This window comes from Bacillus rossius (assembly GCF_032445375.1).
Source record: "Bacillus rossius redtenbacheri isolate Brsri chromosome 4 unlocalized genomic scaffold, Brsri_v3 Brsri_v3_scf4_2, whole genome shotgun sequence".
Lineage (NCBI taxonomy): Eukaryota > Metazoa > Arthropoda > Insecta > Phasmatodea > Bacillidae > Bacillus > Bacillus rossius.
The window spans coordinates 15098030-15242208 of record NW_026962011.1 but is presented as its reverse complement, the minus strand read 5'-3'; the positions used below and the strand labels follow the sequence as shown (position 1 = coordinate 15242208).

At 35.7% G+C, this 144179-nt stretch overlaps 2 protein-coding genes across 3 annotated transcripts; both read right to left on the bottom strand.

The window, feature by feature from the left end:
- Positions 1 to 54144: 54144 nt before the first annotated feature.
- Positions 54145 to 78080, bottom strand: LOC134542042 (medium-chain acyl-CoA ligase ACSF2, mitochondrial-like). 2 transcript variants are annotated; one of them, XM_063385889.1, is made up of 10 exons: positions 65184 to 65438; positions 63702 to 63819; positions 63467 to 63562; positions 62139 to 62287; positions 59001 to 59169; positions 58776 to 58880; positions 58216 to 58364; positions 57473 to 57614; positions 55506 to 55616; positions 54145 to 54550 (listed from the first exon to the last, which is right to left on the bottom strand). In XM_063385889.1, exons 4-10 carry the CDS (start codon positions 62264 to 62266, stop codon positions 54380 to 54382), a joined length of 975 nt encoding a protein of 324 aa, XP_063241959.1. In that variant the 5' UTR covers positions 62267 to 62287; positions 63467 to 63562; positions 63702 to 63819; positions 65184 to 65438; the 3' UTR covers positions 54145 to 54379. The 2 variants fall into 2 exon arrangements, 1 of the variants encoding a protein (XP_063241959.1); XR_010076726.1 differs by lacking the exons at positions 54145 to 54550; positions 55506 to 55616; positions 57473 to 57614; ... (2 more) ...; positions 59001 to 59169; positions 62139 to 62287 and adding exons at positions 68689 to 68817; positions 70789 to 70951; positions 77979 to 78080 and having other exon boundaries at positions 65184 to 66953.
- A 4025-nt stretch (positions 78081 to 82105) lies between these two features.
- Positions 82106 to 128159, bottom strand: LOC134541935 (medium-chain acyl-CoA ligase ACSF2, mitochondrial-like). The gene is given in 14 exon segments (XM_063385688.1): positions 82106 to 82523; positions 83009 to 83119; positions 86166 to 86307; positions 86767 to 86915; positions 104474 to 104578; positions 104708 to 104876; positions 105566 to 105714; positions 106916 to 107011; positions 107130 to 107247; positions 113456 to 113610; positions 113612 to 113848; positions 114624 to 114752; positions 127210 to 127372; positions 128057 to 128159. Coding segments are annotated over 14 exon segments (1926 nt in total). The 5' UTR covers positions 128089 to 128159; the 3' UTR covers positions 82106 to 82352.
- Between the last annotated feature and the right edge of the window lie 16020 nt (positions 128160 to 144179).

Sequence of the window (144179 nt, the reverse complement as noted above, 5' to 3'; positions counted from 1 at the left end):
TAGATTTTCGTGTTACTCCAGGAAACCAAGACTACTTGTGAACAATTTGTCCAAAGCTGAATTTTTGTACTGTGGTAGAGTTGACTATGCTTAATAACATACCGAAAGTTTACCGCTGTAGACCTTGTGCGTTATCACCGAAAATTTGCATTTAAGTCCTAGGTGACAGCAACTTGCATCAGTCCATTAAAATGCTACCCATTTATACAGTTTTTAATTTAGACTGTCCATAAACTTACCAAAATAATCTAGAAACTGTAATACACCCATTAATGTTAGAAAAAATTTAAATTTTTTATATATATGATATAAAGCGATTAATTCACGACATATTTTTTTTTTATCTTTGCCACCCAGATAAAAATACGATTTACACCGATTTGAAGAGCCCAATGCGAAAAAATGTCTAAATAAATGTTTTTCATTATACTTTTAGCTTTAAGATAATATATTTATAAAGAGTCTAGCATAATTAGTTGCCTTATTAAAGCTGCCCGAGCGTTGCAGTGTACTGCGGCCGTACTGATCTTTCACGGCCGGCGGGCTTTGAAACACGCTGCGTACTGCGACACTCAATAAACTTGGTCTTATTTATGGATTACTTAAAATATATTTAATGCATATGATTGGGTGTATTCATGTTACATCTATTGAGATATACATATTATTTTTTTATATATGAATGATTTTTGATACAATAAAATTAACAATAAACAATTTCTGCTTGGAACTTGTAAATCAAAATTCTAGAGGACCTCTGGTTTTATATATGTGTGTTCGTATTTTGTTACAAAAATTTTATTATTAAAAATTATTTTAATACCAAAAAATTAAATTTTTTTTATTTCTAATACATTATATTATTTTAGATCAGAACTGTGCAAAATTTTAATGTAGCCTATATTATAAAATATATATATATTTAATTGTATGAAATTAGTTTACTATATAAAAATTAAAGAAAACGATACACCGTTAATGTGCTTATTGAGTTTTGTCACTTTTATAACATAATTCGTATGATAATATTATTTTTTTCCAGAAAATAAATAATACATAAGTTTTGTTGTAAAATGTATTGATAGAATTACATATTTAGTATTTTTTTTTCTAAGTTAATTCATTGGAGTGCTGCGCCTAGCTTACTTCATTGAATTGCTAGTGGCAAAGAGCGGTGGTGGATGTTTTTGCAAGAGTTTGACCGTATTTTATGACCCCAGCTGTGAGTGGGTGTTCGTCCCAGAAATCCTAACGGTCAAGGTAAAAAGCCTTTCTCTGTAGTCACGTACGGGTCTGCTACTCGCGGAATATCGTCAGTTCATCACAACTTTCCGGGAAGTTCTATTGTTGTTATTTATTTATAATTTAGAAATTAAAGAGTCGATCATACTAATATTTTTACCTAAGCAAATTGCATCCTGGAAGATTTTTATCTACGTTTGCAGAAAAAATCACTTGCAGTTAGGAAACTTTTATTCTTTCAGAGTAAAATTCAGTCTGGAATTACCATACATTAAAAACCTTAGTTTTCTGGAGCAAAAAACGTCCCAGCACGAGCGACTTTAACACTGCTGCACCACACACTACGCAGCTTGAAATACATCAGTGGTCAGACTATTGTACCAGACACTCAAAATATACACATTTAAACCTTTAAAAAAAAAACACACAGACAATATTTATGAAGTGATTTTGATGTTACGCTCAACATATTTATGTTACATGTAGTCAAATTTCTATAAAAAATATATTTTTTTTACCTTTTATGATTAAAATTACCAATTTAATAATAGGACGTTTAAACTTTGAGGTGTTTATCACAGTTACCATGTAGGACATTCTTTTATATTACTTTGGTGCCATAATGAGAACCGACTTAAAAAAAGTATTAAAGTTATTAAATTTACGAAACATTTTTGTGGATCATGGTAGAAATTATCATTAAGGACTCAACTGCTCATTTATTGGTGTGATCACAAGGTTTCATCGGTAAACTTTTGACGTGTTACTAAGAAATGTTCATTCTACTACTGTACAAAATTTTTCCTGTGGGATAATTTTCCATGTATTAAAAATTTTTGTTTCTTAACAGCGAAATTCGTCTCGACCCGAGCCTACTTCGACAACCTCGCAGTAGTATACACTACGCGGCTCGGATCGCTTTAGTGGTCAGACTAATTGTATGAGACACTTAAAAAATATACCAATTTAAAGATGAATAAATATGCAACAACGATTTCCACGTTGGGCTCTTTAAGTTTATGTAAGATGTTTTTATATTTCCTTAAAATTGAATGAAAGTGAATTCGTTAACTTTAATGATTTAAAAGGTCTATTTTATAGAAACATGTTTAAACTTTGTGCTTTTTATCACTATCCTCAGATAGGGCAATGTTTCTAAATTATTTTGGGTTCCATACTGACGGTCTACTCCATAAACTGCATTTGCAATACCCATTATTGTGGATCTTTGCAAAAAAATTTCATTTTGGACTTAACTGCTCGTTTTCGGTGTGACACACAAGGTTTGCGGCAGTACTTAAACTTTTGACGTGTTACTAAGAAATGTTCATTCTACTACTGTACAAATTTCGGCTTTGGGATAATTTTCTATGTATTAAAAACCTTTGTTTCTTCACAGCGAAATTCGTCCCGACCCGAGCCTACTTCGGCAACCTCGCAGTAGTATACACTACGCGGCTCGGATCGCTTTAGTGGTCAGATACATTGTACCAGGCTCTCAACAAATAAACTAATTTTAAATTTAGGAACTAAATCGTGATCGTAAAATGGCCGCCATGGTGATTTGCGAATTTATGGAGAAATAAAAGCAGTTAAAATCTTATGTAGTTTCCAAGAGACATTATTACATCACCAATCATCTTAAGTAACAGGTTTACAAAATTTCAACATATTCATTAACTAGTCAGTCTTTTTTCAAATGTGTTAGTATTAACAATCTGGACCATATCTAGTCTGTGAGGTCTGTATTGTTACAGACTATCTGTATTCCGGTATTTGGATTTTGAAGCTACTTAATGATTCGCTTTCAATGTCTATTAAAATATACCTAATGCTAATTGCAGGAATAATTCTACTCGATTTCAAAATTATAATTCCTGAACATTTGTAGCGGACACATTTCAATGTAACACTCACTGATTTTCGAGTTGTGTTGAGGTTTCGCATGCCACTTCGTGTACACGAGATGGCCCCTGCTCTGTTAACAATGAGTCATCACAACCGGTGCCGTCTGTTCGAGCGTTTTCACAAGTTATCCTGAAATATGTTCTTAAATATTAATTCAAGTGAATTCTTAAAATCCTACACACCTTATCTTAAGTGTCGTAAATGAATCGTTATATTTTGTAAATCCATATAATATAGGAGCCAACATGGCGCGAAGCGATGGACGCGATACGAATAATATTTTTTTTTTTTTTTACCAATCACTACATCAGTCAATATTTGTGGTTTCCATTCGCTATGAATTCAAGCATGTAACATGTGTACCTACTGCTTCTTCAATACGGCCACAGTTAAATGGGAGGCTCTGAATCACTGAAAACTCCTCAACAAAATCAACGATGAATCACAGGCATTACAACAAACAGTTGTCACAAGTCAAGTAGCCAATGAGCAGGTGACATTTTTTGAGTCCGTAGAGGATTGTTGAGACTATCCTACAGGTCAATGGCAACACGCTCTTACGCGCATGGTTAATGCATGAGTAGAGTGTCAAGGCGTAAGCCTGAGATATATCTAGGTCCTCATCTAACCGCGCACACTTAGATTTAACTCAGGATAGGGTGAAAAATGTTTACTAATTTTGCAGTCCTAACAGTCACCAACGAAACGCCAGCAAAATAAATAAATAAGCTCACGAATATTGTTCGTGAATGAAGGCGAAGCTGATACTTTGGAAACGTTACCAGCAGATATTAAATAATGTTTAACTTTTATTTACGTAGCTTACTTCTTAAAACTGCATTCATGTAAACTCATTTTGTGTGCGACTATGTTGCGTGTTTTCTGCTACACTTATTTTTCTGAAAAAAGTCTGTGGCTTAATAAACTTGTTAACATTGATGCCTGTCATAAAAAAATTCAAACGTAATTATACGGATACATGTTGAGTATAGTTTATGAATGGTTCACGCATTGCTGGGAAAAAAAAAAAACAAGTTTACAATTTTACACATCTTTCTGTTGTCGCATCGCGTCCATCGCGTTGTACATACGCAACTCTGAAAAATAAATGTATGATAAAAAAAAAGCTATAATAAAATAATCTCTTATCTTTCTTTATTCTTTTTTCTAAGTGCTATAATGGCTTTCGATAGTTTTGTTCTTTTGTGTACTCTGCTTGGTGGAGGTTTCTTCGGCATTTTATTCCTGAATAAATCTCACGCTTACTACAAAAAACATCTAACTAAATCACTGTGCTAAATAATAACAGAAAATAACCATTCAATTATACGCCGAGCTAGACCAAACACGTTCTCTTATCTACTGAAAATGAGTACGTTGACCTTCATATCAGTTTCCCGCGAAATCCCATCTCCCCTTCGTAAACAGCAGACAGCTGTGGCAGGCTGCAAAAAGTTAGAGAAACTGTCGCAAGGTGTCACTACTGTCCAGCGCGTTCCATAATTCCTCGTATCCGAGCTTGCACGCTGCTCAAATTTCTACAGCTACGTTTTTACTTTAGGTCCGACTGCAATAAGCTAAAGACTAAAATAAAGTCAATCATTCAGCCGACATATATGTAGGCGTTTGAATTACAAATGAAAACGCGAATGTTATTAAATTCGCAAATGAATATCACGAATTTCGTAGCAGCTCATTTATTAAAATTCAAATTGTAAATACGTTAAATTAATAATGATTACAGATAAAATAATGGTCACAGTCATATCTCCCGTGTCTGAAAATTTATCTGCGAAAGTTTTACCACTGAATTCTTTATAGTTTTTTAATAAAGCTTGAATTAAAAAAATTCCTGAAAATCAGCAATAACTTAATTAAAATAAAAAAATAAAAAAATAAATTTTACACCAGAATGGTTCAAATCTTCTCTAGCAGCTGAATAATTACCAAATATATTGTTTTTTTGAATACAATGCTGGTGCACCAATCCCCTTAACTGCTGTGTCTGTTTATCACATAATTACATTCTCCTCTTCGTATAATATACTTGCTGAATCACCCAGCGTGATTAATGATAGGGGTAATATATATTTTTTAATATGTAGACAGTAATTAATTTCATGTTACATTAAAAGTCAAGTGTGTAAAATTTCACTAAGAAAAACCAAAATTCTGATTAAAAGGGAAAATGCAGATGGGTTTAGATTTTTGAAATCTCATGTAGACAGAGCCTTGTTTTGGTGGTCAAGTGTGCAAAATTTCACCAAACTCTCACGTACACTGTATATATGTATGCAAAACAACAAACTCACTGATACTCGTATATATATATGTATATATATACATACACATACATAAGCTTAATAACACTATCTTGCACGGACTTTGTGCATCGTGAAGATACTTTTTTTTAGTAGGATGGGGATAATGTTTTTTTGAAATCACATGTTGACAGTCAGTCGATATTATTTAAATGGAAAACTAGCTTCCGATTAAATATTATTATATACTTATTTTGAACCTTTTATTGCAAAGATAGAGAGTAAACAATGTTTTACGTTTGTCTATCCGGAGCGTAAACAAGCAAACTATCCGGATTGTTGATTCTAGAGAAGCCACGTATAGTTGATAATATCTGTCTCAAAAAGTGATTGCCCTTGTGCCTTGTTGATACAGCGAATGTAAGTCAGATGGGGAACTGCAGCACTCGTTCTAAATAGAGGGATAACAATGCTATAGCCGTTGTCAGGAGACAAAGAAAGGACCAATAATGCAATTTTCGTTGGTAGGAGACTAAGAGAGCATCAAAAATTCAATAACGAGTTATCATCAATATGTAACGAAATTATGCTTTTAAAGGAAGTTCAGTGGTGGACTTGCCTTAAGGTCGCCTAGGCCCAGGCCTAAGGAGTCAGATATCAGGGACGGCCAATTTGCACGATATCTGCTCGGCAACAGAATTTAAGGGGCGTCAACAGAATTTAATGGGCGGCTGGTACAAAATGGCCTAGGGCGTTAAAGACTGCTTCCACCTCTGACGGGAAATAAGGGTTGGGAGGTTTTCCGAAATCTCAAGTGGCCAGTGATATTGCTCTTGATTCGAAGGTCAAGTGTGCAAAATTACATCGACATCGGATTAAAACTTGAGATTTTTATAAAAAAAGAAACTAACCTACAGACAAACAGAGATACTGAAACTATTCTTTATATTTGCTTATAAGATAAATGTGTGTTGGTATTCTCTACTGTTCGTCGGTCCGCCACGCACACAACAACCGGGACAGATGCAGACGGTCCGATCCCCGATGCTCCGACCATCGCACGCGAAGCCCCTTGCTTGTCGCCTGCTGTAGCTCACCAAGGGTTGATTCACACTCTTCTCTTCACTGCCCTCGCAGGTATTCCGAGTATCCGCCGGTATCACTACCAGCCCCCCCCTCTCTCTCTCTCTCTCTCTCTCTCTCCCTCTCCCATCCGCTGGAGGTCGGTGACGTTTTCGGCTTGGAAAGCTCTCGTAGCCCTCCGAAGTTTCGCGTCGTCAGCATATCTGACTTAACACTCGAAGAATCGAGAACAGTGACGTCCTAGTTACCCCACTTCACGCAGACGGGGTTCTGGGAACTTTCCGAACTCTCCAGAGACAGGGAGAGAGGGACCGCTATCGGATTACTGCAGATGGACGGGCACTGTCTGTCTAGGAAGTGGGGCCTCCTCTGGATCCCCCGATAGCCGGGCCGACTGGCCTGCCTCGTTGCCTTGCCTTGAATATCCTCGTAATAATAGTTACATAATTTTATTTGTTCAAAAATTAATGATATTTTTGGAATGGTAGGTTTTCACTCTCCTAGGTCACATATGGCCAAACATTGCTCTCTTCATTGGCCATATATTATTTTGAAACTCATCCGAGGAACTAAAACAATTAATATAAAATTTCGTACATCTCTTCTAATTTTATACTATTTTCCAGGCTAACTAATACATGTATAGGGACAATATGCGGCATGTGGTGAAGAGACGAAAAAAAATTATCGTAAAAATATGGTTTATTATTTAAATATATACTTAAAGAGTACGAATTAATACTAGGAAACAATATATATACATATATATGTATATATATGTAAAATAAAAAAAATATTATTTTTAAATATTTTTGTGACAGCATAATGGCTTTCTTAAAGTGTCTGAAGGCTACTAACAATACATGTATGTAAACATAGGCAACTAGTGCACGACAGTATACCTAATGATTTTTATTCGTTGGAGGATTATTTAAGCGGGCCGCACAGAACGTTGTCGCGAACTGCATGTGGCTCGCGGGCCGCTAGGTGGACACCACTGGTCTGGGTGTTCGTGACTAAAACGAAAGGTTGGATGAGTTAAATCAGCAACACTGAGAATTCTCTAAAACTGTGAAAATGTATGGATTTTTCAAAAAAGGTTAATGATGTTTAACTCTTAGCTCTCGGTATATGCAATTTGGTAGGAGTAGTTATATGAATAGAACGGAAGTAACATGGAACGGAAATGCGTAACCACGGTGCTGCCATCTGTGGCAGATGGCGCGAACCAAAGTTCACAAAGCCATTGTGAAACTCTATAGTATGAAATGTTTAATGAGTTTTAACAAGATGGGTAGTTGGTAATAAAATTCCTTGTTGAAAATCGGGTCCAAAGCCGGGGTTACGTATTTCTTCAAGTCATTTTCGCTTTTATCGTAGCCGTTTCATTATAAAGTTTAAATTCTCGCTCTGTAAATCGAATGATTGGATATTCGACGTAGCCGGTCGGGAAACAAATTCTAGCGGAGATGTCCGGAAAGTACGCATGATTCACGTCAAGAAAAAAAAATGGTTGAAAAGAAATATTGCGTGTATTCATCACGTTCGGCATAATTAAAAAAAAATACTCGTTAAATTTCGCGTTCGAGTTTCTTATTATAATCGTATTTCCAACATGAGAACTTATAAATTTTCTCGTTACTGAGGTTAGTTGTTACACATATCTAGCAAGCATTGAAAGAATCGCTCAAAAAATTTCATTTTTTATTCCGAGTGGTAAAATTTCTGTTTTGTTCGAAATGGAATCGTTGGTTATTGAATCTTAGGCTTTCTGCCGCAAATGGGTTCAAACGGAAAATATTTTTTTATTATTCTTTGGACGCTACGCTTGCTCTCCTCTTCCGCTCTCGAATGAACCCCGAAAGAAAGAAAAAAATGGACAATTTACCTACCTCCAGTTGCTAAAGGAAATACGGAAAGGGTGAGGAGGAGAAGAATGAATTGCAGGGTGGATCGCGGAGATTGCACGGTGTGCGATTCGCGCTTTTGTCCGACGGCAGTCGTGCTCGGGGCGTCTTGCCTCGTCTCCCCCGCCGGCTGCTCGGATGACATCTTGATAGCCGACTGCAGTGCACACTGCCCCTAGCAGCACCCCCTCCTTCAACCCAGCAGCACCCCCTTTTACCCTGGAAACTGGATCTCTCGTCCCTCGAGGCACCAAGGAGGGTGGTCCTGTGTTAAAACGATACCAGGCAACACACCGTCTGCGTAATGGGCCTTAGTGGCTGACTATCCCTCGTCAGATCAAGTAATAGAAATCAAATTTCAACGGCACTTTTATTATTATTTTTATAACTTGAAGAATGTATTTTGAAAAGAAAAAAACATATTTGACATCTGTTGCGTTGTCGATAAAAAAACGGTCTTGGACGCTGATTTCTGTAGGAAACTGTGTGGTACAGAGATCAAGTAAATAAACGTTTATCTGTGTGTCTACGACAAACGTCTTTTGCTCTCTTTTGCACATGAAACAACAGAATTAAGTATGAAACAATTTAAGAAAGCTTAGACTTAATAATCCCACAGTCTTTGGAGTATAGGTTTTCCAGATACAAGCCATGTTATTATGTCAGAGAAATTAAAGCTGTTTGAATCTCAGGATTTAAAAAAATATCACAATCCTAAGTGTAGGAAATATTACTGACAAATTTAAGTACCTTATGGTGTTACTTGTACTCTTTATTAATATGACTGTTTTATAGGGCGTTATTTGAAGGCTTTATAAATATATATAGCCTATAGACTCTTAAAAAAATCTTAATGAATTGTTTTAGCACTTATAACGAATTATTAGATTTTTAAGTGAATACTTTAATTCTAATAATAAACTAAAAACTCGATACCCGAGAAAATACATAATATTTTTGTTCTTTGACTATAAAATAATTTACTCCATCATTCAACTAAAAAAAGCGCTTGACTTATTCGTTCAATATAAAAAAAAACTTACCAAATTCCGAACAAAAGTTTTTTTTCCTTTTGTAACTGTACTGTACGCCTTATTTATATTGGCTGAATTTGCAAAAAACCACCTGTCTTAATGCGCGAGTAATTAAAAATAAAATAAACAACCCCTTCAAGCCCCATCTATATTTACAGAGTTGATGAATAAGTTATGTATTTTTCAACGGTATTAAATTTTACGTTCTTACTCCCTCTGCAACTCTGAAAAAAACTCTAATGGCTGATCCCCCATCGGTTTGTAACTGGACACCGAAGAACCACCCTTCAGAGGCTGGAGAGGGGGAGTAATAATAATTCATCCCTCTCCTCTGTTACCCCCTCGGAGTCCTCCGGACGTGATAAATTAATCCTGAAGGATACAATAACTAGCTGGAGAGAGATGAGCGGGGACAGATACGCGATATTGCAGCGAAACTGACGGAGCCGTATACACTCTATTCACGTTCCGTAGGTGTGTGTGTGTGTGTGCTCGTGTGTGTGTGCATTTCAGACTGATGACTAACGCTGATTCGGACGCACCAGCGGGAGAGAGGATTGATAACCGCGCGGTAATCAGCCTCGTGGTCCCATTGTCCATTTGTCCACATTCAAGTTCGCGCCATATGCCGTCGCGTCAAGTGGGGGAACGTCAAAGCTCACGTCAATTATTATTTTTTTTGCACGCTTTGCTTTTGAATCAAAAGATGATTTTAAAGTACGGTCATCGTCACAACCTTATTTTTTTTCCTTCAATGGAACCCTTTCGTACAAAAAGTTTCATTCATGTGGAGTGTGTTTGGGAAAACAAGTGACATTAATTTTTCTAACAAGTGCTTCAATTGAGCATTCTAAAATTTCGTAAAAAAAATATTTATGTACGCATTAGTTATTTTTTCTCAATGTGACACAAAATTATTTTAGTTTAACGCTATGTGAAAAGACAGACTTTAAGGGTAGTCAAAGATATGTCACTGACTGGATTGTATAACAACTTAAAAATTATTACTTTTGTGTCGCTTCTATGTATCATTGATGATTTTTTTTTTTTTAATATGTACTCCTTCTTAGTTAGAGCCAAAAATAATGTACGATTAAACTGATACACTGTAGGCTATGTTAAAATACGCAAACATAATCCGAGTACTAATTAAAAAATGAATAATTACTCATAACATTAAATTTACTATGTATATATTTTCAGTTGAATAGGTTATGTATCAGAGAAAGAGAGTTAAATCGTTTTGATGATAACTCACAGAATGTAAGCCTACTATTGACATTTCTCGAATGCCTTCTTTAGATCTCAAAATTGGCGCAGAACTACTTAAAACTTAATTCATTTAGGGCAGCTTTAAATTAGGCGGCTCATAATTACATTTTTGCAGATTGTAATGATATTAATATTTTAAGTCATTAATTTTTTTAGAGCAATTATTATGTAATGTGTATTTAAACAAGTAATAAATTATACGATGTCGTTAAAATCCAGGGTTTACAATGTTCTTAGACAAATTCTATATGTAACCACGTAAACCAAAATACTTACTAAAATATAAATAATAATAATTTTTCATGTATATTTGTCAAGTTAAAAGATTAAAAGTTTAAGTGAACGCATGAAGAACACGTACTACCACTATTTCGCGTCTACACATATTTGGTGTTTAACTTATCTTACTTTCTTGCCTATTTAACTGTGACTGTATCTACGTGTCCATGTAAATATTTGTATGTAGCATTAGTGTATGTGTAATTTTAATATAGCTTTAAAGATTTGGAAAAAAAATATTCAAGAATTATTTAAGAGTATATATAGGCTCATAAATATGACCTTTAATATTTGGTCATAATTTGTTTACAAACGGTAAACTCACTACCTACTCTAACCACATTAAATTCAAATAATTTTTAATTTATTAATACGGCAAGGCCGTTTTCATGCGTGTTACTTCTAGGTAATAAAACAAAACCAAAATATTGAAAGTGTAGTTAACATTTTTGACCATTTAAAGAGAAATATAATACGTCAACCCTTGTACTAAGCTTCTTAACCTTTTCAATTAAAAACTAATAAAAAACGGTAAAGACAAAAATATATAAAAAATTTGTGTTTACAATATCACATTACTAAAGTCACAAGCGTATTATGTGGTATCTTAAAACATATATATCACATCAAAAATATTCATTCTAACCACATTTTTAATATAAAAATAACCAAAATAAATATTTTAGGATTTCAACCATGAAACTACCATAATTTGATAACATATGATACGTAATACACAATTCTGCTTTAACTATATTTTTAAAATTAGTTTTTTTATTCGTGTATTTTATCTGAGTGATGAAATTCGGTTATTTACAAAGGTTTGTTCCGGAAGAGTCAAAATCTGTGCGGACGCCGTGAAATGCTCTTGTTATAGAATTTCAGACATCCTGGATAAATTTCTAGAAAAGGTTTACGCGCCGGGCATTGAACTGTCGCGCAGTCTTCTCGACGGTAACGCGCCTCTGTGGGACTTGTAGCGGTGACCCTATCATTATATGGCCCCCTGCACGTCACTATACCTACCTCACAACATAAATTTACCTATTCCTATATTTCATAAAACATTTTCACAAAGATCTTTAGAATTTTTGCTTCCAAAAATTGGAGTTATTCTTCCTGAAAAATTGAACACAAAAAAATATTTTCAAATAAAAATAAATAAGTCAATCTTTGGCTTAATAATGTAACTGATGAAGATATTCATGTAACATTAAAATACGGTTTTATATACTATAATAATTTATGTACTTTAACTTTTCATATAAATATAAATTGTTGCCTTTTATATATATATAATTTTTCTGAAACAATGTTATCCTTTACCTTGTTTTTAATTTAATGGCTCTTTTTAACTATAAACTTTATAAAACTTATATAAAATTTCTTAAGTTACTTTTAAGATCTTTAAAATGTTTACGAATACCAGAATGTCAGAATACCGCACTAAGATTAAAAGTGACTAGATGCACTCACAAAAGAGCTTGCTTTCGTGAGTGCTACATGTTTTTGTTTAATTTAGTGAATTATATTCAAAGTGTAAAAAAAGTGAAAATAAAATTTATAATTGTTATTACTTACATAACTGGTTTTTTGCATTCTTCGTATCTAAAAATGTCCGTGAAAACTCGCGTTTAAGCCTTTTCCACTTTTAAAAAAAATACACGTTTTAGACGAAACCATGGAACGAAACTTGTACAGAAACAAGCAATGGCTCTTGTACGTTGTTCTTAATCAAACGCATTTGATTAGTGTTGAGCGGTTTGCAAATGGCACATTAACACCTGGAGCTCTGCATGAATTTCGGTGAACTTGGGACAGGCGCTGTTATAGTATGTCTCACGCTTAGATTGCAATAGACGGCTTATGGCACGCGTTTTTGCCAGATCTTTAACATGATACGAAGAAGTATAGGAGGAAATATACATACTCCTTTGGAATTCTGAGTGCACGAGAACTGATTTTGAGAATCCACTATAGTAACATATAATGTTTTAGGCTTATACACAGTATCATGCTCATAAATCTGTGATAATTCGCATCTATGTAACAAGTTCGCAGAAATTCATCAAAACGAAATCCAGACGAGAAATTGTAATGTTCACGCTATCGGGTGAAAAATATCCAATACCTTCAATTTCAAATACTTGACATCTTCGGCAACAGCGCGCGCAGAAACGAGGACAGCGCTTACGGCAGTCGGCAGGTGTTAGGAAGAGAGAGAGAAAGGAACCGTCCATTTACTTCCACGCTGCAATCCAAGAGTGGGACGTGCTATAGAGTAAGCTTGGAGCTACATGAGCCCCACCCGGGGGCCCGCGAACCCACGACCCCCGCCACAGGCGCTCGACCCGCCCTCGAAGCGGCGCGAAGTGCTGGCGGCACATTGTGCGCCCGGCGGGCGTGGCGTCGCTCGACGGAACGAGAAGGGACCCGGAGATTGGCCAAATTTGGAGGGAAACCCCGCGGGACGCCGCTGCCGCCCCTGCTTCGAGTGGGTCGGCCACTCGTGCTTCTCCTCGCCGCCGCCGGGAGCGCTGCATGCGGGCCCCCCGTCCCCGCTAGGGGGGCGAGGACTCCATGGTCCGTGCGGAGTGTTTATGGTATCGATGTAATGGCCTGGAGGAGGCGCACGAGGGTAGGAAAGGAAAAAAAAAAAGAAAGGAGGGGAAGTCGCGGGCTGGCGAACCCCTTTCCCTTCACCCTCATCCAACCCCCCTTCCGCACCCCTGAGATCTTCTCATGGGCCTTGGACAGCCATCGACGCGTTAAATTGGCTTCTGGGAAGGAAGTCATAGAAACTGCGGGGCAACGAGTTCGAAGGCCTCCCCCCTCCCCCCAATTGCGCGCGGTAAACCGCCGAGTGCCTTTAAAACTCGTCACCTCCTCTGCACACCCTCGAAACTTCCAACCCCCCCCCCCCCCCAACACCCCTCTTCAAAACACACACAATCTAAGACCACAAGTACCCAAAACATTGTTACTATTGTAAAGTAGTTTTTCGTTTTGCTGAAATGAAAGCTTCAATACAGAGGCTTCTAACAGAAAAAAATAAGAGGTGGAGAAGTGCATACTTAACACTATACATTTTTATTTTGGTGCCATTTAAAGACGTTTCTTTATAATTCTCAATTCAAGTTTACTGCAAAACTCGTGCTTTTCATAAATTTCTCCTTAGTAAAAAAAGTACTTCAAACGATAATAAAAAAGCCTACAATGAAAGTTTCCCTACAAGAATATACTTTTCTTTTATGTGCAACACCTTAGCACTCGGTATACGGCATTTGGTGGGAGTAATTTCGTGAATGCGATGGAAACGTGTGACGGGCAGAAGGGAGAAGCGAGCGCCATTCAATTTTTTCGGTGCGGCCTCCAGTTGGCGCAAACATTTCCATGGCATTTGAAGGGAGAAAGTAAAGAAGAGACAATTGTTTACCGTTAGTTCCGCTAATAGTAGTCTTGAATAGCACGACGTATTGCCATGTGGCTTTTCTAAAATATTGCGAATGCGTTGTGACATAATGAATAAAGTAAATTCAATAATTTTATGAAAGGTGTATTAATGTACGTGTTGTGTTAATAAAAGGTTTTTGGAACGAATTAATTCCTGGAAATAATTTTTATAAAGTGAATATAAATAAATAAGTTCTATAATTTATATTATAATGTTTTGAAATTTGAGGTTCAATCCTTTTAATGCCGTGTTAAATAATCCTTTTAAAATAGACTCACTCATTTTTTAAATATTTTAATATTAAGAGTATAACCCGCTAAAAAACAATACCACTCAAAAACAAAACGTACGATAAACCGTTGGTTAAAATTTGTTTGTAATTTTATGAAGGGAAGCACATTTGCTACATTTGTAATATCATAAGCTTAATTAATTTTTAGGATAGTCAACGTCCCAACAAAACAAGCAGTTAAAATAGCTGAAGGAGTTGGTAGCTAAGCGAAGACTGCTTAAAAAATCGCTTAAACAATCAATTAGTTTGAAGTGACTGTTGAAATTGCTCGGTTTCAAATAATCAATACGTACTTTTCTTATTGTTCATATGATTACGGTCATCAGCTATTAAAAGGATTAAGAAAAGTTACACGTATCCATAGAGGCGAAAATAAAATAATTTAGATTGTTATGATTTTCCTAAATATACTTGCATGTGCACGGATATTAACTGTTCGTGTATTCCAAGACGTAATATTTTTACTGAAAATCAATTGAAAAAAAGGTTATATTAAGTCAAATTTAGCTTGACCGCGGGCTCCTAGCATGTCATGTTGCATAAATATATTTGTTGTCTGTGCTGGAGTTCCTTGAAACATTCTGCTCATATATATGTATATACATGTATATATATAGACACACACACATTCAAACCCTAAATTTTAATACTCGCAAAACTTATATTTCAAACATAACCAATATTAAGAAATATTTTAGAACAAAAATTTTAAATAGTTTATGTGTAAGTCATAACATTATATGAAATCAAGTCATCTTTAGACTATAGCCTAATTTAAACCTAACTCAATGAAATAAAAAAAAAACGAAATTGTATCATGTCATTCACAGGTTGTGATGTCAGATTTAGTTTTATATGTAGTTTTTTAGTTTTATTATTATATATGATTACATCAAGGTATTGATAGCAGTAACATAAAATTAATCTGAGGAAAAAATATATTAATTTTTTTAAAGAAAAACAATCATTAAATCGAATTAATGAAATAATTTTAGGAAGGGTTACTAAAATATTATAAACTAAGACATATATAATATTTAATAATAAAAATGTGCAAAAATAAAAAAAAACAAATTATATACTTATACGAAAAAAGGATCAAAAACTATTAATCACAAAAAATATACTATATTAAGTTCGATGCATTTATGAAAAAGAAGCTACAATTCAGTTTTAAAACTGTAAGTTTAAAAGATTTCCAACTATTACAAAACAATATAAATACAACATATATACAAACACACAACTTTGCATGAAGTTGTATAATGAGTAAGGATCACATTCACCGCCCATTTAAAATTACCACATTGCTAGACTTTGTTGGACATTCCAAAAAACGTTTCGTATAAACCGTGTGATAAGGATTCATGTTGTTTTAATTTTGCTTTACGTCATCAGGTAGTAGGTACATAAATTCGTTAGGCGAAAATATATATGTGGAAATTTGCTTATAAAGGCGTTGCATTTTCAAACTTATGAATCGCTCGCATGAAATTATTACTTCAACTAGGCTACGGCTATGACTGCTAGCTGAATAATAATTCTCAGTTTTCTTAAAAATAGTGGGCCAGAATCTCTAATGCGGATATGAAATATGACTTAAATTATTCCAATCCTTGTGATCTTCTCTTCTAAAATTATTTCTTACACCAACAGTTAATTATAACAGCACCCGTTTTCGCTGCCAACAGTAACGTGAGTTAGGTAGTAAAACAAAATGGCTATCGTTTCCATGCAGTATTCCTACTATTACTATTCTATTGATGACTTAGTGGAAATAAAAGTAGCTCTTTCATATTCTCTTAAATGGTAAATGAGGTATAACCAATTACCTGTCAAACCAGAATGTTTTCTCTTTATATGGATAATATTTTTGGCAACAAGAAGAAAATACATTTTTAAGAGCGAAGCAAATTTTATTTGTGGTGGTCCTTTGCGAACAATACAAGAAGATATTAAAACCCTTTTACAAGTTTTACCTCCAAAACGCAGTTACTAACAGTTAACAGTTATTTTTAATGTTCTGCTCATATTGATTCAGATTTGTCATTATCAATACTAATATATAATTTATAAAAGAAAAACCACAAAATACTACTCACTCACACTCCACTGACTATCTTCAAATCCTAAGGATCTAGAGGGATTTTGAACAAAGTTTGGGCTTAGTATCAAGAAACCCAATATATGAAGAATTGTTTTTAGAAATTTACCTGTTAAGTAGTTTAAATTTGGGTAGGGCCAAAACACAGTGATAGGCTTATCTTTAATATATATATATTAAACAAACTGATGAATAAAATTTGGTGTAGTTGTACGGTTGGCGATCTGTTAACAATTTAGACAAATAAACGAAAATTGGGCCTTAATCATAGCTGTATAGGCTAAAAATGAGTTCCAAAACAAACTCGCTTACTGGCTAATTTCTGTATCTATAAATACAAAAAGGTACAGATAGGTAATAGAGATACGATAAGTTCATCGTATGTCATAGAGTAGCACTAAGATAGAATATTTCGTGTCCTTTCGTGATTGTTCTGCCTGTAGACATCCGTAGCGAAACACGCGCTTATAAGCTAGTAAATTAAATACCTTTATAGTTATTCTTTCGTTGCAATTATTGTAAAAGTCTACTTTTCATAAGTTTGAAATGCTTTGATCGATGGGTTTATAAAACGGATATAGCAGCAATGTGCATAATAAGAGGTAAATGCTAAACTTTACATCGTATGGTTATACACAGGTCTGTTGACCTATGAGATTTCCAAATTATAGCAGGCCATGAAATTTGTGCTTCGTTTTGATTGGGTACTCATAAGCTTATGTGAATTATGACTTGGTTAGGCGAGAAACATTGTTAGTTATCCCCAATCACCCTCTCTCTTTACTCATCCTAACATATGTGTATGACAGCTCGGCATTTACAGTAAACAGTAAACATAACAACAGTCTTATCGACAAATTATCATGTTAAGTATAACGTTTACGGCTATTTATAAATATATCTGATAAGTTCCTCAACATGGAAAGTATTCGTAAAACGTTTAACAATGTCGGAAAAACAGTAAAATTTATAGTATCATGCTGTGATCCAGTGGATCAGTGGAATTTTATTGGAAAACTGATAAAACTGATCAATTAAGAATTATTGTGGTGCAGTTTTAACAATTTTCCAATGCAATTCCACTAAATTTTAGTAGTTCTTTAACAGTTTTATATTAAGGGTTCAATAAAACCGGTGGCATGGTTCCCATAGTATGGAGGGTTATGAGGCAACTGTTGATAATCCACTGTTTCTTTCCGTTTCGGTCAAAAAAATATGACATTCATAAAAAGAGAGAGGCCTTCTGTAAACAGGATAAAAATCTGATCAATATGTTGGGTTCACATAAGAACGGAACCTAATAAAACATGTAAAGCAATCTTAGACATGAACTGCGGTTCGAATTTAGCTAATCAATTAAGTAATTCCTGTAATATTACTTTTATTGCTGTTTTCTGTTTAATAATTTTGTACATTTCAATTATACATCGCTTTAACTAAATACTTTAAATATTTTTTTTGATGAAGCTGATTGGGCTAGATTCACTATTTGTGTGTATTTAGAAGCATCCAGGATTTTGACATATGCGCACATAACATATGCTTATTTCGTTTCTTTTTTAACGGAAATATTTAGAAATATGTAATGTTCATAAACTATAAGATACTTTACAAAAGATCTACCGAATCTTTCATGTTGCTCAATCGCGCGTTATTACCCAAATTTTATCGCAACTTAGGTTATTACAGTGGAACAAATTCACGTGTTAAAAATTCATCAATCTTCGTTGAGCTTCACACGTAACACGTCAACTTGGAGAGCGTATTCATTTTTTTCTGACAATGGTCTAATGCATTCTGTTTAGTGAGACGTGGCCTTTGATTGGCGAAAGCATTACGCCCCTTACGTCGGTCATGCGGATTAATTTAATGACTGGATTTCCTTTACCATTGTGCTAACGGTTATAGTTAGTTCACAGTATCGCCAGTACTTTCGAGAATCAGGTTTGGCTTATCAAGCATTTATGCACCAGGCCTTAAACATGATTTACAAAATGAATAAAAATACATCTTAGCATTGATAAGATTATTCAAAAGGTAAGTGTCAATAAAATATTTTTCGTGCCATTTTAAATATTTTCAAAACCCTCATGAAGTTACAGATTTATTTGGGGGTTGTTTGGCTTTCATGAAAGTTCAGTTTGATGAGGCTTTAGCATAATAACGTGACTATATGCTTCTGATTCTTGTTTAGAAATAATACCATCCTGATTACTTTATCTTTTTATTAAGCCATTATCCTCAAGATCTGAATGCATAAAAAGCTCTAAAATATCGTGATTCGTGGTTGAATTGTAACTTATAATCATATTTAAAACATTACTTTCTACGGGCTGTCACATTGTTACATCAAAAAAAATCATATATTATAACATAAATAAAATAAGTATTCTTGAATAAATTAAAAACCTCCCAGATTATGTGGCTTTATTATTCGTAAAATAATTATTGCTAATTATTAAATTTTTTATATACATGTTTGAAAATTTCTTTAACCGTCAGCAACTCTACCTTGTGGTGATACATTTTCTTGAATACCGACTGGGATAACAATTTCCCAATTAATAATTTTGATTTCACATGGTTTGAGAAAAGGCGAAACTGACCATTTAGAGAGATAATCTTCTTTAATTATCTGCAAGAACTGATAAACCAACCAAAAATGTTTTCTGATTTATGTGTTACGTAATTTGTCTTCAAAGAGTTAATTAGAATTCGAAGCAAAATACTCATTTGCACCGTGCACAGCAATACATGTAGAGTATCCAAAACATTTCACGAATGTAACTAAAAATTTTACTCTTGTAGCTATAGCTTCCAGGTTAACCTGGCTCATTCGAGGCGATTGTCGAGTGACTTGTCTCAAGTTTGAAAGTTCTTTTATGCAGTATTAGTGGCAACCATTTTTCCAACAATCACTTGCAACGAAGCACATGCTGTTTGTTCACAAAGAGTGACAACCATACGAAGTTAAAAAAAAAAAAAAAAAAAAAAAAAAAAAAAACACTGCTGACAGAACAACAGAGACAGAAGGAAACGTAGACCATTGGTTGTACTTTTGGGAACCGTCGAATTCGAGACAAGTGGCGTGGCACGGACTGTACCTTGCCCAGCGAGGCCAGAAACGCCTCCTGGACGAAGGGAGGCTTGGCTGGGCGGAGGGAACTCGGAGGAGGAATATGTGTTCAACGGACCGTTCCTAAACAGGCGGAAGCTGGCAAACAACACTTTATGGGCACGAGCAGCTGCTGCGAAAAGCGTTCCCTTTCCAACTATTGACACCGGGAAAAAAACTTGCTTTGCACAAACAAAACTCACCGGTGACTGTTCGAAACTTGGGAACAATGATTTCCTTTTAATGCACAACTAACCGGTAGGTTTACAAATAAAAATATCCAGTTAATTTTTTTAGGCTTATAATTCAATTTTGCGATGTCACATGACGTCACGTAACGCAGTTGGATGCACGCCGGCTTTCGGTTTCTGGGTTTTATCGTCTAAATTGTTCACAAAAACGTCAGTCAAGGAAACTATTAGAAAAAAACTGTCAAACTGACAATAACAAGTTCATTAATTGGGGGGAACGGAGGATGTCACCAAACCAAACAAGTATTTTGTAAATAATAATAGTAATAGCAATAAAAGAAAGTCGTGACCATGATGTAAAGAAGAGTAGGTGAAACCGTGCGCAGGTTTTCCCCCTCCACGCGCTCCCTTGCTACGTCACCTTGGTTGTAGGCAGCGCTCTTCTTCCAAGCGCTTCCCATCCATTTCATCTGCGTCTCGTGCGAATGTAGTTTTATGTAGTTGAAATACCAAATTGTGCAGTGTTCGGATGTCACAATCATTTCAAAAAGACTCGAGATTCTGGCATAAAATATTTTTCTTTTCCAAAAAATGAAGATCTTTGCAATAAGTGGGTGAACGTATGCAAAAGGAAGGACACATTCTGTGTTAGCAGAGGTACGTTTAAACAAACGTGATTTTAAGTAGAAATGTACTTGTTTTATAATACGAGTATTTATTTTTAATTTTTTTATATGATTAACTGTAGGTTAATATTAGGTCAAGGAATATATTTCGTGCAAAATACTGAGTTCTTATCTATAATAATAAAGTGTTTCGCTGTAAAAAGGTTATTTATTGAATTAATTTATTATAAATGAAATTTGAACGTATTAATAAAAACTCAAATCAATTATTTTTAAAATGTTTGTGTGTTCTTGCATCAGCGAGAACTACAAAATTTATTTTAATTTAACTTTTTTCTTGTTTTTTATAGAACTAACCTAAACACTAGGTTGTGTAGTATTAATAAAGGGGGGAAATATTTTTTTATTATAATATATAATATATATATAAATTACTATCACACATATAATAAGTTAAGTTGATATTAGTCAGTTTAAAAACATTCGACTAATTAATTTGTACCTAAAAATTTTGTAGTGCCTGCAAGCTGTTTTTTGTTGAAGATTGTAGAGCTATTTGGTTTTAATAATATGTTTTAAATATATATTTTTAAATATACTTTATAACATTATTTATCCTTTTATTTATTGTTCGTAACTAAATAAAATTAAAATTAGTAAATAAATCAAAAGCGCTTATGTTTATGTAAATTACAAATACGTATTTATAGAAACTTTGCTTTGTATCAGATGCTTTTTTTTTGTATTATGTTTGTATTATTCTTTGTCGCCTGCATCCTGAATGTTTATCATATATATTTTATTAATATTCATAATAAATATTTTCGAAGTATATTCATTCCAATTCCCATTACCATTCTGTGTTTACAAGACCCAATCAACATTTTGAAGTGATGAAACAGCAGAAAAATATTGCTTCGTTAATTTTATTATTAATATAAACCCCGCGTTTGGATGCTAATACATTTATTTAAACTGTATGTTCTAAATGCATGCTATACAATGTACATAGCAAAGTATTTTTACACTTCGTTGTAACTCTCACTATTCAAACGATTGTAAATGAACTGTCTCTGGTTCGTATTCCCGTAAGCACGCTGCGTGTAGACCGGGCGGTGCGACCAAGGTGACGTAGTGCGCAGTGTAGGACGCGTTTGGGCGGCCGGACGGTTTCACCTCCTCTTCTTTACATCATGGTCGTGACCACTAGCACGTTACGGTCATTGGGTGAGGTTTGTGGATTTGATGACATCACCCAAGCCTTGACTTATAATTTATGAGCACCGAGTTGACATCCTAGATAATGCTAAGTCACTATAATTGTCAAAGTCTCGTTGCCTTTAACCTCGATACATAATCGCGTGCGTTGAACTCCAAATTAACTATAACTTTTATGGTATTGCTAACTATTTGTGAGCGATTAGCACGTTATTAACTCAATCAATTGGTAATTATTAAACTGAATACATTAAAAAACCGTTACATATCTCTAGCATGAAATATATTTCTTTAACAGATGGTAAATTAGTATATGAATGAAACTGAGAGTTACCAAAGTCTAGCTGATGTTACAGAAAACCTACATTTTTCCTGCGGAAATAATGATGACAGTCATTTAGTACAGTTATTGGAAATTTGTGTTTCAGTTTTTCACAGTTAGATTCATTTGACACTTGCATTATTAAGTAGCAGTATAAAAAAAAAAGTCTTTCGTGTCACCAATACATTCGTGAACCCAAAAGCGATCTTCAGAAGATAGAACAAATCTTTAGCAATTATTTTCACTATACAAGTTAACATTCTTTAATTTTTAAATTCAATAGCAAACTACCACTGACAATTTCACTTAAAACTTAGCTTATTTACTATGACTTGGTGACGAAACTCTTGTTTGCATAAATTTCTGCGATGTGTTGCTACTCACAATCACGTAAGTGAAATAATTTAAAGACAGTGTTAAGCTTTTCGGTGGTGTAGAAATTTATTTGATAAAATGTATTCAAACGATTAGGGTTTCGAATTCAGTTATTTATCAATAATTTACAATAAACTAGTTCTTCAGCTTCAAGTACAAAGGTGTAGGCCTATACCATATCTGGAAAGCACTCTAGAGCATATATAAGTATTACAAATGAGGCGATCTGAAGCAAAGTGATATAGGACACTTCTTGTAATTTTGAGAAAACTGAAGTTAAAGTTGACAAAGTTTCAGTTTTGTCTTCAGATAACAAAATGAAATGAAATTTTTTATCTTTATTAGACATAAATGTAATTTGTAGCATATTATGTTTTAGGTTGTAATAACGGTTTACTATAAATTATCAGTTTTATATCACAATTCGTAAAAGACGGCATGTATTTGTATCCCTTTCCTTACGGAATATTGCGAAATAAGAAAATTTTAAAGGCTATTTACTTTATAATGCTTTCTTATTGGTTATAAATTTTTTTTTAGAGATACTAAGAAAAAAAATCCGTGTAATGCTACGTGAACACAATACCTTTTGTGGACGACAATAGAGAAACGAAATACGAAAAAATACTATTTTAACATATATTAAATGTTCACAACTTATTTGTTCGTTGTGAAACTTCCGTTTTAAAACGTCGGTCGAACTCGTACTTAACGTGAACATGTTTTGTCTTAATATATATATATATATATATATATATATATATATATATATATATATATATATATATACGTGTGTTACGTTGCAGTAAATTAAATAATTTTATTTCGCATGGGTTATCGTCATAAACCCCGTAGTCAAACGCAGGGGAGAAGGTTTACGGGCGAGCACCGTGACGACAAGGGCAGATGCAGATAGTCACAGAAGCAAGTACCCATGCGCCCGGAACGTTACCGGCACGCCGGCGCTGTGACGTTGAGTCGCGTTGACACCATCTCGACCCGAACCAGAGCCGCGATCATCCGTCGGTACCTGCTATCCTTTCTGCAATCTCAGATAGCAGTTATGATGGGAATTCGCAGCGCACTGTAACAGGGTATAAAGCCCGTCCTCTCTCTCTCTCTTTCTCTCCCCCCGCCCTTCCCGCCAAACGTTTTTCCTTTTCGCCTAACCCAATCCAGCTGGCCTCCTTTGTTCACATTAACACTGTAATTGCCCGTGGGGCTGTTGTGCGGCAAACAGCCCCCGCTATTGTCGGGTCACCGTATCGCTTGCTCTCTCTCTCTCTCTCTCCACACCCCCTTCCCCCAAAATCCATTATTGCTGCCACAATCCTTTGAGGTTATTGGCCCGACAGTCCGCCTATCAACTGCTAGCGCGTACGCAACCTTCCGTCGAGAAATTTAATGAGTTCAGAAGCACAGAAATGAGACTAGTAACCTTTTCAACTCAACCACAATAACGGAGGGGAACATATTTAAAATCTGGGATTTTAACTCGTCCCAAAAATATTAACGGGGAAATGATTTTTTTTTAAAATCTAGACATAAAAAATATGGTAGAAGAATGTCCTTTAGAAACACTGTAGAGTTCGGGGAGGTGCCCGTTAGGTTCTACAGCGAAATGACTCAATAAACTAAAAGTAAATCACTATCGACTCAGTTCACACTTTACTGAAACAGGTTTTGACTGGCCACGGTTCACAGTGATAGCATACTGTCGTTAAGTATTGTTTCGGCACGGAAGTAATTTCATAGAAGGCAGAGATTATAACCTCTGAACTTTACAGCTTTTAGCCAAACAACCAAATAACCTAATGGAAAAATTTAACTACACAAAATTTATAAATAACTAGCCTTTCGATATCTAAAATCATTCGAATCGTGTGTTATTCCTTGCTTCTGTAAGTAACAGAATCGTTTTACAAAAAATATAGAATACATATAGACACTAAAATAAGTTACCTTGGCACACTAATAGATTATTTTGAGTAGGTATTTTTGTTTCAATGTCGCGTGCCACAGCTTTGCTTAGCTATGCGTATTGGTTTTTAACTTGATATTTACTTTTTATTATAAGCTGGAGTTTCTAGTTAGTGCAGATTTGATCAAGACATTTCGTAAAAACTGTACGTCATGCTTTGAGGAACAACTCTAGACCCTTGCAGCCATAAGTATGCAGTTCGCTTTCTCGAACTATTGTAGTCGTACATTTCCAGCTTCTTAACTAGTGTTCGATCGTCGAAACTAAGTCCAAGGTATTTAGTTGAATTGAACGAATCATCACTTCACAAATATACTTGTTTGTGCTTGAAATAATTAATTAATTACATCTTTTTTGATATTCAGCCAAAAAACTTGAGTTCCAACGACAATACAAATTACTATTACAAGTAGTGAGTAAAAAACAAAACGTTCTTAACAAAATAATTGTTTTCCAATCCACTAAGGGAAAATGTTCTGCCCAATCAAATCGTAGCTTATGATTGCATAAGATATTTTATAATTGGACATTTACCTAATAAATTGTCTGAAACCTTTAAAGTATATGGTTAATTAGAATTACAAACCCAAATATAAAAGTATCACATATAGTTGAATTTAGTACAATCATGAAATATTTCATTCATTACGAAATAAGTATTTTCAGACTTATGAAACCTTACTTTTAATTATTTGCGAAGCTGAACTTATTGACTGTAAACAACGAAAGAGTTAGACATAATGCATAGCCATATAACGCCAGAAATAATAGCAGTCCTTAGACATTGTACGTTTTAAATAACACAGCACAATTCGTAATGAAATATTATAATCCACGAGAAAATAATATTAACCGCAGTCACATTTATGAGAGAAATTATTCCACAAAATGGAGAAAAGCATAATTATTCTAGGATTGTCCCAGCATTGAAGTTGTGAATTAAATTGAATAGAAATATTCGCGTATTCACGAAACTATTTTTTTCACACACTATATATATATATATATATAAAGTAGTGGTTAGATAAGTACGGAATAAGGAATTAGGTTTGTTAACTTTCTGTGTAGTATGTATATTCAGGGCAATTTATTGTGTTTGTTCATTTGGGTAGCGGCACAACTACGTTACCGTAAGGTGACACGTTATTTTAATTTTAAGAACACTCTTCACGTTACAATTTTGTGTAATATTTGTATAAATATGTAGAGTTTTCTTAAAAAATATCAAAAAACCAAAATTATTTTAACAGAATTCTTTAACAGTTTACTGAACGTGTGTTATCATTCGCATATAGTTTGCAGTAGTTAAGTTGATCATGTGCTGACGTTATAAGGTGTGAATATTTGGTGGAAGAAAGTTGCATTTTAGGCTATCTTGTAAATAATATATTTTATGCAATTTATACTCATTTGTAAAAGTTTGTTGTAATTAAATATATAATATGAAGTAAAAAAATGTTTGACTTTGGATATGATAAAACAACATCATGAAGAATATATTGCAAAAATATATTGCACTGCCCCTGAGGAGTATTGAATATATATCTGTGAACGAACGAGTGTATTTACTTTGATTAAGAAATCTTACTGTAGTAATTAGTAATGTTAAGATGCCTACAGGTATTTCAAGTTAACCTATTTAATTAAACTTTAAATAATGAGTCAGCCAAATTAAAAATACACCTAAATTAATAAACGAATCTTGGTATCATTTTGTTGTTGATTCAGAACTCTGGACTAAAAGGTTTATAATTTGTAAAGAGTTTTGAGTGGTTGTCTGAACACTAGCAGGAACTTTTAGCTATATAAATTATTGATGTCTAACTTAAGATTTATCAAAGTAATACCATTTGTAATTACCTTTATCATGTCAAAAAATCACTCAACTATAATTCTAAATCATGTAAAAAAAGTATTTTCATGGGTGTGCGTATGAAATCGAATGTATTCCACATTTTTGTAACAACATGCCGAAACAAGTGTACTTTATGCGTTCCAATACTCAATTAACATCTGGAGCTACAAGAATATTTCAAGCAATTCTAATCTATTTTCATGTTAAGTACGGAGAAATAATTTGGTCTAATCTAGCTGAAACATCTCCGTATGTCGTCATAAACTCGATACCGCTATCTTGTCAACACAGATCGTATTTACACTTCCAGAAACTCCGAATACCGTAGCCAGTTTACAGTTTTAAATTCCTCAAACACAAAACGGTTTAACAATTATCACTTAAAAGTTCACTTTATATAAAATTTAACCACTCAACTATAAACATATTATAATATTTAATTGTGAATAATACATTACACAGTATAAAAATGTAATGTGTAAAATAATTTTTTTTATATAAGTGCAAATTTTTACACATTAATTTTAATTCCTGTAATGATATTTTAATTTTTTTAATTTAGTTTCAAGGGCCTGCTTTGATTTGTGTCATAAACATTTTCAAAAACAATTAGATTAAATAAACCTTCAAGGAATTTTAATGTAATTATTTGAAGTCAACTTAAATGATTTTTTTTTTTAATACATAGCGTTCACTTATCCTCCCGCCTCTCCAACACAAATACACCCCTGACTATGCAAACCCTGAAAACAAAACCTAAAAGTTGGCAACAGTGTGTGTATTCCCTCGCCCTCCCCAGTACGCAACAGAATAAAGAGATGGAAATGTAGCTGCATCACGGTGGCCTTATAAATATCACGCAATACTTAAATAAATAACTTTTGACCCAATTGTAAAAAAAGATAGAAATATTTAAAAATATATATTTATTTGTATCCTTTTTTAATCGGTTTATTGTATTTTGTAGACGACGTAAAGGAAATTCGAAAGAGACGCAGCCGTGTTATATTGTTAAGGAAAAAATCCCGCTATTTGTTTGGGGAGGTTTTGGTAAATCAATGGAACAAACACCCCCCCCCCCTTCTCAATCCACACCACAGAAATTATAGTCCAAGGCTTTACTATTGCATCACATATATCGGTAATTTAATTTGTAGTTCAAGGCTTCAAACTAACTACTCCAACAAAAGAAGTATAATATAATACTCAAGATGATAAGCATTTCATTTAACGTGCCGTTTGATCGCATTAGCTCTTTGAAACCATTAAATTATATTTTCGCTGGTGCATGCAATATTTTGTGTACGCAGGCTTTCGTATTCAATTACCTACACTCTCTCAGTGAATCAATAATGCGCTCCTTCCGCAAGGCCAGTCGCGGTGTTTGGGTTCCGTAATGGACGTATTAGTACGGAATTCCGACTGTGGGGGGGCAAACAATGATAAACCCTGTCGGCCATCAGGGACTATGTATGGGGTTTCCGAGCGACGGAGGGCAGAGGGTGCTTCGGAGGACCGACATATGCCGACCGCGACGAGTCGCGTGGCCTTCTGGGAATCCCCCCCATTAACGCCCACTCGAAGAAGCCACGTGGCGGCGCACACAACCACCAAAGCGTCGAGATGGCGAGGGGCCCCCTTTCTACGTCTCATCCGAATGTGTCTCGTTATACTGCGTGGGGCTGCTCTCTGACATTGCGTCCGTGTGTACGTGTGCGCACACAGGGTTCGCTGACGTCTGGAGTGTTTGTCGGGGCCCGAAAACTGCTGGACCGTGAGTAAGAGAGATAGGTTTCCTACCCGATCACCCCATCCTTCTCCCCCCACAAATCAACACAACACACACAAGGTTTTTTTTTTTTTTTTTGCGTGTGGCCGAGCATGGCTTCTTTCATTTGTAAATTCATCTCCAACCCCTCCTCTCTCCCCCTTCATCATCACGCAGCCAATGATCAGGTTTCACTACATTTGCTCAGCCGCTGGAGTACACATTCTTTCCAAATGTTACTTTGAGAAAAGAACATTCGAAGATGTTTTCGAGTAAATGTTTTAATCGTGCTTGTTTTAATGATGCCTTCCTCTCTGGTGAACCAAAGGTCTTCTGAAAAGTTTCCTTCAGGACCACAGAATAAAGCGACTCGTACGCCCAAATCGTGACGTGACCACGGCTGGAGATTGAAACCAGCTTCCGGGGTGGACCAACCCGACAGCATGATCTCTTCTCCTTTAAGGGGCATTGGGCCACGCTAGCTTTCAATTTCTAATTATTAGATACCGCTTGCAAAAAAGCTTCCGTGCTAAGTTTGTTGGGTCGACATGGCACATGACTAAGATTTGGCTGCTTGTTGAATTCCAACACTTGTGAACTGGTGTGATTATCATGACAGTTGTAGTCGCCCGAGTGAATGCTTACAAACCATAGCCTGTTGGTAAATATGTGAATGCAAAAATATATAGAAGGTCTGAGAGATATGATTTTGGCCTTGACATGCCAAAAATTGGGATAAATAGTTCAATATCAGAATTATAACAAAAAGATAGAACAATAAAATATGACGCGGCTTAACCAGTGCTTGCTCCTCTTACAAAAAGTCGGCAGTGAACAAGTCAGTAAGAAAAAAATGTTGAAATTAGTTTTTTTATGTTTTATCCGTAATCACACAAATTAAATCGGATAATCAATGCATGAAACCAGGACACTCAAAAGGCTTTTCATGATCTGTTTCAACACTTGAGAGAAAAAATATTAAAATGTAGAGATTATAGTCATTCTATATTATAGTTAATTTCTTTTCATCTAGCAAAAATTAAAATTTTTATTTATATTTAGATTGTGCTGGATTTGTATTAAACTTACGCGTAATCATTTCAACTAACTCACGTTAAAATATATTTCTATTAGAGTCCACTTTTCCCCTCCACATTTTTTTGTGATTTGTTATTAAAAAACTTACGAAAAATAACTGTTAGTATTTAAAAGATTATAAAATACCATTTCTAGACATGTAAATGTTTTTTTCTTCTAAATACACTGATGTAATAACGTGAATCAGATTAATTGAGCGTTAGGACACCTTTGAGTTATTTGTTTTTGAGAAATACAAAGAGACATATTCCACATTATATATTCTCTAATACGCAAAATGAGAATATTGTATATCTTCTTACTTTATCACACAAAATTATACCGTGTTTGAAAAAAGGTGGTATTTATGGACTCATTGATTCTACCAGTTCCAGCATACATACATTACATATTTTTTACAATTATTTATCTGACAGATTTATCATAGTAAAAATAGTTAGCCTAACTGTTTATCTAAAAAAAAATACCGTTTTTCTGGTGTTTTAAATCTTTGTCACCTTTTTTTCATGTATTTGTAAATACTATTGTGAACGTTATATTAGAGTCTCATGTTTTGTTATACGCAACGATCATACATGCGGTGGCACTAATGCTATGTACTTAAAATATGAAACAAAAACATAATAAGGGCCTTTAAGATTAAATTTGAAATATTTTATATAAATAATCCACAGTTTAAATATCATGGGATGTTAGGTCATTATAACACACTAAAAGCAATATATTTGGCGTTACATAGATATATTAATCTATATAGCTATGTTTTCATTATATAACAGTATTGACGTTAGATAGCATACGTATCTAAAAGTTCTAGCCTACTCTTATGTATGCGATATTTATCACCAAGATAATATAACATGTCAATGCGGTATATTTATTGTACTAATAAATGTAGAAAATCTTTCTATCTCTTAATATATCCTCATTAACATTATCAAATAGATGTATTACAGTAGTGTTTATATTTGTAACATCGGCCACGATAATGAATTTAATGATTTTTTTTTACAATTTTTCAACATTATGATTTTTATAAACATTATCAAAGATATTTCCTGACTAGCTGCCCGACCCGGCTTCTCACGGCTATACTAATGGAAAAAAAAATAAGCCACATCTCCCATTTACAGTAATGGTAAATAAAAATAAATTCAGTGAAAATTTATTACAATGCTGTATAACGTACCGGAGAGAAAATGAATAGCACCGATGGTTTCCCAACTCGTGCACGCAACGTACAACTGATGTACCCATACTTCGTTACGGCAGTATACAGGCAGATCACTCTTGCGCCGCTTATTATACATGCCCCTCCTTGTGGGTACGCCACTGCCGCGCGATGCCCGTTGCCATGGAGACGCAGAAGGCATTAAAAATGCAAAATCCTGTTTTCATGCAGACAAAGTACCCACTGTTGCCTGGTTTTAACCACCCATGGGATCTAATTTTTGGAAAATGTCATCCTGCGTAACATAAGGAACATTACTGTGAAGTTTAAAGTCTGTAAAATATATATACTTGAAATAAAGGGCAATATAAAACCAATTAAGCACAGAGAGAGGGAAAAAAACAATAGTTTAGGTTTGCGATTTAATGTGATAAAAAGTATTTAAATACTTATTGAACACTTATGAGGGTACTGATTGCTTCGTTGCTAATATCACACGGGTGTTTTTTACTTGTATGGGAAAATTAAGAATGATAAGGCATCTAGTGCGTGACAACAATGTTAATAGGGAATAGGAAATAAACTTCTAGCACCTGTGGCATTGTCAACACATACTTCGTACGTGTACTGCATGTTGTATCTAACCCCCTACAACGCATTTGATTCTAAATTGGACTTTTATTAAGGATCCCTAATATTATTGATAATATAATATAGCATATAGCCTTCCTCGATAAATGTACTATCCAACACTGAAAGAATTTTTCAAATCGGAGTAGTGGTTCCTGAGATTAGCGCATTCAAAGAAACAAACAAACTCTTCAACTTTATAATATTAGTATAGATTGGTGCATGCTATTCCGTGGATTCAAAATATTCATGTCGTTCCACCATTGTTGATATTATTGATATATATGATCTTTATAAACATTATCAACGATATTTCCTGATTGGTGCATGATATTCCATGGATTCAAAATATTCATGTCGATCCACCTTTTTTGATATTTTATATTCTTTCTTATGTTGGTCATTTAATGAATTTCCCCTCTGTGTTTGTGTCTGTTTTATACTTGTTTTGTATTTGTATAGTGACAGCTTGTTTTGGAAAATATCTGCTGTCTTTAACTAACAAATTAATAACATATAATAACATATACCACACGAAAATGGAAATAAAATAAAGAGCAGCATTTCAACAGAAAAATAATACATATAATTATAGTCTTTGCAATGACACAAAAAAAATTATCATCAAAAAAGTCTTCAAATACCTACTGTGAACGTCTTTTTTTTTTTTTTGTATTTCCTGTTTTGTTACCTTTCACTTAGATATTGAAAATCAGTACAATTGTGAGGAAAAAAAATGTTTTGTATTGTTACTAGCATATTGCGGTCACGGTGAGTTCAGAAGAAACAACTCTTAAGACAAGGCTGAAATAATATTACACGGTCTGATTTTAGCTTCAGTATGCGTTCGTCGCTATAACCTTTGGCTATGGGTCCATTGACCTACTCACGTGTAAAAGATGAATAAAAAATTATAAACATAAAACATAGTCTTGTGCATCTTTTGTGCTGTCTTGTGCACCATCTTCAAATCATGTGCGAAATTAAAATGTAAGTTTGGTGTCGTTTTAGGGTAGGGAAACAAGTAAATTACTATTTTTTTTAGGATTTTTACTATCATTGTAAAATTGTCCTTATAATGTCCTTGTTTAGTTGCGGTTTGGAACACGGAGAAACACACAACTTATTAAAGTCTCAAACTTAAAATTCTTGAGAAAAAGAAACCACGTAACTTAGAACTGACATAAGTTCGAACGAACATAAATTAGAAGCAAATAACTCCCTATAAAACATAGAAACGCCAACAATTGGAAAATAATAACTTAGAACTAACACAACTTAGAAACACACAACGCCGAACCATAACTGTCGCACGCCAGAAGCACATAACTTTTAAGAACTGTCACAAGTGACAATCACGTAGCTTAGAACAGGCATAACGTAAACAAATAATTCTATATTGTGTGTGTCTAAGTTGTGTGTTTGTTAGTACCCTCAGGAGGTCCCTGCACTCGTGTTCGTCGGGTTCATTATTGTTTTGTTTTCTTCGTCCTTTAGTGCGGTGCGTGGTTCGCATGCAAGGAAGCCACTTGAGTTGTCACCGATGTGAACTGCAGATCCCAACACTGGATGGAGCGGAGAAAAAAAAAAGGTTGGAAGGGGGGGAGGGAGGAGGAACATTTTTTTTTTATTATTTCCAGTTGCAGGCACGGCGGGCGCCCTGCCGTTAGACGCTTGACCGACTCCTGTGTCGCCGGCCGGCCGCCGCGGCTTGCAAAGTCAATAACACGGATATCATTGTTTCCCGCGGCGCGCTCCCTGCGCGCGCGCGCTATGCGGCGAGAATGGGAACTAACGGGCGGGTGCGACTGGGGAACGTCTGGTGCCTCGTTCCATGAAACCACGCGAGCAAGGGGTTTGGCTTAAAAAAAAAAAGGGGGGGGGGGAATGCACACGGAATCACCACACCCCTTCCCCCCCCCCACACCATTATCAAGCAACGTAATATTGCTTCAAGGAGTACCTTTTATTCCACAGTTGTATGCATACAATAGTAAACAAGGGTGAAGTAGGTATAGAAGGGTAAAAAGCGTTGATTCAAGTTCATTATTAAGAAGATTCTAGAATGGGTGGTAATTTATTCACGAATAAATATCCGATCAAATCGTAAATGTCGTAAGTATTATTCCCAATTTTGGCTCGTTGAATTGACCTTAGCAGGCCCAAATATTATTAAAAATTTATTATAAGAAGGTATTAAACATCTTAAATTGTGTGTATGTCTAAATAATTTTCGCTTATCAAAAAAAATATTTGAATGAGTCTTTTAGTACCCACCCGCCAGAGATTTGTAAACTTTAAACTCGGCAACAAGAAAATTCATGTATTCTCATGTTGCAAATTCAATTATAATTCCAAAATTGAACACGAAATTGAACATAGAATTCTTTAAAATAATTCCAAGCGTGAAAATATATACGTAAATCGTGTCCTCAACTCTTTCTCTTGATGCGGGTCACACGTAGTTCCCGCACTCACCACTAGACTTCGTTGCCGTAACGTTTCGTCGACTATCGAATCATTCAATTCGCAGAGCAAAATTTTAAACTATATATATAATGAAACGGTTTCGATCAAAGCGATAAAGAATTGAAATAAACCCCAGCTTTGGACCTGAGTTAAAAGGAATTTTATAAAAATATTTTCCATCGTTTAGAATTCACAAAACTGTTAACAGTATAAAATTTCGTTTTTTTTCTCTCTCTATGAAGTTTGGTTCGCGTCATCTGCTACAGATGGTATATCCGTCCTTACACATTTCCATCCCATGCGACTTCCGTTCCATTTACGAAATTACTCCCGCCATGCCATACACCGAAGCTAAGATGTTACACATCAAACAGAATTTCCAAAGTTTGTGTGAGACGAATTTAGCCGTACCCTAATTATTGCCCTAAATAATTTTTAAAATGAAAATTCATAAACCAAAAAAATATTGTTTTTTTTGTAACATTTATAAAGAAATTACCTATATAGTATATTAAGACTTTGTTTTAACAATTAATTGAACACAAATATACACATGAAAAAACGCAATTTGGATGTAAATAAAAAAAATTATATTTGGGTGTAACAGTTATTACTACTAATACCCCAATCGGGACAACAATTTTTGTAACAGTCTCGCTGTACAAATGCTTTCAAGTTTGTAGTTCTTTTATGTACGTTTACATGTGATAATGACAATAATATTAAGAAATGTTATTTTTGGTGCCTTGATTGTTTACTATTCTCAAAACACAGAAGGATGAGTATTGATAGCCAGATAAAACAAAGACATGTGAGTTATAGTATTATAATATAACTAAAATATGACAGATTTAAAGTAACAATTGTAAACATGAGTAATGGCACACCAAAATAGCAAAACGATTAATGGGAAGGATGCAGTTTACAGTTTTAAAGTGTGACACATATTAACACACATACACCGAAACAGTAATTTTTAGATACTTGCTTCGATAAAGAATTTATTTATTTGTAAAAACAAACAAGCTAAGCTAAGCATAACTGAACCGGCCTCTCTTGCCGCTGGTATGGAACGATATGTAGGGCAAATTCAAATCACAAGAGTTCTGTTTGCAGTTTCTACACTTTCACTGATACGTAACATACAAAATTCGATAAGTGTTCGTGTTTCTAAAATTGTATCAATATATTAGTTTCAATTAAATATCAGTTTAAATTAATAAGAATGTGATAGTTACTTGTGATTGTCCAACTAGTGTAAACTCAGGGTGACATGAGCCTCAAAACCTCTGGACCTCTAGGGAGGAAAGTAAAATGAACCTGAAGTTATAGTGCGCATAGGCAACGTAATGTATTTTCATATAACAAAACTGAGAAATCAGTGTGAATAAGTATTTTACCACACAGTCAAATACCTAACAATACATTTTAGGCTGTAGATTTACATTCGTATGCACTAGTTTCAGAAATATTTTTAATAAGATTTATAACTTAACAAACTTTTTAACGGACTTACTAGTGTGCCTACTCAGGGAGATATGCATTTTTTTGTCCTTGAACCCTTTTACTCTACCCCTTGCAGAAATGGTTCGTCATATAATTATTTTTTGCGAAAGTTGTAGATAATATGTTTAAGTTTTACAATGAACAAGAACGGACTTACGTAATAGTGTACATGGTACGGTAATTATGATATATTTTTTTAAAATTTACTCCTGTTTTTTAAACTCTTAGGAGCAATGGTTTGTCTTGTAAAAAATTGTTGTAGACAAATGTTTTAGATTAAATTTGCAAACAATTTGAAAAGATTCGATGGTGTTTCTACTAAGGTCGTTATGAATTATTTTCTCCGTCAACACTTGTATTTTTCCACCCCTTGTAGTTATGGTTGGTCCTACGAGTTATAATACGTTCGAACGGATGTTATATTTTTTATGATAACAATTGTTCTGTTTTTTCAGAAAACCTTTTCCATTGGTCTAATTTTGCCTATTAACGAAGATGACTGTGATTTTCCATTACTTTATTTCATGAATCAGGTTGGAGATGATTTGTGCAAAATTACGGCAGTTATCGTGTACTTAAAAATATGATACGTACATTATTACATATATATGCATTACATTAATACATATATATGCATATACGTGTATCACATATTTATGGAAACCTATTATACATATGCATATATATTCATATATATTTATACATTTATGTGTAACAATTTTTTTATGGACACGATAACTGCCGTAATTTTGTACAAATCACTTCCAAACTTCTACATAAACTAAATTATTGGAAAACCTTGGTCATTATACACGTTACTTTGAGTTGACGATGGTTTTGTAGTCTATGGGCCATGAAAAAAAAAACTATATAAAATTTTGCTGGAAGTCACACAATGGTACCATCTACAAGAGGTAGTCTTTCTTCGAAATATACGTAACAGGAATAAAGTAGTACAAGTAATACAGTACTCAGAATCTCTCATAAAGCAAACCAATGTAAATAAAACTGTTCAAAAAATAATCTGTATCATATTAGATTCTACTGCTTTCTGAAATTCTTAGATTATATTTTAACAAAATATTTTAACAGCTTTCGCTTTTGTATTTTAATACTGTCTTTTTACCAGGAAGTCAAGTTAGACAAAGTAGCAACCGATAAACCAAAAAAGTTTGTAATTAAATGTATTTTTTTAAATTAATAAAATTAATTTTTTAAAGACGTGATGTATCTGAGAGAGATATTATTCAATTAGTCTAATTGGAGGGTACATAGAGCGATAGTAGGCTTACTTATTCACAGGAAACAACTAACATTCTTAGATGAACACGAATGGAGCTCTAAGATTCTTATGAGTTTTGTCCTTTTGGGTAGCGATTCTGTGTAGAAATTATTTTTGCAATGACAAATCAGCGTATAAAGTTTGTATACTTACATGTGTTTATTACGTCTGAATAAATTTTTTAACTAATTTATTAGACAGTTTTCCTAATAATCTTAATATCATGAAGTTGGTTATGGTTTATCGGACATAATGAAAAAAACTATGTGATTTTTTTTGGGGGGGGGAAGAGGGAGAGATGTGTTCTTGTGTAGCGTTTTTAAATTTCCACTAAATTAAATAATACAAAGGTACCAACTGCCCTCTTCCTACATCGACTGAATGGAGTCCGCTTGATTGAAATCCTCGTTGGTGATTCATTTCGACCTGCGAGTCAAATGCTCCTGACCCATTCCCCGTGTCACATCGCCCCAGAGCGAGTTCTCGTCGGCACCTGCACAGACAGTCCCCCTTCTAACCCGCCACCCCCCTCTTTCATCACCCTCCAACGATTCGGCAGATGTCGCACCCGCGCCGGCTACAGTTTAAAATTAAATTTGGCGGCGGCAAAGTTTCCGATTACACGGCCAGATACTGACCCTTCCGAAAACTACTCCCCCCCCCCCCTTCCTTTCCCAATACATACTGGACCTTATTGGAGACAATGATGGTGCAATTTTCTCTACGCTTCGCGCTCTGCAAATATCGCGTTTTAAATGGGGTATGGGGTTAGGGGGTCGTCTTCCCCCCTTTTTTTTATTAGGGATTCGTCCAATATTAACTGGTGCACCCTCTTTTCCGTCCCCTCCCTCCCGAGTAGCTTTCAATTTGAGACTTAAATGCCGACTGGGGAAGAACAGCTCTAGTCTCCGTTTGCAAGAACCCACTATGTGCATTACATGCGTACAGACTTTATAGGTTAGCTGGTAAAATATATACTTATGTGGAAATATTCAATTATAATAGGCTAATGTATGTTGCATTTAAAAACGAAGTAAATTATAATAACATTACCATTAAATTAACATCAATTATGATTTTAAAACAACGTATTGTCTTCCAAAAACGAATATTTTAAAATGTACTTGTGCAAAAACTTTAATGTAATTTCTTACATTTAATGGTGGTGTTTTTTTAATTATACCCTAACGTTTTAAAAAAATAATTTAAATGCATGCCTGTCTTCAATGAAAATAAATACTTAATGTATATAATATATACATTAAGTGTTTATTTTCATTGAAGACAGGTATGGATTGAAATTATTTTGATATATATTATATATATCAAACAAACGGTTTTATTAAATGCCAAACTTGCTTACCTTTGCCGGCAAATATTTAAGAAAGAAGTATGACGTATCAGAATAAAATGATACTCAAGGTAAACAACGATAAAAAAGTTTTTTCAAAATTTTTATAAACTCAAGTTTAATTGATTAATTTTTTTACTGAATTTTTATTTAATTTGGTCTCATGTCTTTGAAATCTATACTTACGTAACTTATTACACTGAGTTTTGTTTTGTTTGAAACAGTCTGCAAATCCTATTATATGAGTTATTTTAGAAACCATTCTACCTTGGTTGATTAAAAAAAAAAAAAAAAAAAACGAAAACTTATATCGGGTTGGATATACCTGTTTTATAAACTTAAATCTCCTCTGAAATGCGTTTTTGGTTCTTAGAAATGTATCACCTCAACTTATTATTTTGATAAAGATTACTTGAATATACCTTTATCGTGCTTACAATATTGAATAAAAATAAAATGTACAAATTTATAACATTCTTTACTATTTAAAGTGTTCGTAAATCAAGTTTAAAATATCTGGTAAATAATATATAGACAATTTTTTTTATTATTTCATGCAAGATACAAACACTAACTCATTTTCATACTAAAGTCGAACACAGAACTCAAAAACATACAATGTTATTTTTATCACTTTAAGCATAGTTTTCATGTTGTAGCAGTGTCTACTATTTGCGTAAGAAAACCCATGTTATTAGTCAATTAAAACCATGTATTTTAATCATTACGGGAGTAGTTTTTATTTTCAGTTATTTTCTTCGACTGATTTCCATTTTTTGTATGATTGTTTTCCAGGTCATAAATTTCAAAAATGAATTTTGACCAGGTTTTTAAAATTAAGCTGATAACAAGTAAAAAGTATCGAGTGACAAAGTTTTCTGCGAAACACTAAGCTTAATGCTTTTATAGTGGAACGTCTGAAGAAATTATCCGAGATAAATATAATGGTATAAAAATGCAATAACATAATATGACGGTTAAACATAATCTTAAAAAAATACAGAAAAATTGAAGAAAAATGATAATTGTCATTCAAATTATAGCTCAAAGTTCAGTTTCTTTTTTGAAAGTCTCTTTTATAATATTAAATAAAGACACTATACGCTCGAAACTCTGAGCTTAAAGATTTATATATCAGAGATACCACTTGGTGAATACCGAAATATTGTTTGTGATGTTTCAATGGCGTATAGTTGATTTTTGCAGAAAAGTCACTCAGCGAAAAAAAAAAAAAAAAAAAAGGTTCGGAAAACGAACTCCAGCCTCTTGCCCACGTGACAGTAAAATCCTAACCGGAACGTTTTTTCTTTCTTTTTTTGTGACTGCAACGAGCGTTCCAATCACGTCACCGAATTTCACTCCGCGTTCCGGGATTGCAATCAGCACTGGCCCCTCGAAGGGAAGCTGGGAAGGCTTGCCGTGTCGGATTGGTTAGAGCGGCCCGTCCACGTCGGATTATAAATCTTTCCGCCCGCAATTTGTCGGCCCGTTTAATTGAAATTCTTGTCGAGGCGACCCTGCAAAGTGTCGAGGAACAAAGTCCTCCCGTGATAGAACACAAGTTTTTCATCGAAGATAACTGGAAGTGGAATTCATTCATGTTAATATGTCCGAATGCCTGTACCTATATCAACAAATAATTGTAAAACGTAAATAAACGAAGTAAAAATTTTTTATTCATTTTTAAATTTCAAATAAATTTAAACGCTTTAAATTTTTTAAAATATTTTTTTTTACGCTTTTTTGTATGCCGTTATGAGAATTCCGTCCAAACAACAGGAAAAAATACTTTTTAAATAATTAGAGAATAAAATAAGTGTAAAATAATGGGTAAGATTATACACGCAAATAATCTGATGATTTTATAAAATTTAACAATTTATTCTACAAATCTGTAAACAATTTAAAAACAAAAAATATATAATACCTCTTTCTTCTAAATTTTTTAAGAAATATATATTTTAAGGAAAATATATAGCGATCGGTCGCTGAAGAATGAACATCTTTCCAGATATAAAATTTCTGACATTACTAAAAAGTAAATACAATATTGTAATAGAGTGTAAGAATTTAAAATGTACATTTGGTAGCAGCAGCAACCAATTACAAATAAGTTACGTTAGTTCTGTTTATATGTTTAGGTTTCCACAGTTTTGGTAAAAAATTATTTATTTTGGTTATTGAGACAGTCTTATATTGTAAGTAATATTCTCTGTATTATATTTTGACAGGCTAATTTAAATAATTAAACTAAGATAAAAGTTCAAATTTTAAAAATAGGAATGCTAAATGTTTAAAAGTGATGTTTTATTGGAATATAATAACGAATAAAGAATAAAAAGAAGATAACCGTAACATAAACGGCTCAATGGAGTAGGAGAAAACAATAAACATTGGCACGAAGCAATTATGACGTGCAATGAGGAAATTAGGAAATGAATTTTAAACGTGCGAAGTTACGGATGTGTCAAGAATTAGGAACAGAAAATATATAAATATATATTTATACATATTTATACACACACTCAAAGTTTTAAGTTGACGAGAAAACGAACACGGGTGGAAAACTTCATGCTTGGGCTCGCACGCAATTTTTGGTAATTAAATTTTCTTGTCTCTGCTATTATTTTAATGGTTATTCTATAAATATAACACAATATCTCTTTTGCCTTTAATATTTTGCAGCAAATTTTTTTCCGTAATGTCTGTACTCTTATAGTATAAATTCACGTAAGTATTGACAGTTATGATCGCTTGCGTGTTATTTTATTGATCATAAATAACGTATTGTAAATATCTGAGTACACCATTTGTGACCAAGCAACAAATGCAAAATATCTTTAGTTATATATTTACAAGAAACACCTCTTAGAGGATAGTTATGGTAAGAAAACTATGAACCCAACATGGCTTATGAGACTGATATTAGAAGGCATTCTCAAAGAAGAAACATCGATAAAAAAAATGATACCCCCTGTTCGCATCGTGAGAGACGCCATAGTAGCAGCGAGAAACGAACTGGCTAATTTGGCGAAAGTCAGCGCCAGATGACTCACAGCGTCCGCAATACTTATGTCATGGTTCCAATTATACAGCGACCTCTAAAACCTCCCTTCACCCCCCCCCCTTTTTTTTGAAACTCCGCCCATTTTCTAGTGTTCGACGTCCCGTTCCTGCAATGTCATCCACACGCGTCCCGGGGGCCTTTCTCTACCGAATCGAATAAACAATTGCCGATAGCGGGCCGCGGGCCCGGACAGCTGGACGCCTTATCTTTTGTCCTCGGGGGCTGAAAGAGAGAGAGAGAGAGAGACAAGGAATAAATAGAAACAGTTGGCGCGAAAACTTTTCATTCCGTTTCCCCAGCTCGCGGCGCGCGCGGCAGCTGCGAAGACGCGTGGCCCTAATTAACGGCGAGAATGGGTCGGCGACTGCAGGCGATCGAGAGGCGTCTTTTGTGTCTCAGCGAGGCGTCGATCAAGGCGAGCGTCCTTTCCGGTTTTTTTTTAATGAATCCAGTTTGCGGCCGGAGAAAATTTGATTGCCAACTAAAAAGTAGACGGCATACCGAACTGTTGGTCACCAGTCGAGTGACTTCCCCCGTTACAGAGTTTCGTTGAGTCGACGAGACAATTCCAGGCTTAAGTTGATTTTATTTTATAACATCAAAACTGTTTCTCTGAATATTTATGCAACTTTTTTTGAGACGTGAAAACTCTTAAGCGAAGGAACATTTCATCACTTAAATATTCAATTTAACCAAGGAAGTGATGCTGTAATTGAACAAAATAAATGTTTAGGTACTCTGACTAATAATGATTTGTGGAAAAAGTTTTTTTTAACTCTTAAATCATACCTTAGATTTGTACGAGTTGCGAGTCTATTTAAGACCGTAAAAGTGATTTTAAAATCTCGTTATTGATCTGCAGATTCTTCATACAGTTTTATTTTATTGGTGACTTAATATTCCAGTCATAAATAATGAGAAGTGAACCACGAGATCAGAATGCCACACAGGTCTTATACGCCTTTTGTAAACTGCTGTACGTATAGGTATACGTTAAGGACGATACTGTAAGACGGTGAGTTTTGTCTGGGTACTTCTACTTTCTTCTCCAACACATTTTGTCAACGGTAGTAAAAATAGTAGAGTTTATTTTTATCATCATCATAATTATCAAAGAACCGAAAATGTCGCGTGTTCATTAAACTGCTGTCTAGACTTGGTGGTTGTCTTAGATTAAACCGTAGCAATGTGTATATTGGCTTTCTGCTTGGGATGGCTTGATTGTGGTTTGACAGTGAACAGTGGCTGTCGGAATACATAACTTACATTAGGTGGCGCAAAAATTACTGTGGTACAATTGAAGATTTCGAAGAAAAAAAAACTCACGTGTCTGGAGTTAAACATGCCGTTTAATTAACTTGTGATATTAGCGGATGCCTTATAAACATCGTCGGGGAAAATCCAACTAACTTCTAGGGTATTTCGCTGCACGAATTTCTGGAAGAAACTTAAGACAGACACCCGAATATTCCACTTTCTTGCGTCTTCGAATTTTTTCTGTCCTAAAATAAATCTGAAGAGAATATCTGCTACATAAAATAAATTCTTAAAAATAATCAGTTCTTCGTCAATTTGTGTCAAGGTGGGTTGGTTTACACACATCAAGGCGATCGCAAATTAAATGTTTGCTTGGTTGGTTTTATGTCATAACCTAACTAAAGCTAAGTGAATTTTGTAGGAGGGGTCCGGGTTAAGTAAGGGCCTAGTTGGGTCTCAGGCCAAAGCCTATATGCCTAGTAATGCTGGGGATCAGCCATGCAGGAAGAGTGTCGCATGCATTGTGTGCTCTGTGCGGGGATTGGCCAGCCATGGCAGCAATTAATTACATTTCTAACTCCCTTATCTTAAAAATACATAAAAACTATGTAAAATTGGGCCCAGGTAAAACCTGCACACACATCAAAACTTGTCGGTTTAGCTAAGTGGTTAAATGCGTGATATCACGATTTTTTTTTTTGTTCCGACCGCGAAGTTATTCGAGCAGGCATAGAACTTCGGGTATGTTCGGGAACGATCCTTGTTCTGCGCGCGGTAGACTCTTTTCTACTCGGTCGAACTTTTCATCCGTACAATTCTCTGTATCCTGTATATTCCTACGCAGTTAATGCATGTCCCTGCATCACGCATGTCTGTGCCCAGGTTTTTCTCTGTGTCTATGAAATTTTTACTGGGGCCCAACATAACCTAGTTTTAAATAGTTTTAAAAAGACTAGTTCTTGGCACCAACTGCTGCCATGACTGGCCATCCACCGAACAAAGAACACGATGCATGCGAACCTTCCTTTCATTACTCGTCGCCAGCATGACTAGGCGCAAAGGCTTCGGTCTTAGACGCTCTTAGGTCCCTCCCTAGCCCAGAATCTTCCTACAAATACAATTCGTTTTTAGTTAGGTACGGAAAAAAAAATTGTGAGCGAGTCTTTCATTACTCGCCAAGTATGTGTAACATCTAACCTCTGTAACGAGCAAGTTGAAGTGTTATCATGATGCAAATATACTTTCAATACGAAACTCGGACATGTAATCTAATATATAAAATTCTCGTGTCACAGTTTTCGTTGCCATACTCCTCCGAAACGGCTTGACCGATTTTGATGAAATTTTTTGTGCTTATCCGGTACCTATGAGAATCGGCCAACATCTATTTTTCATCCCCCTAAATGTTAGGGGTAGTCCACCCCTAATTTTTTTTTTATTTCCAGTTTTTGGTAGGAAATCACCATGGCAACGGCTGTTGCTTTGTTGATGCTTCATTCGTCTCTATGGCAACGGCTATTTCATTGTTAGTGCAGTCCTCATCACCGTTGAAATTTTGCAAGTACTTTAAATATCAAAAATTGCCCTTTTTTTTCAAGTATATATATTTTACAGACTTGAAACTTCACAGTAATGTTCCTTATGTTACGCAGGATGACATTTTCCGAAAATTAGATCCCATAGCATAGGTGGTTAAAACCAGGCAACAGTGGGTACTTTGTCTGCATGAGAACAGTATTTTGCATTGTTCATGCCTTCTGCGTCTCCATGGCAACAGGCATCGCGCGGCAGTGGCGTACCCACAACGAGGGGCATGTATTATGAGCGGCGCAAGAGTGATCTGCCTGTAGACTGCCGTAGCGAAGTACGGGTACATCAGTTTTATGTTGCGTGCACGAGTCGGGAAACCATCGGTACATTATACAGCATTGTAATAAATTTTCACGGAAAATTTTATTATTTACCATTACTGTAAATGGGAGATGTGGCATAATTCTTTTTCCATTAGTATAGCCGTGCGAAGCCGGGTCGGGCAGCTAGTTTAACGTATAATTCTTTAAAATCATACCGAGAGTGATAAATACAATCAAATTTTTGTTTTCAAACCAATTTCTTTTTTTGCCGTGAATCAAACGTAGTATCTGGACCCACTGCCAGAATCAGCTGCCGGAGCAGGTACGTCGACTTTCGAATCATTTGATTTGCAGAGCGAAAGGTTAAGCTATATAATGAAACGGCTCCGACAAAGAAACAAAACACTTAAAAAAAAAGAATATAAACTCTTGTTTTGGGCCTGATTTTCGATATAGGATTTTATTAAAATGCTAAAGATTTTTCCCCTTTTTTCTTTCTGAATTTTGGTACGTGCCATCCTTCCCACGTGGCAGCACCGTGGTTATGCATTTCCGTCCCATTACACTTTCCGTTCCATTCACGATATTACTCCTACAAAATGCCACGTACCGAGAGTTAAGACGTTACACATAAATAAAAAAAATAAGAGTTGTGAATCCTACGGGCTCCCAGTGTCAACACGGCCTTTGCGTGACAAGCAGACGCGCTGTTGCCAGCGGCGAGGCCGTGGCTTTGCGGTTTCTCTCTCGTGTCAACAGCACCCGCCTCGCTTCATCCTCATCTCCCCCTTTTCCCCCATTTGACGCCCACCCTGCAGTGACATCCAGCCTCTTCAAACCCACCGCTCCTCCCTTCTCCATGGGTTCCCCTGCTGACGCGACCCCCGTCGGTTTACGCAAGGGCTTAGCGTCGTGTGCGACGCGCGGTGACACTCCCGGAGACACACCGCAACAGGAGACACCGCGCATGCGCAGATACGGTTTTCCTTTCTCGGGGTACGCGCCAAGAGCAGTAGCACGTGATGAAAAAGAGGTGGGGGAAAAAAAGGGATAAGGAAAAGGAAACTGTGGTAAGATTCGAAGCACGCCCTGCGGGTTCGCGCCCCTTTTCCCTTCCCGGGGCGTAGTAATAAAAATAAAAAATACATAAAGGAGGAATTCGGGGCTCCGTGTCCGACCGTGAGAGAGACAAACAGATTAGTGTTATATACACGTAACGCTTTTTTTTTTAAAACTTCAAACTAGGCCTGTTCAGCTCCTGGCGGGGCTCTTTTCAAAACGTGAAATTGACCCGCTTGCGGACATACCGCCTCTGGTTGGCAAAGAAAGGCATATAACACGTTATGAATAACAATTAGCCTTCTTTTCAAGCAGAGCGAGACATACAAATCTGACAAGGTGGTTTCGGCGTAACTGCGTATCTTATTGCTTTTTTTTTTTTTTTGGGGGGGGGGGGGGGGGGGGGTGGAAGTACAAGTTACAAGATGTTAACTTGAATTCCTTATTTAAGTTATAAGTTATACTAATTTTCCTGAAAAGAAGTATTTCATCTAAAAATATAAATTAAATAAAAATTATTTGATTCAACGTAATGGGACTGATTTAAAACCAAGCTATAAACACATATAATTTTATTTTACATTCTAAATTATTTTAATTATTTCACATCGTCTAACAATTATACATATTTTATTCTTGTTTGACTAACCCATGTTTCTGGAGAATTCTAATGTTTTATATGTATCCGTCAGATACATTAAAATATATGACCAAAGAATTTAATTAATATTTGACAAACTACCTGTGTGAAAAATAACTTACAATATTTTAAGGTGTAAGCTTTTCTGAAGTATAAAATTTCATGCAGCACAAAGCAAAATGGAAGATGTGATTTTGTTATTTTAATGACGTCGTTCTATTTTAAATTCAGATTACGCGTTCTTCAGCCAGATAGTTGGTGATATTTATTTCTCAACAGACACATTCTATTTGAGCCAAATGTACTGTACGACTGAGTAATACATTACGTTCGGTGAAATGTGAACACGAGTTGGCCCCAACCACCTTTGTGTAGATCTTTGCTGTCAGTAACCTCGCGAAGACTATGTTAATCTGTGTAAGATTGTTTTTAAGAAGTTTATTTAAATCTCAAATATGCTGACTTGTCATTTATGTTGACATAGTATTGAGTTTTTGTATTTGAGCAACCCAGTACTTAGCCAAATATATTTTATCTAGAGGTTTCTATTGTGATTCTATTCATCTTTGGTTTTCGTTTCTCTGCATATTTTTCTTGTATGATTAAATATTACGTTTTTAGCTATGCTATGCATCAATTCACATTTCATTATATTTACATACACATTTACTAAGCTTGCCCAGTAGTAATTACTGAGTCTTCCATAGTTCCTCTTAGAATGGTTGTTCCTTGGACAACGAATGAAATTGAATAGTAATTTTTCTTCAATAATCAAAAACAGAAATGGAACGTCGAGTCTTGGCTTCGGACGTGGTAAGAGGTTTCTCGTGTGTGTCGCGCTCCCGATGGTCCAAGAATCCCGAAATTGTATTTTTATCGGACTTAGGTAGTCATCATGGTCCAAGTGTACAACCATGTAGAGCGATGGGCGATGTTAAGTGTCTCAGAGCCAAGACGTTTCCTGATATCATCATTGGTGAGACCAATCCAAGTGTAAGAATTCTCAGTCAACCCGAAGCAGGAAAATAGTGTTTAGACTACAGCTTTTCACTTAAATTGTAGTAGTAGAAGACACTTCCCTAACTTCTTTCCAGATATCCTGAATTATCGAGGGACAGATCCAGATGTCCTTAACTCCAAGAATCTTTATTTCAACTCCCTGATCTAAGCAACATAAAATAACTCTGCAATTGCGTGAAATACTGGAGGCAGATAGTCACTTTAAGACTATATTGAGTTGTTATAGTAGGTCTAGTTCAGCCAAATACTTGGGTCGTTCAGCAAACTATCATAGTCTGTCAAATTATTTAAATATCAATTTTCAGTTAAAGAATTTAGTTTTTAAACGTATACATATCATGTGTGTTAACAGCATTAATAACACAGGTCTGCCAATATGTTTATTTATTTTTTGTTAAATGGTTAATATTTGTTAGTAATAGAAAACGGTATTCATATGATATATACCACGTCACATTTATCAGATTTAGATGATATAGTTTTTGAATACGAAAAAGAACAAAACAAAAATTTAATAAAATGAATGAGAATCATTTTAGAATATTTTATAAAGTTTTATTGAGTTTATAGCTATTAAAATACATTAAGATATACATGAAGAAAACAATTAATAACTTTTTCTTTTTGAAAAAAAAAAACTGCGTTTTGTTGGTTTTATTTATGATTTTTTATTTCATCTCTGTGTATCATCCAGCAATATTCCGCCATCATATTAACGTCCCAACGGCCTTGATATCTTCTTTCCATCTCTTTTATGTCCTGATGAAACCGTTCACTTTGTTCTTTACTGTAGTCGCCTAGATTTTTTGGGAAACAATCAACGTGAGACTTAAAAAAATGAATTTTAAGACTCATATTACAGCCTAAATTTTTATAGGCGTTTAACATTTCCTGGACAATATTTTTATACGCAGGATCTTTTGTGTTGCCTAGAAACTTAGATTCGACATTTTTAAAGCCATGCTAGGCATTTCGTTCCAAGGTTGTCATCACTTTTTCAAACTCTGTATCCCTAATCAGTTTCCTGATATCAGGTCCCGTAAATATTCCCTCTTTCAACTTCGCATCAGATAAGCTAGGGAAACATGAACTAAGATACTTGAAAGTATTTCCATCTCGCGGTAATGCATTTACGAACTGTTTGATCAAACCAAGTTTGATGTGAATTGGTGGAAGCGATATTTTTTCGGGATCCATCAAGCTCGGATTGATGAAATTTTTTACTCCTACTATCAATTCCATTCTAATTTTCCAATCAGTTTTTTTCCAATGTAAATTTCTTTCTCTACTGTTCCATCCACAAATATAACAGGGGAATTTTGTGTAGCCTTGCTGTTGACCAAGAAGCATGGATTTTTGTCACAGCAAACTAACCATTTGTGTTCTGTGTATTTTATTTTCTCCAAAATATTTTCAAGATTTCGTAACTTTTTTTAAGATAAACTGAATGAGCTACAGGTATCGATGCAAATTTATTGCCGATATGCAAAAGGACAGCCTTTAAGCTTCTTTTTGAAGAATCTATAAAGAGTCGCCATTCTTGTGTATTGCATTCGATATTGAATTTTTGTATTAAACCGCCAATATCACAGCAAAATACTAAATTATCCTCTTTCTTAAAATACTCCACAAATTATTGTTCTCTGCTTCGATACCATTAAAATGTAGTTGCAGCATTTAATAAATTGTTTTCTTTTAGTCGAGAACCGAGAAGTTCTGCAGTGTCCTTAGGTAATCCAAGATCCCGTACCAAATCATTAAGTTCTTGCTGTTTTAAAGGTCGAGGGTCATTTGTAGGGTGAAAAATTTCACCACTGCTTTGCACATGATCACATTGTTCAGAGTTTTGTGATAATGGCGTTTCGAAGCTGTTAGTGTTAGTAGGAACTGGTGTGGGTAATTCGGGTCCATGTGGAACTGTTTTTGTTACAGACGAAACATCAGGATACACAATTTTGGCGCGGTTTTTAGAATTAAATCATGCTACAATGGTAAAACAAAGATAACAATCATCTTTATGATTTTTTGTTCCTGCCACAACATAGGAATACCGAATGACAATTATTTTGATTTACCGTAGCCTAAGTCCACTGTCTTAACACTTCAACACATAGCCGGCATACTGTATGCGGAACCCACTGTTTCTCTTGGTAACATAACCTCATTCCGAAGTAAGCATAATAAAATTTTTTTACAAAGTCTGTTATTTTTAATCTTTGCTTAACTATTGTATATTGTCCGCAAATAGGCCTATAGTAAAATACATTTGGATTGTTTTTGCAACTCTGAGGAACCATAGTTACAGATTTAATAAAACAATCTTTTATTACACTTTTTTGCAGTTTAAACCACTATGATTAGTCATAGACTACATAAAACTTTTTTTGATACTTTTTCTCACAGGGGAAAGGCAGGTTAGTAACAATAGACTATAGGATGGTCGGTCATAGAGTATAGAATAGAAATATTGATCATGGAATCAATTTTGTAAAAAAAAAACATACTGATCTAACGAATTATTATATATTTATCTATATGCAAAAATAATGTGACGTGATACGTTAAAACAAAGTTTATATTTGCTATATACAGACCAACATCTACATGTTTGTGATAAATTTATTTAAAAAACCTTTTCATCGCAGACCCGTGTAAAGTATATTAGAAAATGGAAATAAATCATACATTTTTAATTTGCATTTTAATATTTTATTTATTCTTTTGTGTTTGCCATTGAGACTCATACAAGGCAAGTACCTACTGAAATAATTAATAAGCGTTTCTTTGTGTGCATTGCTTAGGCCTACAGCCTTTAAGCCGGACATAACACACCCCCACCCAATTTCCCATTTCACAACTATCTCATCAAGTGGTTTGAGGAAATATAACATTTCATTAAATTTCTTTATGCTATTTCCATTATACCATTTCGGTATTTCCACCCCCACGGGGTTAATTGAAACGGAACGTATAACGCAAGGGAGGCTTCGAAATGAATTTTCAGGAACAAAAAATAGCAATAATAATGGTGATGAAGCAAAGCAGCGTGAAAGACCGAGCCTTGCATGTTCGTCCAGGATCTCCGGACAGAACTGCTGCGAAGGGGGAGCGCAGTCGTGTGTTGTGATGTGACTGCGCGGTGGGGCGACTGCTGTCCCGCGTGCTGTCACACACAGTCGTTCCTTCTCGTGCTGCGTGCCCGTCAGTAACCAGTGTTAAAGGGCGCATCCTGGAAGGAGTTGTGAGGGGCGGTGCAGCTAGCTGCTGTTACCTCCCTCTCATTTTCCGAAGTGAACAAAAATAAAATAGAAAAAAAATTACAAACAACATATTTCAGAAAATTTATTTAGCAGTTTCATTGGTTGGTATTTAAAACACTTTGAAAGACACTAATAACGAAACATACACACTGTGTCATTCATAAGAACAATAACCACGTAAGACATTGAACTCCGAAAAATCATCGTCTCCCCCTCCCCCTTCTCCATTCCTGTTTTGAGTTTGGTACGTCCTTGCCCACCAGGAGTTTTGTTGGGCGTCATGGCCGGTCCTTCCTCTGGTGACAGTGTGTCCTTCAGACACATTTAGGCATCATTTCCTCGCCTCCACTATCGTATTTATACAGTGGGAATACAATTATATTTTGATTTTATTATTTTAAGCAAAGTGAAATTGGAAATATCCAAGACCAAGTATGAGAAATAATGGTACTTTCCAGGTCTTTCGACGCTTTATGTTTTTGTCGTAATGGGGTGGGTCATAATTCTATCCACAAAATAATATAAGTTTGCAACTCAAACAAGGATTTTGTTCTAAAATATTTCCCAATAATGGCCAACGCCTTGGAAGTGGAAGCTCAACAACTGGCTTATTGCCCATAATTGAAACATTATTTAAGATGGGACACTTAGTGTCTGATGATGTTTAAGGTAACTATGTTCTACCACCACCGCAAATATTGTTACTCTCGTAAACTTGTTTAATTGAAAAAATGGGGTGTTAAACCAATTTTTTGCCTATATATTTTTTCACGTAATGTAACACACTATTATGTCAAAGAATTAATTTTACGACCGTGACCAGTTTTGTGGCAGTTGTAGAAATATGTTCAGTACATTATCTTTATGCTCTGTTTTCATATTACATACTTATTCTATTTTTACACTAATTAGGATGTTAAAACCCAACCGTAGGAAAAGCGTTTTACCATATTCGGATACGTTTTCAAATTATTTTTCGTGATAAAACTCTCAGGTGAACCTTGTTGGCTTAATCCGGATTCTACCTGTATATTTTATGGTGGTTAAATGTGAATATAACTTGGACCTTCAAAAATTTAATGTATTTTTAAGAAAGGTTGAATTTCGCTACTATAGTTAAGTTTTCTTCAGTAAAAATACCTTTATTTCATTTTTTTAGTAACTATGTATGTTGATGTTGTTTTGTAGCGTACAATGATGTTGGCCAAAAAAATTCTTTATTGCGCGGCTCAGGAGAACTCTTAATACACATCTATACTCACATTCCAGTTAAACGATACATACGTTTTTCCCATTGGGGGACACGATGCATGGATTGCTGAGTTGATGCTGCGTTAAGCCACTTTTTTTCAGCTGCTTGTTTGCAACATGTTTGCGGGACACCTAAAAAAACATTGGGTGAAGTGCATTGACTGCATTGTGGAAACAGTTTTATAAAACTGTGTTTTATGGAAATTTAGGCTACTGTGGTTTTTAATTATATAAATTCTAACTCATACTCATAAACAATTACCAGGCGTAGTCAATTTTTGGATGTTTCAATACTGCCGATGGTATGGTAGAAAAAGACTCCGATTACGTCACAGCATCCCATCCCTTAACAATTCCTAGGTCTATGGTTGCCATGGCAGATTCATATTATACGGATAGCCTACAGTTCACAGAGATGAAAGCCACAACTGCAACTCGAATAGTTCCGAAGTTAACCGAAGTTAAAGTTTTGTTTACATATATTTTTCCGGGAGGGTAGGTTGGCTTACATTATCGTAACTAAAATAAAAGTTCGGTTAGGTTAGCATTATTTAAAATAATCATTCACCTATGCAATATGAGGTTTTGTCCCCGAGCGATCGGGAAACTTCGGAGAACTTCGGAACTGTTCGGGTGTGGCTCTCATCCCTGTGAACTGTAGGCTTCCCATAATATATTTCACTCCCTGCTGCCATGCAACGCACGTTGGGAGAAAGTGGAGGTAGGGGATGTTACTGAAATTGTGGAGAGACTTTTCATGTAAGTTCAATCGTGGAATTATCGGATGAAGGGAATAAGCGTTTTCGTTGACGATACTCTGTTATTTTGGGCACAATGTATTTTAATCGCATTTTTATATCACGCTTTGTAGTTTTGTATGTTGTTAGTGTCACAGTAAATCTATAATCGGTACACGTTTCAAAAGAAACGCTTCAGAGTGTTGCAAGTAACAAGGTGTCACAGGCGTAAATCAAGGAGGTACTCATGTTAGTGATTGTTGGTTGTATTGATTTGAAGTCTCTTTGGCTTGCATAACCGTTAGAACAATGCAAGTAACTCACCAGGAAGAATTGAAAAGATGCTATAACGAAGAGGGAATTGTAATACAAAGACTTTAAGACCACATCAAAATTGAATTAATATTACAATTCGTAGTAGCTAAAAAAACACCTTTGCTATCAAAATGAAAAAAAAATGTAAGCTGGTCGTTCTCATTTCTACTTTAATAATTTAACACATCAGAGATAACACAAACCGACTCCTAATCATCCTGCATCCATAGTGTATATATCGTTTGCAAGTTGTAAAAAATAACTACATACATTTTATTTAGGTAAACGATGAACTTTAAACAAGAAGACAGGGTCTTTTAAATTTTCAAAATACCCGACCTCCCGATGGATAAATGTTTTTTTTTTTCTGAACCCTAGAACTTTCGAAGTAGCACTAATAAGTCAATTACTCGCGCACTATAGGGTAGTTACCGTCTGGCAGAACATTATAATCACTTGTTCATTATTTTTTTCCAATGGTGAAAAGGGGGGTGGGCTAGTGTATGCAAACAGAACCCAGCTCGATGCACGTATCTGATCAGTGAAACATCAAAGATGATTGCGGGACAGTTGAGAAGGGGTGGAGGAAACCTCCGAGCTGTTACAGCCCCAGCAACACGGAGGCGAGAGGCAAGCCTCGGCCCCGGCGGAGATGAAGCCTTGTAGCTGTCAGTCGGGGTTAGCGGGTGAATGGGTCGGCGGCCGGGCCCGGGGACGCTGACAGGTCTGTATTTACCCTCCTCGGCAGACGCGCGCGCTGCGGAGGACGGGCGGTAAACAAAGACGGGGCTACGGAGGGGACCCCGTCGACGGCGGCGGTGGTGGTGGTAGTCACATGAAACGCGCTCGTTAAAGAGTCGCGGATCTGAAACGATTAGGCGATGAAGGGACGTGAGGCCGAGTGGGAGAGGAGAAGTATTGGGTTTTTCTCCCCTCCTCCTCCTCCCCGGTATAAAAGGGGTGGTAGGGGGATGGTACCAAAGGGTGCTGGAGAGTGGGCATACTACAATGGGTTCCTCACTTACCCCCTCCTTTCGCCTCTCTTTCCTGACCCAGCACACTTGAAAAAAAAAAATCTGCGCTGTCAGCCACAGCTACCTCCAGGACTACGTCAAGAGTCGCCGCGGACGAGAACGGCGTCATTTTCGCTGCTTGAGCCATCGATCATCCCGTAGAGGCCGACTCTCGAGGTTCGTGACTACATGTTCCGACGAGTTTTCCCACATGCTCATTTATGTATTTTCTTTTGTCACGTCCGTTCGACATCACTGATTCACTATCATACACCAGAAATGTTATATGCATTAATGTTCGGGAAAATTTCGCAAAGGATCGTCCATGTATGAAGTGCCTTCGGGAAATCATGGAATAACCGAAGTCGGGATTTATCGGATCGGGACTCGAACCAGAGTCCTCGTGAATGTGAGTCCAACGTTTGACAGTTTCACCAACTCGCTCAGTTTCTCTGGATTTATTTAGCAAGCATTTAAAAGTGTTTTTTTTTTAATTTTTTATTGATACAGAAGCAAAATAATATTTTTGTACTTTGGTTATAATAAACTGAAGGCCAGCATATGTATGCGTCTATTTATATTCTATTTATATGTTAATCAATACCAATTTTACCGAATTCATATAAAGCGAATAGCAAGGAAAAAGACTTAGTTCCAAATTACTGTTATTAGATGTTTTGAAATGCTGTCTCAGAAAAAAAATTAAGTAGAAAGCTATTAAATATGTATTTTTGTGGTTTTTTTTATCATTTTTATATAGTATCAGTTTCACTTTTGGATTTGGGATGCAACATGCTGGAAACGATATGTTAATACACAATCCCTGCAGTAAAACACACGTAATTTTAATAGTACTCCCACAAAAAAGTAGAAAGAAATATTATATGAAATTTTTATTTACATGTACATAAAAGAACAGGATGTCGTATTGAAGAAATGTTAATGTTATATCTATAATCTTCATTGGCATCTTCATAGAATATAAATCAAATAATCATAAGCGTTATCTACAGTTTGAGAATGAGTCCATTATTAACCACACGTTATTCACAAGCATAGTGTATTTATAAGCTTTAATTATATAGCAAAATATCACGAATATTAAATTCGGGTTTATTTTGATGAAGAACCGTAGAGACTCTTCATTATTGATTCGTTGTTCTCCAAATATTCTATATCCTGAAGAAAGTTCTCACGCATTTTCTTCTTGTCAATCTTGCCCATATTATTCTGCGGGAATTCCTTGGCGAAGCGGATGTACCGAGGTATTCTGAATTCTGCCACCTGAAACATGAAACACTGTCCGATAACCATAATGTTATCATGAATATTAACACTAACCTCAATTGTGTTTTTCAGCATTTAATAAAAAATATAATGACAAAGAAAATTATAAAAAATGAGCAAGGAAAAGCCACTATAACGTGATTATTTACATACGCCATTTTCCTTCAATACATAAATTGATACGGAAATGAAATATAAGATTTAAATTTAGCTACACGCATTTAAAAAAGACAGAAATATGATGTTCAGTAAAATATGGTTTCCGATAAAATGAAAAATCATGAAAAAGTTTTAGAATAATCATAATTAAATAACATTTTCAAACGCTCTGTTTTCATACAAAATTTTATAATAATTTGTTTAAGATTAATAAATTGTCGACTAGCAAATTCAAGTAAAATCAAAATATCTCGTTTCGTAATATCATTCAGATAAATTATAAAAATATATGTACCGTGCATTAGTTACTTGGGCAGGACTTTGATCTTAATGGTTAAACGAATGTTTGGCCCAAGTAACTACAATAGTTCTGTTGATTTAAAATGACTAAGCATTGCAAACAAGCAAAGGTATTTTTTTAACACTAATAAATGGCTGACAGACAGAGGCGGATTCTTGAGAGGGATTAACTGGAAAGGAGGGGGTAGGGAGGACCACAGAGTTACCTGCTCTTTCTCAGCCAGAAGGTTAAAATTTTAAATGGTTTGAAAGACTTCTGAAGTAGATTTAGGTCATTTTTATATTAAACCCTTATAATAGACGGATGTATTACTATTAATAACTTAGTAGGGTTATAATACATGCATTTATTTATTAGTATCAATATATTAAGTCCCATTGCACCAGTTTTATCGGGGAGGGGTTATTCAAACCACCGGTGCCCCTCCTAGAGGTCAATCATGTGTCTCCTACTACTGACAGTTGACCAATTAACTTGATATGGCGCACTTACTTTGCCCTTGCAGAAAGATTTCAGTTGCTGCTCGTTCAGCCTAGAGCCCTCTCTGAGCCTGATGTAGACGCACACTTCTTCCGTCCAGCGGGCATCAGGGACGCCAAATGCCTGAAACAAAAGTAAACCTTTTTCTTAGCACCTTACGGGCTTAATATAGTGTGAAAACAGCTTAGAAATAAATTATATACAAGATATACAAGTGAAACTGTCGTGTCACCATGAAATTCGTGTCTCGATCAAATTAAACGTTTTCAGTGAACTTCGTATAATAACTAATATTTATTTACAATATTTAACATTTACAGATTTATTCTTCTACATTTTAAATTCAGTATCACTTATTAAATAATAAAAATTAATAAAATTACGCCTAGGCGTTTTGTGAAAATGTTTTTAATATTCAGCTGCAATTTCTGATTCAAACGTTCGTTGTTGTATTTCAACTTAGGATGGCTTTTAATTAGTGCCTACATAATTTATTTCTCGGATACTCAGTAAAATGTCTATTTTATCACATTTTACTTCGTCCATCATTTTCCCAAACACTTTTAATTGACATCTTTGTTGGAGATAGTTATCCTGCAGTAAAATCAGATTTTATATACGAAATTGATTTATTTAAGAGCAATATTTTTAGCAAACGTATAATAAAGAAGACAATTAAATTTTTTTATAAAATTTAAGCATCAGTTTTGTCCATGGTTTTGTTGCAATAAAACCATTTAAATCCTTACTCATCTATATATTTTTAATTTTCAGCGAGGTCATGCTGTTGGCCTTTGAGTTATCTTGGCGAACTTCCTTTCTCACCAATACAGCAGGAACTAGACTGAAAGTCATTTGACCGATATTTCGGAGAAACGACTTTTGGTCTATTTCCTTTCGGGCAACTGCCTGTTGCCAGAGCTAATACATATTCCCACGGAAATATATATTCAAATTTTTGGTCTATTTCCTTACGGTCTAGTGCCTTTCGGTCTATTGCCGCGTCCCCTATCTCACTTCTTTGCCGTATGGCCTCATTATATGTCTTCTGTTTAATGAGTTGGTAAAGTCATGTGCTTTGGTACTTCATAAACACGAATTTACCGTTATTAAAATAGCAGCTATTCACTTGAGCATTCATTATTCCTTGACAGTGTTAAAAATAAAAATTACTGTATTCGAACGTAGATTACTGTAAAAATATAATTATACCTGCATGAGTGATTTCACACTATAATATTAATTTGATACATTTTAGGTAGCATGTTTGATCGACTCTGACCATTTACAGAATTATAACATTACATTATTTTGATTAGACGTGTGCAAGAGCTATAGCATTTATGTGTTCTTGAGAACCTTTAGATTGTGTTAAATAATTTGCAAATTTGTGTTACGTAATGTGACGCTCTTTTGTATCTCTGTTTCAAACAATATTATTTTTTTCAATACAGACATCGTGGGTAGTTAAGGCACTTGCTTTAAGCTGGTGGATTAATATTGTTGGTGACGAGAAGGGAAGCTTGATTACTAAACTAGACATCGCGCCTTTGAAAGCGGTGATAAATCATGCATCACTCGAGACTGATACACAAAACTTCATAGTCCAGCTCGACCGTTGGCGTTCTCTACTTCGTAGTTTCCCCGTTATTTTAATTAAATAATTTCTCTCATAACAATTAAACAGAAACAAACTTGTATTGTTTTAATTGGTACGTTAAATATAACAGGTTCTGTATCAAACGCCTGAAATATCCTTGTTAATTTAACTTCGTGGTTGTGCTTTCTGGGAAGCATAACGATTGTTTCGTATTTTAATTGTGGCTGACCAAACTTATACAAATTTTTGATGATCAAATCGTTTGGAAAGAAGAAAAAAACACGATTTTAAAATCACATTTTTTGGGTTGGTTAGCGACTTCTAATAGAGAGCAAACCTTCTTGTGCTACGAAAATGTGGACGTATGATTCATAATCACCTGAGCATCTATAACGTCAGGATGCGTTAGAAAAAATTCTTCCACTTCTTTTGGAAATATGTTGTCACTTCCCCTGATAATTGATTCCTTTATTCTGCCGACAATCCTCCCGTAGCCATCGCTCTGAAGGATGACTTGATCCCTGTAATAGAGAAATATCACGCACTTCTATAGGTTTTTAACAAACACATGATGGAATAGGTATTACTTTTAAACTGAAAACAGCCTGAATTATAGTGAAGAGTAGTGAGTTCGAATAACAAGCATCATTGAATGTTATAATTTATTTTTAAATAAGTTATTTTTTTTTAAATAATGTAAATATTATTTTATCTAAATTAACTAAAAGCACTGAAAACAGCCTGAATTATAGTGAAGAGTAGTGAGTTCGAATAACAAGCATCATTGAATGTTATAATTTATTTTTAAATAAGTTATTTATTTTTAAATAATGTAAATATTATTTTATCTAAATTAACTTAAAGCACAAAAAAGTTAGGAAATTGAAATAAACATCCAACGATTAAAATAATCAAGTATCCAAAGCTCTTAAAGAATAAACTAAGAATATCGTAAACATAAATATACCAACACGCTATAATAGGGCCACATTTTATGAATGATAAAATGAATAACAAAACACGTAAAAGTTTTAATTACAACGAAGGGCTAGCTGAAAATTATTGAAAAGAAGTGGTGGTTATTACATTAGGTAAGGTTAGTTAATTATCAGTTGATCTTACCCGGTTTTAAGCCAACCATCTTTGGTAATTGTTTCTCTGGTCTTCTCGTCATCTCTCCAGTAGCCCTTCATCAAGCAGTAGCCTCTCACCCACAGTTCCCCAGCAGTGCCTGCCGGGACGATCTTCCCCGCCTTGTCCACCACCTTCACCTGAACAACTTACAAGACTAAACGAATGTTACACTTAAGTAATTTTTTAAAGTTAATTATCATTACAGCCGGTACTGTGAGTGAAGGCGATAACATCATCAGAATATATTGGGCAGCTCGATGGTATATTTCCAATAACTATAACACACTTTACAATTTGCACTGGCATATGCATATATTCAAACTTTAATATTCATGCACTTGCTCACTCGCATACTTGCACAAAATCTTTTTACTCTCTCTTGCAAAGTTAACTTCTATCGCATATGGTGGCTTCGTAAGAATATTTTTTTTACAAGGGTTTTGAGAAAATATATTTGTATATTATTATTAGGTTATTATTGTGTGTAGGCATGTTCTTAAAATTTTCAATACAAATATTTCAAATATTCACATACAAAATTACGATACCTCAATATCTGTTGCTGCTTTTCCAGCAGTTTCAATGCTCAGCTCCGAAGAATCATCAAGACGAGGAACAAAAAAAGGAAGACCCTCGGTCATTCCGTACGCCTGCTGTAACACATATGACAAATCTGTTAGCAACCGTAAAATAATCTATTGCAGAAAAACACATGAGTTTTTGAAAAACGAGCAATGATAGATTGAGAATAAAATTATAGAGATCGAACTTACCAAAAACCTCTTCACAGGCAAGACCTTGATTATTTGTTGAGCAAGAGCTTTTGATACTGTTGAACCACCTATTACTGTTACCATAGGGTGTGTCAAAGAAGTACCAATTTCTTGAATTCGAGTTAATAAGTCCACGTACATGGCAGGAGTTCCGAAAATAATATCACATCTGAAAGAAATAAGATCTGTGAAGGAACTATCACTTCATACTCTCATTTTATTAAATACTAGCAGAGCCCCATGGTGTAACCCGCGTTAAATTGGAATAATATTATACCTACATATTACCCTATAACCTTTTAAAAAAAACGATATATTTAAAAATAATTTAATGTTTATTTTTTTTACAAAGTAACTATTGGTTTAGAACATCTCTGCACACAATATTAGCCATCAGTTTCTGTTATGATAGCACAATTTATTGGTTTTCTGGAGTTCCAAAATATAGTTGCCTATGAGAGAAACATTCCCATCGTAAATCAGTGCCAAACAAAGACAATGTTTGTCCCTGAAACTTAATAATGTTCAGCCTAAATGAGGTTTTAACGTGAAACAGAAGCCGCTTGAAACACATCGGCATGTCCGTGGGGATGATAGTAACCCTCGGGATGTGCGCCAACTGGCCGACTGCTGGCAGTTAGGATGGTCGCCACAGTCAAGTTGTCTTTTAAGTGCCATTAAACATATTAGGTGGGCTTAAATTTTTTAAGAGCCTGATAGGCGTACCGATTTTTAACAATACTTCCATCTGGCCTACTAGATGGATTCAGTGAATTTAAATATTTCTTGTAGATAGTGGAATACATATTCGGAATTGCAAACTGTATCAACCGACTTGTATTTTTTTATTTGGCCGGGAACTTTTTGTAGAATTATAATGTTATCTTCATTGACAGTTTCGTTCCTCGGTGACACTATTGCCCTTGAACACAGCCAAAGAACTTCCTTATCGATTAGTTTTTTTAAGGTCAGGATTTACTGTATCTCTGAGATGCTGCAGGCTGTGAACTATTCGACCTAGTGTCTCATTTAGTAAGATTTCAGCAACGTTAGCGTTCAAGTTTGGAGAAGAATATGCTTCTTCTCCCAGGTTGAGTACTTGTTGTGGGAAATCATTATCTGCGTTTCCAATAAGACGAGCTCTCATGTTTGTACGCAAATTCAGTCTTTGAATGGGACTTCATAAGCGCGATGATTTTAAGCATGCTTTAATGATGACTGCACGTGTCCCTTTTGTAACGACGGGAAGTGTTTGGCATCAAAGTTTCTGAGGTCCTACAACTTCGGTCAACAGCTTCAACATGGGCTCTGTGACTCATGGCACATTCGTTTCAAATCATCAATGACGTCCTGTAACAATTTGTCAAGGGGCCCAGGTTCCGTGCAATCTCTGTGACTCGCGAGACGCTACGTAATTTTAGACGACTCTTTAGTTCGGCGTTACCTTGCTGCTCTAGTCTGAGAGCATGTCATTAACAGAATCTGTGTGTACTATGTAATTTTCAGGAAAATGTCTTTTTTGACACTTCCCACCTATTATTTTTAACGTTATGGGCAGTCCCCACTCCTCCTATATATATATATATATATTTTTTTTTTTCTGAGCTCGGAACTTAACCTTATACTTCAGCTTACAGAATTAATACTTGAGTATGGTGGGTGATACCACAGAGGTGAAGAAAATGTTTAATCTGTGGTGTTGATGACTCGTTGACATATTTAAAACTAATTTGTACTAAAACCCTTGAACACTAAATACATTAAAATAAATGAGACAACAACAAATGACTCCTGTTGCTGATAAACTGTAAATGATATGGTCAGTATGCTATGGAACCCTAGACTATATGGTATACTTGTAGGAATGCAGTTAGAAGAAGAAATAACAAGAGAATTATGATGAGAGAAACAAAAATATTTAATGGTGGAAGATTTATTATTTAAAATTAAGAGCAGTCTGAATGAAAATATAGTTGTGAAGGTGGAAATGGTATATAAAATTACTATAAACAGGAGGCAAAACACAGCAAACACTTTCACTAACGACAAAACACTGACACATAAAATCAAACACTGCTTACTGAAAACCTTGAAAATCTTATTTAAAAAGTATTAAGATTAATAAACATGAAAATCTTACAATGAGTTTACAATTCTCTTTGGTGTATGACGTAGTTGAGGATTAGTAGAAAATTTATTATATTTTACAGGCTTTATTTCTGAGCAAAAAAAAAATATTTATTATAATTATTTTGAATATTTAAAATTTACATGTGATCAATCCCTTCTGGAGTCTAATTGTAGCTAAACTCATTGGGAGATACGGAGGCACAGATAAATTACAAATGTTTGTAGATACTTTAATCCAGTTTAACCTAAAAGAGATAGTTTTAACGAAAACAGAAAATAATAGTTACTTAAAGCACACGGCATTACTCAGTAGAAGCAATTTCAAATCTATCTGAAGGACCACTGAGTGTTCGGAAAACGTACTTCTCTTTAAAAACAGCCAAAAATATTTGATCAGAACAACTTTACTCACTGTCGATGTCTGGGTCGAGATGCAACATTTTTACATTACACCATATAAGCAACAATACACGATAACCATATTTTATAGCTTTTAAAACACCAAGGCGTTAGGCCTCAGCCTATACGTGGTAACGCCAAAAAAAAACCTTAAAACTTAATTTTTAATCTACTTCCTGTTCCGGTGCTGCCGAATCCCGTGAAGACCCTGTCTGGGAGATCCAGAGCAGCATCTCATGGCCTTCGGTCACAACAATAGTGTTAAATCACAGGTAAGTAATATCTCGAAAAACAATAAGATTCCAAATAAAAAATGTGAACAGGATGAAACATACATGAAAAATCATTAGGACTTCCAACAATACATAGGAAAAATAAGTTCATAATAATAAGGTTCAAAATACTTATTATAAGTTCTTGTTTTCAGGTTAGACCTATAGTGTTTTTCAAGTTAAGGTAATACAACAATAGCGTGCTCGTAAAAATGCATTGACACGAGAGAAGGTTAATTCAAACAATAGGAAAGTATATAAATAATACTGAAAATACATTTAAATAAGAATTAAATGTCTGTACGGACACTTTGTGGTAGTACAGTTAATAACTTACCTCTCGTCTTTAAGTACTTGTATAGATGAATCAGGATTGAATTTCGGAGAGGCGAAGACAATGGTTGTACCCATGTGAAGACCAAGTAGTATACCACCAATGCTTGTGCCAACATGGCAGCACTGCATCTGTGCTAGTAATTTTTTTTGCTATAAAATAAAAATCAGTAAGTTTTTTCAGTTTTCTTATTGCTTTTACAGTAACGAGTATCAACATGTACCTTAAAATATATTATTAGTTTGAGCAAATATTCTGACCGCATTACAATATGTCTAAGGGCGTATATATAAATATTCTTGAAACAATTATGAATTATTTTATTTCTTTGTTTGACTGGTTTAATATATTTGTTGCATCAAATTCCTACCAAGTTATAATATAATTGTTTACTACCTACTGCCTACGTAGATCAAATCAGAACCCTGCCTTATTTTCGCTATGTTTAACTTTCATGCTACAAAAATGTCAGCGATGTATTTCTTTGTACAATAATATTGTACATATCGGGTTTGATCTCGTACCGGGATGTATTATCACAATTATTTTGGAATTTTCTGATTTCATGTTAGTTGCGATTTATAAAGTGGTTATTCAGATAATATCTATTGTTATTTGCTATTAATTTATTGTAATTCTCGCAATGACCAGACTACATGAATTAGGTAAATATAGATATTATAAAAAATAGATTTTTTTTTAACTCTGAAATTCCAATTTTTGTGAATTGTTTGCAATGTGTACCGTTTTAGATGTTTACCTCATTTTTTGGGATAACATGATCTTAATAATATTTCCGAAAAAGGTTTTTTTTTCTGTTGTTAAAATAATACATTTCAAATGTAACTGTAACTGCCGATAGGAAACTATTACAAGGCCAATGTTTTTCAGACTATATGTATATATATAAACTGTATGAAACGTGATATGGTAGGTACTGTTATGATTAAGCTTGCATTCCATGATTAAATACACCAAAAAAATATTGGCTTATAATGTAAATAATTATTTTTACGTGTTTTAAGAAATTTATGAAAAATATTTTTACATTTTTGAACTTAAATATTGAAACATTTACATCCATATGTCGTTATTGAAAGGAAAACCGTTATATATAAATTGGCACTACTGGTATTTTCATATTCATCCTAATTTATTTTCAATTATGACATAGTTTTTAAGTTGAAGTGTGACCTTATTTGACCAAGATAAATTTTATATGGCTTATAAAGTATGTATTTAAATAAACAATTAAATATCATTTAGCGAACTTTTTTTTCCCTTAAAATATTTCAATTATTAAATTTGAATGTATACAATGATGGAAGTACCTCATAATCTGGGTTGAAAACCCTCCCGAAGGCTTTTGAAGCATTCACAGCAGCGTGGTGGGACCAAACAGCTGCTTTGGGACTGCCTGTAGTACCCTACAAAATGTATCACATTTTTTGGCACAGTGATACCAGTTATGTAATAAATAAACAGCTCTTTTACAAAAAACTATCAAGTAATTTTTTTTCTTAATTTTACTAGTGGATACAAGATTGAGCAAAGCCTACTTCTCACCGATGTGTAATGTATGAATGCAGCGTCATCGGGATCAATTGCGTTTTGGAGTTCGGATAACTTACTGATGCCATCCGGGGTTGTCAGTTTAAGGACATCATCCAAAAGGTAGGCTCCCCTGCAAAATCAGACATAGCACCTGTTGTATTCTGCTGCCTGGGTATTATAATTATCATAATAGTAAAAAGAATACTTTTGGTATATGATAGTAAAGATATTTTATAAGTTTTTTGTGTTGCTTTAAACAACTTTTACTTAAATAAATTAATAATAAAAAAATTAAACTATTTCACAACACAATTAAAATTCAGAGAGATTGATAGAGCACCACTTGCTTATTTATCCTCTGCTGGGTTAAACATTAAGAAGTTATAATAAATATTAAACAGTGAGTGTGCTGTGATATAAAGAACAAGTTTCGATTGTTACTTTGAAATATATTGGCTGCAGTCACTTCAATAAACGTATATTGCTGAATAGCACTCGGAGAAACTAAATGGGAAAACTATTCTACATTGTAAATACACATGTTGGATTAAAAATCATTATAGATTTTACTGTATGTGATCTGTTCGACATGTACATATATAGCGAGTACCTAACACATAAAGAGAGTTAAAAGGTTTGCAGGTATAACAACACACTACCTTTTGCAAATAGTACATATAGCATAAGTAGTATATAATAGACGATTCGGGCACGATGCATTTCTTATATGATTATGACTTAATGGCTTACTTAGTTTTGTCTTAAAAATAGTGCATTCTTAAGCGTATTTTCGTCTATTGCCTATTATTATTGTGTAGTCTATATTGGATGAAATTATGAAAACATTATTACAAAAATACCACAGTTATCATAAAAACAAAAATGTAACTTATATAATACAAAATTATACATAAAATATACTAATAGAAAATCTTGGCCAAGTTCGTTAATGGGCCAAATCTGACTAAAGGGGAAGAAATATGGAAATTTTTTAACAGACAAAAATGCTATAACTCCCACAATTTTACAAATTACACAGCCGTATAAATGTTATTTTATCTATTTAGAGTAAGAACCATAAACTTTGTATATATATTTCCATATATAAAATTTTGAGTTGAACATGGTTTGGGGGTATGAATAATGATCGACAAATTATATAAAAAAATTTCCGGAAGTCGCACTATGGCAAAAGTTACAATAGGTAGTCTAGCTTCGAAATATACCTAGAAACAGAAAAAAAGTACCAAAATATTCCAAGCAGGGTGATAGTAAACATTGCAATCCAATCAGGGCAAAGAGTTGGATGGAAGAAAGAAACTTTGATTTCCGAGCAGGAGCAAAGAGTTGGTGTGAAGATGAAACAAACTGGTTATCAAACACAGCTCTCCAAGCAGAGATAAAGAACGGGTGGGTGAATACTGAACACCGCATGCGAGGCAGGGCCCAATAGCGGGCGCGCGCACGGCGACAGAACGACGAGAACGTGCTCACGGTCTGCGCTGACCGCCGCACAGCACGACCGTGGAGAGCTGCGGCAGTCGCGCGCTGCGCAGTTCCCCCGGCGGGCAGCGCTCCAGCTCCGGACACAGGCCGCGGACGATGTCGTAGTATCCCTGCGAGCTCGCCGTCTCCGCCACGATCAGCAGCCTGGCGCCCACCTTGCTCAGGCAGACCTCCAGCTCGGGCGCCTGGTACTGGGGGTCCAGCTTCGCCTGGGACAGCACCGACACCTTGGCTCAAACACAAGTAACCACTAGCTCCTTCTTGGCTATTAGAGTCAGGCCATGTCTGTGTGCTCGATGTTACAGCTATCAGCAGCCTGGCGCCCACCTTGCTCAGGCAGACCTCCAGCTCGGGCGCCTGGTACTGGGGGTCCAGCTTCGCCTGGGACAGCACCGACACCTTGGCTCAAACACAAGTAACCACTAGCTCCTTCTTGGCTATTAGAGTCAGGCCATGTCTGTGTGCTCGATGTTACAGCTATCAGCAGCCTGGCGCCCACCTTGCTCAGGCAGACCTCCAGCTCGGGCGCCTGGTACTGGGGGTCCAGCTTCGCCTGGGACAGCACCGACACCTTGGCTCAAACACAAGTAACCACTAGCTCCTTCTTGGCTATTAGAGTCAGGCCATGTCTGTGTGCTCGATATTACAGCTATCAGCAGCCTGGCGCCCACCTTGCTCAGGCAGACCTCCAGCTCGGGCGCCTGGTACTGGGGGTCCAGCTTCGCCTGGGACAGCACCGACACCTTGGCTCAAACACAAGTAACCACTAGCTCCTTCTTGGCTATTAGAGTCAGGCCATGTCTGTGTGCTCGATGTTACAGCTATCAGCAGCCTGGCGCCCACCTTGCTCAGGCAGACCTCCAGCTCAGGCGCCTGGTACTGGGGGTCCAGCTTCGCCTGGGACAGCACCGACACCTTGGCTCAAACACAAGTAACCACTAGCTCCTTCTTGGCTATTAGAGTCAGGCCATGTCTGTGTGCTCGATGTTACAGCTATCAGCAGCCTGGCGCCCACCTTGCTCAGGCAGACCTCCAGCTCGGGCGCCTGGTACTGGGGGTCCAGCTTCGCCTGGGACAGCACCGACACCTTGGCTCAAACACAAGTAACCACTAGCTCCTTCTTGGCTATTAGAGTCAGGCCATGTCTGTGTGCTCGATGTTACAGCTATCAGCAGCCTGGCGCCCACCTTGCTCAGGCAGACCTCCAGCTCGGGCGCCTGGTACTGGGGGTCCAGCTTCGCCTGGGACAGCACCGACACCTTGGCTCAAACACAAGTAACCACTAGCTCCTTCTTGGCTATTAGAGTCAGGCCATGTCTGTGTGCTCGATGTTACAGCTATCAGCAGCCTGGCGCCCACCTTGCTCAGGCAGACCTCCAGCTCGGGCGCCTGGTACTGGGGGTCCAGCTTCGCCTGGGACAGCACCGACACCTTGGCTCAAACACAAGTAACCACTAGCTCCTTCTTGGCTATTAGAGTCAGGCCATGTCTGTGTGCTCGATGTTACAGCTATCAGCAGCCTGGCGCCCACCTTGCTCAGGCAGACCTCCAGCTCGGGCGCCTGGTACTGGGGGTCCAGCTTCGCCTGGGGGCAGCACCGACACCTTGGCTCAAACACAAGTAACCACTAGCTCCTTCTTGGCTATTAGAGTCGGGCCATGTCTGTGTGCTCGATGTTACAGCAATCAGCAGCCTGGCGCCCACCTTGCTCAGGCAGACCTCCAGCTCGGGCGCCTGGTACTGGGGGTCCAGCTTCGCCTGGGGGCAGCACCGACACCTTGGCTCAAACACAAGTAACCACTAGCTCCTTCTTGGCTATTAGAGTCAGGCCATATCTGTGTGCTCGATGTTACAGCAATCAGTAGCCTGGAGTACAGCTTGTTCCTTCATAGTTTCAGCTCGGGCGCCTGGTATTGGAATCCAGCTGCGCCTGGGGGCAGCACCGACACCTTGGCTCAACGTTTTTCAACAAGTAACCACTATCCCAACAGCATCACTTTTCCTCGTTAATATCCCAGGATACACCACCGTGACATTGCAGATGGGGATATTCTGAGAGCCAACTCAACCCGTAAGCATTTCTAACTTGCATTTTGCCATTACATCAGATAGGTCTTCTCTAGGAACCATTTTATTCAATGTGCATTCATTGTACGACCACAAAATTAAACCAAAGTGCCTTTTGTAATTATTTAAAAACTATATCCATATAACCTGTACATAATAAGCACGATGGTTTTAACAGACCATGGAAAATTCTCTTTAAGAAAATTAATGCAGACCTTATAAAACTAGATTTATGCTCCGGAGCTACTCTGCTTAGGGCGTGTGGTCATCACATCGTCGGCCAGTGGCTGAAGATTTTGAAGTCAACTGTACGGGTGAGTACGACTCGCCTGATGCTGCTATATCTATGTCGAAATGGGATGGGGAATACGCTGGAAATAAAGGCCGGTCCACTCGAAACTTTCGAGCTACAAATTGGCTGTGCTGTTAAAATTATGCAGACAAAATGGTATAACCTCCGAGCGTTTACACGTACAGTTTTAATCAGTCCTTAGTACATGACAGCCATGGAGGAACTGTTTCATCGGAAATTATTGGAATGTGAACTATTTAATCTCAACAGTCGATACATGTTAGAAAACAATGTGGTCTGTACAGCCAGGGTTATTTAAGAGAAACCAATTTTACCATATACTTAAGGTTGTTTTGTGAATTACGAGCCAAAACTGAAGATTGGCGCAAAGTCGTATGTATGGAAATCAGTATATTCACACATTTACTACAATAAGTGACTCCTTACATCTAACAAAGACCGGAATGATAAAGTCAACTTCTGACCATGAGATGCTGCCTGCAACATTCAGTTTTTCTTGCAACTGGCCGGAGCTTTATCTTTTTACAGGACTGCGCAGTTTTCCTATCAACATGCTACGTATTAAATGCAACATCATGAACAGCGCAGGTGAATCGTGGGTCAAAACACTACCTGGGAATGCTGCATACAAGGCCATCGGCTCTCTACCTCGTCAGACTTGATGGCGGAGCTGCACAGGAAAATGTATTTAAATATTCGTTAATGGCTAGTTTACATGTGGGGATCAATCTCGTAAATTTTTTGTGAATCGCAGCAACTAGATTTCTTTAGGATTCGTTGTAACTTATCATTACGTAAATATTACTGAAGCTTTCTCGTGCTATTTTAATTCCCTTCACTTTCTTTGGAAACAGATGAATGTTGAACTAAATACGGTAATATACTAAACGTTCTACACATGAAATATTATTTTTGATGCTCGTGGGTTTCACTGTAATGTTCGAGTTCCACACCAGGTATGGTTACCATTCCCTTCAAATCAGTCCAAAAATTCAAAATGTGCTCACTGAAAAGCTCTATTAAATTCCAGCTGGTGCTGTGTAGCACACCACGTGTGGCGTGCCGATATGCACCCACAGCGTGAACAGCGAATGAGGCGCCTGCAGTGCTCACCAGTACCAGCCCCGCCTTGGCAGTGGCCAGAGGTGTGACGTAGTGGTGGATGGAGTTGTACCCCCACAGGGCGACCACGTACCCAGGGCGCAGTCCCAAGGATAGCAGTCCAGCGGCAAGCTCGTTGGCCTGCGACACAACAAGGCCACCGACCAGAATGACTCTACGTACTGCAGACATTGGCGTACACAGTGGTCCGTTGATAGAAAGTGGGAAGGAGCGATATAACCCCAGAAATAGTAAGAAGACCTGAAAATATATATATTAAAAAGGAAAGAATTTGATACCTATCAGTGTGGGCGAAGAGGTGCTATCGCTGCCTCCCCGAAATGTAAATTATGCTTAACCCTCCTAACTGCAAATCGCACCTAGAAGCCTTGTGGGGCTGACTGTATTTAGTACTGAGTATCTTATGTATGCTGTTTGTTATTTTTACTAAGTTTCGTATCTCTAACTCTAGTAGATCGCAGGAAGTTTATTTTTCTTCATAAAAAAAATATTAACCCATTCACTTCCTTTAAGGGCAGAATATATAAAAATGGATTTATTCAGTAGGTAGGATTTGTTTATTTACTATTTAAAACCAACTTTTATAAATTTTATATGTTAAACCTCATTAAAATAATTTTTTTTTCTTAGAACCATACTTACCATATGTTCACTCCCTCTGGGGTAAAATTTCATTATAATATAAATATTGGGGTTAAAATAAGAAAATGAAAAATTAAATCGATATTTGTTCAGTATTTTTTTAGTGTTGCTTAAAGAAACAAACTGAAAATTATTTCTTAATAATTATTACAGTTTTTTTTGTATAAAATAAAGAAATAATCTTTTCAATATCTCTTTTTCATTATAAACATTTAATCCACAAACCTTTTACCTTGAAAGTGTATAGATTTCTCTCACACAGTTAATGGTATAATTAACGCAAGCCTAGGGACATTACATTCTTTGAATGGTTTCTGCAATGTGGAAGATTTATTTAAAATTATTTTTGGACTAGCGCCATTTCTTGCATTGTAAATAACAATGGAGCACGTCCAAGAAACCATCTTAAACCTAGGGACATTTATATACCACGTCGAAATCCACCAAGTCAACATGGTGTAATATTTTGCAAACCAACGTTGTGGTATTGCATTTTCATGTTTTTTTTTTTTCATGTACAATAATTCATACGGATGTTCCCCAAAAGCAACAAGGAATTTAGTGTTTTGTAACAAATCTTTTGGCAAGATATGTAATATATATAATCTGTTGTACGTAATGTATCCGGTAGGTATATATTTATTAATAAATATTTCTAATAATTTTGATGTGATAACTAAGTTAATTTTCTGTGTTCTCGCAAACAAATAAATCATTCATATTTGTTTCATTTGTGTCTTTAAAAATAAGTGTTAATAAAAAAATTACTAGCAAGATAATATCCTTAAATATAATACGGCGGGGGGTATGTTCGAGAAAATGTTTTATCGGTTATTTTCTTCATTTTTTAAGATTTTTTTCCTGTCAAAGTCTGAATTTTTTTGAAGAACCAGTTATAAGCGAACCTCAGTACCTACGTGTTAAATAAGCAACACTACATACTATTCGTACATAGAAAACCATAAATACACCGAAAGTGTGTTTAAAAATTCTTTAAACAAAGTTATATTTCATCGGACACCTCGAGTATCACATAAAATCTAACTATTTATCCATACAGAATTTTTGTCGTCACAACTCTTGCTGCTAGGTTATTATTCACACACTCGCCTCCGGTAATAGTATCCAGTGCATTGCGTTGGTTCAAAAACCTTTTTGAAGTAAAGGCACATTTAAAAACCAACAAATAATAGTAGACACTCTATAATATAAAATATTTTTGAGAAATATTTCATAGCAATTAAGTCAGATATTAAAGTTGCATACAGATGGTCGACTAAAGTTTTTTTTTTTTTTAAACAGTAAAGCATCGTACTGTTAGAGTATTGTATTGAACTGTATCACCGTTCGAGAGGGGGGAAAAACCGTAGAGCGTTCAGACAACACGTAATAATGATAAGCTGAATAAAGCCAGCGGAACGGTGTGGTACGTTGTGCGGCTCGGCCTACCTCCCGCGCGGCCCGCGCGAAGCTCCAGCGGACGCCCTGGTAGGCGGACACCACCGCCTCCCGGGCGCCGTAGCGCTCGCCCGCCCAGTCGACCAGCTGGCCGGCGGTGAGGCAGATGAGCGGCTCCGGCCCGGGCTGCTGCCAGTAGCTGGGCCTCGGGCGCCTGCGTCACGCCACTCGCGGTCAGCGCCCGGCTCCTCCGGCCTGACGCCTTCAGCTGCTTCAACTCACATTTTTACGTAGTTTGTTTCCTAGATTTTGTAGGATATACGTAGAACCAAGATTTCGTTGTATTATTTGTACGTCAATTTCGTGTTTTTTTTTTAAAACAGGAGATTTGCTTTTTTTATTGAATTTTTTATTTTTAACGAACTCCATTTATTTATGAATATAGTATAGTTTCTAACAAAAAAAGCAATTTTTTTTGTTAAATGAAATTTAATTCACCAAAATAGTGTTATTTTGACAGATACACGAAGCACGTTAACAAAATAACAATTTGTAGTAAGTATGTCGGTCTACTGGGAACAATAAAAATAAATCAGATAGTATTAGTGTGTTTTTTTTTTAAATTTTCCAATGATGTAATGTAAATATTAACTACTAAACAAAGTTGCAACATAAAAAAATAATTAAAACATTTTTCAATCTATTTGGTACTTACATTTTGGTACTAACTTCATGCTAAATATTTTAAATTCACTAATTGAATATATTTAAAGATAACTTTTTTTCTAATTTGAGTTGAGTTCTGATTAAATTTTCTGATAATTTCATAATTTTTATTGCACTTCGGTGCTTTATGTTGTGTTAACTTGCGTTTCTGTGTTATATGGCGTGTTAGCATGATTTTCGGGATTATTTCTCTTTTATCGCAATTCACTATATAATCGTGTCCGTAGTGATCTGTAATGATTTACAAAACGTTGCCAATGTTGGTGGGCTTAAATACCATAGCTGCGATTCGTAGCGCATAAAGAAAGTCAAAGTAATAATTAATTTAAATGCTCGATTAAAAAATTTTTTTTTAACTATTAAATTCTAGGTTCAACATTTCAATGATGGTGCCCAAGATCAGCATTATTTCTGTGCCCTAATTGGTTGAATATTAAGTATGGTGTGTGGGTAGAACTTAAATCACAGCCACCTCCACTGGTAGTTTCTTGTTAATTTCATAGTAAAAATGGTGAAATACGCAAAGAGATGCAAATTTTTACTCTTATTCAAATATAATGTATTAAATTACTCACATGAGCAAATTATACAAAAATTTAACTTTTGGAATTTTTAACACCACAGTGCGTGTTTGTAAAATGGTAACAAAAAGTTTTTTCAACAGCAATACTGAAATTTTTTAGCCTAAAAACGTGAACTCAAAATAAAGGGCTTGTTTTGGAATATAATTTTTTTTATAAGGAAAATAAAACGAAGCACTTTTAACCTTTTTAAAAGCCAAAAAAATTCACCTTATATTTTGTTCGTTACATTTAAAAGTAGCTTTAAAAAATTAAGGCTCTATATGATAAATTAAAAAAAATATATGTAAAATTTTAATTTTGTTTTGTTTATTAGCATGCAATTAATCAAATTTCTATCAAATTGATTCTTTTTCTCACCTTAGTATGAATGTGCATTTTAGATTAATATTATTTATAAAATTATTAAAATATTAATATTTTATTAATTTTAATAAAACTGGTCTGCAACAAAATCCTCCTTCAAAAAATTATGTAATGAATATGAAGATTTTGAAGCTCTGAATCTGTTTCCTATGGCCAATTTTTTCTATCATGTCTAGATTTTTCGATATGAATTTTTTTCCAAAATATCATAAATTTTGGTTTTTTTTAAATTCGTTTTATGCGTTAACATTATAAACAATGTATATACATACGAAATAGGTTTTTGCTAGTTATAAGAGAAAGAAGGAAAGTGCCGAAAGTGATTTCTATGGTAGTACATATGCGCCTGCGCAGTATACACTGTGACTTTACAACAGCATAGAAAAGAGAGGGAGGGATAGAAAGGCCACACTCTAAATAACAGCTAGAACGCTATTTGCAGCGCTGTTGTGGCCGTGCACAGTACTAACCGTATAAATATTGGTGGAAGAATGACCTAAGAAGCTATTTATGCTAAAACCACCTATGTCACAAGCTAGCATTACTATTGAAGTTTGCAATCACATCTACAGCATTAAGAGGGTGGAGAGTTTTCAGCTTCTCGACGTTTATTCTCTGTATCCATTCATTGTATACCGTTTATTCGTAAACTGGGAAGCGGTGTCTAACAGCAAATTTATCATCGCAACCAGGCACACGGCATTTTCGTACACATGGCGGCATTGTATTTTACTTAATACTGTAAAACCTCTTTCCTATAGAAAGTTTACTATGTTATTGTATTTATTGATTTTCTTTTCTTTTTTAAAGTAAAATTTGAAGTTTTACCATGTAATGAATGCTTTTCTACAGGTAATAATTATGCCAGATTGAAAAATATTGAAATTTTGTGATGCTGTCAAAAACAAATATGCAATTCACTGTTAGATTAACTTTAAAGATATTAACAAAACATAATAAAAATAAATTATCATTCACTGACTATGTTGTTAATTGTGAATATTAGAATAACCAAACTTAAATGTAAGTTGATCAAAGCAAGAAATGTTATATTAATACATTTTGTACATTAAAAGTATGATTCCATTATTTAATAGAAATTACATTAGTCGCACCTGTGTTTCCGTACCATGTGCGTCTCTGCCTGAGGACGGGAGCAGATAGCAGTTCCCGAAACGTCGCTTGTTTCTGTTTTGGTAAAACTATTGTATTTTTTTGTCTTTTCGTTTTGTCGTGTTTTTGTCTCGTTTCAACTGTTGTGCTGAATTATTTTGGTTTCAATATTTTTGTGTTGTCTTCATTTGTGTGTTTTTTTGTTCACTTAGTACTTTTTTCTTTGTTTTTTCTTTGTTTGTTGACCATATTTCGGTTTCGGAATATTTTGTGGTGTTTATATTCTTGTTGACAACAGCAATTGTTTGCTTAATTTTGTGTGTTTTTTGTCTTTCTTGTGTATTTTTATTTATTTTATTTATTAGTTTTTCTTCAACAGAAAAAGTTCTTAGCAATGGGGTATGTCCAAAAACTTACATCAAGTTACATTATAAAGGACAATGAATATTCTAGTGAAACTTGTATTAAGAAATCCTTATTAATAATTTTACTTTTAGACCTTTATAAGAGTCTCAGTTAATATAATTTATGGTAGAAATTCTTGTTTAACTCGCTAGCTCTTATATATGCGGTGAGTTTGAGACACTACACCCATAACCACTGAGTATTCCTAACTGATTTTACAGGTCATTCACAAGACAAAGGGATATCTTCAAATTGTGCAGTTGCCGTCATATAGCAGGGAAATGTCATTATGTTGAGGGGACTCTGTGTGTGGATAGCTCACCGTTGTTGACTGAATATTGCAGAATCCCGTACAATACTACCTTTAAATAGTACGATGACTTAATTGTGTTGATGACGGGGATATTTTAGACAACGTCGATACCAACACACATCAGGAATGCAGTAGGTATCCTCTGGAATCCACGTTGGTACGGACACAAGAACTTCCGTCATATTTTTCCAGTTCCCCGATGATTTACACACGCGAATTTTTAATAAACTTCTTGATTAATGCAATGAGCCCCTAAACTGAAGAAACTCGTTTTCTTCTAAAGAATACTAATTCATGTAGCAATTCAGCTTACTTCACAAACTCATTCTGGTATAGACAAAAACTTAAGAGCTGTACTTTTCCTTCGAAAAAATAATACTTTTTTTTTTTTTAATTTCCGCTCACCAAAGACAAATATGATTCAAATAATTCTAATGAATAAAAAAATAAATTCGACGAAAGAAAAGAAGAAGAAAAATATCATACTTCCAAAGATAAATAAGTGAAATTATTCTAAACAAATATTGGTTCTCTTAGTATAAGCTCCACCGGACATATAATCAACATTAACTAATTTATATTAAACACACATTTGAAAGTTAATATTTAACTAATTTAAATTCTATAAACCATATGAATATATGTAGGTTAATAGATGCCGCTCCAGTTGATCAATACATTGAAAACAGTTCATTTAACTTTTGAAATGTCTATAGATCATCTATCTCAAATTTACAACATTTGAATTAGTATAAATTCGATTAATGTTCTACAATAAAAAAACAATATATATTATCTTAAAGAATCCAAACTAAACACATAAGAACATGATCAATATTCATGTCAGACTATAAATAGAAAAAACATAATGTCTCTGACATAGAAAAACAAACATATACATAGGTACTCTTTCAGGAATACTTAACAAATTTTCAAAACGTTTTGTAGGATTTTAATAAAGCATTATACACATTGGTTTTTAGTGTTCATCAGGCTTATATATAAAAGTTTCTGGTGTCACTATTAAGAGTCATAATTTGATGTATTCGTCCATTAGAAATTTATATTCTCATATAATGTTTATATATTACCTACCTAAAGGTTCTCTCTCTAAATAACTATGTGCTGTATTTTTTTGCATTTTAAATTACGTGGTAAGAACACCAAATATGATGTTGTAATGATGCATGAAAACAATGAGGAGAAAAAATAATTTTCTGCAGACCAGTGTAATTCAATTCTGAAAATAAAATAAAATATTCTTGCAAGTATTATCGGTTATAATCTACAAAATATTTTTCAATTTGACATTTCTTTACTTGAAGTACACAGGAAATACACACATTCGTTTACTTGCATACTTCACTTCCAGTTAGACAGGCCTTCTATTGTCACTTCCAAGGTAAAGTACGTAAAGTATATATTTCAGGTGAATTCGTACTCTGTATAAATTTTACACCCCATGTAGACCTAGTTAATAAGACCTGTCTGACTGGGGTGTTTCTGTGAATTATCAAGATGTGAAACTTTCTCAAGACATTAATCGATTGAAAAATCGCCTCTCAGATTCGACACGTTGCACGCACGTCATGTGGCCCGACCACAGTCATATATAGACAGGTCTGACAACTTCCCTTCATTCTGCGTCCGCTTAGTGAAGCTCGCGGCGGCCTGCGAACTAAAGGCGCTAGTAGTAGTTGAACCCATCAATAAGATTATGTTAAATGAGAGTTTCATATAAAATATGATATTATTCCTAATTCCGTCTTAGTTATGAAATTTTTTCCCAGATTTATATTTTTTCATTCGTTTGGGTGCATAGTAAATGTCCAATCTGTACCAATGTCTTAAATATTTTCCGAATTTGTCAGTTAAGTAAGTCATTGTGCATGAATATATTTTAAAGCATTGTCAAGTCAGGGGCGTTGCCAGGCAGTCTGCTGACTCGGGTTCGATACCCAAATTCATTTTTTGTTATATCTCATAATATCTAACTATTAATCAAAGCATTTATATATTTTTAAACAGTTCATAACATGATTCTGAGAGGTTTTGAATAAAATCACAAACCACTCTCTCCATAAAATTCCTGTTTAAATATATTAATTAACTTATTTACAGGAAACTTTACTATATTAATATATTAATTTTAAAAATATACATTTAACTGTTCGAAAGTTTTATGCAAGTCATCAGAGAACAATGGCACCTATTTACACCTCTTTAGCAATAGTGTCCTTGAAACAGATTTAAACACAGATGTTAATCATGTGCCTTTTGTTTACGTGATAAGAGGATTGATAACCCCGGAACAAACAGGTAAGTTCATTATAAAGTCCAAAGATCTATGTAGTTCGAAAAAAATAATTGCAAAAGCAAAAAATCTAAGAATATTTCCTAACTTGGACACAATTTCGATCACTTGAACCAAACAAATGCAATAACTTAATATATTTATCGTATATTAACCACTGATTTCCTAATATAATTATTACTTTTTCTTGTTAAGAAAATATATTAAAAATAAAACATATAAATGAAAGAGGAAAAAAATTCTTCAATAACATTAAAATAAGCACGAAAAAATATTTACAATGAAGATGGCCACTTTAGTAGTAACTACAAATATCATTCTGATATAAGTAATTTGGTTTTTAGGGTAAAATTAAAATTAGTTTCTAACATGGCCAAAAGTTGCAAATCTTGTGAAATAACAATAGTTCTCAGTTTTTAAAAAAATCTAATAATTTGACTGTATTCCAATTTTAATTTACAATTGCAGTTGATTTTATGCCTGAAATTACTCCTGAAGATAGCAAAAAAAAAATAATAATAATTTCCTTTACAAACAAAATTTTAATTCTTTATGATTTATCTCTTATAATAAATAAATTTTTAATTTGGAACCCTAAATAACCGAATTTTAAATATACTTATAGCTTCGTGTGTTTCTTTTTCCACGAAAAGAATTAGAGACTCTATATTACAAACACTACAGTGTCGACAGTGTTTCATCATAGGTTGAGATTATTATAAGTACATGTCTACTGTTGGCACGAGAATCGCAGCCACTCTGGGCGGAAACATATCGCGCCTTCAATGGCCCAGCCAAAAATCAGGCAGTGGCTGCTCTGCACATGGCTGCCAATTACAAGGAAGAAACCGCTGTCGCCCCGCCTAGTCAAACTAAGGTACGGGGCAATTAATTTTTAAGGCCCTCTACTTGGTACTTATTACACAACTTTTAAAACCCTTAAAATAAAAATCAAGGCTTTAAAATTCACAGTGGTTATAACTGTAAATATGATCTAATCATGTCGCATACTTGTTAGGTTTTCAATGAAACAGATTAGCATTAGATTTATAATTTTATATTATTGACCTGGAGAGCATATATAATTTTTTAGCTACCAGGCACTTGTAATCTCTTGCTTTCTCTATTGCCTGTTCTTCCAGCAATAAGCTCCTTTTAATAATAGCATCATATTTTTTTAACATAAACACCTTCGACTTGTTTACATTTACTGCCATTCTTTATTATCAAACAATCTAGTACATTGAAGTAGTCTTGGTGGTTTCCCCTTTCTAAACTATCTACAAATAATATATATTTTTTTCAAATAATGTTAGGAGAAAGTTCATTAATATCAGCAAATAATTTCACAATTCAAGAGCAGGTGAACGAGAGTAAGGATACACAGGCGTGTTTGCAGCTTGTCGGCACGACGTTCACTTGCCTTGAGTAGTAGTCCACGGTGTCAGAGGACATGCTTGAAGACCTGTGAGAAGGAGCCGCACGCGACCTCTGCCTTCGCGCTCTGAGCTGAAACTGCGGCGTCACCGTCCTTATCACGGGCGGAGGTCGGCGTATGACACGCGGAGTTTATTGTGTGCGGAGTCTCCGAAAAACAACTCGAACGTGCGTTTAACTTAACTTTTTCCCGTGACGCTCTCAGAGAGAATAATTCTAGATTCCCAGGACAAAAAAAAAAAGATAAAACAAGATTTGACGGGGAAGCGGAAGTAGGCCGAAAATCACTAGTCCGAAAGGCATTAGAGTGAAAGGCACTCGACCGAAAGGCAGTTGACCAAAAGGTTGTTGACCGAAACGTTTTTGAGTGAAATGCACAGGATTGAACAGGCACTAAACCGATAAGTCACTAGAAAGAAAGGCATAATTCCGAAAGGCACTTGACAAAACAGGCACTAGACCAAACATGCACTAGACCGAAAGTCGTTTCTCCGAAATTTCGGTCAATAACTTTCGGACTGCTTCATGCTGCCCGATTTGACTAGTACACTTTTTCCTTATACAGATTGTAATGTTATGTCGTGAAAACTGTTTACTGCTGACTTAAAATGCTAAGATCACTCGAACACGTTCGTCCTGCTAGCAACCTTTCAATGTAAATCCCATTTTAGCCAATTTAAGACTATATTTATTTTCCCTAGCAGCCTAGAATTTTATTTTTTATGCTCACCTTAAAAAGAGCCAATATAACGATTCGCGAAGGAAATACGATATGACTACTTAATTTAAGAGAAGTATCAAGTTGGTGTTTGACATTAATATAAAATGATCTTTAATTTAACTGAACTAATATTTAACTACATTTGTACGCAATATATTAAATCCATAATATTGTCAAAAAATATACGTGGTAACAGAACACGTCTTAAATAAAATATCATTCTCATATTTAAATAAAAAACGAAATTTAAAATCTTTTTAAATTTACAGTACGGTAATTTAAAAGCCCTTTTCAATTATAAAACTTAAAAAAAATTAAATAAAATAATTAATCATCCTTAAAACTAAATTTTAATTACCATATGCCTGCAATTATATATTTTGTCGGTGTTATTCATCTTAAGTTAGGTTAAATAGTCTAAATCATTAACAGTAAACCAATCCCTCACTTAGCAGGACTAATGCGTTCCTAAAATGCTCGTGTTATTCTAAATCGCGTGTTCTGAAGCATTAGTCTCCATAAATAACAAGGATAATTTACCTAATGTGTTCCAAAATGTGTAGGGAAATATTCTTTACGTAATATAAATGTGTAGAATAACACACAACGATATATATGTCACACCACTTATCTTTGTAAGCCTACATTGAATACTTTCTATGAAAAATACAAATACTTTATCGCAAGTCAGCTGGCTGACTTGTTAGCCCGGGGGTGGCTTTCAACTCACGTCGCGTACCTTTCCAAGAACTTTCCAAACCATACTTTACTGACAGTAAAACCGATGTTACTGTTCGGATAATTATATTTTAACTTTTCAAAAATTACAGTGCTTGTTCGCGTATCACCGCTTGGTTCACACCAATACTATCACAACCGTGATTATTTAATTTCATTACATTATTAATTTAACAAACATTTCCCATGTGAATCATCTATTCATTTCTGTTCCGGTATCTAACCTCAAATATATTCCCGCTAGTACAACCAACATCATCAGACTTATATAACAATTTGCTATAGTCCCTATTTCGTACGATTGTGTGCACAGTTGACTTGCTTGAATAAAGTGCGACCAACATAAGTGTGGCCTTCATGACACTCGGCACGCCGTAATACTTCTAGTTTTGCCTCAAATGCTTGAACACGATGCATTAAGCTCTCACTTGGAAGCCATGAATCCATTATGTGATTCCAACTGCAGGTGCTTGATCACGCACAGTTACCGGCAGACGAATGGACAGATGATGCTTTGTGTTATGTGCGTGCGAGTTCCCTGCCACTGGCTAAGACTTAAGTTCGTCAAGGCCCGGTCTGTGGTCGGGCGACAACGCTACGGACCGGCGGCATACGCGCAGACGTAAAAATATTTGGTCTTTTACACTCAATAGCCGCAACTGAACTTGTCATAGCTGATGTTTGTACAACAGCCGATAGCGTATTCAGACATGCGCGCGCATCTCTTCCCCCCCATATATAGCTATCTGTATGCTACGGCACATCTTACGAGTTGAAGCAGAGACTTCGCGGCGTCATGTCCGACTTTTTTTTTTTTGCCTGTGGCGATTTCGTGCTAATTGACATTTGCAGACGTGCTATTCATGAGTGAGGCTGTAAAATTTACATCGCGCCAAATGAATTCACGTTATTTGAAGACGTGCTAAGTGAGGGATTCGTATATACCTGTATTTACAAATAATAATAACATAATAATAATAATAATAATAAATTAAATTAATACTTTGACAGCATGAGCGATATACTGATGTACCAATCGTCCATTACAAAGACATTACTGAGGAATACAATCTCGAAGATGTATTAAGGAATATAATTCTTTACGAGTTCTCTTTAAGTTAGTTCCTTTATTCCACTTGAAAACCAATTTAAGTTCAAAAAATTACAATCCTGTAAAAAGTTAAAGGCATATTATAAATATGAAAATTATAGTCTAAAAATATGCTAGCCCGGGTTTTATCGAGCTAGTGCGTAGATTTGTTAGGTAACATGTTATTTAACCTCGGTAATAGTCAATTAGAATTAAACTGAAGAACATAAATGACGTTGGTGTGATTCTTAGAACCAATTATTTTGGAAAATATAGTAAAAAGTTGTAATTGTTAACTTAAAATTATGGAAAAGAACCCGAAAATTTTTTAAAAAATGTTATTTGATAATTTATTTATAGTATCGATAGATTTTAATCCTTAGTTCTATTCTTGTTCAGTTATAAGAATAATAAAGATAAAAATTTATAATTTAAATAATTGTTACCATTACCTTTTGTTGAGTTTATTAATAATGTTCACTGCCAATAATAACTCCAAACAATACTATGTCCGACAAAAAAATATGTTACTCGATATCACTATGCCTACCATTGAGGTTGTATTCAGCATAACTTCCTATTACTAGAGTGCCAACTATCAACTTACAGACCAAGAGTCTCCAAACCATGAAGTCTTCTTTGTCAATATTAACAATGCAATATATTCAAGTAAAAATCAATGACAAGCATATAAAACGAGTGTCTCCGAACCAACCATATGACCTTCATGTTAGATACTTGTCACAGCTTTCAATCAAATCATTTACAAAATTATGCGTTTAGCCCAAACATATCCGAACCAAGAGGATTTTTTTTTCGATACTTGTTATGCCTTTAAAATAGATCATGCCCAATTTCAGGCCTATAGATGAAGCTTCTCCGAACCCAGAGTAATTCTTCGTTGCTTTCATTGATTACCGTTTTCTTTCGAAAAAGCCCTAACCAATGTCAGGCATATATGTAGAACAAGTGTCTCTAAACCACGGGGCATTTTTCGACGGAACTTGTCATATCTTTTTTATCAAATATGACGTATTTGAAGTAGCCAAGACAAGAGTTTCCGAACGGTCAGACAGAGTATAGTTATAATATTTAACAAGAAATTACGCTTGCTATAGGATCAAGAATACCTTAAAAAAAGTTTTACGCTTACTACAAGACCAAGATATTTAGAACAATTAAATATTCAGTTTTATAATACTCTTCACTACGCACATTTAACGAACATTTAATTTGGAAGGATACGATCGTTAGGATTGCTCAGATCGAAAGGACACAATAATTTCCAGTTTCATCTGGCTACAATAGCTAAATCTGCATTTATATTAATCTGCTCCAAAGCGAAATAAAGGAAAATTGTGTTATTCAAAATTTTATTATGTGTTTTGAAAATGCCTTTTCTCAGGAAAGGTGAAATAGAAAACACTTAAATGTGTTTTGTTTTTTAATGATTTTATAGTAGGTGCTACACATTTCCATTTGGGACGTAAAATGCTTGAAACGATAAATTAGTACACACACTACAGTTAAACACATGCAAATTTAATAGTAATCCCACAAAAAATAGTACAAAGCAATAATATATATATTTCTCTTCATGTATATTAATGTACATGATGTTATGTTGACGCAAGAAAAATTTTATACCTATAATCTTCTGCATCTGCATAGAATGTAAATCACATCATTATGAGAGAAATTTACAGTATAAAATTCAGTCCATGATTAGTCACACGATAATCACAAGTGTAGTGTACTTATAAGCTCTAATAATATAACAAAATATCACCAAAAAAAAAAAAAAAAACGTTTTATGTAGATGATGATCTGAACAGTCCCTTCATTATCGATTCATTGTTTTTCAAATATTCTGTATCTTGAAGAAAGTTCTCACGCATTTTCTTCTTGTCTACCTTGCCCACCACATTCTGCGGGAATTCCTTGGTGAAGCGGACGTACCGAGGTATTCTGTATTCTGCCACCTGAAACATGGAACACTGTTTCGTAACCTTAATTTTACATACATATTAACACCAAGCTCAATTGTATTGGTCAGCTTTTAATAAAAAAATATAAATAAAAGCAAATACTAATCAAAAATTGAGTTACAAATGCCACTATGCTTAAATACATACAATAATTCACATAATATAAGATTCCAATTAAGCTACACGCAATTAAAAATAAAGAAGACTAGATGTAGGTAAAATATTATTTTCGATAGAATCAAAAGTCTTCTAATTTACATATTGATGATTAAATTAAAAAAATTCAAACTACATGCGCTATTAGAAATTGTTATAATAATTTAATATATGTACTTAGTTATTAGTATCAATATATTAAGTCCCATTGCCCCAATTTTATCGGGAAGGGGTTATTAAAACCTCCGGTGCCCCTCCCAGATGTCAAACACGTGTCTCCTACTACTGACAGATGACCAATTAACTTGATATGGCGCACATACTTTGCCCTTGCAGAAAGATTTCAGTTGCTGTTCGTCCAGCCTAGAGCCCTCTCTGAGCCTGATGTAGACGCACACTTCTTCCGTCCAGCGGGCATCAGGGACGCCAAATGCCTGAAACAAAAGTAAACCGTTTTCTTAGCGCCTTACGGGCTTAATATAGTGCGAAAATAGCTTAGAAATAATTTATATACTTCAATAATACAAATGGTACTGTCGTGTTACCTTGAAATTCAAATGGTAACTTTTAATTTTTCAGCTTTAGATATATGCTGGTATATTTTCAATTCAGGAGTAATTAGTTAATAATAAACTTTATTAAAATCAAGTTATGGTGTTTTGTAAATTTTTAAAAAATTTAACTTGTAAGTTTTTATTCAAATTTTAATGTATTTTATTTTAGGGTGGCTTTTAATTAGTGCCTACGTATTTTATTTCTTGGATACTGAGTTAGAATGTCCAATTTATTAAAAAAAACTTCCCCGAACACATTTACTTGACATCTTGAAGGAGACAACTATCCTGCAATAAATTAACATTGTATTAAAAAAAATTAGTTATTTATAAACCAAATAATTTTAAAGTAAAAAGTTGAACCGAGAACAGAATTAAATGGTATTATAAAATTTGAATATCAGTTGCGTCTACGGTGCTGCTGCGGACAAATCATTGAGTTCCCACCTCAGCTATTTATATTTAATTTACAGCGAGTTCATGGCCGAAATTTTGATTGTCGGCCGTTGTTGTTGGCCTTTGAATTTTATTTGGAGACTAACCTTTCTAAATCACTGCTTTGTGGTAGGGCTAAATTCCATGTCTTCTATTAAATGAGTGGGTAATATCCTGTGCTTTAGTTCTTGATAAACGAATTTAATGCTTTTAAAACAGCAGTTACAAACATGAGTATTCATTATTTCTTGACAATATTAAAAATTAAAAAAAAATTACTGGGTTAGAACGTCGTTTTCTTTTTTTTTTTAATTCTTACTGCCTGATATAAAGTAAGAGATTTAAGATTTATATTAACTTGGCATATTTGATAGACATTGAAAAATTACATGATTATAACGTAAAATTATTGTAATTAGATTTGTGAAAGAGCTGTAAAATGGTTGTGCCCTTGAGAGTCGTAAGATCGTGTTAAATAATTTGCTCTTGTGCATTGAATAGAATATTTTTTTTACAAAAAAGTGGGACTGTTATGAAGTTTTTCAAAGACCAAGACGTTAGCATATTACAAAAAGTAAGGTAATATAAATACAGTCAACGTGGGTATTTGAGTTTCTTGCTTTAAGCTGGTGGATTAATATTGTTTGTGTCAAGGATGGGAGCTTGATCAATAAACTAGATATCGTGCCTTTTTAAAGCGGCGATAAGAAATGCCTCACCCGAGACTGAATCCCGAAACTTTATAGTTCAGCTCTATCGTTGGCGTTCTCTGTCGTTATTTTAATTAACTCTTCTCATAACAATTGCACAATAACAAACTTGTATGATGAACTAAAATGTGACACAAAGTTAGCGGACCCACATACAGCAACATGAACCCGTATATAGTCACATTCGTAAACATTAGACTACATATCTAACTCATTAGTGTGCCAAATGAAACTCTATGGTAGTAAAACAACCCTGTAATATATTTGGTAAACGAAAAAAGTAATGTTAAAAAGTAATCTCAAGTTTTAAAATACCTAAGAAAATGGGCATTGCAATGTTGATGATACATATTCTCCTTTCCTGACCCCAATTTCCCCGATAGCGCAGTGGTACAACGCGCGGTCCATAAGCTCAAGGAGTAATTTTTGCTGTGGATCTAACCTTGTCACTAAAATAACTTATTAAAACCTTTTTAATAACATATTTTACTTGTTTATCTAAATCCTATAATATTATTAAATACATATCTCAGTCCACTGGATTGATTATTTCAAAGCTATGTATGCAGGACTTTAGCATTTATTTTTTATTAAAATAAAATTAATTAAGTTTACTAGGAATGAATGTCAATGAATTCGCATAGGTATTGATAGGAAAAACTTTATAATAATACAACTACACTTTAATAGGTACTTTCTTCATAATTTATAGTCATCTAAAGTGAGCAAGAAATTTTTTAGTAATAACTGATTTATGAATTTTAACAACATAGGCAGTATTTTAATAATATGCCTTGTCGAAAATCAGTTCCAATAAAAAGGTTTAGTATTATTAATGTCTTTTTCGTTTCATCGGACCCTTTTATAATTTTTTTTTACATATTCTTCTGTTTCATGCTGTTTCTTGCTGGCAATAAACGTTCACGATTAAGGGTACCGCCTACCTGGTCACACAGACGGTGCGCAGAGCTTCAGGAAAAACAACGCGATTTCAAAAATACCAAAGATATCCTAGTGGGGTATGTTTAAGAAAAGCATTTAAGAGTTCGCTGAGGCCCGAAAAGTAGTTTTAATTTTGGATCATGTTTTTAAACTGTATTTCTAGAAGAGTTAAAATGGCTAAAACGCATGTTTTCAGAGTAATTTTTAGGCGTAAAACAACCAGTACAGATTATTAAAAGCACTTAAGGGACTTGCATTACACCTTTATCTTCATTTCTCCGCCATATAATGTTGAGGTCACCGCTCAAATTTCACGGTTATCCTGTGACGGCGAGAAGACTGCGCGCCAGTTCAGAGCCTTGCGCTTAGAGGCGACACCGCGCTAGAAATACCAGCGAGCGTCGCGCTTGTCATCCCGCCTCACTAACACACATACACCCCTGACGAGGCGGGCCCCTTAAGGCAGCGAATTATAGCGATGGTTAAAGAAAGTACGTACTTGAAAATAATTGGCATTGAACAGCGCGACGCATTGTCATGTGGTTTTTCTAAGTCTGGTTTTATAAACTATGCAAGAAATGCAATATTTCAAGTAACGGATATTATAAGTTTATTTGCAACATGAGAATAAATGAATTTTTCTTTTTACCTAGGTAAGATGTTAACACATCATAGGCGAGTAATGAAAGACTCATTCACATTTTTTATATTATCAAATCAATGAAAATGAAGGGGAAAAAAGATTTTGGAATAAAATTTTTTTCAAGTCTGTTAGCAACAGATCATAATGAGCAAACCAACTTGCGCTACGGAAATGTGGCCGTATGGTTCATGCTCACCTGAGCGTCTATAACGTCAGGATGCGTTAGAATAAGTTCTTCCACTTCCTTTGGAAATATGTTGTCACTTCCCCTGATAATTGAATCCTTTATTCTGCCGACAATCCTTCCGTAGCCATCGCTCTGAAGGATGACTTGATCCCTGTAATAGAGAAATCTTACCCACGTCTAGGAAAGTGATTCATCAAATTATGTAGGAATTTGTATTTTTAAATTGGAAACAGCAACGGAATAGTACTGATACCTGAATTCAAGAATATTTAAATGTTATCATTTATTTTAAAATAAGTAAGTTCTTTCTTTAAAACATGTAAATAATATTTAAGCTAAATTAATAAAAAACACAAAAAAATTAAGAAAAATGAAATAACCATTCAATGATTAAAATAATCAAGAATCCAATTATCTTAAAGAATAAACTAAGAATATTGTAAACATAAAAATGCTAACAAGCTAAAATAGGGCAACAGGTTAAGAATGATAGTATGTATGCCAAAACACGTAAAACATTTTAATTGTAACGAAGGGCTAGCTGAAAATTATTTAAAAAAGTTGTGGTTATTACAGTAGGTAAGCTTAATTAATTATCAGCTGATCTTACCCGGTTTTAAGCCAACCATCTTTGGTAATTGTTTCTCTGGTCTTCTCGTCATCTCTCCAGTAGCCCTTCATCAAGCAGTAGCCTCTCACCCACAGTTCCCCAGCAGTGCCTGCCGGGACGATCTTCCCCGCCTTGTTCACCACCTTCACCTGAACAACTTACGAGACTAAACGAACGGTATATTTGGGCTGACAGGCTGCAAATTCCGGCACCTTATGCGGCCGATGAAACAAGGGGTAATATGAGTTACAAGAAGCTTTATTGCATTTCACATCTCTAATGAAATGTAAGAAAACAGCTGATTAAAGGTAACTCTCCTTCGAACTGACATTTGATTTTAAAGTGAAATATATATTGTAGGGTTGTCATGAAATAATTTTGGATAATTTTTTTTTATTTTCTGGATTAATATTAAAAAAGTTAGTATATTTTTGTAGAAAATCATATTTTATACCTTTTCCACAGTTTAATGTTGTTTTATTAGTAATAAATAATACCTAATAGCGCATGAAATTTTCCTTTTAGTTATGTGTAAAGTAGCCTCTTGTCAGTAAGTATAAAACATTGTTTTTCTTTCTAAGCCTTACTGATAAACTGTTAATGACTAATTTTGCTATTGAACTTAAACTACTCATAAAATAAGTAAGTTAAAGAACTTGTCCAATAAGGAACCAACCTCGGCCAGGTTTTAAGAACCAATTCATTCATATCGAACCAAGGATTAAGCGGTATGTTCAGCGTTCATGTAAGCTTTTAATTTGTCACTTTTTATTATGGCTTAATATCTCTGTCAATAAAATGGTAAATATAATTTGACACTCGTAGTCACTAAAAATTAACAAGTAGAAGATATGTTTAATTTACATAACTGAAATATGTTTTACTTTTTGCGAAACAAACAAATACTCTAAATAACTGGCTGATCTTATCCGTTTTCATTGTGATCCAAAATAGTTTTTAAAAAAATGTGAACTATCGTTACGAAATTTGGAGAAAGAAAATCGGAATCTAATTTTAAAAATTGCTTTTACATCAATTTTGTATTGTATTGAAATAACATTAAAATTAAACGGCAATAAATCCTTAAATTATAAAAAAAATATTTTGTTGTTTAATTTTTAGTAACCATTAGGTAAGATGGAGCAAAAATCCGCGTGGGGCAAAGGTCCTATCTTGGAATATTTCGTATAAATGAAAACTGTTAGCAACATTGAGACAGTCAAGAAAAGTGTCGCCATTGTGGTCGTTTATTGCCATGTGTGTCGTGCCAGTGTAAAATACCTAGCGAACATAATGAAGTAAGAACTAACTTACCATAATCTGATGTAATTTTGCAGCAATACAAAACAAAGTTTGTCTCCGGGAGCAACGATCGGGAAGGATTTATGAAACTAAAGTAAGAAAGTGTGCTTCTTTATGGTTATTGTGCATTGGTAGTAGTAGAGATTGTCATACACAGGTAGCAGCAGGAGTCGCGCACAGGCCAGACTGCACTCAGGGGCAAGCATCCGCAACTTATGACGGGGTAAAGATCCGCACTACGTGTTTCATGCAGATCTTTGCCTCTCGCCCGTATATGTCTAAAATACATAAATTAAATTGTTTAAAATAATGTTTTAATTTGAAGTCTCAGCCTCTCTAATGCTCAATATTTTGCTGTGGGTTTAGGCACTTGGAGGAAAATGTTTTGGGAATGTAAATGGTCATTCCATTCCTTTCTTTTTCATTGCAATATCCACATATTTAACTTTACTAACTATAAATTCCCAAGATATCGTGTTTTAATATTGAATAAACTGCGCTCAGTCATTACACGAGTGCTTTGGAACATAATAGGGGATATAAAAATTAATTAATGTATAAAACTTTTATTTTACCTTGTACAGAGGCACTGAAAAGGAAAGCGGGATTCGCTGGTATACTAGCCCTCCCATTAATAGGAAAAAAATTGATTTTATATTCATATTCACAAAGTTAAAAAAATAATCTGAAGACCCTCCACATGCCTTCCTTTACTGAATGATAAATAACACGTATTTGAATTCCATAATCTGAGAACAAATAATCGTAAATTACACTCTAAAATTCATTACATATTTTATTTAAGAAACTACACAAGAAAAACAAAAGCCAAGGCTTTCACTCCGGAAATGCTAGCAGTTGCAGAGCAGAGCTTGCAGAAGGCTATTCCAAAAGAAAAATTGCTGCTGAGTTAGGTATCGACGAGTCTACATTGCGCAAGCGTCTAAATGTAGGGATTGGTGTTACATCTCGAGGCCGGTATAAACCAGTTTTTACAGTTGACCAAGAAGCCGAATTATCAACCCACTGTAGAGACTTGGATTCGCGATTTTATGGGCTCACTTTGCAAACATTGCGTAAACTCGGCTTTGACTACGCGGAATCAAATGGAATCGCCCACCCTTTTGACAAAGCAACGCAAATGGCGGGAAAAGATTGGCCTATAGATTTATTGAAACACATAATTTAGCACTCAGAACACCACAGAAGAAGTGTCTCGGCCGAATTATGGGGTTTAACAAGAGCCAAGTCAAGGTGTTCTATGACTATTTGTCTGTGTTGTACAACAAGTAGAAATTCCCACCGAGCGCAATTATTAATATGGATGAAACTGGTCTTTGAACGGTTCCAAACAAGGTGCCAAAAGTGATTACAAGCAAAGGGAAGAAGCTTGTTGGTAAAGTATCATCTGGTGAGAGGGGCGAAAATATTACAGTTGTGTGTTCTATGAGTGCCAGTGGTATTTTTGTCCCACCTGCAATAATATTTGCACGCAAGCGAATGAGAAATGAACTTCTAGATGGAGCTCCTCCAGAAAAAATATTGCAATGTGTTCCGACTCGGGTTATGTAAATTGTAGCCTCTTTATGCAATGACTTCGTCACTTTCAGGAAAAGGTGCGAGCTGACATTGATCATCCTGTTTTGCTTCTGCTAGATAATCGTTCGTCATATTTGTCGCTAGAAGCAATTAACTACTGCCGTGACCATAGCATACATTTGGTGACACTTCCACCCCACAGTAGCCACAAAATGCAACCACTTGACAGAAGGTTTTTTCGGACCACTGAAAGCTTTCTATGCTGATGAATGCAACAAATGGTTAGTGACACATCCTAGAATATACATAACTCCCTACTAGTTTTGTGATTTGTTCGGTAAAGCTTATGAAAGGTGTGCCACATTAGAGAAAGCCGGAAATGCTTTTAGAGCATGTGGGATCTGGCCTATCAATTATGATGTATTCACGGACGAAGACTTTCTTCCTTCTAGTGTCACTGATTTCGCACAAAATAGTGAACGTTGTAGTGAACAACGTCGAGATAACAGAGCAGAATGTTCTCAAGTGGACAAAGAAGTTGACTCAGAACAGTCAACGTGTCAAACAACTCAAGATATTCGTAGGTCAGTTCCTAATGTGGACGATCCTAATCCTGTGACTCCTCCCTACACATGTAAACCATCAATAGTCTTAGACATAAACAAGCCAGGTTGCTCAGGCGCTAAAGCTAGAACTCCAATTTCACCAAAAGAAATCCTTCCAATGCCAAAGAGGTCTGAGCAAACAAAGCGGGATAAAAGAAGCAAACATTCTGAAATAATATCTAGCTCGCCGTACAAGAATAAATTGCTTGAAGATCTGAAAGAAAAGGAGAAAATAATGGATGATAAAGACGAATGAAGGAAAAAACTATTTGGAGTGAAGAAAGGAGGTGTTAAACAAGTAAAATCAGCCATTCAGTCAGACAAAATACAGTGCCCAGGCTGTGAGGCATTGTATGAAGACCCACCTAACGAGGACTGGATCCAGTGTACTTCATGTGATGCATGGTGGCACGAAAACTGTAGTGCATATGAGGACTTACTAAACTTTGTGTGTGATTTGTGCCAATGAAGCTCCAGAATTGAACCTGCCTGTAAACTACTAGATAAATGTTATATTTGTCCCTTCACTATGTCAATGCTGTTACTGCATCTTTTTAAATTTTTTGTTTTATTTTATGCCAAGGCATAAATTAGAAAAAATGATATTTTGCACATATTGTGTAAGTTGAAGTTATCTACTTTCTACTATGTCTACTATCGTTAGTCAATTGCCATTGGGTTTCTTTAACTTTTCATTGGTTTATTTAATTTTAAATTTGTAGAGCTAGAATATTTTTAATTTTCTATTTAAATATATATTTTAAGAAAGTTAGAATTTAAATTTTAAATTTTACATTTTACATTATTAAATTGACATTGTTTTATATATATTATATCTAAGCAATATTTTCAAATTTATGAAATATTTTGTCTATTTAGATTTTTGGACTCTTTGTGTGATTTTGTAATTTCCTGTTTACAACATCCAATGTGGTGATATTTTACAATAAGCATATTATAATAAACATGATGTTTTACTCTAGATAGTAAGTTTTGATCGCTGTGGGTTTAGATGTTGAAAGGTGCGGGTATTTGCCCCACTCAATTCGGATCTTTGTCCCACTAGTGGGGTAAAGATCTGGATTTGCACATCTATCGATAGGCTACTTGTAACTTATGAAATAATGCACTTGTTTTCCTACAGTTGTGAATATAACTGAATTGAATTAATGTGTGTGTATTCCGGACATAAAGAGAAATACATCCTCCTGCTATTTGGACAGTCAGAATATCAATTTAAACCTTAAGTGCGGAGCTTTGTTTCATCCTACTTACTCACAGAATAAAAACAGTAAGTCCGTTTGCATGATACCCGAATGAACACCCATTCAGTCGTGCAGTTGAAAAATAGCCATGATTGGAATAAAAAATAATTTAAAATTTATAAATACTGCAATTGCATATACTTTTAAAAGGCTAAGCAATAATTAACTTAAATGCATACTATTTTATTTATTTTTAAACAGAATGAAATAAAATTGTTATTTTTCGTGGCCATCGTATCTAAAAAGCGTAAGTCTAGAGATTACTTTGTAGCTTAACAATGAGTTTATAAATAATTAGCAAATAACCTACTGATTTGCTCGCCCAATTACAAAGTATTGCTAAAATCTTACCATTGTAAGAATAGCATGTGTTTAATTCCAAATATATTTACTAAATAAATAGACTCAATGCATTTTCCAGTACTAGAAGATTTATGTCGTAACAAAACCGTCTAAAAATTATATTTGGAAAGTGGTTATGCAAAGCCTTCTTGATCAATGGAATTAATAAAATATATGATTTTAAACTTTTTTGTTTTAGTGTGTTCAAAGATATATACTTCCTTTTCATTTTATAAGTTAGACAATTTAAAATATGTTAAACATGCACCTTTATCATTTCAACTAAATTCACGCCATCGTTTACACTAACATATTCATTTACTTAGGTTAAAGCAATGCTTGGAAAAATTTCAAAATCTAAACTTTGCAAAAAAAAGTATAATTAAATTACAAGACCAAATCAAAACAGTATAGAAAATATATTAAATAAAACCAATTGCAATATTAAATATGAGTGTCACAGAAGCAATAATCATAACTGAACATAATTTTAAAACCAAACATTGTTAATAAAAAAAGAGCAAGAATTTTTATAAAAGTGGTTTTTGTAGCAAATTATTTCTAAAGAAGCTTCATGAAGAACACATATTCATGACGTAGAACGTAACAAATTCTTGCAATAAAACTTTATATATATAGTTACGACATATTTGGGGAGAACTGGTTTCGTACGTGATAGCCCTATTAGGTTTTATTACAGTTTTATTTACTACTAACATTTACATTAATAATAAAAATTTCACTTCAAAATGTCCGATCACAAATCACTGGGACTTGAAATGTTTATTCTCAAGACACTCAATGTCGGTTAAGTTCCGCATTTCGCACTCCTCACTGGAGCTAGGCTCAACAGTTGATCGCCCCTTACCTCGCGCCTGTCCACGCACACAGTATGGCGCCACTCAGTCGCCGCAATAACACGATCCGGTCTAAATACGCGTCATGCCACTCTCAGGTGCTGGGAAAAGGGGTGGGGGGCTCTCTCACACACTCTTCTCCGATGTCGCATTTCCCTTCGCTCGGAATCCTCTCGGAACTCCCGTGGAGGCCGGCGCTACTGCTCAAGTACTTGAGGCGCCCCTTCTCGAACCGACGAGAGCGGCTGTTACGAGTCGTGTCATCCTGGACCGACCTGACGCCCTAACAGTCCAGAAGGGCGGCGTTCATTCCCGCTACTTCGTGGGGCGGCCCGCGGAATTCTGAAGGCCGTTCAGCGAAAGATACGATCTGACCACAGGGATACGATATCGTCGCGGGGATACGATGTCATCAGTTGGATTCGATAATACAGGCTTGACTACGTACATTTAACGAAAATTATGTAAATTATCACGAACTTTGAACTCAATAGGATGCGATTATCAATTTGTGGGAGGGGGATAGCAATTATATTTGTAATCCGGCCAGGCATGCGTGTCAGGCCTTACATCAATGGATGGCACGTTACGTCAGTGGCCATGCGGGGCCGCTAGCCAGCTTTGAACCTGGCTTCGCAAACTGGTCTCTCTCGTTCGTAACACTACATATATACACCTTGTTTACACATTATTTTAAAGCGAACACTAGGTGATGAAATTTAAATTGGTCACACTGATAATAACAGCAAATTTATATTTATATTTATATTTATTCAATTTAGTTTAGTTCAAATGTAGATTATTTTCAAGTAAGTAATTATATTAATATAATTACTCTACAATAAAACTCAGAAATATTATGACAGAATTTTAATTTTAGATCCCTGATTACGTTTTTTTTAGGAAAAATTTGACTGTAAATTCTTTTTGGAAAATTAAATAATTACAAATATCAGTTGTGAGAAAAAAAGATCAAATATTTATAAAATACTGGCTAATGCCCAGCATGCGTTGTAATTTTGGTAAATTCTTTAGGTTTTTTCATACATACAATCATCTCTCCCTATTTCTCTCTTTTTTTTGTAACTCTATATATCTCTTAATATCTCTTTATCCCTATCTCTCCATATCATTCCATATTTCTCAATCTCCCTATTTCTATCTATATATCTCTATACCTCATTATATCAGTCTATATCTCTATATGTATCTTCATATATATATATATATATATATATTTACATTCTATCTCTATATAATTATATCTGTATAATTCTCTATATATCTAACCCTTTATTTTTATCTCTTTATATATCAATCTCCTCTATGTGTATATATTTCTCTTAATCTATATCACTCTCTATATATCTCTAGCCCTATCACTCTCTATATATCTCTAGCCCTATCCCTCTCTATATATTTCTATATCTATATATCTCTCCATCACTTTCTCTGTCTCTATCCGTCTCTCTCTGTCTCTCTTTCTCTATATTTATCTCTTTTTATCTCTTTTTAGACTCGCACACCTCCGTAATTAGTCAGGCCATAGCAAAGAGGAACTGACATAAAGTACTTACTGGTAACTATCCTATACTACTCGCACGCCACCTTAATTTTTACTCTAAGTGTCAGTATTATCGAAATCTCACTTGAACAGAGTGACCTACTGGGCAGTCCCCACTCCTTCTATGTATATTTTTATTTATTTTCTGAGCTCGGAACTTAACCTTATACTTCAGCTTACAGAATTAATACTTGAGTATGGTGGGTGATACCACAGAGGTGAAGAAAATGTTTAATCTGTGGTGTTGATGACTCGTTGACATATTTAAAACTAATTTGTACTAAAACCCTTGAACACTAAATACATGAAAATAAATGAGCCAACAACAAATGACTCCTGTTGCTGATAAACTGTAAATGATATGGTCAGTATGCTATGGAAACCTAGACTATAGTATACTGGTAGGAATGCAGTTAGAAAAAGAAATAACAAGATAATTATGATGAGAGAAACAAAAATATTTAATGGTGGAAGATTTATTATTTAAAATTAAGAGCAGTCTGAATGAAAATATAGTTGTGAAGGTGGAAATGGTATATAAAATGACTATAAACAGGAGACAAGACACAGCAAACACTTTCACTAACGACAAAACACTGACACATAAAACCAAACACTGACTACTGAAAACCTTCAAAATCTTATTTAAACAGTATTAAGATTAATAAACATGAAAATCTTACATTAAGTTTACAATTCTTTTTGGTGTATGACGTAATCGAGGATTAGTAGAAAATTTATTATATTTTACAGATTTTATTTCTGAGCAAAAAAAAAATATTTATTATAATTATTTTGAATATTTAAAATTTACATGTGATCAATCCCTTCTGGAGTCTAATTGTAGCTAAACTCATTGGGAGATACGGAGGCACAGATAAATTACAAATGTTTGTAGATACTTTAATCCAGTTTAACCTAAAAGAGATAGTTTTAACGAAAACAGAAAATAATAGTTACTTAAAGCACACGGCATTACTCAGTAGAAGCAATTTTTAATCGATCTGAAGGACCACTGAGTGTTCGGAAAACGTACTTCTCTTTAAAAACAGCCAAAAATATTTGATCTTCGTTCCAAATAATGTTTAAGGTTACATAGTTTACGTGACGGTACAGTTCAACAATTAACGCGGGCGTAAAATCACTTTTGCTATAAGCCCTTTGCTTAGTACAATGGCGACGCTATTTGCTTATGGCGTACCTTTACTAGTGAAACTTAAGTCAATTTTCATCTAAAATAATTTCCTTAGTTCCAGAACAACTTTACTCACTGTCGATGTCTGGGTCTAGATGCACAATTTTACATTACACCATATAAGCAACAATGCAAGAAAACCATATTTTATAGATTTTAATCACCAAGGCGTTAGGCCTCAGCCTATACGTGGTAACGCCAAAAAAAAACTTCCAACTTAATTTTTAATCTACTTCCTGTTCCGGTGCTGCCGAATCCCGTGAAGACCCTGTCTGGGAGATCCAGAGCAGCATCTCATGGCCTTCGGTCACAACAATAGTGTTAAATCACAGGTAAGTAATATCTCGAAAAACAATAAGATTCCAAATAAAAAATGTGAACAGGATGAAACATACATGAAAAATCAGTAGGACTTCCAACAATACATAGGAAAAATAAGTTCATAATAATAAGGTTCAAAATACTTATTATAAGTTCTTGTTTTCAGGTTAGACCTATAGTATTTTTCAAGTTAAGGCAATACAACAATAGCGTGCTCGTAAAAATGCATTGACACGAGAGAAGGTTAATTCAAACAATAGGAAAGTATATAAATGATACTGAAAATAAATTTAAATAAGAATTAAATGCCTGTACGGACACTTTGTGGTAGTACAGAAGCTGTCTAATGGGGTAACAATAAAACGCAGTGGACACGAACTACGTGGCCGCCGGTTTAGTGATAGCCCATCTGTCTCTGTCTTACGTAGCATGCGCTTCAGGTTCCCGCGCGACGGTTGAGAATTGGCGGAGGGGTGGGGGTAACTGGCGCGCGACCGGCGACCAACCCAGTGCTGGCGCTCGGAGTGACTCGTTGTCTCCCGCCGGCCGTCCTCGAAGCAACACCTCGCTGCTCCGCGCTCCAGAAATGGCGCGAAAACTCCGTCGTCTCGTCGTCGTGCTGGTGGTAAGGTGTTGGGAGGGTGTCCAGCATCAGGCAGGCTCAGGACACTGGTGAGTTTACTTACAATTGAGTGCAGTGGACGGCGATGCATTGTTAGGTGTACCATTAACAACCCTCAGTCGTTCTGCAGGTGTGACCACGGCGTTGTGGTGTGCCGATCCACGCCGGGGCAGACGGCAACGTCCTCTCCACGCCATCGCGGAGGGTACTTGCTACCGAGAGGGCAGCAGGACGTGCCGTGCCGGGGTCACCCGCGCTCGTGGGGACGAGCGGCTGACGGCGACGGGTCCTGACAGGCGGTCCGCAGGGCAGCCCTAGAGCCGTCCCAGACGGGGACCAGTGGTGTACAGCAGGGGATGGACGGAGGTCCCATGCTGACGCAGCTGCGTCAGCGGACGTGGCGTCGACCGGACGTCCCGTTGGAGCGGGTCAAGCTCCGTCGTCGCACCGCTAAGTACATGGCCGTGTCCTACACTCGTTTTCATTTCCGCACTGGGCACATGGCAGGCGTGTCTCTAGTATCTCGCGGTCCCATAACTTACTCCATAAATAACCATAACAATGTTCTGTGCTTACTGGTTGCTGTCTGGAGTCGCCCTCACTGTCGCATTGGTGTAAGACAACAATAGGGATGTGATCACATACAAAAAAAAATTATCATTATTATGAAAAATATGAAATTATTAAGAATTCTTATAATTAATTATCATTGACTTATGAGAATACAGTATAGTATGCAACAATCGCATAACATCTTATTACTTCTTAAACACTAATATTTTGCTATAATTATTAAATATGATAGGACTACACTATTTACACAATGGTACTGCTAGTTTTATTCTTGGTTAACTAGTCTTTCAGTTGTACAATGGTTTAACTGTCTTGCTGGCTTTGTTTACATATAGTACTCTAGCCTTGGTACTGTACTATAATACTATAACTTGTTACCATAAAACTTGCAATTACAATATAAATACTTATCAGGGTTGGTTGGCATTTTTTTTCCTTTCAGAAAAATTATGAAAATTGTTTTCATTCTAATTATTATCCTTAGACATTATGATAATTTAGTATACAATTGCTATTCAGCTTATTTTACTGACATATAACAGTCTTGTGATTTGAATCATAACAAACATAAAATATTTACAATACTTAAAATGTTTAAACAGCATTTTGTTTACTATTAGCTGAGTAAACTTTTTGACTACTAATGCAATTAGCAGTATTATTACAAATTTTACAACATATTTTAAGAGTTTTTTTTTTCTTTTTACAATTTGATCTCAGTGATTTTGGTTTTGTTTACATATGGATATATCACTTTCATGTGATGTTAGGTGTTCATACATCACAAATCAAAATTATTTATTACATGGAAAACAATTTTAAGAGATTATTAAATAGTAACATAACACACGAAAAATATTTACACACAAAAATAACCAGTTGAAAAATTATATACATACTTAAGCTTATACATAATCAAATATTATCATTTCTTATGATACCTTGACATTTATTATTAGTATTCAAGACTAGTATTATTATTTCTTGCCAGATGAATAATAATTTATATACAGTCTTTGAAAGGTACAGTATTCTCTCTTGAATATGGTGAGGCTTTCAGCTGATTGTTCACAGTCTCTCACTCTGTTACTCTGGACACAGCTGCACAGTAGATTACTTGCAGAATGCTGTTGTCTTGTTAGGTAGGCTGTCAGCTACTGGCTGATGCAGAGTCTCATATCATTTCAAGAATGTTCATGATCTTCCAGTCAGGTGTTACACCTATTTACACTGACATATAAAAATTTCTTGCACTTTTATACATTTGTCACACTTCTGTTACAGTGACTTCATACAACAACTGGGCAGCATAAGAGCAGACTTTCTCTCGCAACACCAGTGTTCCTTGCTACTGTGGATAACAACTCAGAAGACAATCACATCATCATGTGCTGCTGAACAACAGTGATGTCACTCGCGTGACAGTGTGATCCTCAAGATGACAGTGCTTCGAATTATGTGTTACACATCAAAAATAATATTTGGCGTTCATAAAATTAATTTGTGCCCATAATTTATATAATCAAATTCCAAAATAAATCAGTTCCAATGCAGTTTTTTTCTTTTTTCTTTCCATTCTGATTATTATTATTATTTTTTTTATTTTTTTTCATTTTTTTTTTTCAAATAAGATAGCTTTGTGGGTGATACAACAACAAGCTAAGGCTCAGAGTGCTACAAGAAGGAGTATCATATCTGCAGGTAACTAGCAGTTAGAGTGTGCATGGCTTAGTAGTTGCAAGTGTTCTTGTGCTTGTAGTACGCAATGTGCATGTACTGCTTAGGAGTCACACAGCTGGTCGGCGAAAAAATTAACACATAGTAGTCACTCTTGTTAGGTTGGTTAGCTCACACTATAGTGGGTCAGTAGGTTTTTTTTTTTTCTCTTCAGAGTAAACAACATGATTACACTGTTAGTAGACATCTAGTCCTGCTCACATGTGTCACCGAAGCTTCATACCCATTTAGGTCATGCCATAGCCATACATTACGGTACCATAATAACCCTAGGTTAGTGCTGGACAACAAATCCCAGTGCGGCAGAGCCTTAGTCTTAGACCGTCACGAGACAACACACTGGTTTAGGCTCACCAGGCAACCAGTCTAGTGCATTTCCTTACACTAACAAATACAGCATACCGTACAACCTTGGCTAGCACATGTCCTGACTTGGACACGAAATATTGAGCTTCACACACTTAACAGTGTTCGATGTACAGGTCCTTGATCACATAGGACTACACAGTGTAGACAACATGTACACTAATGTTGTTTCTATACTCCACATAAAAAAAAACCAATTCTATTAGCTAACACACAAACAACACATGTTACTGTGGGACAATAGGCTTGTGGTAGGCCCTTAGTTGGGTTAGGTTATACCTGTCTATGATGTTGTTGGTGGCAGGGTCTGCCAACTCATAGCAGTTGTTGTGAATTCTGTTTATGACCACATAGGGTCCCTTGAACAGCAAGAACAACTTCTTGGTAACATGGTCCCACTTCTTGCTCCCGCTTGCACTCCTGCATAACACTAGGTCTCCTATACTGAACTGCTTGATTTTAGAAGCACTCTTCCTTCTTTGCCTTGCTTGCGCCTCAGACTGTAGGCGGTCGTTGATCAACTGTTCTACCTCACTGCCTGTGGGTAGTTCTGCCTGATCAGTTTCCATGTCAAATTTGGGCATATAGAGCGGGTCGATCGCCACCGATCTATCCAGACACAAAGCTTCATAAGGGGTGACCTGTAGGCTCTGGATAGCGGGTATGAGTTCGGGGCGATGCAAACCTGACCCGTTCTAGTTTAACGCTCTATCCTGGTTGTTCTGGCTGCACTGCTGGGCAGCTGAACCTGCTGGGTTAGGCCCTGTCCAATTACTTGGACCATTAGAAGCCCTGTTTACTGCTGCCTGAAACTCTGCAGCAACAGGATTCACTGGCGCATTGCGCTGGAAGTAGCCCTGTTGAGGCTGGGAATTGTCTTGCGATGAGAATGAGGGTGGTGGGTATGGAAAATGATTTTGGATGCCGCCAGATGAGCCGGTGTGATACTGTGGTCTGCAGCTTCTCTCTGGATTGGCAGGGGTCTTGCGGTGTGGCGGGCGGAAGTCAGGTTTCCCACTAGCGTAGTCAGAATAAAACCGCTTCTGGCCCTGGTGACGGTAGTCAGCCTCACCATCTGACTCGGCGTAGCGCTGCGGGTAGGTGAACTTCCTGGGTGGCCGTTCAGTTGATGTCTTCCCCTGGAACTGGCTGTTGGGGTCCTCCTCACCGTCGCTGCAGGTCTGCTTGCTTGACCACCAGGTGGTCTTGTGGTAGGGCTTGTTACGGTTGCTTTTGCGGTTGTACTTGCCCTTGTGCTTTTTCCCTTGCTGCCCTTGGCTGGTGTACTCGTCATTTTTACCTGACCTCTCCCATGTCAGGGTGTGCACATTTGCCTGGCGGTCATCCCTGGGCCGATTTTGCCAGTAATTGTGCACTGGCACATTTTTACTGGGAGGCTGCTGAGGTATTCGTTCAGCCTCATCCTTAGCTCCTTGGCCTCGCTGCAGCTTCTGCAGCTTGTCTACTGCCAGAACATGATCTCGGAATTCGGTGACATCTTTGTATGTGTGTCCTGACATCTGGATCTGGTAGGCGAGTGGGAGCTGTGTCAACATGGTTGCTATGAACTCATCATCTGACATAGTTATATCTAAGTACCGGGTACGCTCATACATAGCTGAAATGTGAGCTTCCAGGCTACTCCCCTTGCGACAGTCAAACCGGTCCGTGTGCAATTGGGCCCTCAAATTGCCTTGCACTTTTAAGTTCCAGAACTGTGCTCTGAACTTTTCTCTGAACTGTTTGTAGGAGGTGATATGTAGGCTCTGGAGCTCCCACCAGAAAAAAGCAGTGCTTTTGAGTGCTACATTCAGGCACTTCAATTTTTCATTGTCACTTAATGAGAAAGTCTTTGCGTATTCCTCAAATTTATTGAGGAATCTGACTGGGTTCTCCAATGACTAGCCAGAGAACATGGGCATGGACTCGGCCCAATGTTTGGCTGGATGATGCAGTAATGTGGCCTGGTCAAGATGTGGGGTGCTGCACGATGGGGTAGGATGAGGTGGTGTGACAAGTGATGAGATAGCTGGGGGTGGTGGTGAGTCTTGGCTGGCTGTCACTGCAGGCTGCAGGCTGGGTAGCTCGGTCATGGAGGTGTTTGTTGTCGCCATCCTGCTGTGCAGCTCTTCCACTCGCTGTTGGACTTGTTGCTTGAGAGCGCTGGCACATGCCTGTGCAGCTTGTTCGGCGGCTGCTCTTGCTCCTGACTCAACAGTTTCAATTCTTGCCTGTAGAGTGACTGTGGTTTCTTCAATGCGTTCGAGCCTCTGGTGGATCACTTGCGACTGGCCCTGTCCCTCCATCCGTACTCGGTCCACAGATCTAATCAGAGACGTGGTGTGGGATTCCAAGTTTTCCACCCTTTCCTGCTGTGTTTGCACTTGACTGGCCAGCTGTCCCACTGACTGAGATTGCTCTTGCAGTCTGGCATCCAATCGTACCTCCAGGTCACTGAGGCCTGTTTGCAGCTGGCGATCTAAGCTCTCTATCCTTATATTCAGCTCACTCTTTAACTCGCAGAGGTTAGCGTCCAGTTGCCCCGCGACTGCATCAATCTTTTCACTCATGTTCTGGGCATTGGTGTCCATCTTACTATTCATACGTTGCAACATCAGCAAGATGCTGGTTAAATCAGCCGATGGTATGTCACCTGTAGGAGTGGTGGGGGCAGACATATCCGATTCCCCTGCTGGTGCCTTTTCCTCTTCAGTAGCAGCTGCAGGTGTGGCTGCTGCTGTCCCACCTTCCCTGTTGGTTTCACACCTCTCCGGCGTGTTGTGTTCAGTGAGCACCAGTATACCTTCAGGTATAGCTGCATAGGACTGTGTGTTCTGTCCAGGCTGTACATCCAGTAGATGTTGGTACACCTGCTCGTACTTTTCTTGTTGGCAGGCCTGTGCTGTGGTCGTATGTTCCTGGCCTGGCACAGGTGCTGCAGTCTCGCCCATATCACTGCTGGTCTCAGACCGGCTCCTCAACTCATACACCTTGTTGAATGACATTTTGGAGTACAACAGTAGAGAAGTCGTTTCCCTGGTGCCAACACGTAGAATGCACACTTACTCTTGAAGTTGCTATGTTCGGCACTATTTCTTCGGAGCCACCACGTTGCGGGCGCCACTTCCCCTTCTGGGCAGTCCCCACTCCTTCTATGTATATTTTTATTTATTTTCTGAGCTCGGAACTTAACCTTATACTTCAGCTTACAGAATTAATACTTGAGTATGGTGGGTGATACCACAGAGGTGAAGAAAATGTTTAATCTGTGGTGTTGATGACTCGTTGACATATTTAAAACTAATTTGTACTAAAACCCTTGAACACTAAATACATGAAAATAAATGAGCCAACAACAAATGACTCCTGTTGCTGATAAACTGTAAATGATATGGTCAGTATGCTATGGAAACCTAGACTACAGTATACTGGTAGGAATGCAGTTAGAAAAAGAAATAACAAGATAATTATGATGAGAGAAACAAAAATATTTAATGGTGGAAGATTTATTATTTAAAATTAAGAGCAGTCTGAATGAAAATATAGTTGTGAAGGTGGAAATGGTATATAAAATGACTATAAACAGGAGACAAGACACAGCAAACACTTTCACTAACGACAAAACACTGACACATAAAACCAAACACTGAATACTGAAAACCTTCAAAATCTTATTTAAACAGTATTAAGATTAATAAACATGAAAATCTTACATTAAGTTTACAATTCTCTTTGGTGTATGACGTAATTGAGGATTAGTAGAAAATTTGTTACATTTTACAGATTTTATTTCTGAGCAAAAAAAAATATTTATTATAATTATTTTGAATATTTAAAATTTACATGTGATCAATCCCTTCTGGAGTCTAATTGTAGCTAAACTCATTGGGAGATACGGAGGCACAGATAAATTACAAATGTTTGTAGATACTTTAATCCAGTTTAACCTAAAAGAGATAGTTTTAACGAAAACAGAAAATAAAAGTTACTTAAAGCACACGGCATTACTCAGTAGAAGCAATTTTTAATCGATCTGAAGGACCACTGAGTGTTCGGAAAACGTACTTCTCTTTAAAAACAGCCAAAAATATTTGATCTTCGTTCCAAATAATGTTTAAGGTTACATAGTTTACGTGACGGTACAGTTCAACAATTAACGCGGGCGTAAAATCACTTTTGCTATAAGCCCCTTGCTTAGTACAATGGCGACGCTATTTGCTTATGGCGTACCTTTACTAGTGAAACTTAAGTCAATTTTCATCTAAAATAATTTCCTTAGTTCCAGAACAACTTTACTCACTGTCGATGTCTGGGTCTAGATGCACAATTTTACATTACACCATATAAGCAACAATGCAAGAAAACCATATTTTATAGATTTTAATCACCAAGGCGTTAGGCCTCAGCCTATACGTGGTAACGCCAAAAAAAAACTTCCAACTTAATTTTTAATCTACTTCCTGTTCCGGTGCTGCCGAATCCCGTGAAGACCCTGTCTGGGAGATCCAGAGCAGCATCTCATGGCCTTCGGTCACAACAATAGTGTTAAATCACAGGTAAGTAATATCTCGAAAAACAATAAGATTCCAAATAAAAAATGTGAACAGGATGAAACATACATGAAAAATCAGTAGGACTTCCAACAATACATAGGAAAAATAAGTTCATAATAATAAGGTTCAAAATACTTATTATAAGTTCTTGTTTTCAGGTTAGACCTATAGTATTTTTCAAGTTAAGGCAATACAACAATAGCGTGCTCGTAAAAATGCATTGACACGAGAGAAGGTTAATTCAAACAATAGGAAAGTATATAAATGATACTGAAAATAAATTTAAATAAGAATTAAATGCCTGTACGGACACTTTGTGGTAGTACACTACCTTATGTTTCATGAGGGTAAGAAGGAAAGGAGTTGGTGTATACAATATTTGCCATTTTAAAACATTAATTCAAAATGAGAGCGTCCTCTAACTTCTATTTTTCCTTCTGCATAACAAAATAATTTTTGGTTATAATGAAGTTAAACCCTAATTTCTTGCAAATGTATTGGTATAATGTTTCTTTAGTAATACTCACTACATGATGGCATATTTACGATTTTTCCTAGTGCGTTTTTTCAAGCTATTAAACAAATTTATAGCATATTGGACTTTGTACAGCTACTATATTAGGAAATTTAACATTCTTATTTTATCGAAATCTCACCTAGAGAGTGATCATTCCCTTGTTTCGGAGGTCAAGTGTGCAAAGTTTCAACTCGATCGGATGAATTATGCTTGAGCGTATAGAAGACAAACGCACAAACATTCATTTTTATGTATAAGAAGAAGATAATTAGGTTATTATTGTGTGTAGGCATGTTATTGCATATATCAGTACAAATATTTCAAACATTCAAATGCATTACTTCGATACCTCAATATCTGTAGCTGGTTTTCCAGCAGTTAAAATGTTCTGGTCCATTGTATCATCGAGATTAGGAACAAATAAAGGATGTCCCTCTGTCATTCCGTACGCCGGCTGCAACAAAGTATGGAAAACATGTTACCAAGCGGAAAATAGATTTATCCATGCTTTCCAAAAGAACACTTTTTGTTTTGTTTTGAGAAAACTCAATTATAGATTAAAATACATCCATAGAGACCTCACCACAAACCTTTCAACAGGCAACACCTTGACTATTCGTCGAGCCAGAACTTCTGATACTGTTGAACCACCGATAACTATTATTATAGGGTGGGTGAAAGAAGTACCACGTTCTTGAATACGAGTTAATAAGTCCACGTACATGTAAGGTGTTCCGAAAATTATATCACATCTGAAACAGTAAACGTTTGTGAAGAAACTCACTCTTTTACTATCACTTATTGCTGTAATTTAATTCAATATTTCCCTCCTTCGAACAGAGAGTTTTTCTTGTAAAAATATTTGAAGAAAAAAACTAAAACCAATGTTGAATGTCTGTTTCAAACACTCTTTTATGTATGATTAGCAATGTTATTTTCTAAACTTAACAATGTATAAAGAACAATTAAAAAATTAATTTAAATGTAGCCGATTCTATAAGCCTACAATATTAGCGTCCTGGAGACATGAGTTTATAAATACAATAAGTCAGCAGTGTATGAATTTAAATGTTATAAAGGCCGGAAAACAAAGTGCTCGATTCTTTTTAATATAAATCAAACGTTAGTATAAATAATTTTTTTGAATAGCAATGCATAACAGTCACACAAACTGAAATGCCATTCTTTATTTTGAATTTATATGTTTTCAAGGCTCATTTTCACAGAGCTTTTTGGATCTGAGAAGTGATTTATGCCAGTAAATAAAAATGCATTTAGTAAATGATTGGCTGTACTTTTGTCACAATATTTAGTTTCAAATTATTAAAATTTAAATTACTTAAAAATAACTACAAATAAATGAGAGTATCTGTACTTTCTAAGTAATTTTAATATAAATTTATTTTTGCACTTAGCACCTATTTTAACGTTAATAGCTTACCTCTCTTCTTTAAGTACTTGTATAGATGAGTCAGGATTGAATTTCGGAGATGCGAAGACAGTAGTGGTACCCACGTGAAGACCAGCTAGTATACCACCAATGCTTATGCCAACATGGCAGCCCTGAATTTGAGCCAGAATTTTCGATGGCTATAAAGCAAAAACCAATAGTAATTTTAATTTTGTATTACTTTTAAAGTAACGAGCACCAGCCTGAGTATTGACCACTTCACATAAATACAGTAAAATCTTTTTATTTTTTATTTTGAGAAAGTATTCTGACCACATTACTATTTGTCTTAGAGCGTGTATATACATTATTCTTGAAATAGTGCTGTATTGTTTATTTGTAGGCTTTTATGGTTAAATAAATTTTTTGAATAGTATTCTCTTACAAAGTTTACTACTTACAAGCATATGTCAAAATTTAGAACTCTTCCCTATTTACGCTAAGTTAAACTTACATGCTAATTAATCTTATGTTTTTTACCTGTACTCAGCCATGTATTTATATTTCCAAAAGAAGGTATTATACATTTCGGCTTTAACCTCAATTTGTGATGAAAATCAAAAAGTATTTTCTGATTTCATGTAACTTGCGAATTATAAAGTCGTTGTTCAGATACTATCTAGTATTATCTATTATTTTATTGTAATTGTCACAATGCTTAGACTACATGATGTACGTAAATAAGGAACACAATATTTTTTTTTTAAACTGTTTTTCTTTTTTGTGAATTGTTTGTAATGTTATCAGTATTAGTTTTTTAATTCATTCTTTGTTGTGATATGTTCTTAAGAAAAACTCTCTAAAAAGTTATTTTTTGGTTGTTAATTAAAAACATTATTTTTATCACGCTTTAGACTGTAACTGCCAAAAGGAAACTAGTACGAGGGGGAATGTTTTTTCAGAATATAAATTAATCTTTCTTTCATACTCTAAGGTAAGTGGGATTGTACGAACCGTTCTTCATTAAGTTTGCATTTTATCATTACATAAGCTTAAAAACGATTTTTTATATTTAACAAAGATTTAACGTGATGAATTTACAAAATTCATGTTTAATATATTTTTCTGTTTATTATTAACTTAAATATTCACATACATTTTTGTCACTGAAAGAAAAAACGGTTACTTTAAAATTTTAACTTTTGTTTTCTCATTTTCATTTATTTATTTTACAATTCTAACATTTTTTATGAGTTTCAAGTGTAACCTGACTTGAACCAGAAAGTTTTTCTTTGGCTTCATAAAGGTTTTAAACAAACAAAGGAATAACAGTGTGCGAGCCCTCTCTACTACAGCGTATTAGAATTATTTAATTTTACATGCTTACAATGATGGCAGTACCTTATTATCTGGGTTGAAAACCCTTCCGAAGGCTTTTGAAGCATTCACTGCAGCGTGATGGGTCCAAACAGCTGCTTTGGGACTGCCTGTAGTACCCTACAAAATGTACCACACTTATTGGCACAGTGATACCAGTTATCTAATAAAAAATATCATGAAATTTTTTTCTTCATTTTACCAGTAAATACAAGATTGAGCAAAGCCTACTTCTCACCGATGTGTAATGTATGAATGCGGCGTCATCGGGATCAATTGTGTTTTGGAGTTCGGATAACTTACTAATGCCATCCGGGGTTGTCAGTTTAAGGACATCATCCAAAAGATAGGCTCCCCTGCAAAATCAGACATAGCATCTGTTGTATTATGCTGCCTGGGCATTATGTAAAATTCGAGTAAGTAGAAAGTATGTTTGCAGTATATGTTACTCAAGTTATTTTATGAGATTTTGTGTGTTGTATTAGTAAGTGGTATTTACAATAAACTACTCATAAGAATTGAAATTAAGTATTTCACAACACAATTGGAATTTAACACATGTATGTAAAATTAAATTTTTGAGAGGTTGATATATCATCACTTGGTTATTCATCCTGTATTCATATAATTCTGTGTTTTTTTATAATATAATGAAAAAGTTTAATTATTACTTTATAGTATAATATACAACACTCCAGGTTTTTAAATATAACAACTCTGATACTGGTTGAAATGCTGAGTGTCCATTCAGTATTGTATATTGGTAGTTACTTCAATAAACGTAGATCACTGAAAATCACTAAAAGTAACTAAATGGGAAAAGTATAGCAACATAGAAACACTCATGTTAGAGTTAAACATATTATAGTATTTACTGTATTTGAACTGGTTACACGGACATATATAGCCAGAACAATGCATGAACACAGTTAAAGATTTGCAGTTATAACAACACATTACGTTTTGCACCTAGTAGCTATCACACAGAGTTTGTATCACATGTGTTTATACATTCGAATTATTATTAGCTTTAATAATAATTCATTCAGCACATATTAGCATGAAAAGAGATATATTTATGCTGATAAACAGTTTATATGTTAAATACTAGTAACAACTTACTAGATTTCAAAAAAATATTATTTAAAAAATTAAACTCCCATTGTATGCCTGTAGACCTACAAAATAAAATATTTTATTATTTTGGCCATTGGGAAGCTGTAGACGTGAAATAAACCTCCATACTATCTGTAGGTGCTTAATTTTATTACTTATTGTAAAATAATGCAATGTATTTGCAAATCTATTCTCTTTATCGTTGGCTTTGTGTTAAATTGTTTGAAATGAAAGTATGTTCATTAAAGGAACATGTTCAATTTTTTAAAAGTGAAATTTAATGCTAATTATATTCACAGTAAATGTTATAAATTACTAAAATTCTTGTGAGTCTTCATCAAATTTTGAGTTTTGATATGTATTTATTTTGTATCAAAGTAAATCATTGACTGGAATGTGATATGGACAAATTTGATAACAAATTACATTATTCGTCACCATTGTTTAAAAATAATTTTGAGATAATCGTTTTATAAGCAGTAACTGACGAATAAGTATGTCTCTGAACTAAAAAAAAAACAGTAGTCTTGAGAAATTGATCGTAATTTCCGACTATATATTTAGCCCGGAGTATATACATATATATCTATATGAAAACCACTATCATTACGCATAATTGTCATGGAGATGTAATTATGACGATAATTTTAGAGGTATATATTTTGTGTTTATATTCTTAGAATAAGTTCACACACAAAGATAATAATTAATAAACTCTGGTGCCTATTAAAAAAATTGAACGAAATAGTTTTAGCTTGTATGTATATATATATAGTTATTATAGGTAAAAGGGAAAATAAACATTCAAGTAAAAACACTAACACACTTGCGAAACTATTACCCAACCAATGTAGGATAAACGCAAAAAAGAACCACCATTATTGGCAAGCATCTAACGGGTCTTATATGGCTGGACTTAAAATAACTAAGTCAATCAGCAGTTATGAGTATATCTTATCTCTGTACTTATAGGCGTAATTGCAGGAGTCAGTACACCAAATTTAATACTACATGTAATTATTAAAGTCATTGTTAATCTCTCTAAAACTATAAATTCACCAAAGTTACATTTAAAAAGTACCAATAAATAGAAAAAGTTCAGTATTTATTGCATAAAGGCCCTAACAGGCCTCGGTGTTATTAGTGCAGGTGGATGTTAAGTAGATAGGTTTGGTTCATCCGGGAACAGGGGTGGGGGTGGGTGATCCTTGCATAAGTGGCGATCATTTTGAATGACGTCACTTCCGGCGCTGAATCGGAAGGAAGCCGCTGTATATACTGTAGCAAGGATTTTCTCATGAGAAGGAAAGCTAGATATCATGAGAAGAATGATTGTGTTAAAAACCCACTACGCAAAATGTTAAGCTGTAATCGGTGTAGTTGGTTGTTAACAAGAATTCACAGCTTAAAAAGACATGGTAGAACATGTAAAGCCAAGCCCACTAACGGCATAGAGGACATCGATGGATCTACTAGACTAAAGAAGAGTGATCTGCATTACGACAATAATTTTCCTTGTCTTGGGAGAGATTTTGTATGTGGTTCTTCCAATCTCGACAAAGAACTTAAATTGAAGGACGTTGATGCTTTATGGAAGAATGAAGACATTGGAAGAATTCTTAACGTGAAAAGTGAGAATAAATTCAAGCCCAATTCAAGTAGATCTTTCTTACTTTGTAAAATGATGGACTCGTAAAAAGGAAGCATGAAGACGATGAAGACACTTCGACATCATCGATATAAAATTCTTACGGTAATCTGGGAGATTGCTACCGTGACTCTGAGGCTGATAACAAAGGCACACACTGTGATGAAGCACCTAAAGCTGACAAGATCGAAGGATGTGGCGGTGTCTTGAGACCGAAACGATGGAAACGACGTGTTAGAATAAATAAATCAGATAAATCTTATTATGATCACTGGGACGATTGTGATATTAAAATTATTTATAATGAACATTCAGGGAAGATGGTGGTAGAAGAGATTGATTACACATCATGGAAAGATCCAGGAACTGATCGAATTAATTTGTAAATTGATTGTAAATTTTTTTGGTGAATTTTGGAATTTTCCCCACATTTCTAGATAAATAATTACACGATTCCAAGATAGCGCCCAAATTTCAAGATGGCGGGCACCTCAGTAATAATAAATGATTACTGCACTCTAGCGGGTTAGAATAAAACTAGCATGATGGTAATGTACTCTATAATACGAGTACACACACAAGATGGTGTCTTCCAGCAGACTAAAACAAGATGGTGGCAATGTCCTCTAGCAGGTGGTAGCTCCTGGTAGCATGTACTGAACATTAAATGTCAGATCCATGATAGCCGTCAAGGTCAAAGTCAAATTTCAAGGTCAAGGTCAAAGTTCAATGCCAACAGTCAAGGTCAAAGGTATGGTGAACAGAAAATTATATAAACATGTCGCCAGCACACTCTAGCAGACGAATAAAAGATGGTGACTTCCAGCAGATTACCAGATGACGATATATACCTTGTTATTGGTGGTGGTAGGTCAGTCAGTCTGTAGGTGGGTTCTGTGGAGGAAGGATCTGTTGTTTTTTTTATTTTTTCCTCTTAACGGTTTCGAACCAAGGACGGGAATCGATCTAATCAATCAGTATTCTAATAAGTTAATTTTTGGTGAATTTTGAACTATTTTTTTCATTAAAGTCAGATAATAAATAAATATTTTTAAGATGGCGTCCATAACGTCAATTCATAAAGTGGTGACATAATTCAAAATGTCGGGTGTGGTGTAAGATGTTTTTATTACTTTTTATTGATAATTTTGTTAAATATATTAATAAATTACTGGTTTACTCTCGCCGGAACTCGAACCGAGGACCGATATCGTTTAAATAGCTAAACATTTGAAGTACGTAATGTTAAAAATATTTTTGGAATTTTTTCGATAATTCTAGCATTGAAAATACAGATTTTCAAGATGGCGACCGTAACGCGAATGCCAACAGTTGTGACATAATACAAGAGATGGTGGTTCTGTCTCAAACAAGTTATGCTATTATTACTTAAAATTAAAAAATTACAAGTCCTAATATGCATGTTATTTTTATATATACCTTATTTAAATCTCAGTCTGGTAAATGTCTCGGTGGCCGTGCGGTTAAAGTCGTATGTTTTCCAACCTAGAGATCAGAGCTGCGATGGTTTGAATGACAGCGCTTCCAATGTATTTTGAATAAAATATTAAATTAAATATGTCGATAAGGACCATAATAGCTCTGGTAGGTAATGGAACATCGACCTTATGTGATGGGACAGAGCGACGCTGGCGCTCTCTAGGAACAAACAGCAGAAACAGAGTCGACGGTATCCAAGATGGCGGCCTCCAGTGGAACAGAAAAAAAAATCAAGAGCGATGCTGGTGCTCTCTAGGAACAACAGCAGAAACAAAGTCGACTGTATCCAAGATGGGGGCCTCCAGTGGAACAGAAAAAAAATCGATATGGTGGCCCTGACGAAAATTACATCATGAGTTAGTGGGGCACTCGATTTAAAGATGGCGGATACAATATGACGGATCCAAGATGGCGGATCCAAGATGGCCGCTTTGGTCAAGGTCAATTTGAAAGGTCAAGGTCAAATATAAAAGTAAAATTTCAAGGTCCAAGGTCAAGGTCACGGTCATCCAAGATGGCCGCCGGAAGTGACGTCATCCAAGATGACCGCTGCTGATCCAAGGATCCCCCATCCCTCAACTCTGTCCCAGGATGAACCAAACCTATCTACTATGTCACTTACCCAAAATGTTATTTTATAAAGAGCACAAAAAAATAATCCACTACATTTAATACTTATTTACATTAATCACTGTAACATTTTTTTTCTATAATTTAGTTTACTAGGTAACTTATATCTATTTGTAAGCTTTTAACTATAAATGCAGTCACCTATGGCATTTTTGACGCCTTATTACAGCCGAAATCCAAAAATCAGCTGTGCAGATTATACAAGTCATTAAGCATTTAAAGCAGATAGAAATCTATTATTCTCAAAATCCCTGGAATCCAACTTCAAACAATTTAATTGACAGTAATTATTATATAAATGGGCATTCGGCGGCTGGAGCAGGGTCGTAGTGTTGGTGGGGTCAATGACCGACCGCCATCTGACGTACCAGCGACCATAATGGATTACCTTTGACCTTGACCTTGGAGGCTATTTTGGATGACATCATGTACGTCATCTTGATTTTCGCCATCTTGGGATCAAGTGCCCCATTTTTAAATGTTGTACTTTTCATTAAGGTGGAACATTTCGCCATCTTTGTTTCTCACGTCACAGTCGCCATCTTAATATAAATTATATTTAACACGAATAATAGTTATTCATAGCTGCAGACCATGGCGTTGCCCGGGCTGAACACAGGGTGATAGTGTTATATGACAGTTTGGTGTACATAGAGATATGACACACAGTTAATGTTTGTTTGTCTATGATCTATAATTTTCTGTTTACCCATAAAAAACGGTTGAACCTTTAAAAGTTGGTGCACATGCAGCACCATCTAGGGAAGAGTTATAACAAAGTGGATATCGCGAAAATTTGTCTCCGTGTTCAATATTTATGTACACCAATTTTCATTGTGATCAGTTGAACGGTGTAGAAATTGATGCATTGCAGTGCCATCTAGTGGCGAGTTATAGCAACATGGATAACGTGAAAAAATTCTCCAGTTTAAAATATTATGTATAACAATTTTCATGGCGAAAGTTTGAATGGTTTAAATTTGGTGCGCTGCAGCGCTATCTTGTGGTGAGTTACAACAAAATGAATGGTGTGAAAATATTCTCCAAGGAAAAACAACATTTCGATATGCCAACTTTCATGTCAATCGGTCAAACGATATTGGAGATTATCAACATCAAACGTAATACATAACAACATTTTATTTTATTTTATATACATAAAGACTACTGTATTTGACAAAATGTGCGCATGCCCTAGGGTTGCCAAATTACACAACAAAAACGTATCCGAGCGCTCAAAAACTAAATTATTCACCCTTCAAACAGCAAACGAGAAACGTAAGCAAACAGGGTATATTAATAAAATTTAAATATGTTATAAAAACCAATGGCTTTTTGTAAGTAAAATAATTCAATTTCTTTACTTTTTATTTTCTCTGTTATTCCATAGAAGCATGAATGTTTCGAAGTGAGACAAATACTATTCTGCAGCAATTATTACAAAATGTGATTTCAACAAGTAAACAAAAGGAAATCGCTTAAGATTTAACAATATTATTTAATTTTTTACAACTTGCTCATTAAAAAAATCATGGTTTTGGTTATACCGCAGAAAAGTATATTGAAATTTTATTGGTTCGATTCTAACTGACTGCTTTAGAAAGAGGTTAGCGAGGCAGGGCCCAAGAGCCGGCGCGCGCACGGCGACAGAACGACGAGAACGTGCTCACGGTCTGCGCTGACCGCCGCACAGCACGACCGTGGAGAGCTGCGGCAGGCGCGCGCTGCGCAGTTCCCCCGGCGGGCAGCGCTCCAGCTCCGGACACAGGCCGCGGACGATGTCGTAGTATCCCTGCGAGCTCGCCGTCTCCGCCACGATCAGCAGCCTGGCGCCCACCTTGCTCAGGCAGACCTCCAGCTCGGGCGCCTGGTACTGGGGGTCCAGCTTCGCCTGGGACAGCACCGACACCTTGGCTCAAACACAAGTAACCACTAGCTCCTTCTTGGCTATTAGAGTCAGGCCATGTCTGTGTGCTCGATGTTACAGCTATCAGCAGCCTGGCGCCCACCTTGCTCAGGCAGACCTCCAGCTCGGGCGCCTGGTACTGGGGGTCCAGCTTCGCCTGGGACAGCACCGACACCTTGGCTCAAACACAAGTAACCACTAGCTCCTTCTTGGCTATTAGAGTCAGGCCATGTCTGTGTGCTCGATGTTACAGCAATCAGTAGCTGGGAGTACAGCTTGTTCCTTCATAGTTTCAGCTCGGGCGCCTGGTATTGGAATCCAGCTGCGCCTGGGGGCAGCACCGACACCTTGGCTCAACGTTTTTCAACAAGTAACCATTAGCTACGCTCAAAACTTTGCGTGGTAACACTTAATATAAGGCCTTTGGCTAGCTGTCTTGTGAGACATGCCTGCCGGAGAAGTACACGGTTATGTAGTTGAGTAAATTTTTTAAATATTTTGTTTAAATGTGAAGTAGCAAGCTCATGTAGTTGTTTGGAAAACGACTTGCTTGGTGGCCGCGTGTAGGCCTTCCTTAGGATTCGTTGTCAACTTGTCATAACGCAAATTTTTCTAAAGTTTTCTCACGCTATGTTAATCAGTTTCATTTTCTTTTGAAACAGAATTGTTTGGAGCCGCCTAATATCATACTTAATAAGGTAATACACAGTTACAGACGTTAATTATTATTTTTGCTGATTGTGGGTTTCACTGTAATGTTCGGGTACCACACCAGGTATAGTATATCACACCTCTAAAGCAGTCCAAAAATTCAAACTGTGCTCACTGAAAAGCTCTATTGAATTCCAGCTGGTGCTGTGCAGCACACCACGTGTGGCGTGCCGATATGCACCCACAGCGTGAACAGCGAAGAAGGCGCCTGCAGTGCTCACCAGTACCAGCCCCGCCTTGGCAGTGGCCAGAGGTGTGACGTAGTGGTGGATGGAGTTGTACCCCCACAGGGCGACCACGTCCCCGGGGCGCAGTCCCAAGGAGAGCAGTCCAGCGGCAAGCTCGTTGGCCTGCGACACAACAAGGCCACCGACCAGAGTGACTCTACGTACTGGACATTGGCGTACACGGAGGTTCCTTGGGGGTGGGGCGAGTGATGGTGGACGAGATATAATATCAGCTGGCGATATATACCTGGTCATTAGTGGTGGGAGGTCAATCTGCTGGTGGCTTCCCTGGAGGAAGTATGCATCGCCATTTATATCGAATAACCTCACAGGGTTCGTACCAAGGATTTTAAGATATAACTGCACCAAAAAAGGATTTCATTAAAATTTTATTAATTAATTTTTTGTTATTTTAAAATATTTTTCCAATTTTTTTCTGATTAAAATCATGCATTTACTAGATGGTGACCCTAATGAAAATTGCAATGGTGTTTTAAAATATTATTTTATTAAAATTTGATTATGTTTGAATAATTTTTCCCAATTGTTATGATAATAATTACGAATTTTCCAAACAACTACCATAACGAAAATTGCAACAGTGACATCTTAATTCATAATGGCGTAAATATCTAGAATACAAAATGGCGGAATGTTTAGAAAACAGAATGGCAGAATCCAAGATGGCAGAATCTAAGATTGTGGATCCAAGATGGCGGATCCAAGAAGGCCATCCTGGTCAAGGTCAAAGAATATTTTCAAGGTCAAGGTCATCGAATATGGCTGCCGTGATATCACATTTCAAATTGGCAGTCGGCTCCTGGCTCCTCAGCCTGCAGCCTGGCGCAGGACTGCCAACATACACTACTCATATCATTTTCAATGCAATAAAACTGTTGGTGAACTATTCATGCATCAAATATATATTGTAGTTCGTATCAATTGCAATGCAATAAAAGTGTTTGTGAACTCTTCATGAATTATTTGTATTTTCCATGCGCCTCAAGTTTTCGTGTTATAAATCGAATGTCACACATATTAGGATATTCTGTGGTTATGAATCTGTATGTGGTTATAAATCTTTACGGAAATAGGAGACATTATTTCATTACTTTTAGTCCATTATAAAAAAGTTGTTTAAAAAATTTATTTGGAATTATTTTTTGTTTTATATTCTTTTTAAGTGTGAAATTTTGCAATTTAAGTAGTATAGGAATGACGGTCCGAGCGCAGGCCTCAGGCGGTGGATTGATGATTGTCGACCGCCATCTTGGATTGTGACGTCACGTCAACCATCTTGAATGGTTGTGACCTTGACCTTTGACCTTGACCTTGAATTTGATCCTCAAAAATCGCCAAAATCCTCCAAAATTGGGCAAAATTTGCCCAAAATTCCTCAAAAATCGCCAAAATTTCCATTTCTGTGAAAAAAAATGTTCCGCCAAAAATTCGCAAAAAATTCCTCAATTCGGAAATCAGGATTTCGAAAATCCTCAAAAGTCTTTTTGCCCTAGAAAGAACCCTAATTCCTAAAACTGGCTTAAAACTCCTAAGAGATAGCCGCTTATAAGCCATTTCTAGGAATAAGGATACCATGACCGCCATCTTGGATTATGTCGTCACCGATGCATTTTTCGTTACGGCCGCCATCTTTAACTTTTTTATTTATTATCCGATTTTAATAAAATATTTTTTAAAAATTATAAAAAAAATTAAATAATAAAATTTTAATAAAACATTTATAAAAAACAAACATTAACGACACGGAGTTCGGAGTCCTCGGTTCGAACCCGGTGAGGGCAAAAAAAATTAAAAATGGCGACAGGCTCCTTCCTTAATGGTGGCTGCAGGCAGACTGACTCCCACCACTTTTCTTAAAGCAGATATATCGTCACCTAGTATGACGTCATGTCCGCCATCTTGTCTTCGTTGCTGGAGACCACCATCTTGTTTTCGTCGGCGAGAGTGCGCTGACGCCATGTTAGTTTAGTTCTTATCCGCTTATCTTATTACTAAGGTGCCCGCCATCTTGAAATTTGGACGCCATATTGAAAATCCGTAATTATTTAGCTAGAAATTCGGGAAAAATTTCTAAATTCGTTAAATAAATCACTCATTAATTTACATATTGATTCGATCCGCTCCTGTCCTTGGTTCGATACTTGAACGATGCAATAATGTTTAATTTTATGTAAAAAATAATAATTTCAATAAACCATGTTCAACATTCGTAAAGAGACTCTAAATCCTCTACGACCACCATCCTATCAAACATCAAGACCACCATATTGGAAATGCATAATTTTAATGCTAGAGATCCGGGAAAAAGTTCAGAAATCATTAAATAAATTTCCGATCAATAAACTGATTAATTAGATCGACTAAGGTCCTTGGTACGATCCCAGGCCGATACAAAACAACTTTAATATTTTAAAAAAGCACCACTAAAGTGTAAGGTTCGAGGAATTAAACACCGCAAGTTCTTTTACAAACATAATATTTATTACATAATTTCTATTCTACTACAGGATCACTTACGAAAGCCAGCAATCTTATAATCATTTAGTTCCGCAGCGGTGTGAAATGACTAATTCTTAGCTCCAATCGGTTTATACTAGACAGAGTCCAGCCAGAACCTTTACAGACATAGTCCACCTCTTCTTGACAGAGTTTCTGGATACCGTTTTTAACAGTTTGCTTCACATCGTTAGAACTGTAAATTACTGCAGCCGATGTCTTGAATGCACACTTCTTCACTTTGTCATCGAACGGATATGGCTTTCCATATATACAGTCCAACCACAAGTTATATTTCAAAGGTCCGTTTGTTGCTACATCATCAGTAAGCTTATTGATTATCTTCTGTCTGATATCGTCAAGAAAATTACAAATGTCCTTCGACTCACCGAACGTATTTAGATAATAGTAGTCTTTCAAAGTTCCACGAAATGCAGACTGCGCCAAGTAGAAGCCATTATCGTTCACTTGTAATGCTCCGAACACAGTCTTAGGTTTAGTTCCATGTTCAGACGTCATAACAATCGGTTGCTGGGCATCTGTTTTTTTGGTTGTACGCTTTCGTGTCTCCAATCTAAAGCGAGGAGCCGAAATGTCGGCAGGTAGTTCAGCAGTAGGAGCACAGACTCCACCTTTTCATTTTTTCGCATGATGTCGCAAACTGTCAATTCGAGTAAACCATTTAAGGCACTCATCACATCGAAACTTCATGCGAGAAGGATTCTTCGTGCATTTGCTCCGCTCATGTCTTCGTGCATCATGGGAAAATGCGAACGACGTATCACAGTAGCTGCAAGGATACCGTGGTGATGAAGACGATCCTTTCAGACCCGATCCAGATACAGACATTGCAACAGTAGTACCATTTCCAGGCATTCTCTTATGCACATCGATGCATCGTTGTTGCACCGAAACCTTTACTTTCTGCCGCACAGCAGGACCTTTGCATGCCTTCATGTGCGTTTTCATATTATCTTTTCTGGCAAACTGCTTATGACATTTCTCACAAACAAACATTTTACGATATAGGTTCTTGGCACATTCGCTCCTCTCGTGTCGCCGGGCATTGCTGTTGTTTGAGAAAATCTTGTCGCAGTAACAGCACCGAGGTTCGCTAATTGTCAAATCAGCATCCATTGAAGTCTCCATCGAGGTCGTATCGTCGATCGTCGTGGTTTCCTGCACATCCAGCTCAGTAGTCATTAAGCTATCTTCTGCTGGTGGTATCACATCTGTTGAAATCTCCTCCAATGTCGACGTCGTCGTCGTTGCCAACGGGATCTGCACCACCATTGTCGTCGCTGACGTCAAGGTTCCCGTAGACGATGGTACAACGTCCATCGAGTTCGGCGTTAAAGTCGGTAAAGATGCCATCGAGTTCTCAAGAACAGGTAATTACACGACTTATGCACCAGATGAAATAAACTAGGTGATCCTTACACCGTCGACGACAGTAACAAACTGAGCGACCTGCTGTCTAGGACTCGCTTATATACATGCACCGGATGGAATAATACGCAAGTCAAATCAAGAACCATTTACTATAATACTAGAGTCAAAACAACATTAAAAATAGAAGGACCATCAACGAAAAGGCAGCACATTTGGAAGCACCGACAACGAAAAGGCAGCACATTTGGAAGCACCGACTACGAAAAGGAAGCACATTTGGAAGCACCGACTACGAAAAGGCAGCACATTTGGAAGCACCGACTACGAAAAGGCAGCACATTTGGAAGCACCGACTACGAAAAGGCAACACATTTGGAAGCACCGACAACGAAAAGGCAGCACATTTGGAAGCACCGACAACGAAAAGGCAGCACATTTGGAAGCACCGACAACGAAAAGGCAGCACATTTGGAAGCTCCATCAACAAAAAAAAAAAAGGCAAAAAGGAAGCACAAGTTACGAGATCTATGTCTTAGTTAGAAATCAGAATACAAGAAATAAACACATTAAATTCTTATAATTTAAATTATTTATTTTATTGCTTTACACTATACAAATGCAAGTAAAACAAGCCATTATTGTATGTAGCCAGCATTCCTCAGTTCCTTGAGTATGAAGGATATTTCTTTGATGCACGAATAGTTTCCTGCACAAAGCGAACCATGTAGAAGTCTTAGCCGGTCAACCAATATGTTTGGATCTTTCCATGATGTGTAATCATTCTCTTCTACCACCATCTTCCTTGCACCTTTATAATTATTATGATCTCTGGTGTCTTCCGTTTTACCACCAACCGCAGGGTAACTTTCATGTTTGAGACGGTGATCATCACAAGCTTGATCAGATTTATTTAATATATCACGTCGTTTCCATCGTTTCGGTCTCAGGACACCGCCACATTCTTCAATCTTGGCAGCTTTAGGTGCTTCATCATAGTCTATGTCTTTGTAAACAGCCTCAGAGTCACTGTAACAATCACCGTAGAAGGAATCGTCTGCACCCAATTTACCATAATAATTCGATGTTGATGATGTTGAAGTGTCTTCATCGTCTTCATGCTTACTTTTTAGGAGTCCATCATTTTTACAAAGTAGGAAAGATCTATTTGAATTTGGCTGGAATATATTCTCACTTTTCACGTTAAGGATTCTTCCATTGTCTTCATTCTTCCGTAAATCATCAACCTCCTTCAATTTAAGTTCGTTGTCGAGATCGGAAGAGCCAAGAAAATTATTGGCGTAATGCAGATCACTCTTCCTTAGGCTAGTAGATTCATCGTTGTCCTCTAGCCTGTACGCAGGCTTGGCGCTACAAGTTCTGCCATGTCTTTTTAGGCTCTCTCTCCGCGTAAACGACTTGCTACATCTAACACAACTTATCATATTGCGCAGTGGATTTTTAACACAGTCATTCTTCTCGTGTTGTCTTTTATTCTTTCTCAAGATAAACTCTTTACTGCAAAACTTACACCTATGTTCTTTCGATACAGCGTCAGATCCCAAATCGGAATTCATATTAGTTACTGAGACTAACGTCAGATACCAATTGAGTGTTTTAAATTAGATCCAATACTTAAATAGAAATATTTTCATATTTCATCAGCGAGAATTAATATATCTCATGCAAAAGTACTTTATGCATGTAGTTCTGCTTTTCAACAACAGATGTCGCCACATGTTGCTTGCAGGTAAATAATATTTAGTTCTTTTATGCGGGATGCGGGATGCTCACTAACGATCGCAAAAGAAGGATGGCTTCGCTAGACTCCAAGGAAATGGAAGTTCGTCTTGCATGTTGGTGCTCCACAGATGTCTCATGGCGTGATATTAATTTGACTGAGTAATGATTTTTTTTTAATTCCACCTGATAAAAATATTGCAAGTTTTGATTTAGTAGCAGAAATTATCGAATTAAATGTAACTCCAAATAAAATGACATGTCTCATTAGTCAAAAAAAAATCCATGCAGACAGCGGTTTCTCAGAATAGTCAGAAACACTTGAAGAAACCACAGGAATGATTGCAAGCACACGGGAAAAACCATCAAAATACTGACAAGAATAATCAGGAGCACACGGGAAAAACCATCAAAATACTGACAAGAATATTCAGGAGCACACGGAGAAAACCATCATAATATTAACAAGAATAATCAGGAGCACACGGAGAAAACCATCATAATATTGACCAGATTAATCAGAAGTACTCGGAGAAAACCACCACATGTTTTCTTTGATATCATAAAATTACAGGAAAAAATATTTAAAAATAAAAATAAATTAATATAAAAAATGCATAAACAGTTTCTGCTAGCTTGTAAACTTATCATTGTTGAGCAAAGATAGAGTTCTTGTACAAGCCAGACATTTATGTATTTTTTTTATTAATTTATTTTTATTTTTAAATATTTTTTCCTGTAATTTTATGATATCAAAGAAAACATGTGGTGGTTTTCTCCGAGCACTTCTGATTAATCTGGTCAATATTATGATGGTTTTCTCCGTGTGCTCCTGATTATTCTTGTTAATATTATGATGGTTTTCTCCGTGTGCTCCTGATTATTCTTGTCAGTATTTTGATGGTTTTTCCCGTGTGCTTGCAATCATTCCTGTGGTTTCTTCAAGTGTTTCTGACTATTCTGAGAAACCGCTGTCTGCATGGATTTTTTTTTTTGACTAATGAGACATGTCATTTTATTTGGAGTTACATTTAATTCGATAATTTCTGCTACTAAATCAAAACTTGCAATATTTTTATCAGGTGGAATTAAAAAATATCATTACTCAGTCAAATTAATATTACGCCATGAGACATCTGTGGAGCACCAACATGCAAGACGAACTTCCTTTTCCTTGGAGTCTAGGGAAGCCATCCTTCTTTTGCGATCGTTAGTGAGCATCCCGCATCCCGCATAAAAGAACTAAATATTATTTACCTGCAAGCAACATGTGGCGACATCTGTTGTTGAAAAGCAGAACTACATGCATAAAGTACTTTTGCATGAGATATATTAATTCTCGCTGATGAAATATGAAAATATTTCTATTTAAGTATTGGATCTAATTTAAAACACTCAATTGGTATCTGACGTTAGTCTCAGTAACTAATATGAATTCCGATTTGGGATCTGACGCTGTATCGAAAGAACATAGGTGTAAGTTTTGCAGTAAAGAGTTTATCTTGAGAAAGAATAAAAGACAACACGAGAAGAATGACTGTGTTAAAAATCCACTGCGCAATATGATAAGTTGTGTTAGATGCAGCAAGTCGTTTACGCAAAGAGAGAGCCTAAAAAGACATGGCAGAACTTGTAGCGCCAAGCCTGCGTACAGGCTAGAGGACAACGATGAATCTACTAGCCTAAGGAAGAGTGATCTGCATTACGCCAATAATTTTCTTGGCTCTTCCGATCTCGACAACGAACTTAAATTGAAGGAGGTTGATGATTTACGGAAGAATGAAGACAATGGAAGAATCCTTAACGTGAAAAGTGAGAATATATTCCAGCCGAATTCAAGTAGATCTTTCCTACTTTGTAAAAATGATGGACTCCTAAAAAGGAAGCATGAAGACGATGAAGACACTTCAACATCATCAACATCGAATTATTATGGTAAATTGGGTGAAGACGATTCCTTCTACGGTGAATGTTACAGTGACTCTGAGGCTGTTTACAAAGACATAGACTATGATGAAGCACCTAAAGCTGCCAAGATTGAAGAATGTGGCGGTGTCCTGAGACCGAAACGACGGAAACGACGTGATATATTAAATAAATCTGATCAAGCTTGTGATGATCACCGTCTCAAACATGAAAGTTACCCTGCGGTTGGTGGTAAAACGGAAGACACCAGAGATCATAATAATTATAAAGGTGCAAGGAAGATGGTGGTAGAAGAGAATAATTACACATCATGGAAAGATCCAAACATATTGGTTGACCGGCTAAGACTTCTACATGGTTCGCTTTGTGCAGGAAACTATTCGTGCATCAAAGAAATATCCTTTATACTCAAGGAACTGAGGAATGCTGGCTACATACAATAATGGTTTGTTTTACTTGCATTTGTATAGTGTAAAGCATTAAAATAAATAATTTAAATTATAAGAATTTAATGTTTTTATTTCTTGTATTCTGATTTCTAACTAAGACATAGATCTCGTAACTTGTGCTTCCTTTTTGCCTTTTTTTTGTTGTTGATGGAGCTTCCAAATGTGCTGCCTTTTCGTTGTCGGTGCTTCCAAATGTGCTGCCTTTTCGTTGTCGGTGCTTCCAAATGTGTTGCCTTTTCGTAGTCGGTGCTTCCAAATGTGCTGCCTTTTCGTAGTCGGTGCTTCCAAATGTGCTGCCTTTTCGTAGTCGGTGCTTCCAAATGTGCTTCCTTTTCGTAGTCGGTGTTTCCAAATGTGCTGCCTTTTCGTTGTCGGTGCTTCCAAATGTGCTGCCTTTTCGTTGATGGTCCTTCTATTTTTAATGTTGTTTTGACTCTAGTATTATAGTAAATGGTTCTTGATTTGACTTGCGTATTATTCCATCCGGTGCATGTATATAAGCGAGTCCTAGACAGCAGGTCGCTCAGTTTGTTACTGTCGTCGACGGTGTAAGGATCACCTAGATTATTTCATCTGGTGCATAAGTCGTGTAATTACCTGTTCTTGAGAACTCGATGGCATCTTTACCGACTTTAACGCCGAACTCGATGGACGTTGTACCATCGTCTACGGGAACCTTGACGTCAGCGACGACAATGGTGGTGCAGATCCCGTTGGCAACGACGACGACGTCGACATTGGAGGAGATTTCAACAGATGTGATACCACCAGCAGAAGATAGCTTAATGACTACTGAGCTGGATGTGCAGGAAACCACGACGATCGACGATACGACCTCGATGGAGACTTCAATGGATGCTGATTTGACAATTAGCGAACATCGGTGCTGTTACTGCGACAAGATTTTCTCAAACAACAGCAATGCCCGGCGACACGAGAGGAGCGAATGTGCCAAGAACCTATATCGTAAAATGTTTGTTTGTGAGAAATGTCATAAGCAGTTTGCCAGAAAAGATAATATGAAAACGCACATGAAGGCATGCAAAGGTCCTGCTGTGCGGCAGAAAGTAAAGGTTTCGGCGCAACAACGATGCATCGATGTGCATAAGAGAATGCCTGGAAATGGTACTACTGTTGCAATGTCTGTATCTGGATCGGGTCTGAAAGGATCGTCTTCATCACCACGGTATCCTTGCAGCTACTGTGATACGTCGTTCGCATTTTCCCATGATGCACGAAGACATGAGCGGAGCAAATGCACGAAGAATCCTTCTCGCATGAAGTTTCGATGTTATGAGTGCCTTAAATGGTTTACTCGAATTGACAGTTTGCGACATCATGCGAAAAAATGAAAAGGTGGAGTCTGTGCTCCTACTGCTGAACTACCTGCCGACATTTCGGCTCCTCGCTTTAGATTGGAGACACGAAAGCGTACAACCAAAAAAACAGATGCCCAGCAACCGATTGTTATGACGTCTGAACATGGAACTAAACCTAAGACTGTGTTCGGAGCATTACAAGTGAACGATAATGGCTTCTACTTGGCGCAGTCTGCATTTCGTGGAACATTGAAGGACTACTATTATCTAAATACGTTCGGTGAGTCGAAGGACATTTGTAATTTTCTTGACGATATCAGACAGAAGATAATCAATAAGCTTACTGATGATGTAGCAACAAACGGACCTTTGAAATATAACTTGTGGTTGGACTGTATATATGGAAAGCCATATCCGTTCGATGACAAAGTGAAGAAGTGTGCATTCAAGACATCGGCTGCAGTAATTTACAGTTCTAACGATGTGAAGCAAACTGTTAAAAACGGTATCCAGAAACTCTGTCAAGAAGAGGTGGACTATGTCTGTAAAGGTTCTGGCTGGACTCTGTCTAGTATAAACCGATTGGAGCTAAGAATTAGTCATTTCACACCGCTGCGGAACTAAATGATTATAAGATTGCTGGCTTTCGTAAGTGATCCTGTAGTAGAATAGAAATTATGTAATAAATATTATGTTTGTAAAAGAACTTGCGGTGTTTAATTCCTCGAACCTTACACTTTAGTGGTGCTTTTTTAAAATATTAAAGTTGTTTTGTATTGGCCTGGTATCGTACCAAGGACCTTAGTCGATCTAATTAATCAGTTTATTGATCGGAAATTTATTTAATGATTTCTGAACTTTTTCCCGGATCTCTAGCATTAAAATTATGCATTTCCAATATGGTGGTCTTGATGTCTGATAGGATGGTGGTCGTAGAGGATTTAGAGTCTCTTTACGAATGTTGAACATGGTTTATTGAAATTATTATTTTTTACATAAAATTAAACATTATTGCATCGTTCAAGTATCGAACCAAGGACAGGAGCGGATCGAATCAATATGTAAATTAATGAGTGATTTATTTAACGAATTTAGAAATTTTTCCCGAATTTCTAGCTAAATAATTACGGATTTTTAATATGGCGTTCAAATTTCAAGATGGCGGGCACCTTAGTAATAAGATAAGCGGATAAGAACTAAACTAACATGGCGTCAGCGCACTCTCGCCGACGAAAACAAGATGGTGGTCTCCAGCAACGAAGACAAGATGGCGGACATGACGTCATACTAGGTGACGATATATCTGCTTTAAGAAAAGTGGTGGGAGTCAGTCTGCCTGCAGCCACCATTAAGGAAGGAGCCTGTCGCCATTTTTAATTTTTTTTGCCCTCACCGGGTTCGAACCGAGGACTCCGAACTCCGTGTCGTTAATGTTTGTTTTTTATAAATGTTTAATTAAAATTTTATTATTTAATTTTTTTTTATAATTTTTAAAAAATATTTTATTAAAATCGGATAATAAATAAAAAAGTTAAAGATGGCGGCCATAACGAAAAATGCATCGGTGACGACATAATCCAAGATGGCGGTCATGGTATCCTTATTCCTAGAAATGGCTTATAAGCGGCTATCTCTTAGGAGTTTTAAGGCAGTTTTAGGAATTAGGGTTCTTTCTAGGGCAAAACGACTTTTGAGGATTTTCGAAATCCTGATTTTCGAATTGAGGAATTTTTTGCGAATTTTTGGCGGAACTTTTTTCCACAGAAATGGAAATTTTGGCGATTTTTGAGGAATTTTGGGCAAATTTTGCCCAATTTTGGAGGATTTTGGCGATTTTTGAGGATCAAATTCAAGGTCAAGGTCAAAGGTCAAGGTCACAACCATCCAAGATGGTCGCCGTGACGTCACAATCCAAGATGGCGGTCGACAATCATCAATCCACCGCCTGAGGCCTGCGCTCGGACCGTCATTCCTATACTACTAATTTATAACATTAATTTTTTTTAGTGCAGGTTAAGTATCTCATTTTATTCCTAACCACATACAGACTGTAGTGAAAATATGTGATTGTGAATTTAAAATTCCTATGAAAATAGTTGTATGTTTTAAAACTAAAAATGAGGGGCGCTTGAAATAGATAATAGATAATAGTAAGGAAACAATTCATGTTGGTCGCACCAAACGATAGTGTGTGTCAAATTCAATGAAACTCCATCTACTGACGAATTTCTAAACTAAACTCTTATCAGTGCCGATAGTTCGCTAGCACCGTAAGCTTTGCTAAGCGGACGGTTCTCGCCAAGGAGAAGGTTAGGAAGCTGGTGACGTGTGGTGGACGTTACTCTTAGCCCTGGTTCTGCTCGTAGCCTAATGTAGCGAATACAGGGCTTTGCTAAACAAAAAACGGAAAAATTGTAGCAAAGAGACAAACAAACTTAAAAAGAGAGTTAACATTAAATTGTCATCCAGTTCTGAGGTATAAAATTTCAAGTCTCTAGCACATCAGGAAGTTAATTTAAAATCGATTGAAAAATTTGTAACGAACAGACAAGCAAAGAAAGAGACAAGAAAGCGAGTTAAAAACTTTTAAAAAATACCATTTTCCAATATATTTTTATTACTAACATCTCATATACAACTTTTACCATATAAGTGTTATTATTATTAGTACAGATTTATCTCACGCAGTTAATAGGAAAAAAATAAATCAAACCTAGGAACATTACATTCTTTGAATGGGTCTTGCAATGAGGGACATTGATTTGAAATATTTGTAGCCAGCAATGGCGTTTTCCCTATAAAATTATCGTAAACCTAAGGACATTGATGTACCACATCGAAATCCTTCATGTAAGCGTGTTCTAGGGTACTCTTTTAAAACAAATGTTGTTTTTGTATTCACTTAATTTTTTTTAGGATAAATCACATGGATGTTCTCATTGACCGCACGGCCAGCGTGATATTTACCAGACCGAGAATTAAGTAATTAAATAAGATACTACATAAAAAATACCACACAAATTCAAAGCTGTATTATTTTTTAATTTTGAAGGAATTATTGCATCAACGATTTGAGGCTCTCTCTATCTGTGGTTCAGTTAAATACGACGCAGTAGTCACTCTTTACTGACTGTAAATAATAAATGAACTTTCAGAGGAGAGTCGTTCAGACAACACGTGACAATGATTAGCTGAATAAAGCCAGCGGAACGGTGTGGTATGGTGTGCGGCTCGGCCTACCTCCCGCGCGGCCCGCGCGAAGCTCCAGCGGACGCCCTGGTAGGCGGACACCACCGCCTCCCGGGCGCCGTAGCGCTCGCCCGCCCAGTCGACCAGCTGGCCGGCGGTGAGGCAGATGAGCGGCTCCGGCCCGGGCTGCTGCCAGTAGCTGGGCCTCGGGCGCCTGCGTCACGCCACTCGCGGTCAGCGCCCGGCTCCTCCGGCCTGACACCTTCGGCTGCTTCAACTCACATTTATGTTTGCAACATCGTAGCTTTTAGTATACGGCATTTGAAAAGGAGCATTTTCGTGAATGGAACGGTGCTGCCATCTGTGGTGGATGGCGAGGACAAACGTTCATAAAATCAAAAGGAATGCTTAAAGTATTAAATTTTTTATGAATTAAAAAAATAATAAGGGCAGTATTCCTTGTCGAATTTAAGGTTAAAAGTGGGGGATTAGTATTGCTTCAATTATTATTTTTTTTTTGCTTTTATTGAAGCCATGTCATTATATAGTTTAAAGTTTCGGTATGATAACAAAACGATTCAATAGTCAAAGCACCTCGTCCAGCAGCGAATTCTAGTGGCGGTTGCTGAAACAACGTTGTTTCTCATCAAGAAATGTATTTGAAAACACAATTTGGGTGTATTTCTTATAACGCTCGGCATTATTATAAAGAATTCTACATAGTACGTTCAAATCATCTTGCAAGTTTACCCCCTCTAATCTATCTGCAAGGAAACTGACTGTTGTTCAGGAGATAGTTCATTAATAGCTTAGCAAATAATTTCAAAATTCAAGCGCAGGTGACGAGAGTAAGGATACACACACGTGTTTGCAGCTTGTCGGCACGACATTCACTTGCCTGGAGTAGTAGTCCACGGAGTCGGACGACATGCTCGACGACTCGTGAGGAGGAGCCGCACAACACCTCTGCCTTCGCGCGCCGAGCCCCTACTGTGTTGTCACCGTCCTTATCACGGGCGGGGTTCGGCGAAGGGTTCGGCGAAGGACGCGCGAAGTTTTTTTTGCGCGGAGTTAACAAAAAACAACTTGAACATGTGCTTGACTTAACTTCTCTTTTTTTCCCGTGAAGCTCTCAGAGATAATAATTCTAGTTCTAGCCTCTCAGGAGAAAAAAAAAACAGAATGCCAAAATTTGACGGGGACGCTGCAGTAGGCCGAAAATCACTAGACTGAAATGCACTAGACCGAAAGGCACTTAAACAAAAGAACTTTCTCAAAAATGACGTACAAATGTCTCTCGGTATAATACTTGCTACCCGATTTGACTCGTACATTTTTCCCTTATAGGGACTGGAAAATCTGGACGTATTCTACAATAGGAATCACAGGAACGTAGGGCTCCTATCTCCTGAACACACATCGATGAGCAAGTCTAAATTTCAAAATCGCAATAAACACCTGATGCACTAGGATGCATCGGAGGAAGAATGCACTCGAATTTTCCTCGCTATAGACACGTCTGGCGATGACGTGACACGTTCCCTAATACATTCCTGATACAAAATGCTGCAAAATATGTCTAGAAGTTGCATACAGGTCAGACAACTGTTGCAACTAAGTTTCGATGGATGTCATATCGCAAAACTTAAACTCGTAACATAACGTTGCGATGGTATCAGGCTGGTGAGCTTCTCAATAAGAACCTAAGATGCTTGGACATGCCTCGTACCTGCTCCAAGACCTTTGCTACTTCAAATTAAGTTATCTTGAAACGTTACATGGCGTAAACAGAAACAATATGCAAGTTTCCTTGTGTGCAATGCGTGCAGGGGAGTAGTTATTTTTTTTTCTTATTCGTAAGCAGGTTAGCTAAAAGCCTGGGTGTCTTACTGCTATCACCGGCCACTGCACTGGAGGGGAAGAGTAAGCGAGCCCTACCGATTCTCCTTCCCTTCCCCTACCCCTGTCACGAGCAGAAGCTATAAGGTTGTGACGCCGTGACGGGTCCCAAGTTTTCACATATCTTACACTTATTTTATATAACCAGCGCGGTAATTATAAGCAGGTGGTGACTGGATAATTCTTCAAGCTAAAGCTAATGGTTTCTAGGAATATGCCAGTTCTGCCGAAACCCAACCATTTTTATTCCTTTTTTTTTGTATTGTCGTGCTTCGAGCATGATTTATGATTTTGAGTGGGACGTGGACAAGGCACTTGGATTGATTAAAATATCTTTAATTAATTTCTTAATTCATCACTCAAACATTTTTTTTATTAAAAAATTTATAATATTATTACCATTACAATATTTAAAGTTAAGTACCAGAAACTGCTCAAATAGCACTATTTTACACCTTAAAATCCTAATTTTTCCGGCTTCTTAAACCCCCCCCCCTACACAAATCCTGGCTACGCTACTGAATGCGTGAGTCTGTATATGTGTGTGTCCGTGTAGATACAAGGAGCCGAACGTAATGTAAAGTATGACGATATAAGCTCGACGCAAGTTTCACGATTGAAAGCTTAATACGTTGTGCTGTATCGTTATGAAATGTTGATGTCATGTTGCACAATAATTATGCGCGACCATCGTTCGTCATAATGTAACCTCTCGGACAGCGAGATAACGGCGGTGCAACATGTAGGTATGTTTGAGAAAACATTAGACCGGTTGCTATGTTATTTCTCAATTCTATGGCTTAGTTGTGCTATAAGTTATTCAAATTTATATGTTTTTTGGTATCAGGATACTTGGAATGCCTAACACAATGACACGATGGGGAAAACAAAATCAATTTATTATAACGATAATTATTTTGTTATTTAGCACTTTAGGTAGGTATACCTATATATGAAATTATTATTTGTTATCTGCAATGATATCATGGGGAATATATTTGTAAATTCGAATTGAATTTGCGTCGCATTTACTTAATTAAAAATATAATATTGTGCACCCATCCACCATTTTCCTTAGGAATACCATACTTGGATGAGGATAAGCAATATTCTGGAATTTACGTGACCAACGCCCTGATAACGTGTACTTTCTGCCTGGTAACAACACTCGGTACCAACGATATGCCGTTGTACCGCGACGATGCACCTTCTAATGCAACTGCACCGCTCGAAAGTAACGTTCTCGCCCGGCTAACACGAGTGGCTGAGCCGCGAGGGTGAAACTGGCCGTTCTCACAATGTAGCCAAGTCGTTACGTGCATCGCGGCATGCGCGGATGATACGCTTGAGCAAAATACAGGTTTTTTTTTTTTCTGCAAGGAGAGCACACTCGGTGGCCACCTCATTCTTTCGTGTGTTACCGAGACCTTTATGCATCGTCGCATAGTAACGTGCGGAGCACTCTTATCGATAGGTCCGTATCTTACACGGGGTCTCTAGGTTGCCTATGAATTGCTATCTCAAAAAGTTTTATGAACATATTGACATATTACCGTTTCAAAGGTCCAAAACAATTTTTAAGTATGAACCGCATTACGCGAGAATGCATTGCGTCAATACAGATAAAAGAATTATTATATGTCATTTAGTAACGGGATACAGATGTGCGAGATACCTAATTGACGTCAAGAGTCCAGGAAAAATATTCAAATAGGTACCTAACGTTTTAATAATTTCACCATTATTTCGGATCGCATGACGCAATTAGTCATGCCGATTAACGTTGATCCATAGTTACTAATTGTGGTTTAATGTTATTTAAGGATTATTGCCTAACTATCATTTCCCTAAAGTGCGTCAATCTTTTGTAATTTTATGAAATATTGTGTAGTCCTGTTATTATCAGGAGGCACATCATATTAAGTCCCGAACCGCCTTATGAATGGCACTAGCTATCCGATAGCGGCGGCGTTAACAAGTACCTCTGAAGCAACAATGTGAACCAGTGACTCCGAGTCCATTGTTCTGCTCTCCATGTAATTACTCTATGATATTTTACTTCTTTTCTGAATTTTTATTCTGTATGAACCCGTCGGTTCCTATGAGTTCCTTCAAGGGACCAAGGTTCTGTTTTACAACAGAAATGTACATTTTCTGTCTTTTCACTTGCAGTTTGCGGACGTTTTAAAGTATCTGCCAAAATGAAAGCTAATTGTGATGGTGCAGTCTCCTCTTGCACCCAGCCCTCTTGACAGAAAGCCAGCAGGGGTGGAGGAGGTAGAACTGCTGGTCTGGCCCCACGTTGGGCGCCAGAAAATTTGTGGTGGTCCCGTCTCCTCTTCTTCTCTCACCGATGTCTCTCTTGGGTGAGAGCCAGGTATCCGGGGTGGAGAAGGTCCAAGCTGCTGGTCTTGCGGCAGGGTTCACACTCGGCTGGTATGCAGGCGAATAGCTAGTGGGGTGAGGGATGGGACTAAACTATTCATTGAAAATAATGTCGGTATTTTACACGGAACTTTTATTGACCTGAATTGTCCAAACAGTTCAATTGGTCGCCTGCGTCGGCTTTCACAACATACACTGGATTGAAACACGGTACACCCTATCGTCCAGAAAAGGGGGGGAAGGGAGACAAATTCCCTATGCCGAGATAGGTCCTCGGATGGCCTAACTCGCGAAGGAGGGGTGCGAGCAGCAGAAAACGGATAGCCAGTCGTTCTGCTGCTCCCCCTACACTCTAAAAAAAAATTTGTACTTTTACAAGGGAAATTCTTGGAAACCCTGTTGCCAAGGATATTTCTTGCGAAACTACAAGGCAGAGCCTTGCAAAATCGCACATGGTACAAAGCTCTGCCTTGTAGTTTTACAAGTAATATCCTTGGCAACAGGGTTTCCAAGGATTTTCCTTGTAAAATATACAAAAATTTCTTTCAGTGTATGATCGTCCTATGGTCGGTGGGCGGAATCCAGCCTCACTGGCCGTCGGGCCGATCAACTGACTTTCAGGTGGATGACCTCGCCTTTATATAGGGAGAAATGCGCGGGAACGAAGAAAAGAAAGGGAAGGGCGAACTAACTCCTCTTTGGAAGGGATGAGATGCGCGCGCATGAATCTCGCCGAAATTTCCCTGCCCTGGTGGTGGAAGTATAAACTAGATATTAATAATTATAAAGAAAATATAAATGTGGCATAAATAATTATATGTACATACATACATATTCAATCCTATGTATTAAAAAGTATTTAAATTTGCTTTCACAAATTAATTAGTTAAATTTATACTATTATAAAATATTAATACAGTTGGTAGATCGCCTTTCACAAGATGGCGTCACAATGTACATGTTTAGCTGTGGCAAGAGAAAAATATACATTGTTTACATAACTCGTCCATATTTACTATTATATTTTGAAGTGCATTAATATGTGTGGTTATAGCGACGTAAAAAATAAAGGACGAAGATGGTTGGTTGCTTTAATGAATTATTCTATTGTTCGTTGCTTTGTTTATAACCTACGACGTTGCACAGATTCGTCGCCGCATGTTACGTGAGTAGGCCTATTGCGAAATACATTTTCCCCTGAATTGCTTCTGAACTTATTAAAACTCGTTTTGAGTTTAATTATAACGTAAAGTAACGTGATATGTAATATAGGAAGGGCGGGCAGGCGTCAAACCTCTGGGGGTCCTGATGGTGTTGCTGGCTTGGACCATTAGCAACGCTATGGCGAGGCCGGATGTGACATCCGTGAACGCCCCTCATTCGATGTGAGTATCTCTGTTCCTACAAACCCAGTTGTAACTTCTGAGAAATAGTGTTAATGTTAGTCTTTAGTACACGGACCCCACCAGGTCGCGTGCAAATGAGGAGATGGTGGAAGGTTCTACCGAAAAACATCCTAAGAACTGCTTTATGGGTACCAGAATTGACAACCCTGGGGGCCCGGACCTCAACAATTATCGGAATTGTTAAAAACCATTAACATATTTCTCTTTTTTTTTATGTAATCGCCTATCATCTGCGAAGGCTATCGTTTATCTTAGCTTTTCTGGAATATTCTCGTTATGTATTGCTTCATTAATATCTTTTTACTTTGTATGGGGAGTTGTATGCGTTTTATAACGTAATCATGTCTTAGTTTAAATACTTAACCGTTTCGGCTTCATCTTACAGTTTGTAAGCAGTCGCTAATCATTAACGACGCAAACCTTTTCGGACAACCACCTACCTCATTTGATTAGTTTGTAGTTTATTGTTTCATAACATTTTATATGTTGTTAGTTCGTGGCCAGAGCCGGGAATAGTATACTTCTTAGAACAAATAATGTTTCACTTTATATTCGCGCCCCTGCCGCGATCATCTTATGTAATAGCTTGTAAGTAGTTGATATGTAGCGGCATGAGTTCGGTCCACATTCCGCCTCATATCAATAGTTTGTAATGTTACTTATACCTCACTTTATAGTTTGGGTATTATGGGTTTATATCGTATAGTGTTTCTTAATTCATAGATTCTATAATTTTAGCGTATAATGTCCAAGCTTTTATTTCTTAATAATACGTCTAATACTGGGAAGGATTACGATAGTTTGTACGGCGAGCGTTTCTTATACTTATAGATTGTAATTTTTAAAGTGTCGACGTCTGTATCGGTACATCGAAATTAAGTGGTCACGGGGGGGACCGGTATTTCGATAAACATTGTGAAGAGGTATATGTTTGAGTTTATAGTCTCTAGCGTTACAACGTAGCATTATAGTTTGTAATAGTATGTCTTAGTTTATAAGGTTCTATAGTAAGAACACCGCGCAAAATCTGCAATAATTTCTTCGTTTATAAGTGTTGCAGTCTGTATCGATTAGTCTTAGTTAGAAGTTACACAGCGCCGGGATAACGGTAAGCTTTGTAAAAGAATGTCTTAATTTATAGTTACTAGAGTTAAGACATGGCATTGTAGTTTGTAATAGTGTGTCTTAGTTCATAGGTTCTACGGTAAGAACACATTAAAGTTTATAATACTTTTTAAATTTACAATTAACAGAGAAAGAAAACGTGTCTTAGCTTATATTTTTGAGGGTACAACGTAACATCTTAGTTTGTAATAGTGTGTCTTAGTTTATAGTCTCTAACTTTACAGCCCATCACCAAAGATTGTAATGGTGTGTGTTAGTTTGTAATGAAATAAAAGGGTCAAAGATACCTGTTAGGTTAATTTTTCTATTTTCGTGCATATGTATCATGTATTGTTTATGTACGTTTGCTTAAGAACAATGTAACACTTTATTCTTTTATCCAATAAAAAATCATCCACAATTTCCTGTTTTTAATTTGAGATCAAATTAGGTCCCCGATAATCCCGTAGAATCTGTAACGAGCTAACGAGCGCGCGTAATTAGCTGCGCTTAGGATAAACATTAGGTGTTGGCTAGTCTTGCTGCACATGCAAAGTGCATGCAGATGCAACAGCCTGCACGTTGCAACTGGTCCGAGCGTTACGACGTTCTAATCGGTTCAAAGTGACAGCCACAGCGTTAAGACGGTTGCATCAGAGCTCCTAGATCTCTGAGTTCGAAAATACCGGTCATCCATACCCCCAGAGGCTTAAATTTGAAGTTATAAGCAGCACGTTCTTTTGCAACTAACTGTATTTGAATCCGATGTTAAGTTATGTTTACAGTAGTAAATAAGAGTATTTCCTGCGCCTGGTTCATGGCTTGGGAGGCGGGAGCAGGTATTCACGTTGCATTGTGACGTCATTGCAGCCATCTTGGATGACCTTACCGTGACCTTTGACCACGACTTCGACCCCGGGAGTCATTGGGGATGACCTTGACCCTTATGGTCTTTCGGGTTTGGTCATCTAGGATTCCACCATTTGGAATTTCACCATTAGCTTTTCTAAAACCCTCTGCAATTTTATTTTCTGAAACATTCCGCCATATTGGACGTCCACCATAAGGAAAATACGCAATTGGCAAAGAAACAAATTAAAAAATATAATTCAGAACGCACTTACGTCATGCGCTTGGAGAATTTAGTTCTATCCCGACGATATCATTCGATTAAAATGAGACAACAAGCAGAATGGCCCCCACCACCTTCGTCAAGGCAGATATAACGCCAACCAGTATGGCGTCATGGCAGCCATATTGGATTCCGTCATTTATTTTTTTCACCTTTTAGACTTCTCTGCCGCCATATTGGTTTAAATTTAACCCGATAGACTGCAGGAGTATTTACTACGATATCGTCGTAGCATATACTATATTGTCGGCCATCTTGCCAGCTATCTTGGCTAAAATCTTTAAAACCTGTAAATAATAGTCTAGAAATTCTGAAAATAATGGAAAAACTCACCTAGATTGACTCGATAGATTTATATATTTTTTTCGATAGTTAGATAGTTAATTAAATGTTATTCGTCTCGGGGGGCAACAAGTTAACTACGTTTTTTCACCAGTTGTTAAAATTGTAAAATTTCCAAGCAACATGCCTTATTTTATACTCATATTAAAAAGACGAAAATTATGATCTTAAAATCTACAGCAATCTCAAACACATTTTAAAATTCAACACGTTTTTTTATTTCAACATATATATTTTTTTGTCTTCGTCTGAAGCTACGTGAATTAAAGTCAAAATTATTAATCTGGATATTCAACGCTCTAGGGAAATAAAATAAAACCAGAGAATTTATCATGGTAGTACATTACAAGAAAATGTAAGTACGAATTAAGTTAAATAGCGTATACACAAAATAATTTTTGCAGATGGCGCTACTCGTCGTTTGCAATAAATTGTGAGACACAGATTCCAATAAAAAAACGTGCGCTTATGAGTCGTGCGGCTGTGGGCACCAATCGTTCAGGCTGAACTGGAAATCAATAGGTAGTCACGATCTCACAGCAGACGGCTGCCCAACCCGAGGGAGAGACCTGTCGTTCCGGCCAGCCTGAGAAGTGCGTGAGACGAGATGAGGCGTTGTATAGAGCAGCGACTGACTTCCCTCAAGAGCGATCTGTTCTACGACGAATGGTGGATGTTGTGGTAGTAAGCATGTATTCAAGTTATAACCTTCTACGTTTAAGAGTTTATTTTCATGCTTTTTTTTTTTTTTGGGAGATGCATCGTCACGGGACGTTGATTGTTCATCCTTTTCTTTTGCCTCGTTAAAAGGATTGTAAATGGACACAAAAACACATTTCATGCTTGGTTTTTTTTACGTGGTATTGCTTTACATGTAGAACTGCCAAAAGCAAAATGATTTTCCCAGTAATATAACATGTATTCCTACTAGGCAGTTGTACCCCATTTAAGCCGATAAAGGTTTCTTTATCTGCCTAATAAAGTAGAAAGAGTTTGTGTATGTTTCTCCAATAATAACGATTTTTGCTCCACATTATTCTGGGCGACTATTTAATAAGAGAAACAATTGTTCGACTCTTAGCTGGTTCATTGTGGCCGTGTTTGTTATATCTGTAATATTTTATATTTACAAATTATATTTATATTTTACATATGTTTTGCTTTCTCTACAGAAGTCGTTTGTGGGCGATATCATTGTGTTATTTCGATCGTTAATCGAAACTGCAATCCACATTTTAATACTTTCTCTGTGATATTTTTGTGTGGTTATTATTGCGTTCTTCCTGGCTTAATGGCAAATATGGAATATATATAGTTAATCTTCTTAACATATTATATAGTTTAATCCAAGATAGTGTATTTTGGTTTATAATTATCCCCGTTATTCTTAAAATAAATATATATTTTTAAGTGGAACGTCTTTGGGTGCAATAGGGGTAAAATTTCAAAGCCGAATTTTAATGCAACGTTTTTGTGAAACATTGTTGTATCTGACGCGAAAAGAACGGAGAATATGTTGCAAATGGTGCAGAGAACTTGTTGGATCGCGATGCCTTGAGCGGGCTCCACGTGGCGGCGGGCGAATCAGGTTGAACCCCGCCATGCTGCAGGGATAGGCGGGTCGTGCCGGTTGAAACCCGCCTGCACCTGACGCCATCCGACTTGCTGGCACCGAGTTAAGGGAGTATTTTGGCAGATAGAAACACAAAGGGGTCTGAACTTATCATGCAGTAATTATTTTGTTAATTCATATTAATTTTAAAAAATTCTTATTTCTTTCTCTCTCTCACTCTACCGTTTTCCCCCGTACGATATACTTACGAGTCGAAGTTTGAACTGCCAAAGATGTTTCACTTATATCACGTGTACTGAGTTACACCCTCTTTTTTTGTTTCATAAGATGTATTGTAAAACTTTAATATTGTATTATTTCATTTGGGGAGCGAAAAGGGTGGACTCGTGAAAAGTGGCAGTGGCGTACTCACGTAAAAGAACAGTGACGCACACAAGGCCGGGCAGTGTTGGATTTCGGTAGCTTGACAGTTACTCACTGACTGATCACAGTTTACCTACATAAAAAATAATATTTTTTAAAGATTTTATAGGTTCATTGAGTCACTGCTGCATCACTGTGGCTATTTATCCCCAATGATTATCATGAATGCTTCTTGTGTCCACACACCTGGTATGGTTTTTGTAAACATTGCGTATTACATGCTTCTCTAATTAATAATCATTATTTTATGATTTTTGTACAGTGATAAATGGTTTTTATTAATTTAAAATCATAACACACATTGCGACACTTTAAGTAAACACAAATTAATGCACTTGAGGCTGTCAGTGAAATATTAATTTTTTTTTCTGTAAATAGAAAGAAATAATTTAATATTAAATAGGAGTACTGTATGATCGACTCTAATGTCATCTAAATCTTTTAACCATTTTTGTTTTGTTTCAGAACCACTTATACGTTCAAGAATGAAATGATTATTTCCTCAACCAAGAGAGACAGACATACATCGTGTTTTCCAATTCTCGTGATGGTGCATTACGTATGAACATCTGAATCTCACGTCATGGCAAAAATGAGTCACTGTCATTATTAACGTGTATTCTATCTTAACCTTTTTGAGGTGAAAATTCCCTAATAAAGTCCATCGAGGTAAATTGTAGGAAACTTTTGTAACATTCATAAACATTTTAATAAAGCTTTTAACTTATTAAGTTGTATGGGAAACTTATTACACAAATATGGTACATTTCATATGCTTTTTGCCTAAACATATTTAAGAGAGATACCATTTTGGATTTAAAATTTTCTCTGCAATTATTTTTTGTATTATAACTTCCATACATGTGCAAAAATGTTACCAAAATTTATTTTTAGTGTGTTCCGACAGTGAAATCTGGGTTTATGAAAACTAAATTTAAAATAAAGTTAGGTTAAATACCATGAACATATTTTATTTGTTCTTCCGCCATTTCTCAAGGCGAATAATTCATAATATTTTTTTATTTTTTTACTGAAATTAAAAACAACATACTACACAATTTAAAAATTCCGTGAATTTTTATAGTTACACATCATATTTAACATATTATAAATTATTTACTAAACAATACTAATATATAACATTCTAAAATATGCAAACAAAACGTAACATGTAACATTAAATAAATGGAAAACATTAACATTATTTAAAACTTAATGAGTTTCAATGCTTTAGGAAGTTTCTTTTTTGTTTTGAAATTTAACAAATTAGTGACTATTTTAATTTCAAATGTTTGTTTTAATACATATTCTCACAATATATTTCACGTACATTAATTCACATCACATATCACGTAACAAACAGTATTATACTCGCATACATTGTGCGATACATGAGTAAATACCGAGCACATTTCTGGCCGTGCAATGTCTTGGTATACAGCTTCTGACAGCATGAACAAGAGAGAGCCCGCACCAAGAGACCATGCAGTGTTGACGGGGATATGTTTCGGAGTTACCTACTTAAACTTTACGATAAAGAGTATTTATACTCTGTGAGTATTTATTAAAGTTGTAACTAGGTACGTTTTTATTCATATAATTATCTCAGTGCTCTTAAGACAACGTCATATTTGTGAAAATACTGCAGTGACAGTAATCAAACTCTACTTGTCTGTGTACTAAGTTTCCGTGCACTTTCAATCGATTAAAAAGAAAATTTGGAATCCGTCCCACGAATTGTAAAATTACCTGTTGCGTAGACCTAGCGAAACTAGAACCCCGAAAGGTTATAATTTTACTTTAATAATTTTGGAACGATAAGTTTATAAACTTAATCGTTATTTAAAACTACATTTTTTCTTCATACAAAATTAATATTATATGGCTAAATATAAAGTTCAATTTTTGTTAAATTCTACGAGAACTACAAGGTGCTGTTAGAAATTGAAATGAAGGCACATGTATTTAAAAATTGACTAATAGCAGTAAAGTTAGTTTTTCCTTATAAATTCGTATTTAAAAGACGTATCAGACCTCTTTTCAAAAGTAAAGTTTTTTAATGTGTAACATCTTAGCTCTAATATTCGGTGCTTGATGGAAGTAATTTCGTGAATGCAATGGAAGTCACATAAAACGGAAATGTGTAACAGCCACGGAGCTGCCATCTGTGGTAAATGACGCAAATCAAAGTACACAAAGGCAAAGGGAATCTTTAAAGCATTAACTGTTTAATGAATTCTAACAATATACGCAGAATATCAATACAATACCTTGTCGAAAATCAGGTCAAAATCATGAGTTAAATATTTTTTTCAAGTTTGTTTTTCTCTCATCGGAGTATTTCCATTGTATTGTTTAGTATTTCGCTCTGAAAAACGGAATGATTCGATGGAATGATTCGATAGATGACGTAGCTGCTCCGGCAGTGAATTCTAGCAGCAGGTGCGGAAAATACGTGTGATATGCGTCCAGAAATGAAGTTTAAAACACATTTTCCGTATACGTAACACGCTCGACATTATTTTGAAAAATTCACCTTTAAATTTTGTGTCCGAGTTTTGTATTTTAAGTATATTTGCAACATGAACACACATGAATATTATTCGTTAACAAGGTTAGATGTTACAAATCTCTGCGAATACTGAAAAAATTGAACATATATATATTTTTAAATAGAGTTCTTTAGTAAAATCAAGCTAACCATCAACACGACAGTGCTGTTGGATTGCAAGTCTCTCAATGTTCATACGTGCACTTAGTCATCAAAATTCTTAAAGCCATTCACCATACTCTACACAAACGTGTGAGCAGAAGATAAAGATTACACTTGCTTCACATTAAACAACACATGAATAAATGTTTTATTAATTTATTAAAACCTCAACGACTTACATTATTAATAACATTCAAAAATCTCAACAGCGCTTTACAAACCTAAGCGAATCCAAAAGTGCATTTTGTATCTAATAATGGTTTGCAGTAACAGCAAAATTAACCCTTGTGAACATTAAAATAAAAATTTATCTGTGTCTTTAAATATTTACAAAATTTATTTTATTACATTGTAAAAACAGTGTAATGCGTGGCCAAATTTTCTATCAGTTTTAACTAAAAAATTCACATTTTCTAAATTTTAGCTCAAATTATTTGACGGGGGAAAACACCCATTTAAGTTAAATAAATTATTAAATGTCCTCGGCTCACAACTATTAAAAATGTTGCAACTTTAAGTCATTAAAATATATTGAAAAACAGATGAGTTTTCAGTTATATACATCTGAAAATTTATTTATCATTAAAATTAACTTTAATATTTTTTTCATAATTGCAAAATCATTTTTCACACCACGAAGTTAAAAAAAATAAATTTTACATTTTATTTTATTGTTACTTGATTCCTAATCGCCACCAAGCAGATAAATGCGCAAGTTTTGGCCGTACTAAAAATTATGACGAATTTATTATGCTCAAAGAAGATGATTCCAATACTAATAATAATAATAATGAATTTGTATATAAATATTCAACTTGTAAACTCTTATTTTAATTATTTCATAACTTGTACAAAATAATAAATTTTAAATATGTTAAACATATGCATGAGCTGGCAAAAAAATATGTGTAACTAAAATAGTTCACAAAAAGAAAACAAACATTAAAAACAATAATTATGATCAGTTCACTTGCAATGTGTAACAGGAAAGTTTGGAATTAAAGTTAAATGTAAAAATATGTACAACATTTGCCGTTATTTAGCGGTAGTTTGTAACACATTCAGTTAAACAATGTCTAATAGAGCGATCAAATGATTCAAGGAAGCTATTTCAATAATGTGAAATATCTCAAGAGTTCAGAAATTAAACCTATTTTCTAGGCAAAACGTTTGCATAGTTGTTGGTTGAACCTCTTGCACAGAGGTTATAAGTTTGACGTGACGAATTGTAGTGATCACTCCGATGATGTCCACGAGTTAATGAACTGCGTCTTTGTACCCGAAATCGTATCATTATTTATGTCATTTAAAAACAATATATGTATTAAAAGAGACCATAAATTTATAAAGAATGTTCAATAAAAATAAGAATATATAATTTTTCTTATCATTTAGGAATTTTTTATAAATTATTTATTAAAACGAATTCAGTGCTATAAAATTATTAATGTTATATTTTCGTATTTTTTTTAATCCAAAACATTCTCATACAGGTTAGGAATTTTCCTAAGTTCTCTTGCATAGAAATCATTGTCGAGAACTAATCAAAGTTTATATGGTTTCCTATAGTAATTAGAACATTTAATCATATCCATGAGCTAAATTTGGAAGATTTTATAAAGTAAACAATTTTTAAAATTTTCTTTGAAAATGTTCTCTATCCATGTTAATAAAAACAAGAACTCTATAATGGTATACATATTTGCAAAATCTTCATTACTTCACTGTAATAAAAATATTATTTAAAAACACACATTTGTTTTTATCGCAAAAATGAAATAAATATTAAACAGTATATATATATATATATATATATATATATATATATAAACATTTAAGAAAATGTAGTGTTTTATTTAGGTTAATGTTTTCACAAAAATAATTTTGTTGGTCCAAGTCGATAGACAATGTGTTTAATGTTACAGTGTAAAAATATTTTTTTATTTTTGTAAGTCACGTGTTCATGTCTTAATTATATCATTTGCAACTTGGTCCGTAAGTAATGAGTAAAAAGTTGCAAAATTGTAACATTTTGCTCAATAATATCATTGGTCTATTGAGAAAAAATTAATTTGTTTATGTGACATGTCAATAAATGTTGAGGAGACAAAAAATACAACTAGGATATATTGAGAAAAAATTCATTTGTTTATGGGACATGTGAATAAATGTTGAGGAGACAGAAAAATATAACTAGGATATAGTGAATAAAAAATACTATGTAAAATAAATGAAAAATAAAACCAGCTAAAAATGTATATATTTGGGATGTTTTGTTTTATGTTGAAGTAAGTATTAGTTTTTGTATACAAATTTGATTTTGGTACGATTGTGTTACAAAAACCAAATACACAACTTTGTAAGTAACAGTTAAAATAATTGTAATACATTACTTCTTTCACTGTTAAGTTAATAAAGTAAAACAATAGTTTGGAATTTTCTCTATAGGTATACATGCGAGCTACGGTACAGTTCTGTGTACAGTATTTTCAAGCTTATATGTTCACCAAACTTGCTTAAAGCAAAGCTAAAATTACAGTTTTATTATCTGTACAATTATTACTTATGTTTCTGCACTCATTACATTCTACTGCTTTTAATATTAATAATATCTATGATAACGTCTTTAGAAATATATTTGTAGCATGAGGCTAAATTTCGAAGAAACATGCCACATTTACCCTTTAAAATTTTAAAAAGCAATAGTGCTTTTGTAGCATATTTTTAAACTACAAAAAAATATTTTCCTTACGTTAAACTAAAAAAATGCTTAACATCAAACATTTAATTTACTTAGAATATCATGATAATCTATATTAATAATGTCATGCCACCTAAAATACAATTTTGTTTTACAACTAACTCTATTATTAATTATGTAGTTTGAATCTCAGAGAGAGCAATGCTAAAGCCTATATTTAAATAAAACTTTTTTTGCATTACTGAATATTAAAAAATGTTATTATAAAGTAAATCATACAGAAAATAGCCTGCTTATCATACATATAGTAATTAAAAATAATCTCAATTATCTTTGATAAAAACATATTTTCTAAACATTTTAGATATAGCAGTTATTTATAAAATAAATACCTAAGCCTAAAAGTATACAAAGAAGGAACTGTGACTACTTATATTAACGTCAAAAATGCATTATACCAAATAATTATTTCAAACAATAATATCGAAGGATTTTCATTATTCTATAACACTATATTTATTAATACAAAGTCTACGAAAAAAAAAGCTTAAAATGTACAAAGCACATAATGGGGAAAAATATGTGAAATAAACCTATCATATTATTAAAAGCCTTAAACAGGAACAAACTCAGAAATTTAAATTATAATACCAACGTTTATAAGTATCCTTACATACATGGTGTTTTGATTTCGTTTTATTTGTTATAAAGATAATCTATATAAGATACACATCAGACTTACTTAGTGCCTATTATTATTAAAAAAGTTGAAGGTACTGTGCAAAAAATTGTATAATTTTATACTTTAGAAATATATTGAGTTTAAAACAAAGTAGGCATTTACACTTCTTTCAATCCAACTGTAATATTTGTGCAGTATTTCAGGATAAAAAACCTTAACTTTGACACTTGATTTTGTTATACAGATTTACAAAACAAACATTTACATCATGTTTTCAAATCTAAATAATGTGGGTAATTGTGAGACTATTTTTCAAGAGAAATATACTCATTAGCTATTTTACAGTCATTAAATCGCATTTATTGTTTAAGTTTTATTTATAATGGTAAAAATTTAATATCTTGCAAAAATTTACTGAATGAAGAAAATAAAAGCGTACGATTTTGAAATTCTTTGAAACTGACTCTTATCATTTTTTTTTCATTTAAAGTTGCTGTTAGCGTATTGAAGAGGCCAAGCACAGACACGATTTTTTATAATTAAAAAAAAAACATATAGTACCTACTTAATATTTTAACATGAATATTTTTTGTGATTAAATAAAATTATCCCATTATATCACATAACATACTAAACTAAAATTTAATAAGTTTTCAATTTG

Excerpts from the sequence above, each read along its gene's own strand:
- LOC134542042 (XM_063385889.1), bottom strand. The coding sequence starts at position 62,266 with ATGCAGTGCTGCCATGTTGGCACAAGCATTGGTGGTATACTACTTGGT. Across the intron at positions 58,881-59,000 it reads TGCCTGTGAAGAGGTTTTTG|CAGGCGTACGGAATGACCGA; the intron begins GTAAGTTCGATC and ends TATGTGTTACAG. Across the intron at positions 57,615-58,215 it reads GATGGTTGGCTTAAAACCGG|GGATCAAGTCATCCTTCAGA; the intron begins GTAAGATCAACT and ends TCTCTATTACAG.